Genomic DNA, 144,179 nt, shown 5'->3' on the forward strand with positions numbered 1-144,179 from the left:
CAGAGGCATTTGAGTGGCGTCCGTTGGTGACTCCCCTTTGGAAATGAACTGTCAATGAACCTTCCCCAGACCCACTCTCAGTTACAACTGAGAAGGGTCTGGTGTTAACCAGGCTATCAAACTGGGGGAAATCGAGGCCTTGACACGGAGCTATCCGTGCGACCTCCGCTGCTCGGAGCTCCGTGCACTGGCGCCACAAAGGGAAGCCAAACACCGTTCATCTAAACACATTGCCCACACAACGATGACACAGAGCTGGTTTAAAATCGGTATTCATGTGTTTGTCTGCCAATTTGTGTTAGCCCTTTGATGAATGTGTGGCCTGTCCAAGGTTTTTCCCCACCCAATGCATATGGGGATATGGGTAATTTAAAATATACATATGGTCTATTTTTCTTATTGCCACAGACCCCATGAAAAGAGCAAAACCAGCAATGGATTGGTCCTTTCAACAAGTATTGTCTGTGTAGCCAAAACCTGATATAGCCCATTCTTTTGTGCAGTAGAGCTGTCCAAAAACTATTAAAAACACATTAATGAGCCACACCGTTACACTGGATGCTATTGTCTTTTATTACCAGGAATATGGGTGCTGTAGTTTATTTTGAGTCAATCCCACATACACATCCTGATGCTGCACTTTATTATTGCCTTAGTTACATTATATTTGCATATTTGAATATGCATGTAAATGTGGCCAATGACTTTACACAGTTATTAAACAACCTATCTTTACTGCATTCTCCATCTGATGACTTGCGCTGTGACCACATTGATGCACCAAAAAAGATTTGCTGTGCTACCAAAGCTACTGCTGTTCCACAATAATAGAGGAGAATTTCTATTCAACCACTATGCATTTTGTTGTCATAGAATGCAAGAGTGGCCAGAAGGAAAACAGAGAGAGATAGTGTTTATTTGTATTCACTGTATAATGGAGGAATACGTGGGAAAAACAGGAGATGCAGCCTCCGATGGGAGGATGTCTTCTGGGACTCCAACACCTGAATAATAATGACACAGACTGACAATTGAGAAGAGAGGAGTGGTCTCTGTAAACCAACCCTGTCACAACAGAGCCAAAACAATGGTATTTTAAGTAAAAGGGATTATAGCTTTTAGTCATTGTGGGAAGATTGGTAAATTCCCAGAAGGCAACATGGGTAGAATAGAGGACTTACAATTTGTGGATCTTCTTTTCCTCCACACAAAGTGACAGGACAGAGGGGCACAGTTGGAGGTATATAGTCATGTCAATGCAGATAAGCTAAAGCGTGATTTATACTTCTGTGTAAAATCTACGCCGTGGCTACGTACGTAAGTACGTGGAGACACAAACCTATGCCGGACCCTACACCATAGCCTGACGTACACCTCTCGAAAAATTTAACTACACGTTGCGGCAACGCACGTCGGGGCTTGGTAGCGTTGCCATTTCCCCCGACTCATTTCCTGGTTCTCCTTCTCCATAAACAACATGAAATCAAGGAGAGGGTTAACCTTTCCTGCTACAGATTTCCCACCATGGTCAGAAAACACAAGGGGAGACACTTTGTTTCCCTCACTATGAATTTAGAGTCGCTACTCGCTCCGAAGATAATCACTGTCACTCTCTCACTCTCTCTACCACACACTCCCCACACACATACATGCCGGGTCGACACACACCAACGCACAAGTATAAACAACAGGCCACTTACGTAGGCTACGGGGAAAGCTCCACGTGGAGCCTCCGCAGACACATAAATCACGCTTAAGAGTTTCAGTTCACATTTTCAGTTAATTCTAATCAGGAAATCTATATTAAACTCAATTTGCTCACGATTTTATCTCCTCTCTTTGTGTAAAAATGTGTTCTCAAGCAAGTCATTTGCAATTTCATGAATAATGCCAGTATAAGAAATCAAATTGCAACGAAAACCAGAAATATGTTACACAAGGTTTAACATAATAATAAAGCCTCCACTGTTGATTATCATGCAACTCTGTCTATTGCTGGCTTCACCTCAGCTGTGTTTTTTCTCTGCATTTCACACCTTAGTCTTAGCTGATGGAAAGAAAAATCATATTATATCAGCTGAATGAGTGCTTTTAACTTGTAAAGAGTAGCATTACTGCTATCACTTGGAGTCAGGGAAATATTACGAAGTGCTGTGTAAGATTAAATGGGACAATGCTCTTTGTGAACAAGCCATATAAATGCCATACCATACCATAATTATGATCAGGATAAGACATCTTCCCGAAATGTTAATTGAATTAGGAATTTCGATAGAACCCTGAATAGCTTGTGATGAATGAGTGAGGATTTAGACCTTGTTGCTGAACAGGGCACAAGCTGAGTTTAATTGGATCGAAAGCATGATTATGTTAAGTAGCTAGTCCTGCTGAGTTGTTCTATTTCCTATCTTCTTGCATTTACACATTTTCTAATGAAATTAAAGGAAAGTGCAGTGGCATGAACGGTTGTTTAAAGTGTTAGCATGAAGCCAAATTATGCTTTTATGACTTTTTGCTCTGGTACTCAAAAGTGATGTTCATTAGAAAGCAGAGCAGGAAAGGCTGTAGCAGAAAGCATTAGAGAAAACGCTGCTATATTATAATGCATAATCAGAGAGAGTGCCATCATTCCATAATGCAAGACAAGCCCGTCCAGGCTGACACCTGGAAGGTGATGTGTATCTTTAATCTGAATTTAAATTCATTTGCATTTCATTTATAAAGGCCCAGTCAGGTTTCCTCTTCTAATTAGAACCAGAGATTGACAACTATTTTTCACCTGCATGCTTGATCATATCCATTGCTGGATTGTTATGAGAATGATCATGTTGCCTAACAAGGATCTTTTGCAGGTTCTCAAAGAATATTTACAAGCCAAGTTGATCAGTTGTTTCCTCCTCATCCCAATGCTAACATCAGCTCATGCTCATAACTCTGAATGTAGCTAAATGGCTGTGTTCCCTCTAATCAGCTTTAAACAAACAAACCACCACACAATGGTATCACTACAACAGCTGTACCAAACACACTGAAAACATGCCTTGCTAAATCTCCTACTGTGCAAAGATTTTTTAAAGCTGTGAAGCACATTTCACCTGTTTAAGCAGTTTTGTTTTGTTGTCTTTTGTTTTTTAGAAATTATTAAAAGGATGTCTATTTTCTTATTTTTCTATTATCTTATGGGTTGCTCTTTCACTTTCCCAAACCTTTATTTATGATCTACAGAAAATATTAAAAACATGTATTCAACATTTCTAATAATGATAGACTTTTGTTTGTATTTATTGATTTGTTTGTTAGGGTGCTGGCTTGGTGGAATAAGCACTCAACTTTAGAATAAAGTTTGATTATGTGCTGAGTGAATGAAGCTGCTTTTTGGTCCTGTGGCTTTTTGGCCATTAGCCTATGTATGAGTTATTCTAATAATATATTAGTTGGTATTTAAACACCTTAATATATATTGTCAGTCAAGAAGGATTATTATATTAGCATTTGTGTGTTGGTGAGATAATCATTTGAGAAGCCTAGTGGATTATCCTCCGATGTCACACAGTAGACCTCGGTGATCTGCAAACAGGATTAGAACTTAATCTTATTAAATTGTCATTAACTTGGTATATAAAGTTGCAACCCTTCTGCCAAATAAATCCAATCTTTATTAGAAATGTCAAATATTACCTGCATTCTGCATACATTTGTTCATGGACTATGTATTGCTTCATCCCATGTGTCTAGAATCCCCTGCTCCTTCAACCACCACACCTGCCTCCCCCCTCCACCCTCTCAGTCACTCTCTCATTTCTCTCTGCTGCTTTCACATTTCACCACAGGTATGAACAGCTCCACCTGCAGCCTTGATCCCATCCCATCAGCTTTCATTAAGACCTGTCTACCATCCATCACCCCGCTCATCACTACAATCATCAATTCCTCTCTCAGTTCCGGATCAGTCCTCACAACACTCAAACTTGCATCAGTCACCCCCATCCTCAAGAAATCTGGTCTAAACCCGGACACCTTGTCCAACTTCCGACCCATATCCAACCTCCCCTTCCTATCAAAAATCCTGGAACGTGTTGTCACCCACCTCTCCTCCAGTAACCTGTTTGAACCATTTCAATCTGGATTCCGCTCACAGCACTGAAACAGCCCTCCTCAAAGTCACCAATGACCTCCTCCTCTCCTCTGACTCTGGCCACCTCACCATTCTTATCATGCTCGACCTCACTGCAGCCTTCGACACCATCAACCACTCCATCCTCCTGTCCCAACTGGAAACCTACTGCAACATCAGTGGCACCGCACTCTCCTGGCTCCATTCCTATTTCACTAACAGACAATAGTTCATACACATCAACAACTGCACCTCCTCCGTTGCTCCTCTGTCACAAGGCGTCCCCCAAGGTTCGGTGCTTGGTTCTCTCCTTTTCATCCTTTACATCCTTCCACTTGGAAATATCATAAGCAAACATGGTCTTCACTTCCACTGCTATGCCGATGATGTCCAGATCTACATTTCTACCAAATCCATCCTCCACCCTGACCAACTGCCTCACCGATATTCAAACCGGGATACAAACCAACTTCCTCCAACTCAACTACAATAAATCCGACGTGATGCTCAACGGCCCGAAATCCCTCACAAAGAACACCCATAACTTCGGTCTCACTGTCAACAACTCCACCCTGTCTCCATCCCCACACATCTGTAATCTGGGAGTCATCTTGGACAGCAACCTCACTTTTGAAAACCACATCAACCAAATAACCAGAACTGTCTTCTTTCACCTCAAAAACATTGCCCGTCTCCGCCCATCACTCACCTTCTCTGCTGCCGAACCTTTGACTCATGCCTTCATCACTTCCAGAATTGATTACTGCAACAGCATTGTGGAGGTGTGGGGAGAGAGAGAGTGTGGGGAGGAGGTGGTGGCTCAAGTGAGCAGGCAGGGAGGGACTGATTGCCACACCTGTAGCGAGTTGTCTAATTATGCTCTCCCTTTTAAAAGCAGTAGCGAGCTGGAGCAGTGGGGATTTTGCCGACACTGAGAAGTGAAGACGCTGACACTGAGAGAAATGAACTGTGATGGTGAGAGAGACTGAACAGGGGGAGTTTGGACATTTGCGACTGAGAGCCTTGGGCCAGGTGGGAGCGAATCAACTCTGTGAGATCTGTCTGACACAATACGCCTCTGTCAATGTGAAGTCGGCAAAATAAAGAGCTGTGTAAAACATTCCTTCCCAAGTGTGTGGTGTCCTGTGTAAACAGAGGTCCGCAGCAGCAGAGTTGCTACAAGCATCCTCTACGGTTCACCTGCAAAAGCCTTAAATAAACTCCAATACATCCAAAACTCTGCTGCCCATCTCCTCACCCACACCCGTTCCCATGATCACATCACTCTCGCCCTTCAGAACGCATCCATTTTAAAGTCCTCCTCCTCACCCACAAAGCCCTCCATAACCAGGCTCCTTCCTACCTCACAGAACTTCTCCACCGCCACAATCCCCCCGTAACCTCCGCTCCGATGTAACCTCCGCTCCAATGCAACCAACCTCTCCCCACCACTCAGGACCAAGCACCGTACCTGGGGTGACAGAGCTTTCACCATTGCAGCCCCCTCCCTCTGGAACTCCCTACCCATACACATCCATGACTGTACTGACCTGGAGACATTCAAAACACTAATCAAAACACACCTCTTCAGATTAGCTTTCCACATACAATAGTCTTACATTTCTCACCTGATAGTTTTTTTTTTAATTGCTTTTAATATGCTTGTTTTATGTGTTGGTTTTATTGCTTATCTGTTTTTAATGTGCTATATGTGCTGGTTTTACTGTAAAGTGTCTTTGAGTACCATGTAAAGAGCTGTATAAATTAAATGTATTATTATTATTATTATTATATTACATTGTAAAGTGTGTTACGACAATACAAGTAATCAAATTATAAAAACTCAGAGCACCAAGTGTAAATGTTTCACTCAATGTAACAATTTAGAATTGATTCCACATCACAGCCCTTCAATTGATTTCTCTTGAACACCTCTATAGGTAGAATATTGAGTGAACGGAACATTAAATGGCTGCAGGGTAAAGGTAAAAGGAAATCCATGCATGCAGAAGGGAGATAATGAAATAGAGTGAAGTCAGACCCTTAAGTTTGATTCCGGTGACTCACTCTAGGTTCCCCTTTAAATGAAATCTGGTTATTCTCTAGTCATGATGGAGTAAGTAAAATACATTTTCCTGACACAGTAAAGACTGCTCCATTTTTTTACTTTTCTGTAATGCCTGTTTTTCTGTAAAACTAATGTTTTACTTTAAACAATATTGTTGATGTGATGTTTTATGGACATAAATCAGTTTATTATTAAATGGCAATTTACTGAGGGAGCCAGATGAGTTCAGTTACTTTAGCTATAATAATACTGGTGGCTTTGGGAGAAAATATATTGCGCAGAACAAGATGGTGGACTAACAAATTCATATATCAATAGCCATGAGTCCTTTTGGTGAAACAAGTTGGCAACACAGGATCAGAACACAACAGCAGATGCTGTAAAAACTCACGATCCAAGTGACAAGTCTTCTCGGAAGAGATTAGGAATTGTCTTTCAATTCGAGATAGTTCACTTTACAAAATAACATCAGAAATAGGTTTTCTTTTTTTTATGATGGCATTTCAGGCCTTTATTTTTGACAGGGCAGCTTAGACATGAAAGGGTAGAGAGAGGGGGAACGACATACAGCAAAGTGGCCGCTGTGTCGAGGACCAAGCCCCGTACATGGGTGCACGCTACACCAGGTGAGCCACCCAGGCGCCCAGAAAGAGGTTTTCTTGAGAAATATTCCATCACATTCTCTTCATGTAACCTACACTCACCTACTATCAGTCATATCACTGTAGAATTAGGCTTTCCATTGCCCCAAGCATGAATAAATAATGATAATGACTAACAGGAGCTTTGATGAGGAACCATCTCTGGGTTTTGGTGGTCAAAGTGCCCTTGAAAATTATAACGGGGTCTGAAAAATGGCTTTCTTGTAGCAATTTGTACTATATTCCTTATTTGAAACCATACAGCTCATTATGCAGTTTTCAGCTTGGTAACCCTAAATTGCATCGTTGCTGTAATGTGTCTGATTAATCTATTTCATTGTTACAAATGCCTTAGAGTGCAAGAAATAGAATGCTAAATTAGTTTGGGATTAGGTATTTATAATAGGTTTCACATGAGGGGCATGTCTACGTTTTATTTTTTTCTCCTCATTTAACACTTTCATCACAGCCAACAGTTCATGAGGTGGAGAGAGATTTGTGGTAAATTGTGGAGTTTGTGGGACAGCCCATTTAGCCCTTGGGATTTACTTTGAATGTACTTTCAACTCCAAATGAGAGACACTTCTCCAGTCTAAAACCAAGCTTGGAAATCCACCCATTAAAAAGTCTGTTTGCACTGACTCATTTGACCATGAATGTTTGAAGGATTGTCCTTTTCCGTGTTAGAGATAAATGTTGTGGCAAATCCATCATGTGTCGACGGCTGTCAGACTCCGGGAAAAACAATTAAAGTTTCCAAGCATGGGTCAAGCTGCTCCAATAGTCAATGAAGCAACCTCTGTGTGTGGGCCCAGGGACGGTACATTCATTAGGAAATGCCAGTGAAGAAGGGATGCATGTGGAAGACAATTAAATGAGCTACAGTATACAAGATTGAGGACTCAAGGGACTAAAAAGATGGGGAAAGGGAAAAGACAACTGATGTGAAAAAGAAGAGTACAGAACAAAGTTTGCCAAGTTCACTGTAATTATTTAGCAATAGAAACAACTTGGGTCAAAACAGGAAATGACAGACACCTAAATTGAAGTCACTGTAGTGAGAGAAAGTCACATAGGCTACAGGAGGTCCAGGAAAACTTCAGTAAACAAACCAAAAATGTGAGCCAAAGCTAGCCCCAGGTCTTTGGCATGCCTCCCAAAAGTCAACAGTCACACAGACACACAGACATAACCATATATTATTTTGCATGCAAACAGACAACACACACATTCCTGGCATTTGGCTAAGTCACAGACACTTTATTGCCACTGATGCTGCTGTCATGCCGGTGCATGAAAGTGGATGCCCGTAATAGGCCGCGCAATCAATCAGTTACCATGAATCACATGCTCGGCCCATTAATGCTGCTTGTCAGTGGTGTATACAATGCAATCAAGAAAGTGCGGAGTATTGAATCATGGGGCATATTGTTCACTAACAATACTTGGCATGGCATTGATTTTAACCAATAGTCCTTTAGCCCTTTAGATGTGGCTCATTGATGAGACACTTTATCAGGGGAAAAAAAGGTCAGTGGAAGTGATTGATACCCTCTTTTATGAGTGGCAATACAGATGGTATTACTTGTGCATTTTGAATGCTCAATCTCAATGACATTTGCTGCAACTGGGCCGTAAAAAGCCAATATAAGTGTGAGACTGAGTAATAACATCCTTATTTTTCCATGTTTGAATGTTATGCATCTATAAAACATGCTGTGCTATCTTGTATGTGATGGCAGCAGAGGCAAGAGCCCTTGGGGTCAATGTGGAAGATCTTTGAGCTGTTGTTTATGGCTGTTGAGTGAGAGAAGAGCTGCCACCCATGGGTAGCCAGAGTATAGATTATTTGTTGAAACATTGATCCACACAATGTAGCTGCAAGGCAGTGTGTCATTAATCTAGTTTACCTTCCTAATCTTTGAGGAATAGATTCAAATAATTTGCTAAGGGACCGTTCGGTATTTATGGAATGGACCACCGGAGGAAAATAGGGGAGGATCATGTCTTTTTATTCTTTGTTGAGGGGAGGGTCATCCAATCTTTTTAGTCTAGGGGGAGGGTCACCCAACTTTTGTATTCATGAGAATAGCAACATTTCAAAGTGGCTTGTTTGGTGCACATTTATCCATGTAGCTCCATGTAGCTCTCTCAGTCTCTGCCCCTATCGCTAGCAGATGGGTCCCTCCCTATTTAGTCAGCCAGACAACTTGAGCTGTAGCTTTAGAGATTGTGGGATTTCTGAAACTGAATAAATCCCGCTTGCACATATAAACACAAAACTGCTTTGCTAGCTCCATCGTGTTGTAACTAAGACATCTGCTGAATTTTTTTTTTTATTCATTAGCGTGATTGCCGTCCTGTTTAGTTCAAAAACATCCAAAACACCGTACGAAAACATAGCGGACCAGACGCAAGCTTTTATTTTGAAAAATCGAAGCTCACTGACTGCACCGGGATGGCATGAGACGGGAGGTCTCAAGGCTGCAGCCATACCTGACTCAAATATCCTTTCGGTCCCGGTGATATTATATTATATATATATATATATATATATATATATATATATATATATATATATATATACAGCCTTTTCAATGCATTTGAGGAAGGAGTGGTAGCATGCAAGCTCCCAAATTGACGCTCGTCTGAGAAATGGAGTTTTAGATAATGTTCAGCTTCAACAGCTTTACCTATATGCTAAAATATACAATGGCTGAGGAAGCCTAGTGACGAGTCCATAGCAACCCGTGTTGAATTTGTTATTACCCAGTGTGCTTTGTTGAATGGTCTCAATGTTTTATTGTTGTCGGGGGAAATTTGTTTGGAACTCTTTATATTCTAACATTCACCGGGAATCGACATGGCTTCTACCGTATAAATTTCTTATCCCCAATAAAATGAAAGAATTACATTTTAAAATATTGCATAATATTTATCCCACGAACAAATTTCTTTCAAGATTTGCGGCTGTGTATAATAAATGTGAATTTTGTAAAATTGAAGAAGAAACTATTATACATCTATTCTGGGAGTGTCAATATTCTGTGGTGTTCTGGAAAAAAGTTTAAAACTATTTAAATATTCAACAGAACCATGAAATTAAATTGGAAGCAAAAGATGTTATTTTTAATTACAAAAACAAAACAATTCACAGAATTGTCAACTTATTAATTCTACAAGGTAAATTTCATATCCATAAAGCAAAATTTTCTAAATCTCGACCAGCTTTTGTTCACTTCAGAATTGAATTCCGGAACTTTTTTGAGTCTATCCAAATTATTAATAATAAGAAAACTATTTATATAGCTGATCTACTGCAAGATTTTTTCAAGGAAATGTGATCCATAGCCTTCATTCCTCTTCATATTGCCATTATATTGTTTTCTATGTATGTATCTATTTTTTTTCTCATTATGTATTAAATGCCCATTTCAATTTTATATATACATATCCTTTATTCTTATATTTTATTTTACTGCTATTTATCTTTTACTTTATCAAAGATTTGTGCTGTTCCCTGGATGGAAATGTTTATCTTTTGTATATGGTGCCGTATTGTTCAGAAAATGTATAACTTGTTTTGTAAAGTTTTATTGTTGTATTACATGTGAATACTAGTTTATTAGATGAGTAACTTAGTATTGGAAGTAATGCAGTAATGCAGGAAGTGTGCATTTAGTTTCCATGTTTATTGTGTTTCCACAACAACGTTAGTGAGTAAATCTACTGAAATGGCCAATAACAGAGGAGTGTGATGCATAAGATGAGAATGCAGAGGTTTAGTCACATATGTCATGGCTGTAAAATAAGCAATGGCTAGATGTATGTCTTTGCCAAGTGTAAACCAGTACAGAAGGCATCAATAAATTCTTGGGGAGGGTTATCCCTTTTTTTCCATATCATTTTGGAGGGTCATCCAAAATTTATTGCTGGTGTAGGGAGGGTCAGGTCTATTTTGACTGAAGATCCCAAAACTCCTCCAGTGGCTCCTGAAATAAATAATGAACAGTCCCTAAAATGGGGTTTGCAAATTTAGAAAAGTAGATCCAGGAGTAACTTTTTTTTTTATTTACACATTTACACAATTTATATTACATTTACATTTACAATTACATTTTATTAGCTTATTTTTAGCAAACTTTGACACAGATTTGCACTGTTGACAAACAGCAAGCCGTCCTGACAGTGCTGGGGGAGAGCCGAAAGATAGAAATTGGAGTACAAATGGCAAAAATACATGTTTTGAATAAACAGTGTGAACTAAACGACCCTGTTAACTTATGCTAGTTAATTAACAGTTAGCAAGCTATCTATAGCATGAAGAGCTCTTCCCCTACTTTAAAGGAATATTTCACCGCTGGAAAGCTGAATATATCTTTAAATTGGGTCACTTATGTAGTAGAAATATGATTTTTTTTTTAAATTGGTGCCTTCTAGGCCGAGAAAAGCCAGAAAATGTGTTTTGGTCTTATATGGATGAAAAACACCAAATCCCAGAATGCACCTGCTTTGAGTTGCTTTGAGTCCACTCCCAAGCCACGCCTACCGCTTCACAGACAGACCGAGGCATTCAACTCAACTCAAGCGTGTTTTATTTCAACCATATACATGAAACAACGTTTCATCGTGACTCAACGACATTATATAAAAACGACATACGAAACAGGCTACATTTAGTACACACACTTTATAGGCTCCGTAAAGTTCAGCTAACACATACTAGCATTAGCGCTTGGTGGGCTGTAAACACCGAGCATAAACACAGCCGTGAATTAGCGTGCAATGTAGAATGGTCGGCATTTAACAGTCACAAACTCCACCAGCAGTTAGCAGTTAAATGGATACAAATCACCACATTTCTGCGCCACTCGGTGTTAACACAGCCCACCTCTTTTACCTGGCGACAGAGCATCTCTAGCTCGGAGGGCTAGCAGGCCTGGTAGCTGGACAGTCCGGTACACTATTCAGGCATGTTTCCACAACAACAAAAACACAGCAGTCTCTCAACTCACGTTGGGAGTTTCGTTGAAGTTGGATGTAGTCCAGTTTGTGGTCTAAATGAGCGGACACTTGCAAGCAGGATCCGTAAAGTTCAGCTAACGCATACTAGCATTGGTGTAGCTAAACACGGAGTATAAACACAGTCCGTTTAACACAGCCCACCTCCACAGGCTGGCGAGAGCAGCCTGGTAGCTGGATAGTCCCGGTTCCGGTACACTGTTGTTCAGGCATGTTTCCACAACAACAAAAACACAGCAGGAGTTTCGTTGAAGGAGGATGTAGTCCAGCTTGTTGTTTAATGAGCAGACACTTGCAAGCAGGATGGATGGGACAGGTGGACAGCTAGCGTTAGCTTTCCACCTAGCCGATGAGGATGTCCCCTAGCCGGCTAGCGGCATTGAGCGACACCGCTGGTCTCCGGTGCGTAGGAGCTCACGTAGTGTGCCGGAATTGCGTCCGGTAATAACGTTTCCTCCATATTCTCCGATCTGTACCGATGTATCCCGGTAATTGTACACGCCCGGTAGTTTGAATGCAGATAATTGTTGTAAATGTTTTCTGCTGAAAACCGTGAGCCTGTTTAGCGAAGATTCAAGATGGCTGACAGTCGTTTTCATTCCGGAATACCTCCGGCCAGACTCGGCTGCCCAACCCCCCCTGGGCAGCTGTTGAAAAATATCGGAAGTAGATCCTACTACTGGCTGTAGTCCTTGCCTCTGGCCCAAAAATCTTCCGATGACGCAAAAATCGTCATTTTACGTCATCGGAAGATTTTTTCCAGGCCCCAAATGCAGAGATCTCTCGTCTCAGGGGGACATGAGGGAGGGAGGCACGGTCATTCAGAAATACTATCGGGTTTCTACTGATACAAAGCTGAATGCTAAATCGGTGAAGTATCCCTTTAATAACGCTTTATTGAATAAAATTATGTAAAATCCTTGGAACAAAAAGCCAGTAAACGGCCCAGTACAGAGGAAATATAGAAGAAGCTTGGAGAACTATTGGGACTGACTAGTATGTTCCCAAGTTGCGAGCATGTCAATGATGTCAGCTCTCCAACTACATTAGTTCACCAAATATCCCTACGCCACCAAGCCTCTAGTTTCTAAGGACGTGTAGATTAACTTTTTGTTTGTTTTTTTTATTATTAATTTTTCATTGCAATTACAATTTTCAACAACTTAATTTTGTCACACTCCCAGACACAGTGCATACAAGTTTTCTTTAGCCTCATTGCATTTAAAACAAAGGTCAGGTATATTACTGTTGTATTTATTCAATTTATCAGGAGTTGTGTATGTCGGCATCAGCCAATTATATTGGAGTATCTTTAAATTAGAGTTAGACGTTTTTTTATGAGATGTGTCAGTGGTTTTCTGAAATGTCCTCTTTTAAGTCCGCCCTCCATGTCTCAAGTCTGGCTATCGATGTTTCTTTAAGGCCTTGACACACCAACCCGATAATCGGCCGTCGGACAGTATGGCGAGGTCGGTGACTCGAGTCTGTTTGGTGTGTTCCATGCCGTCGTCCGTTGGAGGGGCCGTCGGCCTTCATTTGGAAGATATAGCAGAGATAAACGGTCATTTCTTAATCCATTTAAATTTCCTGAGGACTACTGTGAGTTTCTTAAGCAATCTTGCAGGTGGAGCGAGAGGGATATTTTGAAATAAATACATGAATGTATATATATCATTTTTACTCTTATTTTTAATACATTTTGTGTGTGTATATATATATATATATATATATTTATACTTATATTGTTTGTTCTGTTTAACCTATTTGTTTAACTTATTTTAGAGAATGTGTGACATGCACCTACAACACAACACCAAAACAAATTCCTTGTATGTGTAAAAAAACGTACTTGGCAATAAAGCTTTTTTGATTCGAATTCTGACTATAGGCAATATGTTAATTTTTTATATACTTATTATCCCTATCATGGATATTGGTAAGGGCATCCACCTTTCTATAGATTTATGTACTGAGTTCATTATTACGTCATAGTTTGTTGGTGCTATAGTTTCTAAATGTAGTGTGATTTTGATGCCCAAATATGTAAATATAGATAAGAGCTTGAAAGTAAATAAGTATTGGTTTATATATTTATACATTACGAAATCCTTGCCTTACCTTTATAAATCCATTTTGGTCATCCCCCACAATTCTTGGAAACACGCCTTTTTGCCAAAATTGTACTGAGGATTTTAATTAATGCTCAATGCTGGCAATGCCAGTCTGTCAGTCAGTCGGGCAACCAGTTACAGTATGTGGTCCAGACTCCAGACTGAAATATCTCAACAACTATTGGATGGATTGCTCTGAAATGTTGTACAGGCATTCATGTCCCCCTCAGGATGAATTGTAATATCTTTGACTTTTCATCTAGCATCATTATCAAGTCAAAATTTGTATTTGTCCAATACTTTTGTTTACCAAACACAAAACTAATGACATTTCCATATGTACTCTTAATCTTGTTCCAAACAAAGTTGAACTGAAATTAGAAAGAATCTAAATTTGCAATATATCAATAGGTATATCAATAATTGTAAAGTGACACAATGATATCCATACTTTCCAACTATAGGCACTGAACTAGCGATTTCATTTCATTCATTGTTCTGCTTACAGTGGCAAATTCACTTCTCAGCATGATACTGAAGGATCCATGCATGGGTAATGCTACACGGTATATTATATTAATTGTTTTAACCCCTGGCATATCAGCACAAAATACCTGTCTCAGCAGTGCTGGCAAATGTATTATTGATCAAAATATTCACTAGTTAAATTATATCCTTTGTAGCAGGAAAGGTAGAGAACAGAGAGATAGATGCACAAGGGGAAAACAGATTTTCTACCTGGTCCATTTGACTGTGTTAAACTTCTTACTTTTATGTCATCCCTGTCCTGGTTTGACACTTTGTTCAGTTTATCAAACTGACAAGACACATGACTCACTGTCTAGACTAACTGGAGTCTCACCCTAACTCAGGGCTTCTGTCTTGCAAAATGATTCTTTAAACGTACCCTTGATGATTAAAACTATTGTGTTGTCACGTATTGAGTAATATGTTTTATCTATGAAAGCCTCAAGAGCCCTTTTATTTAATCATCATGTCTTCCTTGCAGCCCTTAAAGGTCCCATGGCATGAAAATTGCACTTTATGAGGTTTTTTAACATTAATATGAGTTCCCCCAGCCTGCCTATGGTCCCCCAGTGGCTAGAAATGGTGATAGGTGTAAACCGAGCCCTGGGTATCCTGCTCTGCCTTTGAGAAAATGAAAGCTCAGATGGGCCGATCTGGAATCTGCTCCTTATGAGGTCATAACAGAGTTAGAGGCGATACATACCCTTCTCATCTCCGTGCTTGCTGTAACGCTGTTTGACGCCCCCAGCATTAGCTTAGCCTAGCACAGATCCTGCAGGGAATTGGTTCCAACTAGCCTACTGCTCCGAATAAGTGACAAAATAACGCCAACATGTTCCTATCTACATGTTGTGATTTGTATAGTCATAGGGTGTACAAATAACAACGTCACATGAGACACAGCCATCTTCTAACCGTATACATACTGGGAACTATAGTCTCAGAAAGGCGAAGCAGCCCTTCTGGGCTTCTCAGGTGCTGCAAGCATATCACTCCGCCCAAGCAGCAATGCTTCGCCTTTCTAAGAATATAGTTCCCAGTTTATATACGGTTAGAAGATGGCTGTGTTAATGTGACCTTGTTATTTGTAACGCCTGCGCTAAAAACATGTATATAAATAAAAATAACGTAATATGTTAGCATCAAATTTATTAACAGTAGGCTAGTTGATACCGGTACCTACAGGATACCGATTAGTGCTAGGCTAAAGCTAATGCGCAATGTATGCAACGAACGAGATTACTCTGAGGTTACAGTGAATAAGCTAAAGTCCCAATAAGTCGGCGTGTTCCTTTAAGGCCCAGTAACTCTCAGGGACCCTAAAAGTTTTGGTTAAGGAATATGATGGAATGATCTGTCTTGTTTTAAAGGGTCACGGAGATGCCAGAGTAAAAGCCAGAGTGAAGTCAGGGGACACAGTCACACAACTCAACCTTGAAACAGAGTGAGTGCACATCATTTTTACACCTGGTCCCAGATGTAAAGCACTCTGCGATCTGAAAAACAGATCCGGTCATCTTAAAAACTCTATATGTCCTCTGCACATAACTGTTGATGATGTAACTCCACACTCTCCTCATGTAAAAAGGATGTTGATGACTATGCATTGCCTAATATTACATAATCCTTTCTTTGTGACCCTTTTTACTGTGTTGGGCCATTTGCCTCCGACTGTTTCAATTTATGCCTGGACTTTAAATCGTTATCGAACATTACGGAGGCCAAGTGGTGCAAGCAATAACATGAATAATCCATTGGCAGTTCCTGTTAGACCGTAAGAGAATGAGACCTCAATCACCATTATACTTAGGAGTGAAACCAGGCAGTACCAGCATTTGCCTTTCCCCCTAAAAAGTGAATATGCTTTGCATATTGAAGTTGTAAACATCGATCTTACTAAGGATTGTGCTTGAAGGGATTCAATAATATCATTGAGCATTTCTCTGCAAATGTATCATCACTTCAGAGGAATAAATTGACCTCCAGTGTTTTTGGTAGGGCTTTTTTGTATCCCCACAGCAAACCAAAATATACATTCCTTAACCCCTTAAAGACACTATTGTGAGAGTAGAAAACGTAGTACTAAAAGCTTCTATCACAGAGCTTCTCTATTAAAAATATGAACCAGAGACAATGTATAAGACTTTCCTTATAGTCATATAACTGTTGCTCATTAGCTTACAATACAGTCCTGAATTGCCTAATATGCAAATATTTTAGAACTACTGCTAGGTTTCTACTGGCTTCACATAAATAAAGCTTTAGATGTTAGTTGTAAAACCTGTGAAGAGGTAAGTCTTTCTAAGAATACAGAAAATGTCTCCCCACTCACTGCACACTTTGTAATTTCTCAGGAAGAAAAATTGATATATCTAACAGCTTCTTAGAATAGAGACCATTTTAAATTCATCATGCAGAACAATTGCCTATTCCAGGCACGTCTGTCAATCTGCCTGTGAAATGAAGAGCCAGAGGCTACTGACCCAGACACATCAGCTCCTTTTCAGCCATCTAACAACACTTTCTGAAGTCTTCCCATTCATTTCTTATTTTTAGCTTGCTGCTGCATTCTAGGACATGGCTCGTGCTCTGTCTTTGTATGGAGTGAGTGGGCAACAAGTACAGTTTATGCAAAATGGTTATCATGACTGGTGCAAAGGCTTGATAAGAATACTACATAAAATAGGAAACAGTGAATTGAGCATTGAGGAATTTCAGTCAAATAATTTAATAACACTATAATTAATTTGCCTATTACAAACACTTGAATTGTTGTAATTCCTTCCTTTTTTGTGCAATATTCTTAGGGGTAATATGCAGCCCAAAATACTGTATATTTACTCTTAAAGCAACACAAGGTAAATTCCAAACCATATTACATACTTAAGGGCAGTGTCCAATTTAAAATGCTACGACTTTTTCCAATTCAACCTTATCACAAGCATGCGTATTTTAGAAATACTACTGCTTTACAGACACCATTGGAAATGCTTTTTGATAAAATATTTACTTAATTTTCATTTGATATATACCTCAAAGTCTATTCTGGCTTTTGAGTAATACATTCAAATGACATATGATTCTGTGTTGTTACAATCCCCCATTTTCCCCCTCAATAGTGCAAATGTTTTGCTAAACCTGTCTGGCAGCCGATTTCATGACACTAGCTGGCTTAGATGAAAACGAACTGATCCCTAGGACATTGTTCCAGTTATAGGAAAACATGCTCATATTGGCAAAGTTACTGAAATTACTTAAATGCTATTACAATGTACAGTAAACAATTCCTTGACAAACTCCCATACCAGAATATATGAAACCATAGCCGCACGTTTTAAGGTAGACATCAAAAGTGCATCCTTTCACAGATGTCCAACAATAATAAATAATGATCATATTCTACAGTACAGGCCAAAAGTTTGGACACACCTTCTCATTCAATGCGTTTCCTTTTTATTTTCATGACTATTTACATTGTAGATTCTCACTGAAGGCATCAAAACTATGAATGAACACATATGGAATTATGTACTTAACAAAAAAGTTTGAAATAACTGAAAACATTATATTTTAGATTCTTCAAAGTAGCCACCCTTTGCTTTTTTTATTAATAAGGGAAAGAAAATCCACTAATTAACCCTGACAAAGCACACCTGTGAAGTGAAAACCATTTCAGGTGTCTACCTCATGAATCTCATTGAGAGAACACCAAGGATTTGCAGTTATCAAAAAAAGCAAAGGGTGGCTGCTTTAAAGAATCTAAAATATAAGACATGTTTTCAGTTATTTCACACTTTTTTGTTAAGTACATAATTCCATATGTGTTCATTCATAGTTTTGATGCCTTCAGTGAGAATCTACAATGTAAATAGTCATGAAAATATAAAGGAAACGCATTGAATGAGAAGGTGTGTCCAAACTTTTGGCCTGTACTGTATATGTTTGAAGTATTCTTAATGAGCATTTGTTTTGTTTAAAAAAGATGTGACACTTACTTAAAAAAAACATGAAGATAACCCTTTTCCATGATATACTGCAGTGACAAAAACTCTAGTACAAAACCTGTATGCAAAATTATAAACTCTAATAAAATAATCTTGATAAGAGTACATATGTAAGTACCCTGCTGCATTCATCTTCCCCCAAAGTCCTTAGACAATTGTATAAAGTGATTGTAAGTTCTTTCTAAAAAGTGTCGGTGCATTTTCCCCCATATGGCGTGATAGCATATGTGACCTGATTGTGTGTTCATTGGACAGATATGTACCAACATTGGCTTCACTTAAGAATAGAAAATATAACCTGTTCAACAGATTACCCTTCCCCATTTCCAGTCTTGATATGCAGTTTGTAAACCGATAAACGTTCAGAGCTGACCTGTGTGTGTTTGTCATCCAGCTCACTGTCTTCACAGGAGTGTCTTACATTTAAGTATTTACTTCCAGAGAGAAATTAAGACACTAATCATGATATCAGTGATATAAGAGTGTTGTCCTGCTCATCTTCTCTGTGCGGCATCTTGTTGAACAGACATGATGCTCTGTTTTAACTTCTTCGTGAACAGGTGACTGGCTCTTCCACAGTAGGTATTTGTGGTTGCCTGTAGCGACGCTTCCAGCGGCTGAAGCAGTGAGGTCTCCATGTCCTCACCAAATGTGTACTGTAATGAAGAGAAAAGTGTGCAGGTATTATATTTTTGATTTCAGAATGAACAGCAGATTTTATTACAGCTTTTTACATATGGTTGTGTGTCTTTAATTAGGCCTTCTCCTAATCCTGACATTACTCAAGAAAGACTCAAAATCAAAATCAAGCAGAGGTATGCGTTTTTATGCCTGCTGTGACAGCCATGATCATACAATAACAACTGTATTCAAATAACTAAAGAATAAAGAATTAAGTGCCACATTTATCATTGTCACTTCAAGACAATATCATTCTGCATTTGATTAATAACTGTCAATTCAAAGTGTGTTTGGATGATGAATATCTGTTACCACAACTATACAACAATGGGCTCAGTAGGGCGTAACAGCATTGGTGAATTCTAACAGCTGCAGCATTCCAGATATGCTTCATTATTGGATGCTTTTGTGTCACCAAGTGAACAGCAGAGATAAAAATGTCCAGCTCTTCAGCCAGTTAATATAAGCAACCAAAGCTTTTGTCACATACAGTATGTAAATAAGGATGCAGGCCTCTTGTTTTTGTATTGAAGTACACAATTCATTTACTGCTTGAGTAAATAAGAGGAAATCACTATTTTATAGCATCTCATTTGACTCCAGTTTGGCCAAGCATTAGGTAATTCAAAGCACACTTTCTTTATTATCTTTCATATACTGCACCAGGCAATAAAACACCATTAACAGCCTCCTATCGATTTTAATGTGGATGCTGGTGCGTTGTCCACACAGCCATCATGATGTCTCAAACTAGCATCAGCACTAAACATTTTACAACTCTTCTGTGGGCATGGCTGCGTAATGGTAGTGCCCTTTATTACAAGCTCCTCTGCTGGCTGGGAGAGCCTCCCTTGGGAGCGAAGCTGACTAAGGAGCTCTTGGTGGGATGGAAATGAGAGTTTCCTCCAGAATTGCCTGCTCCAGGCTTTAGGATGCTGTCCTCAAAGGACTGAGTGGGAACAAAGTGGGAGGGGGCCTGAGGAGCTGGAGCAACAGGAAGCACTGATAAAAGCTTCTACAAAATATAGCAAGCTTATGACAACAAAGGATGAAATGCTCTTCAGTAAGACCAGGCTATTTTCTAATGAGCTAATTTTACAACAAAGCCCTGTATCTTACTTTTATCTAACTAATACAGGACACATGTTATGATGATGACTAATGACAAACCACAGGACTTCTCCGCCTCCTAAAATCAGAAGTCTGGTATGTGCTGTCTGGGATGCTGTATGCGTGTTTGTGCTGTCGGAGAGACTGAGACTGAGTGCCCCATAATGAAGCCCGCTCGTTTACTTAATGGCTGAGAACATTGCCCGCACTGATAGTGGCCAGGCTGAGCCCTGTGGAGGTAATGGATGGAGACCAGCTAATGAAGCTTCCCTTACTCCCCTGATTGCTGCCTGCATGTTGACCGGTGCGCTGAAATCAACAAGAGCAGATCGAAGGCGAGCCGCCAGCACAGCAGTGAGAGAGCTCTCCGGCTGGCTTGCTCGCTCATTGATGACTGATGTGTAGTGGACTTTTAAGCTATGAAAGCTGAAATGCATTAATAACGCATAGTAAATTTGACAGATGTCATTCTTTTTTTATTCAAAGTTCTGTGTTCATTTTGAAGTGCCAGTAATGCACTGGCAGTGCTCTGTAGGGCATCATACCAACGTAAGGATGCTACAATTTTGAAAAGGTTTAGTTTATGGGAATGTGTAAAGAGACAGCCAGAACTCACCAGCTGTTCCAAGTGGAACAGGCCTGATACAAACCCAAGAGGATATTCAAAAGGATGAGGATGGTGATTCTATATTTTTCAACAAAACAACAATGAATTGCTCCCACTAACAAATATTGTCTGTGTCCCAATTCTGATACAGCTTACACCTCTGTGCCCTTTACAACTTAAATTGTTGTCCAAAAACTTTTAAAAGCACATCAATGTTTCTTCACTTATTAACTCTAGTTCTTCACTTGATTTTAGTTGACAACATTTAAAGCAACCATTCCAGTGGTCAAAGCAGGGTGGAGCTGATTTGTCTGGTTTGGGAGAGCCAAGACAGGATGGAAATGTTTAACAGGCTATTGATTAGGCACTGGTGGAAGGAAGCATCTATGAGAGAAAAGCAATGGCCTGGAGTGCCTATTGATAATGTAATGACACGAAAATGGTTCTCCAAATAGTCTGGTCTACCTACACAACTGCCCTCTAAAGAAACAGAGGCACCAGAAAGAAAGTCAATAAAAATGATTGCTCCTTAGTAGAATAAAAAATGCCTTTTAAAACTTTACTTCTCCATACATTATGTTATCCAGTTAGCGGTGTCTGGAACTCTTAACAACATTTTTGGATAAATAAATATACTCAATTCAGGAATATTTTACAAGACATGGTGATTGTTAACAAATATTTATTTTCTATTTCACTGTAGGGTCTCAGAGAAACCACAGACTTCTAGTTAGAGAGGCTGGCTCTACCTTTTGGATGGCCTCGTAGACGGCTCGAAACGCAGGCTGCTTGTCATCATGGTAAACTCCCCTGTTACCGTGGAGAATGAAGACACCTTCCTGATCAGCCTGTTGACAGTTGCTGCCATAGATACAATGGTCTGGACGGTAGTTCCACTGGCAGGGGAACACATATAGGCTTTCTGTAACACAGCAAGAGACATGACTGGATTGATTAGGATTAGGGCTGCTCGATTATGCAAAAAATAATAATCACGATTATTTTGGTCAATATTGAAATCACGATTATTTAACGTGATTACTCATTAACCTTTGGAAATAATGGATAATGTTCAGGGTATAATCTGTTATTGTCCTTTATCTCACAGAAAGAGTCTTTGGATCAGAATAAATTCTGTTTTGTGAGTCGGTTCAGCTTTACAGATATCACACATAATTTGCACAGCTAATGAACAATTCCAGATACATAACACAATGTGCATCTCACATCACATGTTCACTCACTATGACCACTACTAGCCTACTGTCATTACTAAATATTGTGCCAAAAATAATTTCGCCCTCAGTGGGCTTATTTACTAAGGAAAAATCCAGTACATAGGCTGTACCTTAGAGTAAGGGAAGTTACTATGTTTGAGGGAACGTTACTATGTTTTTTCATGTTGTTTTTGAGCAGTATGCCTATATGCACCACCTCTAAGCTGGAAAAAGTTTAAAACAGTAAGTGAATACAGCGTGTCGGGAGAATACAAAGTTTACTACAGCGGGGAGGCAGTGGCAGAGGGACCGCAGCCGCAGGGTTAGCTAACGTTAGCTGCTCCCAGACAACGAGTTGGTTTTGCCTTTTTTGCTCACCAAAACGCTGCTGTGGCTGCTCTCCTTCTGCCATCTTTATTCGCACTGAGTTTTTAAATTCCAGCGGATGATATGCACACAACTTGCCAGAGAGTTTATGGCTTCGGGAGGGGCGGAGGGGCGGATGTGCGCGTGCGGATGTGCGCGTGTTATTCAGAACACAACACAAAATAAGAGCGTTCTTGCAAAACAGAACATGGCAAAATAATCGTTTTTTCTCGATTATACTATTTTGGTGATCGTGGGAGCCAAAATCAAAATTGAAATCGAAATTCAATTAATTGCACAGCCCTAATTAGGATTGTAAATAACTGGGTTACAAACCCTCAAAAGTTTGTTTATTTGATGGCAAATGTCCAAAACAACAAACGTCTATAGTGAACACTCGTTTGTGTCCTGAACTAGCGTAACATTCAAGACTAAAAATAATGATGTATATGTGATAGCACAAACCTGGGTTATGGTGAAATATGATATTAAGAAGGTCCTGGTCACCCCAGGTGATATTGAGTTTATACTTCTGGAGAAGGGGCATCAGAATTTCCTCCCACTTCAGTGCAACTATTGTCATGTCATTCTAGAAGATAAAAATACAACAATCAAAAGAGCATTTATATCATTTTGCGTCAGGAAATCATAACTCTGCAATTCTGGAAAAATAATTCCTTTTGTCAAACACTTCACATCAACTCAAATAAACTGTTTTTTAGAAATTACAAGAGTGACCTCAGCTGGTCAATCTTGGTGCTACAGCTACTAATAATAATTTCATAATAATACTAATTTCAGACCTGGACATAATACAACTTACATTTTAGATGGTTCACATCTGCTTAGTACCTCTTGCCTTCATAGGTGAGCACTTAACCTTAATTTTAATGTCACAATGGCCATCATGCTACACAGGTAATATATTAAATTGGCAATGATACATAGCAACAGCTGAAAGAAGTTATCATGCTGCAAAAAACTCGCAAGAAAAATATATTCTACGTGCACATTACCTTAAAGGATTTCTCCCTGAGGCGCGTCATGTTCATGAGCATGACCCCTGAGTTGATTCCTGTCTTGCCATAGTAAGGATGGCGGGCAAAACGGTTGTACCAGCCAATGCGTGGCTCCTCGTGCTCTGGAGCCATGGCAGCTAAGTGGCTCGATTTGAACTGAGAAAAAAGGGCCCAGATGTCCTCTACTGGCTGCAAAAAAATGATATCTGTGTCCACATAGAGCAAAGAATCCACCTCCTTTAGGATCAGCTGGAAAACCGACCACAATAAAACATATGAGTACATTTTGCAAATGTGTAATTGTTACAAGTTATACGCATAAAGGATGACTTTAGACGTACTGGCAGGAAGAGCCTCTGAGAGGCACATGGTTTGAAGAGCTTCTTCCACTCCTTCACATTCTCCTTGGGGAAAGTGATGGGGTAGATGGTGAAGTTAAACTTGGTCTGAACAGTCCTGGGCCAGGAGTCCAGCTTTAAGAAAACATAAGCACAAAGAAAAATTGTACCTAAACAATATCCACACATAGTAAGATTTTAACTATGCATTGTAAGATAAAAACGATGCATCTCAGCCTTTGGGCCAAAGAAAATGACAACAACTGTGTAAAAATAAGGCTTTACTGTAAAAACATCCATGCATTCAGAATGACAGACTGTTTCTCAAACATGCCATGAGTTTGCTTACACAATTTGTGCAATAGTTGCAAAAATGCTTTCTTAATGTGATTCTGTATACGCCAGTTGACAATGGCATCAGCCATCATTGACACAGATTTAATCACAAATGGGCCATTGCTTTAGGAAACTGTACAACCACAAAATGAATACACAACTACAGTACATACAAGTTCTGGTGTTGTTGGGAAGACACTTACAGCATTTCTGAAGCGGTCATGTAGATCATCCTCAGCAAAGACGTAAAAGTGCAGAGGCTTTTTGCTGAGGAGAACAGCAGACTTCAACATGGTAAGAGTCTCCTCTAGCCTGGGGCCACAGGCCACCACAGCCAGGTGACTTCTTTCATCACTATGTTCCTTGACTGCAGAGCCTGACCTCTCTCTAAGAGCCAAGACAAAGTGAAAATGAATCAGTAATTAACCCTGGTTGTTATTGGCACGGATACACAAGTGCAGGAGAGAACAAAGTAATGAAGATATCAGCAGGCTCAGCTGACTGGTGCTTAGCCCTGTAGGGTTGGAACTGGTATTAGGTTTAATGAAAGGACCACTTTGACAGTTTTCGATCATCTCTCTGTATACATGTCATATTATGGCAAGCCTACATACACAATTATAATTGACAAAATTATTTTTATTTTGTACAAGGCTCTAGTTATCCCACCAAATGGCATCTGATTATGTTATTAAACTGTAACAAGACAGATTCAAGAAAGCCCCAATACCTCAATTATCATTCTCTCTGCAAAAACTTGCAGAGAAAAACTCCACCTATGACTGCATTGTGTAGAGTAGAGATGATAAAAAAATAAAAATAAAAAAAAAAGTACAATAGACATTTGAAGTATTTGTACTCCAAATTACTACAGCCTCTGGGTATTAATGATGATTATAATGGCTTTACACTAAAAACTCAAAGTGTTGTCACTAAATTGTCAACAGGTTTGATTTCTGAGAACTGCTTGTACTATGACTTCAAAAACTCAAGAGTAGTTTCAAGGTATGAGTGCAGGAACAGGCTGAGCATTTACTCTGGACTATGAACCTAGGAAGTAGGTGAAAGTTGTGAGTTATAAATAACAGTGGTATCTATTTATAGAGATGCACACAAAAGCAGTCATACCTAAGAGATGAATCCAATAAGCAGTTCACTCCACAAACATCAGCAGGTAGTCTCCAATATGGATTCCAGTAAGAAACTGACAGTGATTTACACCTAACAGAATAAAAACATGATCTTTTGCATTCTAAACGTTAAATCTCTTGGATATCAGACATATTTTGGAATTAGATCTGCATCTACGAGTTAGTTGTTTAACAGGTGGCCGTCCTATAAATCCAGCCAAAAGCTAACGAGGCACAGAATTAGCTAGCTAGCTAGTTGGCGAGCAGTAACGTTAATGGTAAATCAATTATTTAGCTAGCTAGCTAGCTGACAGGTGGTAGCTTTTATAATTACACAAGAAAGTCATTAGTAATTTTTAACACATAAAGTTATATACCGTGGGTATAAAACAGCACAATGAATACGCTGGCTATATTTTCAATTCAATTATTATCAGCCTGGTAACATTAACTAGCCAAATTAACCGGGTAACGTTAAGTGCCATTGACGTCAGCTTTAGCAACTCAATTAACGGCAACGTTTCAACTGCAACATTAACGTTATTATTTTAGTCCAATTTAGCAGTCACGCTAGCTTAAGTAACTGCAAATGTATCTAAAGCTAACCACTAGCTAGCTAAGTTACTAATGTGCTAAGTAATTAAATGAAATCAACGCTAACCAAACTACCTGTCAAGCTCTTCTTCGCGGTCTCGAAGGCCTGTCAGTCCTGGCCTTTTCCTGAGAAGATGCCCATAGTCATGACTGCGCCTGTCGGGTATCCCCTGTTCTTTCAGGTTCCAGTCGTCTCTGTCCTCCAAGGTGGAGGCGAGTTGATTGAACACATACAACAGTGAAAAGAAGGTGAAGACCATGCACAGGAGAAATGCTTGAAGATAGCATCGCATTTTGCGTTTCAAGTTTTATGCGCTAACGGAACATTTTTGTTGATCTCAGCTACCATCTGATGAAGTTCTACCAGCTAGTAACAATCTATCTCATAAATCAAGTCAGAAGCTAGAGTCGAATAGCACAGTCAGTTGGTGTTTACAGTTTTCCGCCCCACCCACATCGGTTAACGTTACACGTGTTTCGTTTGATCAACCATTTCTCCAACCAAAGTTTACAGTGTGTACAGTAGACAGCCAGGTAACGTTAGCTAACACAAATTCAAAGCTTGGTGCATAATTACATGTATCATTCATATTGTGTCACACAGGATGGGGACATAGGGTCAAACATTCTGGTAGATGGTTGAGAAAGTGACTCATCTTATATAGCCCAAATCCCACCTGCACATGGTAAATAATAAGGATTGTAGTGGTGTAAATACAACCAGACCCCTGCCGGGTAAAAGTAACGTTACAGAATTATCAGCAATATATACTTTTAAAATTGATGGATGTGTAAAGTCAAAATCAGTTTAATTTTGTTATATATATATATATATATATATATATATATATATATATATATATATATATATATATATATATATATTTGAGCACATATTTAGTTTGTAGTGAATAACAAGTACAAAGTTTCCCTCTGAAATGCTGTGAGGTATAAGTAGAAAGTAGCAGTTGGAAATACCCAAGTACCTCAAGCAATACTTACAGTATGTACAGTATGTGAGTAACTGTAATACTTTCCATCATTGCATTTAGGGACTTCCTTTCAAGACACAACTACAACAAGTGTAAGGCAAACGGTGCAGTGAAGTGTGTAACTCATTGATTGACCTGAACTGGCTACATAAGTTAAATACCAAGTCAATTGCCTTTTCATGTCTTGCCTTCATGGAACATATCAGTCATGATATAAAAAAGCCAAAGGTTGTTAACACATTCAAAAATACAATCTATTAGCTGTGGAGATGCAATAGAAAATCATTGAGGAAAATAGTTTTGTTCTAGTAAAGCAACTTTTAAGAAATCCATGTTTTACAAACCGTTCCGGTTTGTATTGAAAAATGAAAAACATATCCAAGTATCTACAACTTATTTTATTTAACATTATTTTACAATATAAACCATTCTATAGATTAAATCATGCTCAACTCTACCAAGTGAATGAGAAGCATACTTAGAATAATTATTCAATATTGTTTCTTAAAATGTTAGTTAAAAAATTATTGCATCCAATGGCATAAAATGAGAGCCGGATAAGGCTATTAACCAACAGTGTTATGGTTTACTGATAATGGCAAAGTGGAAATAATGCTAAAAAGATTTTATGAACATAGGATGCCATTAAGGGCAAATAATAACAAAATTCAAAGATAAACTACAATTCTGAGATGACTTCTTCCTATTTTCTTTCATAATGTATCATTTATTCGGTGCAGCAAAAACCAGCTCAGTGTGATGCTGATGTAACACTGAGGTGTTAAAACACAAGTAACCACAACACGTGGCACACTTCCACTGACATTCAGGATTTAATGCTACGGTTCCTTTTTCAGTTCATCATGACAGATCTTGCTGCAACAGTTCTTTGAGTTGAGCATACAGCATATGTCCTGACTCCTGAATTCTTTATCATTATGGGAAGGCAGTGAAAAATACAGTCCCAAAGGAAGTGAATGCTATCATATTGGCATGTATAGTATTATTAATGCATGTTGAAGTTTAATCTCTAGTCAAGGCTGTTGAGAGTGCAGAAGAATGGGTTGTGCTGACTGGGAGTGTGAAAGTTAGTGAGTCTCTCCATTAACCGGCGAGCCTTCCCCGCGGGGCGAAGAGCATCTGGAGACCCCTCGTTCAGTGTTATCAGAGCTTGAGCCACTTTGGCTGTGTTGGTCTGCTGAGGCAGCACTTGTTGAAGTGGACGTGGGTTTGGCTTTCTCCTTAAAGTCTGTGATTATTACAGTCAAGTCTCCAACTGTGACCTCTAGATGCTGGGCGCTGCTCCGGTCTATGTTTTTTAACCTGGGCCTGGTGAGGAGACAAACAGAGACAAACAAACGGATTTGAAAACTGCTTAGCTGATACAAAATATGTCAGTGGTGGCAGGATCAAAGACCACTGAATGTGAATAGCTATTCTGCTATTTTCTTTAAAAACATTAATTTATTACCTCATCTTTTTATAGCTTTTCTTTTTTAGTGTTAGTTCTTTATCACTCTTGTCTTTCTCCGATTTTTCTTTCTTCTCCTTTTTGGGGAGTGTGGGTGGTGCAAACTGCTGATTTGCTTGCTGTGCAACCAGCTGAGAAACCGGCCGTGGTTTTCTGAAAGAGACAAAAAAACGTTATTAGCCTTATAGCTACATTTATATTACTGCAAGTAGGGTGAGCATGTGGTTTGCACTGCTGAACTGTGTAACTATTCAATATTACCAGGTGGAGCAGGGGGCCTCAACAATTACTTAAATTGGAAAATCCTGGCTGAATGTTAACTCTCCAAAACTCTGATAAAAAGTTAAAAGGATAGGTTTCAGAATTGTTCAAGGCCATCTTAAAATAGTAATCACCTTCCCATATGTGCACTGAAACAGGTTTTGCTTGCTGGAATCGTCCGAAAGCCAATTCCAATTTAAGTGATGGAGAACAAAATCCACAGTCCTTTTTCTGTGTAAAATTACATTCTAAAGTTTATTTGAAGTTAAGATGAGGTTGCAGCAGTCTGGGTTTATAAAATTAAGTGTCTATCTTCATAAGTTAGTCTATTAAGTATGAAATGTCCTCTTCCTGTTTCTCCAAACAGTGTTTGCTTGATGAGCTGTAGTGGAGGTATAGTTAATATAAAGATGGAATTTCACACTAAAAGCAACACTAACTTTGGACAGGATAAATTATTATAGCAAACAAATCAAATCAATATCCATATGTGCACCCGACTACTGTTTTAAGACCAACTTGAACATTTGTAAACATATCCTTTGAACACATACAAAAATGTCCTCTGCATTCTGCCAACGCGGCACTAGATTTAACAAGAGCACGGATGAGCTTGGCAATTTAGGCCCAGCTTTAACAATCTGATTGGTTTAAGAAATAGGCACAAGCAAGATCACTTTCTTCAACAAAAGGTTTTTTTTTTTTAATGCATGTCATAGTCCAGAAAAAAAATGGATGGTATTGGTATGGTTTTGTAATTGTGTAGAAAACTGTAAGCTGGTGCAAGTCGATTGTTACAATCTTTATGGAAAGACCAACATACCACATCACAGCACTGACGCAGTTGCAATTTCTCTCTTTTTCTTCGCTTACTTTCATCATTTAAGGTTTCAAATTTTCCCAATTTCAATTTTTACTTGTTATTTTCTCATTTTGTTTTAGGAGCATTGGTGAAAAGTTTCACACTGACTTCCCTTCATTTTTGGTCAGATATGCTATGGGCCTCACTGGTACTGAAGTCTACGCTAATTCAAGACTGGCAGACTGGGATACATAAAGTGATCAGGTCTGCACAAGATCTTTTGAGATATTCATAACACCACTGTGCAGTTAAAACTGCCCAGAAATTAATAAATAGAGGATAAATAAATAGAGGTAGGCCCCATTTTCCCCTCTTTGCCACCCGCTGGCTGTGAGTTACCTTTTTTTAATATACCTTTCCTGGATAGGCTGTGATGTAGTCATAATTCTTTTTATAATTATGATACCCGGTATGATCTATCCTATCATCTAGTCCACACACACACACACACACACACACACACACACACACACACACACACACACACACACACACACACACACACACACACACACACACACACACACACACACACACACACACACACACACACACACACACACTTCTGGGATTGCTCCGGTGCTGCCGGAAATTCCGCCTGATGTCCCTCATTTAGGCCAGATATACATTGCCTTGGGCTTTCTTTGTTTTGGCATTCTAAACTCTGGTGGATGAGGACTATGGTTAACTGCTCCTCAGATCTCTGTAGGGTAAATCCAGACAGCTAGCAATTTGAGTTTTCTGTTGCACGAATAAAACAACCTCCACCAAAACAAGTTCCTTCCCGAGGCTATTTTTGCAGAGGCGTCGTTGCTCCGTACGGAGCTTAGCGCCACCCAAGACAATTAAAGAAATGCCAATAAACCAGAGCAGGTTTTTATCCCATCCTGGAATGCTGTGTGGACTCTCCAGACCTTTCTCCTCAGAACTGTGGAGGAAGGTCTGGCAAAGCGAGACTACTCTCATCACTCAGTTGCCAGTTCATTAGATCCTAAAACTGATAGCTAAAACTGATGTAGTCTAATACCTGCCCTGCAATAAACCCTACCTTTATCATGTTAAGTTTTAAAGAGGTGTTGACTCAACTCTATGGTAATTTTGGAGGCTGTGGATTGTGACTGTTAATTGTTGTAGTTTTTACCCAGATAGGCCTATGTTCTGTTCAGTCAAGCGTTGAGCTGTATTTACTGCATTTACCGCCACATTGAGTTATTCATTTTTCTATGTTTTCAAAGGCTTCTCCCCAGTATCAGGGATTTAACTCTAGTGGGGAAATGCTTATTTCTGTTTCCCTTAAAACTTGTCAAATTATTTAAAATTCCCAGAATTTCCCAACACAAGGATGACCTCATGGTACTGTAACGTATAGCCCTGACTACTCTCAAAAAACCATAAAGTTCAATCAACAACTATCTAAAACCTTTTCAACAAAAACTGAACATTAAACCCGTCATGACGGTAAGATTTTATTGCAGGGCTGTTGTTGATAGATGTACCTTAAAAACCTGCAACCGAGTATACTTTTTATCGTACAATTAAAATAGTTCTGCAGTGCTATGTTCCTTAAAAAAATAACAGCTGCAGTTATTCTTACCGAGTTGACGTCCCCTTCCTGACATCACACATCGTGCACTTGAACGCCTCAGCGGTGTTCCTGAACGTGCAGACGCTACAGTCCCAGTACCCATCGTCGGCGGAGGGCTTCGATTGCCGCTTTGGCCTTCAGACAAAAACAAAACAAAACCACTGTGATAACGCCACAATTTAAATGAGCGCAATGCTTTCAAAGAAACCCCGTTAGGTGAAGATTACCAGAACAGGAAAGACACTGCTCTAAAGTTCTTTTCTGCTCAGAAGTCAGTCTTTGAGGAAAAGGGAGCTTTCAGCTCACACAGGCAGTTGCCCCATATTAAACCAGCAGCCAGCCGCCATGAACACTTCAGTAAAACAGCTCCATCCATTGACCGAGCTTTCTGTTCTCAAACGGCCCGATAAAGTCTTCTTTCATAGAAACTAGCGACATGTGTTACCTTGTAGGGCTTTTCTTGTCTCCCATTTTACGAAACTTCGACTCACTGGAGTTAAAAAGGACCTATGTTACAGGTGAAAAACGTATATAGCTGCTACTCAGCTGTCGTGGAAACTCCTGTCGAAGGGCGGTCACGTGACACGGGTTCACCCAATCACCTTTAATGTAATCACAACAGAGGCAGAAATAAATGTGATACATTGATGAAAGGCGCTTTGTAAATGTTACAACTTGGTAAAAGGAAGGTGTAGGCCTACGCACGCTTTAATGAGGAATTGGGAAGTGGAAAAGTATACTTAACTGTTTATAAATCTGCGCTTCAATACATTGACATATTAGGGATTTGTGGGCTGTTTTTTTGTTTGTTTGAAGAGTTAATATAGTTTTACTTGCCTTGTTTGTGTACTTTACCTGTGTTTGTATTTCCATTTTTTTAAGATAAAGTTAACCTCATTGGTTCCACACATGGAAACTAAACAAAGTCACAGCAGCAAAAAGAACAATAACAGATGCATATGTGACCTTAAAAACGAATAACACTGACCAACTACGATGTGAAGCTTGAAAAACAAAAAATAAAAGGTATTATATGCATACACCATACATAAAGCGAAAGAAGTCTGTTGATACACAAATAATCACACACAATTTGAGGAAATAATGAAGTTGTAGTCAATAACTAAAAACAAAAAATGTATCTGAATGATAATTGGTGTATATCTTTACTTTATACCTCTGCTCCTAATTTATTTATTTGACAGCCACTTGTAGATACATTTAACAGTTAAGACTTACGGTATTGGTACTTTAACTGAAGTAAACGATCTTCCACTACAAGCCAACATGAGTAAATTTGGACATTCCCATCAGTCGCCTCCAGATGGGGGAAGCGCATTGGTTTGCGGAAGTAGCTAAGTTCAGCGAAGAAGAGCATACAGGAAGATGTACCTACTGCTCAGGCTCGAAATCAAATCCATGGTGGTGCTGCTGTATATATATATCCGTAGGCTGTAGCTAGGGTTGTTTTGGTTTCCCTTGCACACGGAAATGAAGAGGAACGTCTGACTGATGTGTAACTTGGATTTAAGTTAGTGTCCTTTAGCGTTACCATGTAAGACTCACTCAGTGACCAGGACTATCCAAATCATTATTTGGTGAGTGAGTTGTTTCTTACGACTTCTTCCTCTGTTGTGATGCTAATAATCTAGCTTTGCTAACAACAGTGCTAGTACCGTGGAGTTTTTTCTCATCCAGTCTTAATAGTCATAATAACATACATTTTAACGCTTCCATTCAACATTGTCATTTGACAGCAGTGTCTCTATTATGTCAAGTCCCATTGCTCTTATTCATGAGGACTGTTGACATCCCCCACCGGTCTTTAGATACTTGGATCATTTGGATATCTTCAGTTAAAAGAAGAAGATGAGGAGTAGCAGTGCCCTCTGCAGAAGCCACCGTTTATGAAAAGAAAGATAGGTATGGTCGGCGACCCATTAGAAGTGTATATAAATTCATTATTTTAAATGAATCAATATTTCAAAGAGTGGCTTAATTAAACATTTGCTTTGTTTTGGCATGTCAAAAAGTTATGGCAGACTGTGGCCGGGTTGATTCAATGGGTAGAGCAGGCGCACATACACTTGGAGGAGGTTTGCCTCGACGCAGAGGTCCTGGGTTCGAATCCGCCCTGTGACGATTTCCCTCTCTCTCCCCTTTCTCACCTAGCTGTCCTATCGAATAAAGTCGGAAAAGCCCCCCAAAATAAAAATGAATAAACGTTATGGCAGAGTTATTGGTGGGGAATCCTATAAATAGAATGAGGTTTATTTCTGTGGTGTTGAAATGATGTTGAACTGAGGTCAGAGTGTGTGCGTGTTAGGGGTGTGAATCTTCACTGGTCTCACGATACGATTCAATTACGATTATCCTGCCAACGATTCGATATCCCTATGCGTCACCTCCTTAATATTATTATTTATTGCTACACATGATTTTCATCAACAAATTCAAGCAGTCAGATATATATGAACTTCCCTTTTTATTGTATCGGCTCTTAAAAAAGACACTTCCTGAATGTAGCGGAGTCTAAACAGACAGCAGACAACAGACAAAAGGCAAAAACAAAAAAAGCAGCGACCAGAAAATCAACAAGTAATATTAATAGGCAATAATCAATTATGGCCTGTCACTGCATCGATGCAGAATCGTCCACGTCCGCATCGCGATGCAATGATTCATTTCAATACCCCTAGTGTGCATGCATGTGTTTAGAAGGCTCTATTTTCTGTGTGTTTAAGTATATGTCCAAAATAGTATGTGGTAAATATGCCTATGCTGAGTCAAATGAACAAGGCTTTATCACTTTCCTTTATAGGTTCATCATTCTCTACTAAGACATTGAGGATACCAGACAGGAAACCAAAATCATTCCAACAGTAAGTTAAAACAACAGCATTTTGGATGTTTTATAAGCATAGCAATGTAATTTGTAGTCTTTCAATCTCTAACTGGACTTTTTGGCTGTACAACTTTTTTTCAGCATGCTTAAATTTTGACTGCATATGCTCAGCAAGTCCCTATAAAACATTGTGTTGCTTTGCTCTTTGCACAATTTCCAATGTCTTAAAGTTGTAGTCTGTAAGATTTGAGTTAGGTTGGTTCTAGTGGCAGCTATGGCAGTAAGATGTAATGGCAGGCGCGCATTTGGGACTTCCAGATTTCCTTTCAAAAACGAACAGTGTCGACTGAATGACGTCAGTAGATTGCAGCTCTCACCTGCGCGATGCCTTCGCACACATCCTCCAGTCCACACAGGTAGCAGTTTAGTCTAAGATGAACTAAGAGCGAATACATTCATAAAAATGTGAGTAAGCCTGTCGCAATATGCAATAAATCAATTCGCAATGATAAATAAAAATGAGCTTGATAATTATTCCGGCTGCAATAATTTCCATTTGCATGCTTGTTTGTTTTCATCCATTTTATTTATTGTTTTGGTTGTGTTTGGTTTTTATTCCAGTGAATTGTTTGTTAACAGAGACTGAGAGTCCATTTTATTTATTGTTTTTGTTTGTTTTGTTCATTTTTTGTGGATATTTAAAATGTCTTCCAGTTCCAGTGTTAACTATTCTTTAGAAATACAAGTTTATTGATCTTTGAAAAGGTGTACCTGCATTATTATATTAGATGAAAATGGTCTCAGAACGACAATATTATCATTTATCGCAATAATTTCTGGGACAATTTATCGTCCAGCAAAATTTGTTATCCTGAAAGGCCTAAATGTGAGCCGTGTGGGGACATGCGCAGCCGTGGAGATGATAGAGCCGGGAAGGCAGCAGCTAGCTTACGTGCCTAACACGGTCAACGGTGCTAACGCAGCTATCAAGATTACTCACCGAGGCTATCGGGGAGGCGCAATGTTTTCCAGCACTGTTTACCGTGTGAGCATGTAGCTTTAGCAGTCAAAGTAGTGGAGCCATTACCCAGTGCACACCCAGCCAGGGTAAAGTTAGTGCACTTAGCCGAGCGGTGGCGGGCATCTAACCAATGTGACACAAACGCCCTACTAGCCACTGAGACACAATGTGACATAAACTTCAGCTGATAAAGTGGAGGCAGAGGAAGAGCAGGCAGCAGGCACAGCTGTCCTCTTATTCACCTCACCCGGGGAGGAAAGGACCGAACGTCCCCTCGACCCGAGTGGGGCGCCTTACATTGCTAACATTATTAGCTGACACAGCATGGCTAACGGTGATCGGCTAAACAACCTGAGCATCAGAAAGTGCAGGGAAGAAAAAATTGAGCCCATACAAAATGTAGCTACTCCCTTTATTGATAAAATAAAGGGGTGGTTGTTGTTGGTGGTGCTGCCTTCTACCGAACATAATGTTACGGGCCGCCCGAGCTCGAAGTTCCCAATTTACAATGGGAGTACAATGGAAAGCAGCATAACTGTCAAGCTCCACCTGGGCAGACTGGGAGAGACCAAGCCCTGCTGACTGACGTAAAAAGCGTAACTAACTGTGCACACGCATTTATAATTTAGGGTGGGAAAGTCGCCACAGACACTCAGATCCTATTGACGAAGCAGCAAATACAGGCACTTTCATCAGTGGGTCATATGCTCAATCACCATTGTTTTAACTCACTTTTTCATAGATAGGAACCTAACAGACAATTAAGTAGATGAAAATCAGGAGACCCGTTTTCACAATTGGCTTTTAGTCTGGAAAACATCCAGTGTCATACAGTAGCTGTAATTTGAACTCATAGTCTGACCAACACACAAACACACTCCTTTTTTCATTGTAGTGGCATATCGACGTGGTCGAAAATCAATTAGAGAGGAATACGAAGAGCGCTTCACAGCAATGGATTCAAGAGAGGTAAGGGAATGTTAATTTGCATGGTCAAAATGTATTAGTTGGACTAATTAGTGGGTAAAACTGTTAAAAAAAACAACTGTTAACAATCTTTGGTATCATAATGCTGTTTCTTATGTTGCAGTCTTGTGATTAGCTTTTTATGACCATGGTATTTATGAAATTATTGAGTGTTCATTCACTTTTTATTTTTTTGTAAGTCACTCCTTTAGGGGACGTCAAGGTCATATCGATTCTCATGGCACTTTTTTTTAAATCCCCCTGTTGTAGAAAAAGCCGATTCTACTCTTGCTCAAAAGCCAGAGTCTTTAAGAACCACCGTCACTTCTCAAAGTTCCCTCTTATTGTTCGTTGAAAGGCAGACCAAGAAATGAATACTCAGGATTCTTCAGTTAAACTATAACAATCTTTAGTAAAATGATATTGCAAACAGATCCATATGCATATGGATCAGCCGCTCCTTCGACTTTCTTCCTAACCACCAACAAAGTCCTTTCCGTCTGACACCGGACCCTCATTCACACTCAGTTCCTCCTTCCGCCATTGCGCGTACGCCAATTGGTTGATATCACCCGACTTTCTGTCTCCAGAAGATGAGAAGTGCGCTAGAGATTGTCTGTTCCTAAGAAATTAGGTGCACTGTTCCAATTGTTATTAAACAAATGGGAGCACTTTTTCCACAAATTTGAACCCGTCTATCACATCCAGACAGGAGGAGACAGCGAGGCCATCCCAGGCTACAGCTTCTTATTCTAACCAATATATTTCTACCCCTCTTTTTCCACAGCAACACGCTGTGGAACATAACAATATTGGTAAACAAAATAATGGGATCCCCCTTTCGAGACCTACATACACTTACTGGCAATTTAGTAATCAATAATAAGCAATCAAAAGTTAACTGTGATAGTAGATATCATGTCAGAGCGGTGGTGCATGGGTCTATATGTAGATTTAGCTCCTAATGTAAGCTGCATAATCCATTGCTCTTTCTATGACTATACCAATGGTTACAATTATTTTGTGGAAATCCCTAAACATCGTGTATCATGCAAACTTCAAACAAACATCTTTTGTATATTGTAATTAATTAAAAATTGTAAAATCATACTTCAACCCTATGTCTTACTTAAGGCTATATTGACTATGGGCTGATTTTCAGCCCCGCGCAATATCTGTGAAACAAAGAAGGAATCTCTGACAGCAGATAAGAGGATAGAAAAACAGTTGGAGATAGGAAACGGGGACTCAGGGAGGGGGGCACTGGGTGGTGATTGTGAGTAATTTAGACCCAGCGTGACTATACTTCCTCCCTCCTCGTTGGAGGAAGTGCACCGTCAAAATGGTTCTCATAGTTGGCAGGGTGAGTAAATCAGTCATGGCTAACATCTGATAAGCCGGGGAGCACCCTCTTTGATAAGCCTTACTATCACTATGATTAGAGTTCTGAGACAGGGGACAAATTATATAAAAATTCTCACATTATTTTTAAAATTTCTACTCAACTGTATTTGATTGATTTTAGCACTTTACTTTTGTATTCTCACAATTCATCAGCTTTGGCATTTGGAAAAACATCTCTAATTAATGAAAACTATCGTTTAAATATTCCTCAGATAAAGGCAAGCAGTAGGTCAAATATATAATATAATCATAATCTCTGTGTTAAAGTTGTGATACCTGGTAATCATCATGGTTCAAACCTTCCACACTAAAACTCACAACTTCAACAGGTCCAGGAAAGAGCAGCAACTGCAAAAAACTAGAAAAATACAATTTAAGGTTTTAGAAGTCTTGAATGGATCATTTTATCAACTCACAATCCAATTTGAACAGGAAATGTACTTTAAATATTTACTGACACACCAACTGAACATTTATCTTAACAGTAAAATAAGTACTCTAATTATCTCTCCTAATAGTGTGTGTATTTCAGAATGTGAGCTGTGTGCTACTTAACTCACAGTGCGTCAGATGTGTCAGAGCAGAACGGTCTCCTCGCCCCTCCCTCTCCATCCGTCTGCTGGTCCGTACCAATATCAGCGTCTTTTCCTTTGGTGAAGCAGACCTCGGGTCATATGATTGACCCTCCGAGCCTTCTTATTTCAGCTCATCAGTTCATCACACAATGCTCATCAGGCTTTGGTGTGTGTTTCTGCTGCTCTTTGGTTTACACAGTGCTCTCCAGTACTGAAGTCACAACCAACCCAGCACAGGTCCACCATCCCTTCCCTTTGGGCCGAGAACTGTAGCAGAGCACAAACCTTACGTGTCTAGCTGTCTGTGGTCGGGTGCTGTGATGGCAATCTCTGGTACGTTTCACCATCCTGAGCTGGAGGGGGGGATGACCCGACGACACACAGAGGCGTGTGTGGCACAAAACAGAACTCCCAAAAGCATTATTTGTTCTTTATCAATATTATCACTTGAAAAAGACAAGTGAATATATATATAAAACAGCATTATTTCCCTTATGCTGTTGTAACTCTATAAAATCCATACAAATTGTGCTAAAAATTTGTTTTGTAACTGTAATCTAGATTACTTTTAAAGGTTATGTTCCTGCAAATAGTGAAAGTCAACAAACAAAACTAAATTGTCTTTAAAGTAGTTTTTTAAATAAAAAAATTATGTGAACACCTTATTTATTTTGCTACTATATCCCTTCTATTTGAGGCATGACAAGCTCATGACTCAAAACGCAGCATATATAAATAATCTGTTTAGTAGTTGTAACTTGTAAAAAGCAACAAAAGTTCAATGAATAATTTCTTTAAAAGAAAAGAAATTACCAAAATAAATGTTCAACCTCAACTTAATACTAGTTAAGCATTTGTGATATAAACCCAATAACTCACTAGAGTAATAAATGTTTACAGACTGAAACTCATATCAACCTGTATTGGTCAATATAACCAATAAAATAAGTATTAAACAAAAATATGTTGTTTATTTTATTTTTATCTTTAGTTTGCAACCCAAAGTTATACTACTCACTATCTGATAGTTCTAAAAATCATTACAAATTCAAGTTTTTATGCCTATAGAGCAAACCTAAGTACTTCTAATTTGACATCTATTTACCTGATAGAAACATATCACATTATCAATTGTCCCTAATGCCAAAACAAACAAACAGTGTACAGTGCAAAGCATTTCTCATTGCATGAAGCAAGTGGTGTGTGGTATGTGAAACCGCATGTGTATGCTCAAACTCTCTGATTCCGGTGAGTTGTGTGTAAGAGAGTGTTTTCGCACCCTAGTGTCTCTAACAGGTGTGTGTGTGTGTATGTTGTATGTGGGTTCTGTCAATAATTTCCCACTTCTCCGAAAAAACGGTGTGTGTGGGCCCTAGTACAGACAGTCCTCCTTTTCCCCAGGTATCGAGTCGCCCACTCACACCTTTGTTACTGCAGCTTCCTGACTATTTTCTCAATAATTTACCCCTTTAATATACCTTTATATTATTATCTTTCTAATCAATACTTAGTTTTTGTCACCATATGTTGATTATTATATTAATTATTTCTATAAATTTATTAAAACTTCTCGTCTCCTAGAGTACACTCTCTAGCCATTTTAAACAACACTAACATCTACTAACAAGATAACATTTGCCACACAAATGAATACACTGACTGCTCACATCATCACGCCAAACACATTAGTACACTGCTTTTCACCTGGGTTTTCGAACTGGATGCTATGGGCAAATCCTGTGAGAACTTTTCTTAGTCAATTTACTTTAATCTTTTATTTTATATAGTACACAATTTACAGTGCTCTTCCCACATAGCTTTAGACAGCTCTTTCTAGCAATTCTTACTTGTAAATATTATTAGACAACACTCACGAGGTGTCTTTTACTGGACGACACTCCTCACTGCCAGTTAAACTGGACGACACTCCTCACTGAAGCCAGTTTTTCCCAGGCACACTCCTTGACTCGGGAGTCCTGTCTCCGGCAATATCACTTACAGTACTGGTTAGCCCAATTTTTAATTAAAACCCAAGATGTCTTACCCTCACAGATCCAAAAGAAATTTAGTTTTGAGGTCCGAATGTGAGAATTTTGGTCTTTCTTAAAGACAAAACAGGAATTCTCTTACCTTTAATTTTGGGTACACCATTTGGATCCCGGAGAGAAGAGTCTGAGGTGTGAAGTCCAGCCAAAAAGTTCTGGTTGGCTTCTGTTGGTTTCCTGGTCTCTGCCTCACGTCGGGGTCACCATGTAGGAAAAAAATGCGACCGATTCTACTCTTGCTCAAAAGCCAGAGTCTTTTAAGAACCACCGGTCACTTCTCAAAGTTTCCCTTTCTTATTGTGTTCGTTGAAAGGCAGACCAAGAAATGAATACTCAGGATTCGTTCAGTTAAACTATAACAATCTTTAGTAAAATGATATTGCAAACAGATCTTTCATATGCATATGGATCAGCCGCTCCTTCAGGACTTTCTCCCTAACCACCAACAAAGTCTTCCGGGTCTGACACGGACCTTCCTTTCCTATTCTTTTATTCATCTTCAGGTTCCTCCTTCCGCCATTGCGTGCACCAATTGGTTGGATATCACCCGACTTTCTGTCTCCGAGAAGATAGAGAAGTTCGCGCTAGAGATTGTCTGTTCCTTTAAGAGATTTCATTAGGTGCATTCTGTTCCAATTGTTTATTAAACAAATGAGGAGCACTTTTGCTCCACTAAATTTGAACCCGTCTTATCTTACACATGCCAGACAGGAGGAGACAGCGAGGCCATCCCAGGCTACAGGACATTCTTATTCTAAACCCAATATATTTCTACACTGTGTATCATAATGCTTATCATAATATCTTTTCAGCTCTTTTTGTTATCTTCATCTAGCTAATGTATGTTTAAAAATGATTATGTGTGCTCTACAAACTCTACAAACCAAGCTATTAATTGAGCTTTTAGATTGCGCAGACCAGGTCCTAGGAGATATTTATTTGAGTAGGGCAGCATTAAATAATCAAGGTCTTGCAGACAAATTACTCGTTACATCACACAGGGTTCCCATGGTTATGGAAAACCTGGGAAAGTCATGGAATTTAAAAAATCTAATTTTTCAGGCCTGAAAAAGTTAGTAAAATCCTTGAAAGTTTTGGAAAAGTCATGGAATTTAGTTTTGTGCCCAAGACGATTGTGATTGGTTTAAAGAAATGCAATTTTAGAGTTTCAATCTGTTATTGAATGACGCCGGGCAAGCGTACATTTAATATTTCATGGCTCTCTAATGATGAGACAATTTGTATCGGTCGTTAGAGAGCCTTGAAATATTATGTAGTATGTAGGCTACATACTTGTTGGCCCAGTGTTTTTCAGACGTGCATCCAGAAATGAGTTTATAATCAAATGCATTAAAAATATGAACATAACCAACAGTTTGAGATTGATAAAGGTTTATTTTTATACAACAATTAACATTTGGAGTAAAGTATACTATACAGTTCTGTTTGGGCTTTACGTTGTGAATGGTCATTTAAATTTTATTATGGGTCCTTTGAAAATTCATGGAAAGGTTTTGAAATTTTACCTATGAATATGTGTGGGAATGCTGATCATAATATACTTTTGGACATTGCAATGTCAGTTGTCATCATAGGACTAGGTAAATGTATGGTTTAAAATGGGGATACTTCCAAACATTCTGTCTACAAATGTAATTTGCGTAAAGAGTAGCTATATTATGTAAAATGTAATATTGTGTTATTTCAGGTGAAGGTCCATCGAGTTGTCAATATTGTTGAAAAGAGGAGCCCCATGCCTCGGCCACTTGTGGAATTTGACAGAGGTTTTGGTGATGACCAGTGGTATGGTGGTCCTCGAAATTACCCGGACGCAAGAGAATGTCCCGGCGAAGGCAGTTACCCACCCAATGATCGCCAGTACTTTGATGGCAATTTTCGCAGAAATGCATCACCCCCACGAAATGTAAGACAAGCTTGGTATGCCATATTTATAAACTAACATCTGTTTTGTGTTACAGGTTGGAAAACAAGCCATAGTGAAGTGTCTGTTTAAGTGTTGTTTTTTTTTAATCATTTTTAGCTGATTAAATAGAAACATTAAGAAATGAAATGTGTATGACTCCAATCAAAGCATGTCAGAAAGTTAAGAACAGAATGGCAGGTTGCATTACTTTAATATGTTCTTGTAGGCCTTTTTGTAGTTCCCAACAACATCATCAATCATCAATTTGCAGAATTTTCCAATTAAAAGTTCCCTGTGGCGTTTTCTTGTAAACAAAGTTATGTTGACATTCAGTATTAGTCACCAAAATATAATGTTTATCCTTGAGGTCTAACAAATGTGTTGATTGCATTTCCATCGTCATAAAACACTTTGTACATTGTTTACATCCATGTCTACAAGGAAACTTCTTCGCTGTCTTTGCTGGCATTGCAGCATATTTTTTGTGCACTTCCGCCACTTGTTGATCAGTGGAGTAGTGTAAAACCACTGGCAGAAATGTGTACCATGTCACTCGCGTGCTAAAATGCATTTGCATCTTCATGGACATTTGCATCCTCATGGACTACACAAGATAAACAAAAACAAGGATCCACTCATAGATAACACCTCCATAAGCTTCTAGAAGTCAAAATCTCCACAGGGAACCTTTATGATTGTTGTAATTGTGATTTTGTTTTCAGGAGGGTCCGCACTCCCAACAGTCTTATGGCAGAGATGATTTGAGGCATCAGTTAGGTTCAAGGTAATTAATATTGATTCTTCGACTAACTACTGTTTGTTTGTCACATCCTGGTTATGTCAGATTGTCAATTGCTTCACTGAAATAGTTATGTAATGCATCATACTGCCCACAGGGTGGAGGCAGAGTTCTGTCTTTTAAAAGGTGAACATCATTAGCTTGATAGATATTAAATGACCAACATGGCGTGACTTTCTTTTATGTAATATCATTGAGAAAATATGGGTATTGAGTGTAGAATCATCTTTTTTAAGTATTTACTCTTACAATCCACCTAATAGTAAATAGTAGAACATCTATTATTACAAAGTGTTGCTTTGGCAAATGTCTTGCTAGAAAAGTATAGCTTTGGAAAGTATATTTAGGAAGCATAATTCAATTATCTGTGCCCACACTGGTCTTGAGATAATCAGAAGAGCTTAACCCCACACAGAGCAGCTAAGTCCAGCAGCTATAACTTCTACATCAACAGACACTCATCTCGCCCCGGCCACTTCAACATACCAACAGTTTACGGGCCCAGGCTCCCCTTTCCAGGAGTCATACCAGGCTAGAGAGGGGGACAAAGGGCACTAGTGTCTACTCACTCAGCCAAACAACCCCACCCCCACCCCTTACCCCACCCTGAGAGGAAAAACAGCTGGACCACTCCCTCTTCAGTCCAACACCCACACACTTCTCAGATATTCTGAGCAGCGTATGTCTTGTGTCTCTTTTGGTCCTTTTGGCATTCAATTTCAATTTAGATTACATTTATATGAGATATATTCAAGTTCCAAATTACCCTAAAATCTGTCTGTTGAATGTTTTCTTTTTTTTTTTCTTCTTTTTTACGCAGACTAGGACTGAGGATTTGAACCTCCATCACATACATGGGAAGCACATTATGAATAGATATTTTGATAGCCAGTATGAACAGGAGGAATGATTACAACAACCAAAATATGTGACTTTAAACGTGACTATTGTTTTAAGACAGACTTGAAGAACTGTCACAAACCTAAACCATTCTTTAGTGGCACCCATGTAATAATGCTCCATTGTTTCATCAGAACAGTATAATAGCGGTGTTTTTGGTTTAGGAAAAAAAAAGAAAAGCAAAAGGAATACAAATGCAAATATTATCATCAGGTGTTTGTTTTGTCTCTTGTGACCCACAGTTATTTTTAGATTCTTGAATTGATTGTCAGTATGAAGAGTATACTTCATACAACAATAAGCTATGGCCTTTTCAATATGTGTAATTTCTGAGTGAAGGTCTGTCTGATAAATGCTTAATTTACTCTCTAAAGAATTTTATTTTTTTCCAAAATAAAGAACAAAACTTTTTTTTCGTAGCCTTTTGATGTTCGTTTTGTACTGCATGGATGGCAATTCAGTGTTTGGCAGAATGCAGGCTGGGTCTTGGCTACTTCAAACAGTCCATGAGTCGTAAAAGTTTGAAGCCTTGTTAGACCTGCTCTTTGTTTGAGATGTGGCTTGAGTTCAGACAGAGGCCATGACAACCAGGTGCCTTTGGGTCATTTATACCTCTGGACCTTAAGGTTGTTGTTTGGACACAAGCTTTGAGCCTGGAAAATCATAAAAGATGTAGGTGCACTAAACGCTGACTTCTCAGTTCTTGTGCTAGGCCTATCACACGTTAGATAAATGCATTTTACATTGCATGGTTGAATAACAAGTTTGGTGACAGTGCTTTGTGACTTCACCTCCATATTTAGGCTTAATCATGGCTCTGCCTACAATTTCAGACAGATAGGACTAAAGAAGACCAAAATTGGTCCAGCTGTCTGCCAACAGTTGCATGTGCCAAAGTGGAAGATTGCCTCAATTCCACAAATTGATCAGTGCCCCACTGAGATTAAATTTAAGTCTTTGTGGTTTTGTCTTCTATTTATTCTGTTTCCATTACCCATCTTAAGGCGTTCACTGATGAATACTTTTTCTTCTTAAACCTTGATCACTTTGAATTCACACTTTAATCATATTTTCCCAGGACCTTTCTTTACCAAACAGTTATTGCCAGGTTGCAGAGCAGCTTTGCCAGTGATTGATTTGTCTGAATCTGTATTTCTTTTATGTTTTTTAGGAACAGTGGCAGAGGTAGTCCCTATTTCCGCAGCAGAGGTCGAGGGTCAGGCCCTCCTTTAAGGTCAGTGCCAGACAGAAAAGCCGAGTCACTGCCCTCGCATGGTTTTTTAGTATAAATATATCAAACTGCCAAGAAGGGAGCTTCCAATCAAAATTATTAAAGGTCATTTTATTATTATTATTATTATTATTATTATTATTATTATTATTATTATTATTGTTATTGTTATTATTATTGTATTAATTGACATTCAAACACACTATATCTCACTCAATGTGCACATTTAAATAAAAGAAAAAAAAGCATTTATTAACAATCTGTCACTGCGAAAAGTCTTTTTTCTTTTGAAAATCTCACTCATTAGGAAAGTTATGAAAGCTAGGCTTTTTTTCAGGTGAAGCTCCCTCAGAAGAATTAATGCCAAACATCTCTGCAGATATTCAACAATTACATTTTAAGAAAGTAATATAAATTAATAGTCAGTATTATATCCCTTATTTTAAGTACAGGACACTTACCAAAATTGTATTTCTTCTTCAAGCTGTCATATCAACACATGAATGGATACATACGTGTATAGACATTGTCATCTAAAGCACTCAGGACTCCTGAATTTGTTGATTGTTGCTTATTTTCGTAGAGAAGACCACGGTGACTACAGGAGCTCTCTATCTGTAGTAAAACGGGATCGCTCTCCCGGAAGAAGGGACGCCCAGCCACTTGTACCTGCCCGCTCTGGATCAAACACCAGCAACAGGAGCTTCTCCCCCGACAGGGAGAAAGGCTTCAGCTACCAGCAGACGCAGCAAAGGCGTAAGTATTAAGTATTTCGTGGATCTCGTACAGCTAAAGTTTATAGATTTGAAAAAGCCTCAGTTACGATCTAACTTTTAAAAGGAATGAAAGAAAGTGATACCAGACAAACAGGAAGAGTTGTAGCAATGCTTTATTAATCATGTGTGGCACTGACCTATTTTATGGAAATACATTTATTTGTTAAGTCTATTCTCACGAAAGCTAATTTGGGTCATACATGTATCCACACTTATGAATATCAATAATGAAACTGTGGCATAATAGCAGAGGCAGAGAAAACACTCCTCCTCTGTCTTATACCTTTTTTGTTTTTAAACTTTTTCCAAGAAACTAGCAGTGACAGACTTAGCTAACTGACCTGCTGTGGATTGTATGACCTCCAATAACACTGCACCACTCTGAACTACCTGTGATTGGCCACAGCCTGCAAAATCTGAAGGAGCACATATAATAGGAGTGCAACAGTGGAGTTGTGAATTTACCCATATCTAGCAGTGTTTCTTCTATGTTGATTTTGCCGCGGCAACATTTCTGCCACCACGGTATCAGAAATGGGGCAGACGCACTAGTACGTTTTTGTCCCTGCAGCTGTTATACCCTCTGTAATGACAACAAAAGAGGCCATTTTCCTATTTCACAGGGGCATACGTATAATTATAATGTCTAAAGGTATTAAGCCATTCCAGGTGAAGCATCTGTTTTCAGAGGTGGTGTGTAATGTGAAGGGTCAGGGTGTGCTGAAACACGTTAAGATGTTAATTACACTAACACCGCACACACTTTTTTGAGACTGGGGAAAAGGATACCCTTGGTTTATTGGGGCTTTGGATTCAGAACCTGACCTTTTCTTCAGTGAGAAAGCCGTTCATGCACTGGCTTAACGATGCCTTCAAAATCACTTTGGGTCTGTCATTTTACGTGCTTTCTTTTGTGACTTCTACGGGCTTTCGAACTTTAAGTTAATTTATTTCAAGTCCAGTCTTAGCACTATTGAGCTCATAAACATTTATGGATTCACATTTTACAAAAATCTAGTTTAAAGTGATCTGACATAAGCAATATTATTAGTCTTAGACAAAGCAGTGTGGACAGTAATTTCTTCAGGGCTTTGATTTTTAAGACACAAACATATTAATGCGTTGAAAGCTTAGCTCCATCTCGTGCCACTGTTTGAAGATGCAATAAAACTGTGAGAGAACAGTTGTACCTCCCAGCTCCACTGCCATCTGGGATAACAATTAGACCAGCACAGCAAAGTACACACAAATAGAGTTTTAGTGATTGGGTATGTATGCTAAGCTTTGTCATGCACACAGAAGCTGTGTGCAATGTCTTTTTACAAAATCTTGGTCAATGATGACTATGGGCACACCACCTGCAAGGCTTTGTGTAATGTTCTGGTGAACTGGCAGTAGGGGAGCAGTTGAAGGCCTTTGAGGCCTTGGTGGACTGAACTCCATTCACAAAAATTGTCTCTTACAATGTGGAATGTCACCTAGAGTGTTTCAAACTATAGTAGATACAGTTGGGCCTCTGGAACCAAACATGTGGATGTGTGCTGGACTCACACCTTTTCCCAAGACATTTAGCATTTAGAACCACCTCCCCCCCACATATTTCCGACCTCATAATTAGGGTGGCTACGTAGGGCTGCACGATTATAGCCAAAATGATAATCACGATTATTATGATCAATATTGAGATCATGATTAATTATCACGATTATTTGTTGATTTTAATCAAAACAAATTTTATTGTCACATAGGCTAATTATAACCGCTTTTACATCCATATTGTGCTACATTCCTCCTTTATTGAAGGATACTGTGAAGGAGTATGCCATTTCAGCTGTTGTGTGACCGGTTTCCATACATGCACGTTTGCCGTAAGGTATCTTGACTCTACCTGACGAAATAGCAACGCGGATTTCAGTGGCTCATTACACTGCTACTTACATGTCTGCGTTGCACTCTGATGCTCCGAAACCCACATTAGAGGCAACATAAACAGCAAGTAAACGGCTGCATGTCACGCTAGTGAACACTAATAACTTAATACATCCATGCTAATACCCCGTTACACATCAGGTAACGTTAGCATACCGTTAGCCACAGTAGTAACTGGATTAAACACGGCTAAAATGCTGACAGCTAAACGGTGTAGTGTGACAGGATTCCAACAGCGGGATGTCCAACAGTCTGCTGCTAAAGCTATGAGCTAAAAGACACAAACTAGCACTGGTCACTGCTGTTGTATGAAAAACAAAACAGACGGGACAAAATGTTGCGTTAACTGGTAAACTGGTAAACATCGTGACCGGCTTATGATGACCGACCGCTACCTGTTGTGGAATTTTCCTCACGTTACTCTGTCCTCTGTGACTGTCTACATCTAGAAACTAAGCTGCGCGGTGCAGGGAACAACTCTGATTGGCTCATGGAGGCACGTGATCAGACAGTGGTTTATGGAGCGCTCGATTGGCTTTGCAAAAACTTTGATAAGGAGCGTTTTATGAACGGAATGACTCATTTTAAATATCGCTCGATCACGCAAATTTGATAGTGGGAAGCCAAAATCGTGATGGTGATTAAAATTCGATTAATTGTGCAGCCCTATGGCTACGTCCAACAATTTTTGTTTAAATGTGTCCACTGTTATCCCCATTTGAACAATTTGAACATCAAGCCCCTCTGTACTAGGATTGGGTTAAAATAATCGATTCTCCAATTTAAATCGATCTTTGTTTGAGTGATCTGATATTGATTCATAAAATCTAGAAATCTATCTTTTAATATGCCTTTTCACCATGGATGTAAAAGCAAAAAATATGGGTTGCTTCTTGCTTGAATAATTTACAGCATTAGTTCTCTGGGATTCTGTTTTATATCCAAGGAAAATTGGTATTATAACTGAAATTTCCCCAACCTAACTGATATTGAATCGAATCGGAAATGTAATCAAATCGGGACCTTGTGAATCAGAATCAATTCGGGAAATTATTGACAATACCCAGCTCTACTCTTTACCATGGCAGGCCTTTTTGCACCTTCAAGTGTGGCTATTCGGAACAGCTATAACACTTTTGCCTTTACACATAATCAAACAAAATATTGTATTAACTAATTTGTTTTATGTATGTCTGTATGGTCCAATATACTATACAACTACAATATCTGAGTATCCAGCCTTTTTGGAGTCTTTGTGGGTCCCCAAGAGAGCTCCACCTGGGGTCTGCATAATCTCCGCTGAGACTTAAATTAAGATGGAGGTTTTACCTTGGCTCACTCTTAATCATTGTGGGAGATTCCTTCAGTAAATACAAACAACATATTTGTTTTTTTTTCCAGACACATTGGAGCCAGTAGAGGACAATATTTCAATTTAGGCAGAGCTGAACTCCTCAACCACTATTGTGTGGGAGGATCCCACCAGGGAGTATTGAAAAAAACAGTGATATATACTTTTCAGCTGCCTCATAAGGCCTTGGCTTCACGATTGTGCACAATGACAAGAGTAATTGTTTGATGTCTTACAGTAGAAAGTAATTGTTCCCCGTCATAGACCACCAGGATGCTCCCCCAGGGTTTATTTTAATACAGAGCAAAATAAGATAAAAGACTGCTGTGATCGCTCGCATGTATTCTTTAAATCAACCTCTTTTTATAGTGGTTTCCCCTCAGTCAGACCTTTTTATTTACAATAGTTATCTGAGCAGAATGATCTGCATGTTTTCTTCCGGTTCTTTCCATTTCCATCTGTAATGAGACTTTCTCCATAGATAAGACCAGTGTGCTGACGAGTCACACTCCCAGCAGCTCTATGGAGGAGTCTCCTCACAGCTCTGGATCTTCAAAGGTAAAAGCAGCATTTGATGGCAATCGCAACCTGCTCTTACAAGAAACATGTTGCAGTGGGTAAAAAGAATAAAATGAAATATAGTAGCATCTACTGAATTTGTACCGTTGGACTTTATGTAACAGCTTGAAGCAATCTCAATTATGTGAGCTGCGCAGAGGTGTGTATATATACTGCAATTACCTACAATTATCATCTTGACATTGCATAAGTATAGCAATAGGATTGGGCATCGAGAACCGATTCCTACTTGGAATCGTTCCAAAAATTACGATTCCATTGGAATCGTTTCTTTATTGGAATCATTTGGAGGATTTGGTTTCAAATCCGATCATTGGTTCCAAATTTAAGATGCGCAAGTTTTGGTTTCCGTCGCAGCTAGGTGCTTGTTGTGTTGCAGCCGTGGAGCACAGTAAGCGGCGCTCTAGTCTGGCTTTGTTTTACGCCCGGTAAAACTGCAAACCACCATTGAATCAAAATAAAACTTTCCTCTTATTTGTGAAAATAGGCATGTGACCCGTTTCAACTCCACCCTTCAAAGAATCTGAATCGAGAATCGATAAGAACCTGAATCGAAAGGGAGAATCGGAATTGGAATCAGAATTGTTAAAATCCAAACGATGCCCAACCCTACATAGCAACACCTTTGGTAGAACATATTTACTCCCCAGCAAGACAAATGGAATTTGTTGCATAATTCTTGTGATCACACCACCACAGGTTTATAATATTACCATAACCGTTTTTATTGTAATTAACATAGCTCATGTATAAAACACTTTTCCGGTCTTAGAGTGTCTTTCAATCCATCAACTTTATTGCAGTGACAATGTAACTTTTACATATAACTGCACAGTATATAGTTACAGTATATAAATATACAGAACATGTGTAGATAATGGGACAAAAACAGGCAAAAACACCAGTATGGTACTGTAAAGACTAAAACGAACGAATGTTCTTTGATTCCTCGACATTTAGGTCAAGTTTCCTGAAACTATAAGTATAACTGACTGATCTATTTGTGTCAGTGGGCCTTTACTTTGATCTTTGGCTGTAAGGATCCTTTAATCCGAGACATGTGCATGTGCATGTGTATATGGTACCTCTTTTCTGTTTACTGTTGACATGCAGCATGCATAATGAGACGTACCAAAACAAGAACTTAACACCCGTAAGAAAGCAGGGTTGTCTCTATTATTTGAAACACTTTGAAATCAGAACCAGCTTCTAAACCTGGTGACCTTAGTTCTAACCCTTGACCTTTGGCCCAGCAGGAAAAAAGTCCGGCATTTGTAGCAGAGACGGAGGAGGTGGTTGCGGCCAGCATGGAGCCAAAGCTGACACCAGAGGAAGACCTGAAGGCTCGCCGGTTGGAGGCCATTAAGGCTAAGGCTCTTGAAATTGAGAAGGTAGTAAGATTTTCTCCATAAAACAACCTAACTTCTGTGGATTCTCCATATTATAACTTGTGTCACACTGTGCCGCTGGGACATTGTAACCCCAAAACTGAGGCTCTGAATGGGTTCACCTTACTGTGTGGTTGCCCTATGTTACATGTGTGGGCCTTACCCTGATCTCAAGGTGCGTCACGTATCCAGAAAACCCTTTTACACTGGCTTAACGATTTGGCTGAGAGTCAAGGGATTGTTGCAAAAGGTGTACATGTATAAATGTGCCTTGGCATGCTACACTTACTAATCAACAAACTGAGAACCATTTTTTAGTGGAGAGAAGGCGGATAAGTCAGCAGAAAAGTCCTTAGCACCTCAGGTTGTGATGCCTTTTGTGGCCAGCTATTTGGAGTTGCACTTTTTCCCTCCCCTTCATCGCTCTGCACTACAGTACCACTTATCTGTTCCCGTTAAAGCAGGGCAGGAATTGCCCTGCAGGATGCAGGCGGCCCACCCACAGTGTGGTACGTCTCTTGGCATTAGCACACACATGCTTACCCTGCCATTTCCAACTGCTTCTACAGACGTGGTGAGAGGCAGAAACCTCTACCGTGTCTTTACTGTAACATCTGCCCCAGGCTCAGTTAAACACACACCGATCCATCACTGCTCTGTATTGCCAAACTGAGCAAATCAGGTAGTGGGCAGAGCTGGATCTCGTAACTCCTGATTTGAAGGAACGGCTCCAATCCACAGCAGTTAGTGTAAAACAAGTGTGTCACATACACCAAAATGAAGTACTCCATCATTTTCTTGTCATTCCTAAATGGCCTATTTGTCTGATCGGCAAGGTCTTGCTGGTCCTGCCATACAAAACCGTTTTTACTTGCATTTTTTGAAATATGTTAGGTCCATATAGGTTTGTATTATGTTGTGAATGTGAAAATGAACTGCTACCTCCTTTGTCACCACTGAAAAGAAATAAGCAGAGAAATCAGGCCAATTACAAAAGCTGGTCAGTCTGACATCATGTTGCCTGAGCTCATTACTATTCATTAGCTCGCCCAGTTGGGCTGGGTAAAGGATTCTGACAGCCAGGCTCTCATTGGCTAGCTGTTAGCCAATCAGATTAAAACAACTTAGCTTGTTGAATATTAATGAGAACTGGCAGAAATCGAGCTGAGTCTTCCTGTAGGCTTTCTATACCACGCTAGAATGGCTTGAAACAAGGTAACCAAGGCATTTTTTTCCAGAGTCCATGGTAGAACTTCAGACATTACCACAAAGTAATGAAATGAGTGTGGCAGGGCACCTTTAATACTGTGTATACAGCCCTGTTAGCATGGGGCCGAATCATTCGGAAATGGATTCGTCACAACAGCATAACTAATTGTTTTTCGGCCAAGAGCTTGTTGTAATGCATACTTTCTGTGGGTGTTTCAGGGTTCTAAATAACATTAGAAAATCAAAGTCAATTTGACACCGTAAACATCCCTGCTTGTGACACTGCTTTTCATGGGATTTTAAAATATTAAATGATTTTGTTACAGGTGTAATGACCAGCATGCAGTTGTTTTGTAAACCTTGTGAAGCAAGAAATTGACAAAAAAACAAATATGAGCATGTAAAATAACAACAAATAGAAAATATACTGTATAGTCAAAACTTAGCTGCCTGGGAGTAATTTTCAGAGAAGTCCATCATCATCCCAATCAGCGCAAATGAAACATATCCATTTCAACTATTAGCCCCTCCATCGAGAGGTCCGGTTTGCGACTTGAGTGATTAAAATGGCTCTTTTAATATCCCCTAATGTGTACCAGCTCTCAAGTCATTACCCCACTTCCCTTATTATGCAGGACCCCTGCCTGCATCAATGCTCATTTAAACAGAGCCTCACTAAATGTCCATGTGAGTGCCTTATGTATAATCACACTCAAACCCCCAACCTCCACCCAGTACCCCAGCACACTCCTGTCATGTTCACAATTTGGACCTCCACAAACATCCGATTTGGGCAGAAGCCCACTTTTTAAGGCTTCTCCTTAGGGCCCCTAGTGTTGCTGTTTCTCTTGGGGCTCCAGCCCATCCTGTGTGGCCCCTTAGTATCAGACTTAAAGATCAGCTCATGGCTCCCACTCTAGGGGGGGGGGTGTGGGGGCGGGGGTTTCTCTGCAACCTTTTCTCACAACATACGGAGCATACTCAGGTCAAAAGCACTCTTCCTGTTTGTTCAAGTAACATGGGAGCAGTTTTTACAAAAATAGCAGGCTGATTAAAGTCACGCCGCGATTGTTCAGTGCTGTAATACATAATGCTCTTCATCTCACACACATCTATATGCAAAGTCATGCGCATATAAATGTACGCATATGATAGACCACAGTCTCCAGTACCAAGAAGGGAAATTTCTTAATTTGAGTTCATAGTTCATTATAAGGCCACTTTTTCCAGCCCTTTACTCAAGGCTTTCAAGTGTGTAAAACTGTGTATACAGGATATAATGAAGTGAAAATGTAATCACTGTCAACAAAGGTTGTAGCTTGGGAAAAGCTTAGGAAGGTTTTGTTTTGAAAGATGGCAAACATAATCAACCCTAAGTGATTAGAGGGGTACTGGTTTGTGGGACATACACCACATGTTAGTGTCTCATTTAGTCCATGTTTCCTCTCAGATCTTCAAACCTGGAACCAATCTTTGCCTCTCCTGAATAATGCTCACTTAGTGAAGATGTTTAACAAAGGAGAAATCTGCACTTAAGAGGCAGTGGTGTGGAAATCCACCTGTGTAATGTTAAATGAAGATCATATGAAAAGGTTAAAAAATAGCCTGGAAAGGAAAGGACTAATACAGCATGTAGACAGATGGAGACCTGTGTTGTTGATCGAAGGAAACCTGTGTAGTTGAATGAAGTTGACCCTGAGCTTAGCTGGCCACACGTGTCGTGAGTCTCTCACTTCCTTGCGGTCGGGGCTAAAGACTATCATTATGTGGGGCCGCGAATTCGCTTGACATGATCTGCAGACATTAAATCATCAGCTTGAGTCCAAACATCTCCCACAGTCTGGGATATTTCTGTCGGAGTTTACTCGATGTGCCTTCCTCTTTTTGTGTACAATGCATGTTGTAATACAGTGATAATAACCTGTATTGCTATATTATTCATAGTCATAATAGTTATTTTACCCTATCATAACATTTGATAAAATTTTCCCTGTAACAGGAGCAAACATGGTTTGAATTGTATGCACTGTACCACAGAATGTGGGTTAGGGATGCGGGAATGAACAGATAGTTGTGCATCAGTTATCTGAACGTGCTGTAGCTAGTTCAGCAGGGGAATAATCAAGGGAGAGAGAGAGAAATTCAATTTTAAAAAAAAGCCATGAAGGAGAATTGAAGTGAGCTAATCATTGTAATTAGCAGGTAGAGCAGAAAATGTAGACCCTTAATTTTCTCCCACCAAGTTTTGTGTGTGTAATTTTATAATTTCACATAACCTTATTTAACCTACTTTAGTCCTAGTCTGAATCACACAATTCACAATGAATTGAACACCTGGGATGTTTGTCTCCCTGGCAATATGTATGCTCAATAGCCTCTCTTTTAGACTTTTGCTTTAGGGCCTTTCTTTTGCTTGAAAACACAGTGTGCGTTTCCCATGTGGCACATTGTTTCCATCCTTATTGTTCCAAACTGAATGTCATATTATTTTAGTTTCTTTGACCTTTTCTGTGTGTTCAAAGCACCACCTAGCCAAGCTCCCTGCCAGGTTTTGATGGAAAAGATCATCTTGATACAGACTGACAAATTTCTTTAAATAATTGTATACTCAGTCACACCTGGTGTTTTCTTTCTTTTCTCTCTCAGTCATATCCTTCAGTAAATTATAGATTACAGACACTTTTCTTGCTTAAAACTGTTTTGAAATTCTCATCAAGTGCAGTTAAGTCATGTGACAGGGATAACATTTACAAAAGCTTTCGTGATCGCTATACATATTGATGGATACATGATCATGAGTTAGCGTAGATACACATTATGTAATGTGTATCTAGGCAAAGACACAGCAGTTGTGGTTCTAAATTTCCCCATAGCTGACAGAACTCTGGAATATAGCCGTTTAACCGGTTAACCTCACATTCTGCTCAAGACTGGACTCTGATTTAAGTTGACAGGCAGCATTTTTCTTTTCAAAGTTAACAAAGCTGATGGCCTGTCTTTTATTGCATTTAACAGACAGTTAATGTTTAATGAGATACTGTCGTCTAATTTTGTTCTGCAAAAGCCTACGTTCCTGAAATAGTTCTGCGGTCTGAACATGACACAGATATACAGTTCCTACAGGAAGCTGCAACCATTCAAATTACTTCAAAGAAGTAGGTCGTATCTCCTGACACTTCAGTAGAGTTGATGCAAAGTTTTCCATCTAATGAAGTGATAACCTACAGCTGATTAAAGAATACAACTCTGGTCTCTAAAAATAGATATATAGGGGATATGTTTTGGGGGTTAAATATGTCCTCTGTGACCACATATATTAGCCTATTTTTGTAAGTAGATGTGTATATAATCTTTACTGGTAATTTTATTGAATTTCTTACTTGTAGTGGCCAAGAGAGTGGCTGTTTGAAGATATGAGAAGCCTTCTGTCTGCCCCAGTGACTCTTAAGCCCCTGACACACTAACCCGATAATCAGCCGTCGGACAGTCTGGCGAGGTCAGTGACGTGAGTCTGTTCGGTGTGTTCCGTGCCGTCGTCCATCGGAGGGGCCGTCGGCCTTCATTTTGGCCGATTTGACATGTTGAATCGGAAGGCGGGCACTGCCAGCAGTCGAACTCAAATGATCAATCTGTTTGGTAGAGTGCTAACCCGGAAACGAGGAGCGGGATGAGTGTGACTAGAGTCTCTCAAAATCTGACGAAAATCTTTTAAACTGACCTATGTTGATCTGAAATGAAGACAGATTCAGCAACTGCATGGCCTATTTCTCACTTAAAATGTTTTCAGAAACGCGTTTCGGTGAACTATTTTAGTACAATATGAGATCGTATTCTGAACAAGCTGCCATGACAGTCTGGCTTTGAATTTCCGGAGAAACCAGACCCACGTGACGCGTTCGTCCAATCAGCTGCCAGTTTTCATTTTTGGGCGACAATACAGATTAGCGGCGCCTGCTGTTATGGAGACATATTACGTCTTGTCGCTTCGGTGTGTTCCGAGGCACTTTTTTGACCAACTCGGGAAGACTGATCAGTCTAACTGCCTTTTCTGCCGAGGGTCGGCCTCTGGTTGGTGTGTCTGGGGCTTAATTTGAGGGGAGAGGTGATCTGGGCTGCATTAACTCATCCTTGGAGGACCCCAATGTCCCAGACTGCTCTTTGGCAGGCTGGTGTAGCCCTGAACATCTAGGGTGGCTTCAGTGCAGGGCCTCACATTTAGCCTTTTTTCTCCAGGTGATAAATATGTTGTGAGCTTGCACCTGGGACTCTAATAAAGGATTTAACAGCCATTTTGGGTCAGCAGTAAAATCTGAGAGGGATGTGAGAGCTTGTTACAATGTGGTGTGAAAGAATGCTACGGCACATTAACATACTCTGACACCTCATGTCCTTTTTGTTATGGGTGGACATGCACTTAAATAGGCTCGCATGCACACATTCACACAGCTGTTTCATGGAAAACACCAATTTACCAGAACTGGGTTCATTAAGTTCACAGCTTGGCGTTGATACAAAAGCTGGTCTGTAGTATTCAAAGAGCTGTCAGATAGAGATGCTTACTTATTTTTGAGGTCAGTTGAAATTTCCTTTTTGTATACTATTAAATCTGTATGCAATAAGTATTCTATGTGGATAAAATACCAACATAATGAGGTGCTCAGTGTTGTACCTTGGCCAAAGACTCAGAATACCAGAGCCACTTTCCGATTTGGTGTTCAGCCTTTGAAGTAAAGGCACCGTAATAGTTAAAGGCACTATCTTGGTTCCAGCCTAAAACTTAAGGCAACCACACCACCAAAGTTAAAAACACTGGACGGCTTCGCTCTCAGGTTGAGTTTTTTTTTTTTTTTTAGCTTCATGTAAATTCAATATATGAATAACCCTTTAATTTATATTGACCTGGAAACATTCAGAGTGCCTCAAGAACAGACCAACAAAAAAAAGGTGGAGTAAAACTATACACTATATACTTCATTGTATCATTATGAATATTGACATTCTCGACGTGATTGTTTTATGTTCAGCATTACAGGCAGGACTGTGAGACATTCCGCACAGTGGTGAAGATGTTGGTGACCAAGGAACCCAGTTTGGACAATCTTCTCCAGGCTCCACTGGATGAGAACCTGCTGGAGATCAAACAGCGCTGCCTAGATTCCCTCAGGCACTTTGTGAAGGAGCTGGACGAGGTATTAGAGCAGCCGGATACCTCGGCATAAGCCACAGGTCATAAAACAATAAAATTAGTTGTTTGCGTGTTTTAATTATGTTCTTTAATCAAATAATAGTAACTGATTAATTTTAATATTCATATGTATTATTAAGTAATGACAGGATATCTGGCGGTGGCACTTTTCCACTTGCTGAAACATAATAGAATTTAAGACTCAATGCTCAATTAAATAATTGTTCCAATGGATACAGTGAAATATTATTAGTATTTTAAGGAAAATCAAAGGACAAAAGACACAGTGTCTAACCTCAGAAGTGTTTTTACTATGACCAGTGTCAAATTATTACATTCAGTCCATTACTGATGACAGATTTTAAATGTATATAAATGAAATATATGCTTGGTCTTATAGTTGAATTATTCTGTAAGAACAATAGCAGAAAAAAATGACAATTTATTAAACTTTCCTATCACAACCTTTTACTTTTTAGGGATATGAATTATGTATAATATATTGCGTTTCCAGCATCTGTATTTCTTGCAGATGAGGCTGCGAGAGCAACTGATGCTAACTGTAACAAGTATTCTTGAACCCGTATCGAAGGGTCCAACTCTATATGCTGTTTTACAGTGCAGCGCTTTTTAAATATAGAAGTAGGTCATGAATTTGTTGTCTTCTTTTGAGTTGTAATCAAACAGCTTATTACCTTTTTAGATGGATTTTTGGTTAAACTTTTGTAAATAAAAGCTTGGATTAAGTGATGTCTCCTCTCACTTCTTATATATATTATGTGCTTCTGTGCAGGAAAGAACAACACAAATCATGATATATAGTTATTTTTATTACAATTATCATCTATCTTAGCCTTATATTCCAGTTTGTACATTTATACAGATTACAATGATTTGCTTACAATACAGTGACCCATAAATACACCACTCAACCAGGCCTTTTAATACACACAGTGTTTCTCTTATGTTAGAGCTGAACAAGCCTGGAAGAAAAACCTTTGAGGACCTTGGGTCAGAGTCAACTTGTCAATTTCAGACCCCCTTATGGAAAAATGGCTCTGTACCAACTGCCGATAGTTAAATGTTACTGTCATTTTGGTACAAAGCATGTCATGAACTCAAGGGTATAAAAATAGCCATTTAGTGTTTGTTTTTTTAATTCTACAATATATACAGTAATATCTTCACTGTTAAATAAACACACTTTAGATGGTGGTTTATAAATATGTATTACTCTGAAATACTAGTTACTTTACTGGCATTGTTTTCAATGCTATGCACACACCTATGAAGACGAATAAGGACTTGTGTCTTACACAAACACCTGGGTAAATTGAGTGCTGTGAAGAATTTAACTGCAAGCAGGATGTTACTGCATTTTAAACAGTGGACATGTGGCAGAGGTGAGTGGCAGAGCATTACCCAAAGCTAAGGATAAGAGAGTAATAAAAGTCTATGAAATTATACAGTTTTTCCCCTTGTGCCCTTTCTTCTTTTTGGACTTAGTCCGTAGGCCATAAGGAGGAGAGGACATGCCTGCCACAGGGCTGGGCAAGTCATCAGTGTAGTAGTGTCTATGGGGCCTGGGTTGAGGGATGGGCTGACCCAGGAAAAAGCCTTCTTCCTCAGAATCAGAGGAGGAAGAAGAGCATGTAGAGCACCAGTCATCATCATCCCCATACAGCTCCAAGAACCTCCCCATGGCTTGGCCCTGTACCCCATAGTCTGACATGGCAGCAGGACTGGGGTGGCCGTTGAAGGCTTGGTGCCCCTTGGGGCCGAGGGCGTTCCCTCTATGGTCCACTTTGTAGCACATTTGGGCTCTCTCCTTGGGCAGAAGGTTAAGAGCATTGTCAGAGCGAGACTTGCGACTGCGACGCCTCCTGTTGTGATGATGGTGGCGACCAGAGGAAAGTTCCTGGCCCTGCTCCTCAAAGTGGTACACTCTCCGACGAGTCCGTTCACTCATAGGTGGTTGGCGCACTGGGAGATCGCAATTGCCATTGTCCACCACGTCATCAGAGAACTTGACTTGCTGCGGCCTAGATTGTGAACGTGTTCTCCTGAGGGCAGGGATATAAGGCTTGGGTCTGTCCTCTGGGAGAGGTGTCTCCTCCTCTTCTGGAACATTTTCCTCCTGCTCAGATACAAGGCTCTTCAGGGAATTTGCACTTCTGTGTAGCATAGAGGAGTTGAGGGTTCCCATATTACTGGTTTTCTCACAGTCTTCTGTCTCCAGTTCATGGAAGCCTTGCAGGGAATACACCAAAGGTCTATCTTTACTATCACCATCTACTGAGGCCCCTGGAGAGGAGAGAGAAAAATTATAAAATATTTGCACATGGACTCAAGACTGTTTTATGAAACAAGCATTGCCATCCCATCAAATATAATTTTCTAGGATCTGATGCATCATGTCACATCTACTCACCGGTAATATTGGAGAGTGCCAGTGAGTCCATAGAGTCTCGGACACTCTGATCTGTCTTCTTGAACTCGTCCGTGATGCACTCCAAAGAGTCATTATACCATTGTGGCTCCTCTCCCTGGAAGCCTCCTCCAGCCCCATGATCTAGCTCCAACTCCTGGATCTTTCTGCTGCTCGCCGGACCTGGGTGGCTACCATAGGCTGAGTCCCCTAGCCCATCTTGTGACTGGGCCCAGTACATGTCAGCCTGGTACTTCTTACTGGCCAGGCTACCCCTTCCTCCACCACCACTGCCAGCTTTTGGTGACTCCTGCTTCGACTTGGCATCCTTTTCAGTGATCCAGAAATCTGTGGGTCTGGAGTCGTTGGCTTGCTGAAAGACCCCATGTTCCCCAAACTTTAATAGCAGCTGAGTCATGTAGTCTTCATGCTCAGCCCACTCCTCCTCTTGGTCCTCAGGTGCCTCAGTCTCCTCACCATGTCCCCTCCAGAAATGCTCATCAGATAAGTTCATGTGGGCAAGCTTGTTGGTCAGGGTGTCGTCAGCGTTTCCACTGAAGCCAGGGAACTTATAGTTGACTGAGGGTGAGAAGAGGAGCGACTGTCGGCATTGATCGGCTGAGCGACTGCTCTTGCCCATACGCACACTGCGGCGGGATTCACGTGAGCGTGCTGACTGGAAGGCAGAGTCGGAGGAGTCAGAGGCATGCACGTCTTCCCCGAGGCTGCAGGCCTTTGAGCAGTAAATGCGGCCCTGGTGTGGCAAGAATGGGCAGCCCAGCAGAGAGCTCTTACACTGGGCACAGCTGAAGCAGCTTTCAGTGGCATGCCAGTGGATCCCATCATAGGTCATCTGAGCATGATCAACACCTGGAAAATGGGAAATGTTGAGGTGGTTAGCAATACTACTCTAAAGTCTAGACAATCATGACAGGTGCTGTATTTTAACTCTAGAAAATCCTCATCTTACCGATGTGTTCTCCACAGGCCTCACAGTACTCTGCATAGAGAGACTCAAAGCAGCCACAACAGTAGGGTCTGCTGTCCTTCATGATATAGCGCTGCCCCCCCAGGATTGTTCCACATTCAAAGCAGGCGAAATGCTTCATGTGCCAATGGCGCCCCTCTGCTTCTGTGCACTCATCAGCAAAGATAATCTGTAGACATAGATGTACACTGCATGAGACAAAACTGCCACCTTTTGCCTTCTTGCCTGTCATCAGTCTATATATTCATGTGGATTTATTCAAGACAGTAGGGATATAAATTAAATGTTATTGCTATCCCAGAGTAATTCTGAAAGGCCATAAACTTCAAACTGGATGTTTTTCCTTCACCACATTGTTTTCTCTCAGAATTTCATGTTCGTGGTTTTACCTCGTCGCAGGCTGAGCAGCGTGGTTTGAGTAGCTCAGCATGGTGCCTTCCACAGTGGATCTTTCCATCATGGTAGAAGTAGATCAAATCCACCAGCATTTCGCTGCATGTGGAGCAGGCAAAACATGCAGGGTGCCAGCACAGCCCAGGGCCTGCCCTCGAGGAGAACACTGCCATTTCTCCACCATTGATGTTTTCACCACACTGCAATATGCAGACATGATCAAATGCTTGATTATAACATCCTGTAATGACTGTAGTTCCAAAATGTTCTGTGATAATATCATCTGAATCTTGCATAGGTGATTACATCTATCACAAAACTGCATGGATATAGCTGTAACACAAAGCCTAGCTCATAGATACTAGAGCACAGGGTTTTCTCTATGTCGGCAGAAATGTTACCATGGCGGGCCGCCACGGTATCAGAAATAGGGCAGACGCAAAACAGGGTTTCCGCTATGTAAACCGCACACCGCCGCTCCTTCAGCTGTTTATGAAAAGTCATAAAGTCGTAATTACACGACTCTGCAGAGCCGTCTGCTCTACTGAACTCAAGCGAACTGTCATCTGCCCTCTCTCTCCTTTAGGGTGAGCAAATGGAACAGTGACCGGACGTTATCACTCGCGAAGTCATGGCAACCAAATAAACAACAGGGCTAGTACTACTTGTCACTCAATCTTAGGCAAAGTGACAAACAGCGACGAAAGCCGCGACATGAAATCCGCACACTCAGGCGGGTCCCGTGAAATATGACAGCTATAGTTTATTGGAAAATAGCATTGTGGATGCTGTATTTGATGAATTTACTGCTTATTAGACCCCAGATGAGACAAGAAACTAACGTTGGCGAACGCTGCGGTCCCTCTGTCTTTGACTTCCTGCTGCAGGAGATGCTGTATTCCTCCGACACGCTGTATTAACGTTACTGTTTTAAAACCGTTTTCCAGGTTAGTGGGGGTGCATACCGCTCAAAACCAACATGAAAAACGTAGCTAGTAATGTTCACTCAGCGTTTTGTTTTGTTGTTAAACTGTGTGTAAAATGAGCGGCCAGTTTCAGGTAACGGCACCCTACGGTCCGTAGCTAACATTTGGCAGATAAGCCCTTTGACAGTGACGTTACTGTTAATATTTTGGCATAATATTTCTGACAGTAGTAGTGGTCATAGTGATTGAAAGTGTGATATGAGATGCTAAAAAGTAACTACACACTGTTTTCAGGTAATATCACTTTTTGACATTGAACAACCCCACCCGCCGCTGCTGAAATTGTTTTTAGAGGAAACACTGGAGCATCATATTGAGGAGGTAAATATGTGGCCCATCTGTGTGTGTGCCAGTCCATCAGGTTGTCCTAACTGCAGTCCCAGAGTGGCAGATTTGTTTATCTTTCCTGACCTGTCTTCCTGAGCAGGTCATCAAATGAGGACATTACTTTTTAAATCAACTACAGTGACTTTGAATTATGAAAACAAGAGAAAGCATGGATTTCTAGTGGAGAGCTTCATCAATGGGACTATGTTTTGACAAGGTTTATGGGCACCCTGTGGCTGCTCAATGATCATTGTAAATTCTAAGTGAAAAACTTGTCATGAGCCACTCCAAACCACTCAGCAGTGAGGTCAGCAACATTATACCACAAACACTCTCCCAGTCCTCTGCACAGTTGTAAATGATAGATGCAAGACAAGGAAACTTACATGCTCACAAATGCTGTTCAGAACATTGCGGGGCAGCAGTTTCACTGTGCCCCTCCCCAGCGCTTCCTTCTTCCTCTGGACACTGAACATAAGTAGCTCCTTCTTCTCCTCCTCACTGAGGGACTGGCAGTAACGCACCTGGAAAAGGGTTGTGATAAGTTATGGGTACGAAGGCCAATTTTCCAATCACGTACTTTTACATCAATGAGTGGGATTCCTTTTTTTAAAGGTCAAATACTGAGAAACAAATGCTGTGGTTCAGGTGACCTTTTCATATTACACCCCTTGAAGGACCCAACTGCAAGACTGTCGGCCACTAATAAAGGTTATAAACTTAGGTAAGTATGAAAGAGTGCAGAGTGCATACCAAAGCATGCTGAACAAAGGCAACTCTTGACCCCAGCTTGCCCTCCCTACACCCCCTGCATATCTTCACCCACAGTTCCCTGATTGAGAACATAATTTTTACTACAGGCCTTTTTGATGTTTCCCAAAGCCTTTACAAGAGGGAAAGCAGTTTACACAAACAAAACCTGTATTTAGAGTGAAATCAAGAGGACGAGCAACAAAGGAAGAAAGACAGCCAAGTTGAACTGTAGTGCCACCGCGGTGGTGGCATCACATAAAGCCTCTTTCAACCAGCATCCCTCTCTCCCAATGAGCAGTCCTCGTAAAAACCACTGCTATGACAAAAATCCTGCTGGTGGGGGCTCCCGGCAAACATCATAAAACCATCAAGTCAAAAGTCACATTGTGCCCACACTACATGTCTACAAGATTGTGGAACAAAAATCCCCCAGTGTGATGTCAACATGAATGCCAAGGGCATAGAGATGGTGAGGCTGTTAACACTGTGGGTTTTGTGGGAGACAGATACGGCTACTAAAGAAAAATGGAGTGTAAATCCTCTCTGCAGCCGTGGCACAAATTAGAGGACCTGGGTTGAATTTTATGATACTTGGCATTAACGCACATGCAAATAAAATATTCTCACCTCATTATCATGCGGTGGAAGTTGGTAGAGGAGCTGCTTGATTCTAAACTTCTCTCCAGGACTGTTCACATAGGGGATCTTATCCTCAGGCAGACAGGAGAAATATAACTGGACCTGGAGAAATCATAACATGGAGTAAGGAGATTAGACATAGAAACACCATCTGACACAAGGCCAATTCAGAGAGCCCCAAGATTATGTACTAGGTTTTTGTTGACACTGCTGAAAAACATTTAGAAAAATCCAAATGTATCGCTGATGATGAGGCAAAAAACATTTTAAGGTTCAATAAATCCCCACACAAGAAAAGTGAAGCCTCTTCCAAAATATATAATTCAAGAATGTGTGGTCATCAATCTGAACATATACCTGTTTTTGGTTCCCCAAGAATTTTTGCTTTTTTACACCCACATCTTCAGCTATATATTATTGTTATGATCTTGGACAGAATGGCCCATATTTTTTTGAACACAAGGTATTTTCCAAGGAACCAGAGAACGACACATTAACTTGTGACACATTCTGGGATAAGTATGTGTAAAATCTATGGAAGACAGACTTTGTGGAATCAAAAGTGTTTGCTTGAGTTTTTCCTAACCCACAAATCAGCTTTAGTTCAAAAGCACCACACAGAGCACTGATGCCCTTTGATGATGGCACTGGAGAAATAATTTTCTTCATAAATCTGCATTAAACAAGTCAAAACAGGTCAACAGGTCAAACCAGTTTAAAGGTTTTATTTCTCCAGTCATATGCTTGTCTCTATAGGGACAGGACAAAGCAGCCTGTCGCTGTGGCACTTTGACCCTTGGGGCTGACCACTGAAAACTAAACTTTATGAGGGAGGGGCTTTTACAGCCAGCCAGATAAAGAGGTGGGATGTGCTTGTCTTGTGTGTTAGGGGGTTTCCTGCAGCTTTGGGGCCGTCTTTAGGAGGGGGGGGGGGTAACAGCAATTTACCCTGACAATCAACCTAATGTTTGCCCCCCACCATAAATTATGCATTTCCATGCTGCTATTACCCCTTATCCAGCTCCCTAGGGGCAGCTATCACCCAGGCCTTATGTGTGTCTTCACTGTAATGACGACCCATAATACATGGCCCATTCAGGGCAATGGCTGCAGTAAAGGCTTTACAGTTGACCCATGCATTTCTAAAACAAAAGGCCCTGCATGTTTAGGATTTGAGGTTCTCTGTCGCTGCGAACCCATCCCTTCTTGCCCATCTATCCCTCATTGCTTCCATGTGTGTTGTTTAAGGGAAGCGATGGAGAGAGATGGAAAGGAGGAGAGAAACAGAAGGAAAAGAGAGAAATGAGGAGAGAAGAGGGGGGAAAATGCAGCCAATTTGGGAAAAGTGCCACATCACACTGGCTGCCCTGCGGACACAACTAACAGCCCTGCCTGTGTTTGTGGAGGAGAAGGCTTGTTAAAAGACGGCCCCCTGATTCCTGATCCTGCCAGCAGCAGTCAGCTCGACCCACCAAGTCCTCCTCTTAACAGATCTCTGATAATCACAAGCAGACTTTACCATACCGCAGTTAGTAAATAAAAGTACACACATCCTGCCTGTAAGTGGCTGCATGGTAGAACCTGACATGTCTGCCTCAAACAAAGGGACCAAGTTTTATGAAACATGTCTTCTGTCCCATAAGTGCCATTATCCAGACACTCTAGTTGGTGTGTTATTCCGTAATGTACCGAATAGCATTTATCTGGGCCAGGCAAATGGGCTAGAAGGGAATAAAAATCAGGTCAGAGCTGTTTTTACTCTCTGTCTGGAGGATAAACCATTATTCACTGTGGTAAAGATTTGTGAACCAATGAAATAGGTACCAGAATAAAATTGAACAATATTGTTCAATAAGTTTTCTTTGTAGTACAAGAAGGCCAAATCCTAACTAAGCAGGCTTGTTTAAGCTTAGCTCAGAATGCCTTCATGTATTTCATGAACAATGTCAATGATATTAGTCCATTGTAAGCAATATTTTGCTCACCTGTTCAGGCCTAAGGCCAGGTGGTACCCAGGCGTACTCCTCCAGCGCACAGCCTGAGTCATCGTCGGAGGTGGAGCTGCGTTGGAAGCCAGAGGTCAGCTTACTGACTTTATGCTCCATCATCAAGTCTCGCTTGCGCGCCCCGCCCTGGAAGCCAGCTGCCGACACTGCCGCACTCGCCAGACTCATCAGACTTTCTTTTTACTAGACAGACAAAGCAAAAAAAAAATGGAAGGATGGGGTGGAGGAAAGAAAGGGAAATTGGGGTGAGGGTAGGAAGAGGAGGGAGGATTTAAGTAGACAAGAAAAATAAATGTTGGTTAACAAGCCATTACATCAACCAATCCCCACATAATGCTATTCTCACTCCATCTAATCCAGTTCTCTCATGTCAATCCCACTTTACTAAATTTTAACCACTGCCTGAATCACACCATCACTGTCTCTTTCATGAGGCCAGCATCCCCCCTCAAAAGCCCATTATGGTATCTGAGAAAGCTTTTCTTGGTGCACTTCTGGTGATGAGTCTACTTCATAAAGACACTCACAAAGAGAACTATACCCTTTCACTGCTATTGTGGTGGCAGTTAAACATGTACCCTCCTCATGTGGCTTTTGATGACCATTAGGAAATTCCCAAAGCTTCATGAGGTGACGTCCGATCTTATTATAGTATATATATAGTGAGAATAACAAGCAGTTACCTATTCATAAATACGCAGTGAATTAAAAGCTGCTTATATGTACGCCCAGCTTTGGGCAATGTTGCACAGACCTCACATTCCTTCCTATGCTGTGATTCAGTTTGCCATCAACTCAAAAGCAAGAACAACACCAGACACTGGCTGTTACATTTTTAGGTTTCACCTTATCTGATGAGCTTGGGTCTGAATGAGTCATCATTCAGCCTGTTGAGGTGCTACGTCATACTTTGTCCCAAGAGGGGGCACCACATGGGATCTGATGTTGGCTTGATCAGTTGAGCCTGAGGTCTGTATAAACACAGGCCTGGCCTTAAGACAGGGCCACCATATGGGGAATGTCCACAAGCCTGGTCTCTCCCTTCATCTCCCCTTTTTCTTTGGACTGTTTGTTTTCCAACCTGCTGCAGTGAGTGTCTGATTATCCTTTCATCTTTTAGATAGACAGAACAATGCCAGACAGGTGAAGTAGTACAGAGAGATGGATAGAGGAGGACGTGGATGGATGGGGTCAACAGATACTCGGTTGGACATAGAGCAGGGAGATCAAAGACTGGCACAGTGTTGATCTATGTGTGTGGCGGCCATAGTCACTAATGCTTTTCTTTACATCCGCACCAGACATGACTGTACTGCAACAAAGATAGTAACAATATAAACCAGTGCATAGTTGGATTAAATAGAAAATAATAAGTAATATCTGTTAAATAGCAATATCGTCCTTAATTGCTAGCATGCCACAATGCTACATGTCATACCAGACCAGGTAAGGAAACTTAACCTGTTTCAGCAAGTTATGAACACCTGTTAGTTACTAACCAAATCACTCCTACAAGCCTACTTTATTCCCTGTGCTGCTGTTAGCTTTGCAGGACCGAGCAGACATGGAGATGATGAATGTGTGTCCAGTTGTGGTCATCTCTCACAGGCCAAGGGCTCTAGCTGAGATCAAATGGGAGCCCAGCCAGTGTCCAGAACAACCCCCCAAGCCTCTACCCCCTATGGCCGGCAAGGGCACCGAGGGCCGCACAGAGACAGCTGACAAAACCAGACACACTCAAAGCCTTTGAACACCGGCGTGACAGTAAAGGGGCCTGAAAATCTGCGCTCTCTCCTGGAATGATATATATGCCTGGCTGCCCCTGGGTGTGTGCAGCTCCTATGCACACATGAAGAGGGAATGCACACATTTATGCTGGAGCCAAGACTGATGCAGGCGTGCGCACATATAGACACAGGCTACTATAGAGGCGAAGCTAGTCCACACAAACACACTCAGCAACATATACCTGTCAGTCAGCTGTATGCACATGTACCCTACTTCTTGTTTAGTGACAACTCTTTCTGAGATAGTGGCAAACCAGACCCTCCTGTGGATGATTAACTGCTGCACACAGAGCATGCCAGTTGAGGTGGCTACTGGCTATTCCTATCAACCCATCAGCCCTGTGGCTTCGCCACCATCGACGGTCATGGCCTCTTCTAGCCTGCCCAAAGACTATCAGAGTTAAGCGTGATGGATAGTGGTGGCAGTGGATTCATGTGCTTTTTTTTAGAATTCGTGCCTGCATTACACCACAAAGTGTCAAGTATGGCGGATTTGCTTATGACATGTCCCATTAAAACGGCTCTCATGTCCTAAACAATGGCGGCTTTGTGAAGGAATCCACTGAAGACTTGTTCCATCAGGGCCTGTTTATCTCCCTTTAAGTCTTTTTTTGTCTTGAAGATGTGTTGCGTTATCTCCTTATACATGACAGTTAAAGCCCTCAAACCCAGATAACCTGTCTTCAGATGATAGGGGGGGGGGAGAAAGAAGACACTCTCTTGTTCTATTCACATCTATTGACTTGCAAATGAGACCAAAATAACCTGCAAAAATGTGGCCTTGTTTGAGAGTGTCTTGGGTTTCACATGGGAGATAGCTAACAATAGGCAGGTTCAGTCAGGAGCCCAGAGATTCACATTTTATCAGGCATAGACTCACTCATGCGCTACATTTGTTAGAAAGATGTTTGCTTTCACATGTTGGCCAAGTCACCGCAAGGATGTCTCTTACTCAGCCAAACCTGACTCACAGGAATGTCAGGCTTGAACTTAAGCCAGGCCCGCAAAGAGAAATAAAGGATGTACACAGTTTGATGTGAGGCAAAGCGCCTTACAACCACATCTGCTTGCATGCTAATTTTTCCGTTAGATGTCATGCAGTTCATTTCCTCCCAACTTTGCCCAGAATGCTTCCTTAACTTTTTGAATGACGGAAGCACTGAGCCAAATAACTTAACCATGCTTATACTGACTTGCCAACTCACTGATTCATCACTTGTTCTGGCTTTTTAAGTTTTTCTCCCAACAAGGGACCCTTGGTTTGTGAGCTTAAATTTCTCCCCCTTCTTATTGCTCTGCTCCCCCTGCCCTCCTCCCACACTAGCCAGACCCCTGCAGTCCTGAATGTTTAACAGCCCCTCGCTCTTTTGTAAAGGTGCTTGTTAACATGGCTTTGGGAGCTGCAGGCCTGCATATCTGACTGATCTGCCCACAGAGGGCCAGAAGGTGGTGGGGTTGCTGTCAGACTGAGGCTAAAATGGGGTGACTGACATGTATGAAAATGTTAATGTGTCTTGTTCGACAAAAGAGATGAAATGTAAGTTGAGGCAGGGGAAAGAGGGGAGTTGGAACACATGCTTGCTTTGAATGGTTTTCAGTGAATGAAGATTTTAAAACATCCCACAAGATATTTTGAATGAATGAAGTTGCCTGTGTTCTAGAAGAAAAAGTGCACAATGACTCTAATAGTCTTGTTGCACATAAAGCTTGTATTCCAACAAGCTCTATATAACAGCAGGTCAATGAACAAGTGCGTGCAAACTTGATTCATTAAGGAACAAAAATAACCACAGATTTGTATTCACCCTTAAAAACAGCACTGCAGAGACTGCATCATGTTAACTACAGTATAATGTTATTTATCACTTTGTGGGATACAAACCTCTCACAGGACCTCATACTGTGACTGACCAATAAATATAGCCGTCAGTGACATTTTTAAAGAGTCTTCAGCAACACTTTAACCAGAGTGCCCCCAAAATCCAGACACTGGAGCATTGGATTAACAGCCCTTGAGAGAGTGCACAGGGAAAATAAGCAGCTTCTGGTCTGAATTACTGTCTATATTCCTCTAGGAAGTGGATGATGGACATGCACACAACCCAACACAGTGCCCTCTGTCAGTTTGGACTGGCCCAACATGTTTAACTTGGCTCCTGCAAGCTCAGCAGTGCAGGATAGGCTCTACTTGAAGAGAAAAACAAGAATTTCTGTTCAAAATCCTTGCTTACTTGAGCTTGAACTGAGACAAATCAGTTTTTATGTCAGAAGAGATAAGTCTTAACTTGCAACATTTTATTGCTCCCTGCTGTCCCTGTATACACAAATATCTATAAATGATAGTCTGTCAACTGTTGGCACCTAATATGTTGTATCCCTTGTACAAAAATAATTCAGAGTGATCTAACAAACAAACTAACATCATCATCGTCCAACATTTAGGCCAGATCAGATTAGTTAGACAATTAGATCTGTTTGTGAATCAGCAGCTTCACACATATAGCTAAGTAAATCAGCATTTTAGATTAAACTTGTAATTGAATGATCTAATTTACCAACTAACCGTCATAAAATCAAGAACTGAAAAACAACACAGGGGATGTTCATTAATGGCATTTCTGCCTGCAGAAGATTTGAATCCAATCAGATTGAAAATGCGTGGAAATTGAAAAAATTGTGGAAAAGCTGCTGGAAAGTCTGAGTGCGACTAACAGGAGACCCGGAGAGGAGCTCAGTTCATGCAGTGTTGAGGTGCTACATGGCTGGAGTTTGGTCATCTTATTGAGGCCTCCTTTCATGGCCGGGGGAGTGTTTTTTCAAGACCAAATGGATGGGAGTGACATCCTCACAGAGATCTACACTATGGGGACCACCTGCATGCACTGGCCAGACTGAACTAAGACTCAACACACATGTGCTGCTGTCACATAGCGGACATAAAACACATTTACATCCCAGTAAATTCAGTTTGCAGTATACGGCACCTAAAATCAACTTCAATTTGAACATTGGCCCCTTTTACACCATCTGAATGGAAAAAAGTCCCTCTGAAGGCAGATTTTAGCAAAGATCAGAAGTTGCACAAAACTCCATCTATACATGTAATGTGTAAAAAAAAACACAGATTAATAATTAAACCACCCTCCCATTAAACTAAATAATCCAAGAGACTTTGTGTATATGTCTTCACTTTACAAATCGCCATCAGGGTCAAATAAGCTTGGTTCTAGTAGACAGATCAGGATTAGGTATGGTATAATACTCTAACATCTCTACTTACTCAAGTATTTTTTCTTTCAGCCTCACTACAAACAAAACCCTTTCTTCCAAAAAACAAAAACAAACAGATGACATATTCAGTAATTTCCCTGCTGGTCTTACCTCCGTGTAGGCCAACTCTCCTGAGGCGAGCAGAAAAAATGATCTTATAATCACAATATCCAGTCCTAGATTATTCTTCAGCCTCCATATCTATACGCAAGATCCTCAGAGCTCTAATTCCAGGACAGAAGCAGTCAGCCTTCTCTACCAGAGCTGTCAGCAAAGCAACAGCCCATATCAAAGGTGGGACTGTAAAAAGTCAGTGAGATGTCTGAGTGCGTGGGAGAGTGTGTCTGAGAGGGGTGTGTGCGTGTGCGTGTACATGAAGGAGCTCAACCAGATGGTCATCCCACCCTTTTCTCTCTCACCCACCACTCCTCCTCCTCCTCCCTCCCTCCCCGACCCAACCCCCCCCTAACCTCAGCCCGGCCCCTTAACCTCAGAACAGCCAGTCACGGCAGGGTATGGAGGAGCGAGGCGTCTCTCCTCCGCTGACCCTCCCCTCTTACTTCAAACATATGCTTCCAAATGAGAACCACCGTTAGAGCTCCGTGCAGCTCACAGGAACTGTGCTTTTAAGTAACACATCAGTGATGGCAGAGCTCGTTTTACCACACTGACCGCCTCATCTCCACAACAGCTTTCACATGACATTCTTCGCTCTCCTTCCCTATCAACAGCTCAAAGATGTGGGGAAGGTGGTGAACATAAGAGTCAGGACTTGGTTTATCTGGTGGTTTGTTTCTCTTCTCTCCCGCGCTAAAATGTCACTAAGTTACAGCGAGCTGTTTGCTAACTCCAGCTTTATGATTACAGAGCGATTGTTGGATCGGGTGAACAAAAGATGCTTTATTTATCCCACTATGACAAATCGCTTCCTACCATCTACAACAACCTGCCTCAGCCTCACATAAGCCTTCCCTTTAACTGTCTATACAAAGACATTATTTGAACCACAAAGCTGTTAATATCTGTTTAACATTGTCTGCCCGGGGGTTAAAAATGTGCCACATTGGCACACAGCTCAATGCAAAATGGATAATGTAACTGTGTAATGGGAATCCCAATGGAGTCACCTGAGTTCACCAAAATGCTACAGACATTAGATATTCAGTTCACAGCCTAAACGAATAGTCCATTAATTGATTAACTGATTGACAGAAAATAAATCTATAACAATTTTGAAATATTTCCATTTTCTCAATCTGCTGCTTTTCTTTGTCTTTTTTATGACAAATTTCTTTGTGTGTAAGACGGTTGCTCTGACAAAACAAGATATTTGAATACATCAACTTGAGCTCTGGAAACTTGCATTGGGCATTTTTAGTTGCAAATATAATGCAGTTGTATGTTTGTTCATATCCCAAACATGAATAACCAGGCATAACATTCAACATGCATTCAAACAAACCTTAGAAAAATCATCAAAAGAGATCGAAGATGCAAGCTTTCTGTTTGACTTCATCATGTACTGGCAGGACAGAAGCTTTATATAGAATTTTAAGCATGTTCTATAAAACCCAAATGTACATATCCGCCCGGCGCCCATCCAGGGAAACTCCCCGGGACGCAGTTGACCTCTGTCTCTCCTTCACCTCTGCAGGAATGTCAGAACGTGATTCTCTTCCTGTTGCCTCAGAAAACAAAAGTGACCAGTTCAGGTCAAACTCTGGACAGTTGCACTTTTTGCATCCTTTTGTGGTTGTTTTGGTTGCAATGCCAAAGTGTTACTTTCTCCCAAAAGGACATGTTTTATAGTGGACATAATTGTGTCTAAGAGAACTAAAAAGTTTTTTCCATCCTTTTCAACACAAGGGTAAACATACTTTAAGACTGTAAAACAAAGCAATAGAACATTTTACTAGGAAGCAAGGAATCTATTAAACAGCTAGAATTGTTTTCTTTATTAACATTTTAGAAGCTGTTTAATTTTATGGCGATGACGTCAGGATGTAACACATGCGGCCAGCATTTACACTGTGGGGTTTTTAAGTGAGGCTGATAATACAGAGTTCACACAGTTCAATACTAGTATGTAGCAGAAGCAGTGAAATTGTTTGAAAAATGTATGTTCACACAGCATTAAAATGGAACAAGCACTACGGAATATTTGATTTACATGCACGATTCTGCCAATTATTTAAGACAAATACACAGTATATTCAAAGCTAGTTTGCTGCAAAGTTCACAGTCTCCTTTAATCAGATCACAGCTCATGGCTGATACGTTAAACTTAGGACAGCAGAACATCATTGTCTATATGCTAACTGCTCAGAAAACCTAGTATTGTTTAATCAAAATATCAGCCAAAAAAAATGAGAGCAAAAACATGGCCACTCATTCCTGGTTTAGCACATCTTTCATGACTGACAGCATGTGACTTTGCTCGCCCACACACCTCACATTCAAACCATTATGTGTTGAAATATCACAGCGTGGGTGGTGAATGGTGACCGTCATTTCAGTGACATTTAATTTAAAAAAATAAAACAGCTTAGACAGTTGATGAACGTTTTATCCAAACCAGGAAAAACATGATTGAATAAATTGATAATCAATATGCTGGGGCTTATATACTAATATTTGGGTGTCTGCATGGTGCATGTACCATTGGTGTGTGGACAAAGCCATTGTAGCAGCCAAGGCCAGGGAGGAGAGACAACCTTTCACAGCAAACCTCAGGCCTTTGTGCTGGTCCAAATGACTCTGAAGCCAGCTCCATTAGCAATTCTTAGAGGGGAGGGCCAACACAGCATCCTGTCTCTGGGGGGGTGCATTCATGAAATGCAAAGTTAACATTGTAAACTAATCTGGACAAAAGTTGCAGAGCCTATATATAACAGAATTGTGCCCGAATTACTTATAATGTAGAAATCACCTGTTTTGTAATCCACATTTAAAGAGTTTCAGTTTCATTTCAAAGTTGAAGAAGAAAGTTAAATAACAGGTTAAGAGCAAATAAGTAATCACAGATATCTTTGAAGTTCAAATTTGAGGACATCTTATAGAATTTTGTAAAAGAGAATAAGGGGCCTTTGACAATGAACTAATGCGAGGACGACTATTTAAAGGCATCTGTGGATTATCTTTATGTCTCCTAAATCACATCCTCAGTCTCATTCAGAGATCGCACAATTCTATAGTTAGAGGTAGCTGGCTACACAGTTCAAGGTTTGCCTCAGATGGTTGAATGATATAAAGTTGGACAAGTCATGCATCCCTGACCTTTGACCTTAGAAGCACCAGATGACCCATAAATCTATGGCCCCGGGGGTTTACGGCCCATTCCCCTGTCATAGCCACAACGACCTGAACAGCACCTCACACCTGGTCTGCACCTTCTCACTGCTATAAAAAGAGGAAAAAAACGCCCTATGCAGCGAGGTAGTAGAGGTGAGCAGCATGCCCTGACAATGACAGGTACAGAGTTGATGGTCATCAAAACCAATGCCCAACGATAAAGCTGCATTCTTCTCTGGTCCAAACACGTCCTCAAAGAAGGGGACCCATAAAACAAAGCATCTAGTTAAAGCCGAAAGCTGTATCTTACAGTAAGCATTTAATCCCCATGTGAAACATTGGGAAGAGATGGACACTAGCATGGATTAATGTCTTAAGTAACCTGTTTAAAAAAGATAAATTTAAGTACCAAGAAATGCCATAAATTGGGGTACCAAAGGAGGCAAAGGGAAGGTCAGTCTCTAACTCGCCGTCATTGATGACCATTGTTGAGAGCAGCTCTCACTGGTATGTGAGCTACCTTATAAAAAGTAGGCATTGTCAAGGTTTAAATGACTTGCCAACGGGTATTAGCAGGACACAGGCCCAACAAAAGCCTCAGTTATAAAGGCCAATAAAGGCCTATCACTCTACTGTAACAACAATCCTTTTTACGCCCTGAAAGAGGGAGGAAAAGGTCAACTGGTGGAGCAGTCAGCGCATTGATATTGACTTAGCTAGATTGGCGCTGACAAACTCAGGTCAGACAGTGGGCTGGTTAGCCCTATAACCCTCACATAACCCCTTTTACTGTTTCGCTCTGACACATTGGAGGCAGCTGAGGGCAAAGCTTAGATCTAAGCTTAGTTTTGACAGGAGACATTTGTAAAATATTAAGGAGAAATATATTCTCAATTGACCTCAGTAAAGATCATGTGTTTCTCAAGGGCGCTGAATAGTAAAAATCTAAATGGAAAAAAGGACAGGATTCAGGGTTTATTGGACTGAATTACTTCTGAACTTTTCAACTCTAAAATCTAATTTCTTCCCAAACAGCAACAAAAAAGGTCACGTTCCTTAAATCCTGAGTCCATAACCAAGCTGTCTGTGTCTGATTATTAAATTAGAGTATGTAATGCTTTTGTATAACACCAACAACAAGTAGATGTTGTTAAGTAGATGATGTCAGTTTGAATAGCTCTGATTTAATGGAAGCAATCTATGAACATATTACTTATTTACCTATTCATTTCTGCTTTAATTAATTTGCTGTAGCCCTGTTGTGTCATGTATGATGTAATGTGACAAGAATGTCCAGTTTCCATATAGAGTAACCTGTAATAAATGACATAACACCTCTCTGCTGAACAAATCCCTGTGTCAGCACACTGGTTGTTTCTTCCCTTTATCAAAAGTACACCACTGTCTGCTTTGCCAAACATCGCAGCGATGTACGATTGGGACGGCTCATATTTCAACCTCAATTTGACACCCTCTCACCTAGTTGTAAAAGCCGAACTTCATTGGGAACAATGGGAAGTGGAGCGACAGAGCTCCTGGGGCTGTTAAAGGGAGGAAGCCCCTTTATTTGAGGACACTATAACTCAACAAAAGCCTGTGGCTGTCTACACACAGAGCGGGCCGAGGATGAATGGGCTGCTCTTACACTACTCACTTGCACTGACAAAAGCACTGGATCAGCAAAGGGCAGAGGCTGTCATGTGTGGTCTCCATGGACAAACTGAGAATATAGATAAATAATTACAAAACAGCCCTATAAACACCTTAAACCAATGGGTTCAACCAACAGGTCTCTGTTTTCACTATCATGTTTTATTTCTTTATTGAAACTTTAAAATTCAGTTCATTTCCATGCTATGTGATCACTCCTGTTGAAACAGCACCCTGTCAATGTCCGGGTTCAACCTTTTACAACTTCACTACATTTTTAGCTTATGACCTCACACTTTCAGAAAATCTAGCACACCACTTAAACCTCACACCGCTGAGGGCTTTTCTCCTCAACTTTCCTCACAGTTCAACAGTATATCCTTCATATGGCAAGAAAAGTATTTCCTGTGTGTTTCCAGCCCTGGGCTCAAACGGACACATGAATGAGACCGCCGTTAACAAAACAGGCAATACTCGGGCATGAGTGCACGAGCAAGTTGCTGTAGAAGGAGAGGATGCTGTTTTTTTTTTGTTTTTTTTTAAGGAAGAGAAAGTTGGCAATTTCCACACGTGGAAGCATTTTCCTGAGCCGCACGGCTTCAAAAGGCAAACCATGGAATCCAACAATACTCTGAAACAGTTAAGAGCTGCTCAGTCAGGATCCCACTAATGATTAACATTCCTGGAGAAACACTCCGTTACAGTCTTTTTAGAGCATTCTAATTAAACACATGCTCCAGTGCCACAGCACAGAGGGAACTCTGACCACTGAGAGCGGGGATGCTTCTTTCTAGCTCTGCTTAATTGGACACAATTTAAGTCATTTAGGTGGTAGTAAAACAGCAGAAAGAGCAGAGGAGAGGCCCAATGATCTCCTCTGTAAGGCTCTCTGTTGCTGTGATGTTGACCTTTTCACCTCCTCACGTGACTCACATTGAAATGTACAGGAAAAAAATTCTAAATCTACTCTCGTTTGACTTTAAGAATTTTTCGAGGCTGGTTTTATGTGTGTCTTTCAGAAAAGGACAACGAGGTTACATGTTTGGAGGTCCTACATCTTGGGAGGCCCACTTTTACATGTGCATCTGTTTGCCACATTGAGTTGCTTTTCTCTGTGTTCTTTGTGGCTTCGACATATATTTTTTGACACTTGTGATGTATTGTCTATCATGATTTGCTGAGACATGATCTTTTTGCACGGGATACCCCAATGATAGCATGTATTGGGAAACAAGTTGAGTAACTAAATGGTAACAATTTGACTTCTTCCACTTTTTAAGCAGTATGTTGACTTAGATTGTTCCAAGACCGAGAATGGTCAGATGACATTTGTCTTGTCACCTTTTTGCCCATGTTGTATTACGTAAGGTTCTTTTAAGAACGTGTAAACCAAGGGCATCCTGGTGGCTTAAAGGAGCAGTGTGTAGGATTCAGGGGGGTCTATTGGCAGAATATAATATTCATAATTAAGTTTTCATTAGTGTATATCATCTGAACAATGAATCGTCATATGTACATAGGGAGCGGGTCCTCTTCCATGGAGACTGACGTTTTGCACTGCAATTTTTCTACAGTAGCCCAGAACAGAAAAAACCAAACACAAAAGATTATCTAAAGATGGTCTTAAAAGTTTACCCGCTACCTAAAGGACACCGTAGGTTACTACGTGCTTGGAAAGGGAGCGATAAGGGAAGGGGTATACGGTTTGTTGCAATCTGCAACCTCACCGCTAGATGCCACTAAATCCTACAAACTGGTCCTTTAAATGTTTAAAGCGCTGACCATGTAATTGCAACCTGATTTGACTCTTGCCGGGGATCTTGCATGTTGTTGCATGCAATTTCCCACATTTCTCACCCCTCATTTCCTTTCCGCTCTCTTCTATCTACTTCTTTTATTCTTATATAAGATAACAAGGCCAGGAATTTCTGTGACATTAACAACTTGAGTATGACTGCATGAATAATACTGCTGACAAAACACACTGAATTGTATAATAATATTTACAAAGGAACTATATTTAATGTGAATCTATACCATCATACCTGATCCAAGAGCACATAAGCTTGCCTGTGGACAAAAGAATACATGCGTAAGCTGAGTGTGCATTTTATGTGTGTGTGTGTGTGTATTCAAGTAAGATCCAATCTGAATCCCTCAGGAGGCCTCACTTAGTTTAGCAGATATACAGGCCAGACATGGGGTAATTAGTGCCTGGGATCTGTGTGTGAGTGTGTATGCATGTGTGTGTGTGTGTGTTTGTGTTTGTATGTGTGTTGGCACAATATATGTGTGCAATGGAAAAAGGGCACAACTGGCTGCCTTATCACCCCCCAATTAAGGATACCAGTCCCGCAGAGCAAAGCTTATTCTTAGTAACCTCACATGTAATACGCCTGTTTCTGTCAGCATCAGTGTGTTATTTTTGGAGCTGCTAATACTGAGGTCACTAATGACACCAAACTATTTTTAGCATCATGGGCCAGCATAAAGGAACATGTGACAGAGTGGGCATACACGCTGTGTGTGTTTTAAAAAATAACCCTTTCCATAAAATCCGAGATGCCTTTTCTTCAAGTTTTTATTCCTTTCCAACATCATAAAACATTCTCCCTGAATGGTCAAGTGTGTGTGTTTGGACCGAATGCGCACACATACAGATGTACACATCTGGTGAGCCACTGCTCTTGTTTTCTTTGGGAGCCCAGCCCCGAACAGGAAGACAGTGTGAGCATAGCAAACAAAAGCCCGGCTCTTTGAACTGGCCTCTCACTAGGAGCTGCCGTCAGGTTGTTGTGGCCAAACGAACTGTTTCTGTGTCAGCTCAGTGGGCCCATTGTGGGCCTCAGGCTGCTGCTCTGCAAGACATGTCCTCAATTGGCCTTTGTCAATATTGACCCATCTGTATGTCATCCTACAACATCGGCCTTTACTGTGATGTATTTCCAACTGATACTAATACATTCCCTCTGTGTAAAGAGAGGAATTAGATTATAAAGTAGTAAATGCTAATCATGACTCCTGCAATAGTAAACTTAAAGCGTAACTCTCGCCAAAATGCAACCTAGGGTCTTTTTGTGAATATACCCGAGTCAAACCTACATTTAAAAGCATAATTAGGACGGGAATGCCACTTTTAAGATTTACCGTATTCTCGTTTTCGGTCAAATGCCTTCGAATGAAGTGCTAGGGGCACTACTATGATAGCATCAAAATCGCTATTTTTAAAACATTAAGAATGCTTGACACAAAATGAAACTTTACTTGAAGTATCACCAGGGGCTCTACACATGAACTCGAGCATTGAGAACATTGTTTGTGTACACAGAGTTTACTAAAAAGAAAGGTTTTGAACAACTCACTTTAGCAGTTAGTTGTTGTTTATGCTATCCGCCATCTTCTCAGTCAAAAAGAGTTGATCTCGAAGAGAATAAAGATGGAAAGCTCCTGAAGCCAGTCCCTCCAGAAAAACGCGATTATGCGATCGCATAATTCAATGCATAATCAGCCAAAGTCTGCATATTCATGCGGGGGCCGCATTTTTTCAAATATGCCGCACTTTCGCCGCATAAATTGCCGATTTCTGCGCAAAATATGCGCTGCTTGCACGATTTCATAATCCCCGCATTTTCTTTGCAAAAAAGTCACATATATCTTAGCAGAAAGTTGAAAAAAATGTTGCGTTTACTTCACACAAGAGCAGCCATTTTCCCCTGTTGCCATGGGAACGTTATGAAGTGAAGTAATTACGCGACGTGAACATCATCGAAAAGCAGGGTGTTGGAGGTTGAATTTGACATGTACTTTGAGACTCTTAAGTTGGTATCCAATAAGAAACCTATCTTAATATCTGATGTCTACTCAAATTTCTTTGTTTAAGTGCTCCTGCTGTCTATATTATTAACGATTTTTAAAAGTCTGTCTCTTTTGTATCTTTTATTTCCCTCTGTTTAGACTATTACTTTTATTTTTACTTTAATATTATATTATTCGTATATATTTTTGTATCTTATTTGTTTACTTATTGCAATGACTGAATATTTGTAAACTATTTTTGGAAATTAAGTTTAAAAAAAGCAGGGTGTTGTTGGGGGAATCACTTTTTCTTCTCTTTTTCATCAAACCGCAGTTTTTGCAAGTTCCCGCAATTTTTGCAAGTTCCCGCAATTTCATCGCATAAATATCCCGCATATTCCATCGCATTTTTTAAGAAAACGTGCCGCATAATCAAGGATTTTTGCCCGCAACAATCACAAAAAAACTCTTTTTCGCGTTTTTCTGGAAGGACTGTAAAGCTTAGTTCCATATAAATGCATGGATAATTTGTTGTTTTGTCGTTAGTGAAAAATAATATTGACCTTGTAGTTGAAAAAGGAGCCTCATATAAGAATGACATTTCCTCCTATGGAGTCCGTTCATTTGCATTCGAAGATTGACACTTTTTGACTGAAAAGATGGCGGATAGCGTAAACAACAACTGCTAAAGTGAGTCGTTCAAAACCTTTCTTTTTAGTAAACTCTGGGAACACAAACAATGTTCTCAATGCTCGAGTTCATGTGTAGAGCCCCTGGTGATACTTGGAGCAAAGTTTCATTTTGTGTCGAGCCTTCTTAGTGTTTTAAAAATGGTGATTTTGATGCTATCATAGAAGTGCCCCTAGCACTCCCATTCAAAAGGCCATCGACCGAAAACGAAAATACGGTAAATCTTAAAAATGGTGTTTATGTCCTAATTATGCTTTTAAATGAAAGTTTGACTCGGGCACATTCACAAAAAGACCCGAGATTGCATTTATCGAGGGCTTTAATAATAGCGGTGAAAATATGAGAGAGTGGAGGTGGTAGAAAACTTTGACAGTCCCTTGACCTCAATGTTGCAAACCAATTTAGGTGACAAATGCATTTAAAAATTGCATTTGAATATGATTTTTGATAAATAATAATGGACAGAAAAGAAATGCTCTTTATAAATGCCTGATAGGAAGTCAATCAAAATTAGACTTCCCATTTTAATTTTGGTTTGCAATGTAAAATTAGGAAAATATATTTATGTTCTGGCCTTACACACCTTGAATGTTTGTTGTTTTACACTTTTTTACACTTTTTTACTTAAGTTACAAATACCAGCATTAGCTGATTTTGAGGCAAAATGACTAAAACTGATGGACTGGAGGACTGCATTCTTATATCTTATATCTGGCCTCCCTTCTTTGCATGAAATTACTTTCGCTGTATCCCAATCATCGTAAAGACAAGCGCATTAAAATATGCATAATATAGATGGACTTGCAGTAGGTCCAAACAATTAGTAAGCCTGATCGTGCCAATTGTTATACATTTCCAGTCAGCTTCACTTCAGAACCTGTTCTCGATAGCCAACCCTGTCAATGTGCAACACTTCTGGGGCTAAACTAATTTAATGCTTGAGATGAAATGGGAAGGGGTCTCATGTTTCATTATGAATGTAAAGCATGTGCTGTGGTACATACAGTATATGGTGATATGCAGAGCACTTGCTATTCTTGGATGTAAGATCCCATTAAGGAATTATCTTTGAATTAGCTCACATGAAAAACTCCTCCATTAAAAAGAAAAGGAAGAAGAAGCAGCAGCAGCAGTTTAAATCTAGAGCCGAAAGGGGATAAGGTATTGACGTATTGCTTTGTGATCTTTTTAATCTTCTTAAAATGTATTTTAGGAGTTATTCAAATTGGTTCTTACGATTAAATCCAGCATTGTCTGTTTGTGAATATGGCCAATCTCGTGTGTGCATACATTTCTTTCCAAACCTAAATAATGGCATCATAAAATATGACAGGATTAAAGTTTTAATGAGGAAATGTTCGGAGAGAAATATTATGGCAGGCATCCAGCAACTGTCCCCACTGTCTGAAACTGTAACCTTTCCCAACAATCTCAGAAAATACCTTTGTTGTCAGTCCAAAAATCTCTTGCCCTGCAGAGTCTATTTTTAAACCCTGTTGACCTTTTCTATATCATCCACGCTTTCTGACTTCACCCCTGTGACAATGCCAACAGGAAAGGAGGAACAAGAGCCACAAGAAGGGGAAGGGTGTGTGTGTGTGTGTGTGTGTTTTGCATATTTCCAGCCGTGGGTCCGGAAAGCTTTAACTGAATCCCCTGTTGTGTGCTGGGGAAATGAGCTGGGCTTTTTAATGACTATCTCAGGGTAATATGTTTTCTTTTGCTTCTAGCCCTTGATGCTGTGATTGCTTGGATGGATCCCTATAGATGTGGAGGTCAGAGGAGAAAACACACCCTCCTGCAGTCGGCCATTTCTGTGTCAGGCTGGGTCAGATGAACTTTCCAAAACTCCATCTGACATTTGGCATCCTTACATCTGTTATTCCCCCTTATTAAGGACAGACATGTCAGTAATAACCATCTTTGTAGCGCTGCACCGATGTTATCATGCAGTATCCAGAGCTGAGCATCATGCCTATACATGGTGGTGGTGATAATAAAACATGTGTGTCAAGTATGACTTTCATCATAGTGGTGGTCTGATGGTTGGTCCCGCAATTATGCCATGTGGTTACCAGAGATCTGCTGGGGCATTAAACTCCAGTGTGAGAGCCAAACCCATTTTCCTCTAACATCATCGTGCATCTCCTAATAAACAGAGTTGTGCCTGGAAGCGCTAAATCACTAGCTACCTTTAATCACTTTAGAATAATGCTTAGCATGTGGATCCAATGTGTGCCACTGCTGCAGGCGCTGAGTCTCATATATGATGCCGTTTGAAAGTTACAGGAGGGAGAATTTTACGGCATGGCACAGACAGCAGCATCCACAGTGGTTATCCTAATCTCTACAACAGCAGTGTAACAGTGCCCTAAATTTGACCATCCAGGCCACCGTCCATTCAGCCAAGCCCAGTGACCACAGATTCAGGGACCACCAGCGTTTAAACAAGCCATATTTCATACAGCCTCCTGCCAACCTACCACAAACAGTTTACAGTCAATGCGCTCTGCTCTCTGGAGTTTGTCTATGGCAACCCGACTCTATGCCACATCTCCCCATCCAGAGTCTTGAAAGACTGGCGTCCTCTGACAGCTCCGCACAACACACGGCCCTGTCCCGGTCTGCTTTTAGTCCTGCTATAGTGAGCTGGACCACGTCTGGGGATAAAAGGCTGCCAGAGTGTTTGGCTTGCAGGCGATTTACACGGACGCAAGGGTGATTCATTCTAGGTTTGCACAAACAGACCTCTGTGTACATTTCACTGGTACTGGGCTTTTAAATCAACAGTGGGAAACGTATACACACGGGCACTGGGACTTACATTCTGCTCATTCACACTCAGCTGGGTGTCTGTCTGTAGGTGTCAGAGAGTGTGTGCACGTGGCAGCCATACACACATATAGATGACCACTTTGTCTCTGTCCATCTGCTTCTCTCGGACACACGCACGCATGTACGGACAAACGCATGCACACACGCACACACACACACACACGCCACAACATGCCCCACTGTTTATGTCTGAGACTGGCTTTATGTCTGCGATTTGTCTCCACCTCCAACACTCTTGCTGTGCACTAATGCGAAGGCGCACAAGTGTGCTAATGTTTTAGCAAGGTCCTATAGTCGAAAGGTACATTATGAGGTGCTCATGCAAAAAACAGGCCTTTTCTGCTGCAGAGTCCTACATCCTCTATGCACTTTGGTACTCAAATAAACCATCAACATAGTCCACATTTATTAAGCGAGCACTCATAAACATCCAGTTGGCAGAGGAGGATCAGGAACGGGTTCTTTATACTCTGTCCAAGAAAATGTATGATAAGGCCAGCTATTTTATTTCCTTGCTTTCTTGTGTTCACACACAAATTTATAACAATATGCCTTTAAAGTCTTTTGATTCTATTAATGGTACCTTTGATTCAAATCAGGGCTTTGGAAATGAGATGTGAACAAGTGCAGTGTGACATGTGGAGCTGCTCCAAAAACACCACTTGTAAATCATTTAGTCTATAAATAACTTAATACTCAAAGATAATTCTCACCTGCAGCAGATCATTGAAAGTAAGAGCTCAGCTCAGTCTCCCCTAAAACAAGCCTCCCCTGCTAGATCATCTATCTGCAGCTGTGAAGCATGAGACCCAGATTTGAGCAGGTATGCAGGTATACACTATGTTGATACATCCAATAACAGGTTTGAATATGTATGACAACACAGAACTCTTATTTCTGCATTAGATACTGGGTCTCAGATATAGGCCATCATTTTGTATGTCAGTACTTACAATGGCTTGTGTTGAACAGCTGTCTTTAGCTTACACAAAACATCAAAAGTGTTTTTGTTTACTCTTATTTCGATAAATATGTGAAGTAGTTCAGGTTGTAAAGACAATACTACTGATGAGTTTCTGTGACTCCTCGGCAGTGAAGGCGTCAACCTTTATTCTAGCCACTAGGTGACACCACCCCCTTGGTTCTGTGCTCTGTCCTCTCTGTATCTCTGTCCACAACACTCACACTTACTCAGAGTATTTCTTTCTGTATCCTCTTCCTTTACTGGCCAGGGAAAAATAAATACCTCTGATAGGATGGTTAAAAGTGCTGCAATCGTGGATGGATGTAACCACGTTTCAAAACACCTTCTGGTGCAATTACAGCCACATTTTGACCTGGTGGATTACACTTTGAAATGGAATTGTCGACATTGTGCAGAACCTGCAGTTCCTCCTTTGTACTCTCAACGTGGTCCAGGGTATAATTTAATGTATTTTAATCCATTTTACTTGTGTAGTCCTGCAATACCTCAAATCACTTCCACAAGCTATCCCCCGTGTCCAAATAAAGACCATGGCATTTCCTGAGTCTGTCCTCTCACCTAGCTGTCAGGCTTCAGAATTGTTCTGGGATCAGCAGTGATCTGTTTCTGTCAGCTGTGGTTATAGTGGCAGATTTTAGGCCAGTCTGACTTTGCTGCTTTTTTGTGCTTGGTCTGAACCAAGTGGGTCTGTCATTCTGTCAGCCCCCAAGAGGGCATGCACAGGACTTAATGGTTTAAAGTGATGTTTACTGTGTTCATATGAGAGCAAACTATTATCTTAGACTGCCTTGGTTAAATATAACAGTAACTGCTATCCTGTGCCTTGTAGGTTTAGCACTTTCTGTCACAGCTGAGAATGGAAATGTTTGAAACTTGAGGGTGTGTCATTGTTCTCCAAAGGAAACACTTTATGGCATGTTTAGCTCTGCGCAAGGTCCACAAGGAGTGATGAATTCACTCAAGCAGCATGCAGGGTTCTTTTTATTTAAAGAGCTGACTGCACTGCAAACATAGCCTCCTAATAAGGCCTCATGCTCAGTTTCATTTTTCTTTTGATTTTTATCAAGAAACAATGCAGAACACTGCAAAGTGCAGATCACACTATCAGGGGGATCAAACCTGACTCCAGAAATGTCTCTAGAAGTTCATATCTAGTTCAAAGAAGTTGCTAGATGTATTCACTTATTTTAATAAAAAAAATGTCAGTTCTGAATCTAGATTAAATGACTCGTCAGAATGGATATGTTTTTTGCAGCTAGTGCAATTTTTTGGTCAAGCCATTCCTTATGCATCATGGTTGGACTTACAGAAAGTGAGAGTGACTTCTCATACTGTAGCCTATGTGGCCGGGGTTCTTGACCACATTCTCCCTCACGCGACAGCACTCTTGACAGCTATGGAGCCTTGCAGTGGCGAACAAGCGGCGGTCACGAAGTGCCGAGCAGTTGTCACCAAAGTGACAGGCGACAGCTGAGTCCATACATCTGGAGGCCCGGGGGACTCCACACTTCCACCCGTCTCCAAGCTTTTTCAGCGTCAGAGAAATGAGGTTAACATGCAGGGAAAGTGAAATGTTGCTGCGTAAAAGCGCAAAGGATTGTAAAATGAAAGCCAGTGTGATGACTTTTGGGGGCTGACACAACTAGCCTCTATATAGCATCAGTTCCATCTGATGTAAGTGTTGCTGTTTTATCTAGGCTACTATATATTGTTGAAAGCGCTTTGTTTTTCTTATCAAAACCACAACTATGAGGTCGACATTTTCTTCACCACTACGTAAAACTTGAAATTAAAGTGACTACAAAAATCCAATTGGTGCAACGTAGTGAAATTATTTTAAAAGCGGCACAGACTTCTGAAATAAAAATAAAAATAACTGTTCAAATACTCACCCCCAAAGCGTTCAGCCGCAGTGAACCGAGTATCCAGAACCAATATTCCTGAAGTGAGAAAAACGATTCACGCTGCGTCTCATTGGCATAAGATGAAAAGTCCAGAGAGGGTGCACCACTGTGCCGCAAAGCTGAACCCAGAGCTGTGCAAAGCGATAAGCTTAAACTCCAGATACTGGCTGCATTGGAGAGGAGCGCTGAAGGAGCCTGGTCTGTCACCACATCTCAGTCATTTCAGCGGCGCACGGTGCGCTATGGTGTTCCTCTCGGCGGTCACAGTGGAATGACATTAGCGTTGCTCCCTGCCTATTGGCTTAAACAAGCAGCCCCCACCAATCCTGATGAGACGGACCAGTCTGGAGCTCAGTGGACAAATGCTCCTGTGAGTTTAACTCCTGCTGCTACAGCGGGGAGTTCCAGAAGTGTTTGCGTAATTTAAGTGCTTTAAAACTACTAAGTGAGTTAATCTTCCTCTGTTGGCTTTACCTACAGGTTGCCCATTACCTTTATATGAACTTTTGCCTTTATCAAGGTTATATATAAACCAATAAAACTTTGTGAACTTTAAAATGTAATGTTTCTCTGTTTTAATTATTAACAACTCCACTAATTCATGTTCAAAAAACAGTAAGACTTCATGTGCAAAGACTTTGTTACCAGGTATAGAAATATGATCTTTTTTTGCAAACCTATTTGTCCCTAATGCCACCAATATGAAATGTTTACAATGCAATCTTCCACACAGACTGTGTAACACTACTCCTATTTACAGTGTGCCATGAAAGGTAAGCTTATATGCTTACACTGAAAAGAGGCTATGGCCTAGCTGTCTATTGAGTTAGACAAAATGTTCTGGGGTGATCAAAGAAATGGAGAGAAAGGCCACCGCCTATAAATCAGTGCATGAGCACAATGCAACTAAAGAATCAGGTTTATTCTGCATTTAAAGTCACGCAAAAGGTAGTTTTCTGTAGATTTCATTTTGCTTGCAGAATCAGCCCACTGTTTTCATTAATTTTATGGCACCATTGCAGTCATGTGTTCTAACCACATGTCAGGTTGTCAGCACATGACAACTTAAATACAGCTAAGATAAGAGTTTTGACTTGTGGACCTTTAGAGAGTCCTCTGACCTCCTGTGACCCAGATAAGGCCTTTCCATGACATCAAGAGTGACATTGCGCCCCCAAACAACTCAACCAAATCTGGATCTTTTGTCGAATCTAAAATCAAGATCTGAAGGTGTCTTTGGAATTCTGCTGTCTCTAAAACATGACTGCTGAAACATGAAACATAAATGTGACAAATGCATCCATTTAATTGCGTGCCCTGTTGACTTTCATGGCTTTCTCTCTCACTGGAGCAGACGCTACATCTCTGACTGACCTCGGTTACGACCCAGTGACCATCACATAGATCTGAGTGTGTGAATGCATCTTAAGTAAAAACAGCTTTAGCAAGCTCAAACCTGTCAGTCATTCTCTACACAGCCCTGGCATTCAGCAATGGAACATATTGTCGAGTCCAGATGGATATAAGTTACTATTTGTTATTGCACTTCACTGCAACCGCTCACTGTGCATCTTCTGTATCAGAGCTGCAGATATGAAGATGATTTATAGAATTGAAGCTAATTTGAATGAGGTATCACATAAGTGGTACAATAACAAGACCATATACATCATAATGTATAAAAACAAGACTAATCTAACCGTAAAATATTTTTCTTTTTTTGTCTTTGTCATTTTAGCATCAGACAAAGCTAATGTATATATATACACTCACCTAAAGGATTATTAGGAACACCATACTAATACCGTGTTTGACCCTATCCTATCAATATGGGCCAACATTTCTAAAGAATGCTTCCAGCACCTTGTTGAACCAATGACACAAAGAATGACAGCAATTCTGAAGGTGAAAGGGATCCCCCACACCATTACACCACCACCACCAGCCTGCCCAGTGGTAACTAGGCATGACGGATCCATGTTCTCATTCTGTTCATGCCAAATTCTGACTCTACCATCTGAATGTCTCAACAGAAATCGAGACTCATCAGACCAGGCAACATTTTTCCAGTCTTCAACTGTTCAATGTTGGTGCACAAATTGTAGCCTCATTTTCCTATTTTTAGTGGAGATGAGTGGTACCCGGTGGGGTCTTCTGCTGGTGTAGCCCATCCGCCTCAAGGTTGTGCATGTTGTGGCTTCTCAAATGCTTTGCTGCATACCTCGGTTGTAACAATTGGTTATTTGAGTCAAAGTTGATCTTCTATCAGCTTGAATCAGTCGGCCCATTCTCCTCTGACCTCTAACATCAACAAGGCTTTTACGCCCCCCCAGGACTACAGCATCCTGGATGTTTTTCCTTTTTCAGACCATTCTTTGTGAACCCTAGAAATGGTTGTGTGAGAAAATCCCATTAACTGAGCAGATTTGTGAAATACTCCGACCAGCCCGTCTGGCACCAACAACCACGCCATGCTCAAAGTTGCTTAGATCACCATTTTTTCCCATTCTGACATTCAGTTTGGAGTTCAGGAGATTGTCTAGACCTGGATCACACCCCTAAATGCAATGAAGCAGCTGCCATGTGATTGGTTGATTAGATTTAATTAACGTAAAATTTAACAGGTGTTCCTAATAATCCTTTAGGTGAGTGTATATATATATATATATATATATATATATATATATATATATATATACACTACATATATACAGTACTTATATATATAGATATATACATATATTTGACCTAAATCTATTTATTTATTTCAAAACTACACTGATAAGTCTAACTAGGATAGAATATGCCAAAAAGGTATCCCTTCTAGCATTATCTTGAACATAAGTTACAGCACAACATCTGAAAGGAGGACAGTTCTAAACAAATTAGGTGTGTATGTCAGGATTCTGTTAACACAGCACTAAAGCAAATAGATATCATTTCAAACCACAGATTTTTTTGCGGAGCCATTTTGCCTTAAACCAGAATGTTCAACTGGCTCGACCTGAATGTTAAACCTCTCTCGATCACTTATCTTGTCTCTTTTCAGAGCTTATCTCCAGCTTATCTAATGGGATATTTATGGCGGCGTTTTAAAAAAAACAAGTGAGCAGCATCACTTACATGAACCATAAAGATGCTTGGCATACTTTCCAGGGTATCTCTCGTTAATATGTGGCATGTGACTTTACCCCCATGCTTTTTAATAACATAGAACTTGATTCTGATTGCTGTGTGTCAAATGTAATCATGTTGAATTGCTGAGCATAAATGCCTCACTTGGTCAACAAACCAATATATGTTTTTCCCCGTCACAGCTGTTTTCTATTTGTTGGGCTGTGTGACAGAGCACCAGTGAATGTGTTGGTTAAGTTGTCGAACCCTCTAACAAGATTAGGAGCTTAAGGCACTGAAACCCCTGAAACAGTAGCTCACCAACAAATCTGCTTTAATTACAGAAGATGATGATTTCCTTCTTTATAAGTGCTATTTACTGTTTGCATGTAGATCCATGTAAGGGTGCAATGACTTGACAATTTTCTTTATCTTTCTTTGCACTCTTCTGTCTCTGCCTGCAGAAGGTTTGTCCTTCAATTGAAGCTCTCTTCATATTAATTATTGAAAGAAAATCCCTAATGTGAACCAATGTGTTTTTCAGCTGTGCAGAAACAGTAATGGAGCATTTTTCAAAGTCAGACCACTGACTTGGAGACCCAGTTTTACAAGCTTGTGGGAATTCTGCATTCAGCTTTGGTAATTCCCATCTGCATCTATATTTTACACTCAGGAAGTGTAAATGCATCCAGTTAAGTGGTAAACAGTGACATACATTCAAGAACACAAGTTTTAGTTAGTGATATTTGGCCTGAAATTACAGTAATTAGGCTGCCTAAGAGATACAAGTCTCTATTTAGCACCTCAAGCAACCAACAGTAATGCAGTTATAACCTTGGTTGCCAGGTTGAGTGAGTGTGGTCCTAATCAAGTGGCTCGCTCTGCCTTCCATGTTTGCTCTACTTTTTATGTGTGGCTGCATGTTTGCTTGGGCCCAGGGTGAGTGAATATGAAGCTGCGTGTGTAAACTAATTTTGCTGAAACAGTTTGATGCAAGTTATGACTTCCTCTAACCTGCTGGTGTATTAGCATACTGGAATATATGAGATTAAAAGATAGGGATGGAAACTGTGTCTGCCCCAGAAACATATTCCATACACATATTTTGTTCCATTCAAGAAAGATATGAGGTAATTGCTTGTTGCTGGAATAAATCCACATTGAGTCGCATTCAAACAATTTGGGAGGGGATTCTTTTTTCTGTTTCTGTTGTTTCTTTGAGTTTAGAAAGGAAATCTCCAGTCCAAACAGGAAAACAAAGGGGAGGCTGGAAAGCAAATTAAGGTGGGACCAGTCGACAGAGCAGCTGGACCTCTTGACCAGTCACCTGGCTGCTGTCCATACTCAAACACTGGTGACAAATTAGGGACCACTGGTCACCCCAGTGCCCCAAAAGGCCCAGCTTTACTCAGTCTGTTGACCGGTTTGTTGTTGGACAGCTTGTCACAGATTGACAAATGGGATCACATTACTAAAACAAACAAGTTAATGCATGAGCTAGAGATAAAGCGCACCAGTCAGAGCCTGATTGGTTTCCACTCTTTCTGTAGAATCCTATAGAGAATGGCAGTAATAGACTCCATGGTCTACATGAGCTGCTAGAAGAACAATAGGCTGTTGGCATTCTGTTTGGCTTGCTGAAGAAGCACTCTGTAAATACCAGACCATTATAATTGATATGTTACACTTTAGCCTTTGTTGCCTCTAATTGTCTCTTGCTCAAGTTCTCCTAAAATAACTACAAACACTCACTAAAACAAGAGAAGGCTTGTTTGCTGACAGCATGCTAATTATGGAAGTGTTACAGGGTATAAGTAGCAACCAACTGCTCGTAGTAGTGTCATGGTATCTGCTGGCCTCTCCATCCCTGTATCTCTACTGGGGTTTGCTTATGTGACATTGTTTGTTAATGGTATACAGGCAGAGCACGAGGGAGTACAGGGGAATTATTTAACCATTTGGTACATGCTTTCATTTGGCCAGAGCCAGAGGATTGAATTTGAATCCCTTCTGCTCGAAATCTTTAAAGGAATAGTTGACTAACCTGGCCAAGAAATAGTCTGGCACATAACCCTCTTGAAACCTTAGCGTCCCCTGGCTACAGCCATGAGAGTGGAATCAATTCTCTCATCTTGAAAAGAAAGTGAATAAGTGTATTTCCCAAAATGCCTATTTGGGAAACTATTCATTTAGTTCATTCAGTTATGTTCTGCCTATTGAGGTTACACAACAACACATGAAATGTTAGTTCACTTTGGGTTGGAGAGGCACCTTTCAGCAGTTATTCAAAGTTAATGTATTTTCCTGCTATTGTATCCACCATCTGCAATCATACCTCTAATTTTCTCACCAACAATCATTTATGAAAGAGCTGCATCCTTGAAAAAATTTCCAATAGAGGTATATTGTTTAACAGAGTAATATTTTTGCCCTGCAGCTCAGGCTGGAAACCTGTACGTTTACCTATCCTGCTTCCGTTACAAATGCGGGAACCAATCACAAACTGGCTTAACCACCTGGCGCGCTATTGGCGGGTTTAACACGATGACGATAGAGAAGCGACCAAGCAGCTTTTTGTTTACATTCAACAAGCCGTCCACCAAAGCGCAGCAACCCATTGATGCCGCTGTCTGATTGGTTGAAGGACTAGCCAATTGCGTACAGTCATTTGAACTATGCTCGTTGATCATGCCTCTTATGCAAAGAAAATACAGAGCAGACTCCCCAGACTAATGTTCAATCTTAAAAGATTGAGCTTGGTCTGGTGATAGCCAGACTAGTTTTACTGGTTTTGCATACATAACTAGGCACCCCTACAGATGTTTATAAGTCATACAACCATCCAAACCCTATTAAAGGCTGGCCAGAGGTGGCCAGAGGTGGTGCTTCTGCATAACATGACTTTGATCTTTGGCCAATTTGTGGGGCCTTATTTTGTGTGATTTCAGCAGGGAATGTGCACGTGCAGGTGGAGAGTCTGAGTGATTGCACTAGCTGACGTACACAATGCTCTAAATGTTACGGCTTAAACATAAATTGTCATAGGATCAGACCCTGATGTCATCTGGGTTCCGTTGCTTTTTTTTTTTTTTAAACTGTGTGTCCGCCCTCAGCTTTTCATTCTTATCCCAGACACTGCAATGCTTCTGCTATTAATTCCCCAGCTGTGGATTGAAGCTCCTTTAGGCATGCTGCATTCCCCAGGCCATCCTTCTGTCGCCTGTGAGATACCACAGAGCACACAACCTGCACTACTATTAAGATTCCTTATGTTACCCAGATAAGGGACATAAGAGGACCTCTGCTTTCCCTCTGCCTCTACTTTCTTCTTGTCTCTATAATGTCTTCCTTTCTTCCTATTTCCCCCTGTCTTCACCAAGGACTCTTGATGCTCCTGTATTTGCTCAATCTCTCCCTCCCTGTCTGAGTTTTAAGACCTCATCCAATCATAACTAGCACACTGGCTCCAGTGTTTGGTTTCTGAATCACTGTTGGTGGCTCTTTGACACTGCTTTTCTGGAACTCCAGACTGCAACCAGCACCTCCTGAGGGATATCTCCCCCAGCAGTTATCCCCTTTTTAAAAGAACGTGGGAAGACTGACATTATACTCCAGGCAGTTTTTCATGTATAGATATACCCAGAGTGTGTGAGTGCATGATTGCAACTCCAGGAGAGAAACTGATGAAGAAATTGGCACCTTTATACACTCAACATAAGCTTGAGAATTGCTGTGGTTGAAAGATGTCACCTGGAAGCTATTGGTATAATTTCTTACCCTGCGTATATAATCCCTTTTCAGCATTATCCTCTCTTTACTTGGCAATGAGAACCATTTGCAAAGGTCCTAACCAGTGGATAGTGTCTGTACATTTTCAACTGCAATGCTGTGCAGCTTTCAGCGGCACAAGGCTGTAATTTAATGTGTGCCTGTGGAATTCAACGTCAGGTCATATTGCTTCAGTAAAGTACCGTCAACAGCTTTGTTCCGCCACAAAAAAATACATTAACAAAATGAGGTCAGCCGCACTTCTGGGCGACTCTTTGCGTACCACACATTACTTTTTACAGACTTGTTAGAAGCTGAAAAAGGCCAGATAACAAGATTTACAGCCCTGGTTCTAGTATCAGCACTAGCAGGCATAGCTTTCTGCATTTTACTTCAACTTGTGACACCGTGATCATGGAATTTGCTCTGATGAAAAGTGTCTTTCCATGCAAGGCTTTTTCGTGTTCTTGTAGATCAGTTATCCTAAGGATCATCAACCTGGGGCTGCGCCAGCACAACTCTGTCTGCACCTCTGCAGGACTGACAGGCTGATGGGGGAATGTTTTTTGGGGAGTTTACTTGGAAAGGTAGTATGAGGGTAGCAGCCTCTCAGAGGAATCTGCCCCATTCCCTAAATTCCTTGCTCGACAACCTGCTTTGGAAGATATGTTTCAATTGGAGATGCTTGTTTGTCCAGCAACAGCTTTTCTGCAACTCTGGAAAACTCAGGGCCCCTGTGCTGCACCCCTTTTCACAATCGCTTAAACTCTCCTTTCTCCCTCTCTTCATCCCTCCCTCCCTCCTTCCAACCCCCTGTCCCATGGAAATGCGCCATTGACAGATCTTTATCAGCAGCCCCATCCCTGCTCAGGCTCGCCGCTTGCCTTTGTTTTATTTCACCGACCAAGCGCTGAGCCAGGATGAGGGATTTGTGTGTGCTTCCCTCTGCAGCTCTGCGGCCCTAATGTGAAACTGGTGTATTTGTGGTCGTGACAATCCTTTTCCACTCTATGCATGTTGCTCTGGATGATAATAACATGGGTCTGTGCCTGGGGGACAACGCAGTGTGGTCAGGGTCAGCCACAGATGGTTGTGCCTGTGGAGGATATAAACAGCGGAAATGTCAAAACATCCCTTGGACAAGTAAAAGGAGAGGGAGCAAATTACTGAAAAAGTGAAAAACAGAAAGGGGGTGTAAAGTATGCCAATGAGCAAAAGTTAAATAGAGATGGAAACAGCCATTACAAAGACTCTAAATATAGACAACATTTTGAAGACATGTGGAAATGCCCGCTTGTCCTTGTTGGTTATATGGTAATGGTGAATGGAAAGTATGTTGAGCAGTATATAAAACACAAGGCTGTGGGCAGGAGGTGTCGCCTTTCATCCCCCTGGGCTGGGGACAAACTGACACTGAGGTTGGATGAGTCTCCAGAGAGGACCAATTCCACACAGTCACTAAGGCCTCGTCAGACTCCAAAACTACACTACATTACCCAGAAATCATGGCCACCCAGGCTTCAAAAAGGTAGAAAGGACAGTGAAAACCAAATGTGTTTCAGTTTCTCTGCTCTTTTAATTGGCAGAAATATGACACCATATGTGAAGCCAACTGCTTGTGATTTTTTTTCTGTCCTTTTCACATCATGCTGTTTGTTAATATCTCTTCATTCATTTCACTCAGTTTCCCCTATGTGTACATTGTTAATAATATTATCTGAACACCGAAATAGGCCCAAATAAGTCACCTAAAGGACAGTTGTGTTTTACAATCTCTCAAGAGACTCATCACAGGATGTCACTTGTCAGGAAAACGTATACACGAGTTGTTTTACGCATTTGAACAAACAACATTTTATGACTATAACTTCTGTTCCCAGAAGGAGAGGAACGAGGTACAACACATATAGTATTGGATATCACGCCCCCCGCGTGGCCTGACTGAAGACATCTCTATTCACGCCTATAAGGCAGATGATCAGTCATCCTTCAGTTCGATGGCCGCTCTTCACTGAGTGAACTCAGTGGGGCAACCTAGTGTTGTACCTCGTTCCTCTTCTTCAGGGAACAGAAGTTATAGTCATAACATTTTGTTCCCTTTCAGTCGATTCACTCGGTACAACACATATAGTATTGGACATGTATTCAGGCCCCACAGAGCAGTCACATACAAACTTTGATAATTGATAGAACTGAACAAAAGTGTGCGGCGATGACCAGCTGGCTGCAGCACAGATGTCACTTACAGATACCCCTTTAAACAAAGCCCATGGTGTTGCTATACCCCTGGCTGAATGTGCCCTCACACCGTGAGGCAACGGACGACCACCGCTGTTGTACGCTAGGGAGATGGCCTCCACAATCCAGTGAGAAAGCCGCTGTTTAGACAGCCTTGTCTAAACAGCGGCCCTAAAAACTAGCCCTGTCTGGATAGCAAAACAGACAAACACCTGGTCACATAAACGCACACCCTGGGTGCGGTCTATGTAGGGGAGTAGTACACGCACCGGGCACAGGGAATGCAACCTCCTCTGCTCCTCGGATGAAAAAGAAGGAGGACAGAAGCTCAAAAGCTCAAAGGCCATAGAGCTATAGGCTGTAGGGATAACCTTAGGCAAATACGCCGCATTTGGTCGTAACGTAACTTTGGAACCATCCAAAGTGAACTGGGTACAAGAGGGATGCACAAATAAAGCATGAAGGTCGCCTATGCGCTTTGCAGAGGTCAAATTGTAATTTCAGCACTGGGGATCAATACAAATTTCAAATTTAAAACATTTTAAGCGAGAAATATGAATCTGTCTTCATTTCAGCTCAATTAAGGTCAGTTCAAAAGATTTTCGTCAGATTTTGAGAGACTCTAGTCACGCTCATTCCGCTCCCCATTTCCGGGTTAGCGCTCTACCAATCAGATGGGTAATTTGAGTCTGACTGCTGGCAGTGCCCACCCCGCCGATTATACATGTCAAATCAGCCAAAATGAAGGCCGACGGCCCCTCGGACGGACGACTGCACGGAACACACCGAACAGACTCGAGTCACTGACCTCGCCAGACTGTCCAACAGCCGATTATCGGATCTATGTGTCCGGGCCTTGAAATATTAAAAACCTGTCTGGTTCACTCATAATGCCTTTTTCATATTGATGGCCGTGAAAGTAGTGTCCTAGATGTGCTTGTGCCAATCAAACACTTACAACCAAATGTGTGAGTTGAAGGAAGGAGGCCAGAATAGAGACGGATAACACAGCTTTCAGTCTCTATCTCTTTGGCTTGCATTTTGTTTGTAAGCATTCACACACACACACACACACACACACACACACACACATACGCACGCACCCACGCCTGCGCACACACATACACAGACAAACCAAGTGGCATCAACTGCATGACTAAGAATTTTTTTCTCTGCTCTGCCTGTCAATCTACACTTTCCTAATTAGACACACTGTATCTGTGAACGTCCTCTTGTTTCATTTGATCGCCTTTGCTTTCAAAACGATCTGCGTCTTTCACTCAGTTAGAATTTAATGAGGTGGGGACAATGAAAGAAAGCTGCACGGCTTCTGTGCTTCTCTTAATGACCCAGCTATTACTATTGTCACAGCACATCATTACCATTTCCACTGTGTGATTTCTATTGTACACTGTGCTCATTAAAAGTGTCACTAGAGATATTTCACTTCTTTAGCCTGAAATAAGCCAACATGTGGCCTTTGAGGGACGGATCCGTCTAATTAGCCAAAAAGAGGATTTCCCCCTGAGATCAGCTTCTAAAAACACACACATTTGACCTATTGAAATTAACAAAACAATCCTACATCTGTGCCACGCAGGGAATTACTTGAATCTGATATCTGAGGAAACAATCATTACCTTTGATCCTTTGAGGACCACAATGGAAATAAGTTTGTAACTTTCTTGTATTATCCTCGGCAGTTCTGATAAATGTACAATGTCACTGTGATGGCATCTTGTTATGCATTTATTTCTGTTACTGTCTAATAAATCAAAAAAATCCTGCGTGTGTGTGTGTGTGTGTTTATGTGGCAAAACCTCTGTAAGCATACTCCATTTTTAAAGGTGTGTAAGATTATGTTGTGTTGCAGGTTTACACACACACACAACACACACACAGTCACACACACACACAGTCATAGTCACAGGTCATGCTGGCCCACTAACAAGCAGTCTTCTGTGACATTCAGAGACAAACTATTATAATATTTATGACTCATTTTCAAAAGCTGCCATGTGTTGGAAAATCAGACGAATGTTTTCTGGGGAGATGACATGTGGGTGATTATGACTGAGGAAACAGTGATAGATTGTGACTAACTGGTGAAATGCATCAATCAAAACCTGGTTTTAGTCTTCCACACTGAAGTAGTCATGATATGCAGCCTGTAACAAAATAAAGGCTTTGCTTTAGATAGGCTGCTGTTAACTTTGAATTCATTCATTTTTTCTGAATCAAGGAAATTCAGAGTTGATTGTGACTGTAATAAAGGTGACATGATTATTTCCCGTTTCACACTGCAAATGAATAATGTTTTTCATATTTTTCATAGTTTGTGTCCAATCTTGACAGTAAAGCTTAAAATTGAGGCCCGTCAGCATTTACATGATTACTGAATTGGAGTCTGTTTACATGCTCCTTTCTTTAAGCAACCCTGCAAAATTAGATAGATAGATCATATGGGATATGAAAACACAGCATTCCCAAACACACTGTTTTTAAGAACCTGTATGTGATGTAAAACTGACTTTACATACTGCAGGACAAATCACTGACCCTGTTTTCACCTGGCTTTAACATCCGTCCTGAGTAATCGGATCACAAGTGGACAGCTCTAAGTGCAGGTGAAAACTCTCAGGATGCATTGAGATCGGATCGCATAAACCACATTTGGAGGTGGTACTGTATGTGTCATTCTAATAGCAGTGATAACGGGAATGTGTCCTGTGTCCACATTAAAGACCGCCTACTCAACTGTAAGTGGAACTACGTACTCATTCAAAGTATTTCTCAAGTCACAGAAACCACTGTTTTTATTTAAAAAACTATTTCATTTTTGGCACATGGCCAACACTGTAGAGAAGATAAAAAATGTGAGCGCACATAAAATCCTCAATGCAAACCAACTTGGTAGTTTAAATGTAATACATAACTCAGCCTGTTTAAGAACCTTATTGTATGTGCAGTCTATATTAAGCCTCATCTGCATGGCAGGGAGTAGAGAGATCAGTCCTACTGTAGTTTTCTTCATGGATTTGGAACATAAAAACCTGAATTTCACATATTCATACATACAAGTCACAACTTTTTAAAAGACTTATTTGACTGTTAGGGTCACAAAAGTGGTGTTGACCTTAGGGTTAGAAGGCCTTATGTGTCCTAATTGTCCCTTTGTGTCCCATAGTTGTAGAATCAACCATCAGAAATCACTGACCTTGAGGTTTTTTAAGTTCGACATACAACAGAGGCCACTTGGAGATCAGTGATAGCAAAGTCTGAGTAGCTGTTAGGGGAACAAAAGGTGTTGCCACTCAGATGGTGTAGCAGAACGTCTGTGTGTACACCCCTGTCAACAGCTCTCTTTCTCTTGTTCAAGTGCTCATCCATCAGTTTAACCCAACACTCACTGTCCCCTGCATAATCAGCGCGGTGTGGAGTGATCTGAGCACCCAGGCGACCAACTGCCGCGAGCAACGAAGAGTGTCATCGCCCTCCTTTTCCTACTTCAGGCATGAGGCATATGAGACACCGGATCATGTGCGCAGTCTCACAGACACACAGCCCAGGCACACACGATACTACAGCTATACACTTTTAAGTCAGTGAGGTGGCGGTTGGAGTGTCGGAGCTGTGTTCATCACTGCGGATATAGTCTGTCACCATCATAATGGAATGGGATTTAAAAATATGCCTGCAAGAGAGAAAAATAAGAGCTCTCTTCAGCTTGGAGGGAGGAAGTTTGTTTAAGTGTTCACATGTTCTGCAGGCACATTTTTGATGAAGACAAATGGTCCTCTTTCAGCCGGCACTGAAACAGCAATTGAGTTGAACAACGGGGCCGATCAAGCCAGTGTGAAGATATAAATACAGGGTTAACTAGTAGCATAATTCATTGTCAGGGCAGACATATTGTTCTGGGTAATATTAGGCAACGGTTTGTTCCAGAGAGACAGCGTGGGCCAAGAAAAGGATCACACTGCAAAAAATATCCATCTTTGGAAAGGCACATATTCTTTAAAAAACACATTTGATCACCCATTTATGCACTTACTTAAAGGGAAACACTATTTTTAGACTCAATTCTAAATAAACTTACTTATTTGGTTCTTTAATACAGACATAAGCAGAAATGGTTGCAGCTAAACTACTGATTTGTACAGAATGGTTAGTATTTAATTAGCTTGTGACAATCTAACCCTTTGCAGTGATACTACTAAGTGTACATAAAAGGCTCTTACAGTAAAGTTTAAGCTAATGTGAATGGCTATTCATCACTTCCCTTCAGGGCAGTTACTGTAAACCCTGGTGAACATTACAATAAGGCATCAGAGGAAAATAAGACTTGTTCCAGACTGTTATTACGGTGATGCCACAGAACAATGCCAGACAGATGTCACTGTGAATGAGACACTATGATGAGAGGACTGAAGCGGTGTCATGGATTACACAGTTTAAGAGGCATGAGTCACTCTGCAGACTGTTTTCCTCACTATTCTTTACTCAGCTATTTCACTGGCTCTTTTGCTTTGCCCAAGCAGGAGATGTCATCAACATAGTTCTGGGCTGGCAGGGTAGAGGAGTGTGTGTGTGTGTGTGTGTGTGTGTGTGTGTGTGTGTGTGTGTGTGTGTGTGTGTGTGTGTGTGTGTGTGTGTGTGTGTGTGTGTGTGTGTGTGTGTGTGTGTGTGTGTGTGTGTGTGTGTGTGTGTGTGTGTGAAACAGAGATAGAACAAAAGAGGTTTAATAATGCATGTTAGCTTTAATAAAAGGTGTCATTGTATTACATTATGATTAATCTTAAATTACCCCTGCTGCACCAGTCCCTCCAAGATATGTCTGGTTGGTCCATAATAAGATACATTTCAAGTGTACAGTGTGTCATAAATCCAAATTGGAAACACAAGAAGGTCTGACAGTCTGTACAGATTTACGTTGGGTTCGCGCTCAGAGGATTAACACCCTTTTGCCTGAGCACAAACCACAGCTGAAATAACCCAAAAATTATCCAAACCCTCAAGCAGTCAGTGTCACTTCAAGTGGTGCAAGAAAGTAGCATGAATTATATGGAACATTTTCTTTTTATGTGCTATAACAGTATGAGGAAGAAGAACAAAGTCCTAATATGGTGTCATCCTTGCAGGATATGATAATAATTAAGCAGTATATTGAATTATTCCACTATCAAGATACAACCAAAGGAGGGTTTGTATGTTTTGTTTTATGGAGGGAGGGATCCAGCGGCTGGACCAGTGATGCTTGATTCAGTCTGATTGTTGTCAGAGCGGCCTGACCACCAGCTGTGTCCAAACAACCCACACCCTCTGCCTGTGTCTGGGAGCTTTGACTGGAGCGGGTGGTGGTGGGAGGGAGGCGAGGGTGTGGGTCATCTGAGGGTGTACCAAAAGCTCTCTCTCTCTCTCTCTCTCTCTCTCTCTCTCTCTCTCTCTCTCTCTCTCTCTACACGCTACAGTAACTTCTGCTTCTGACATGTGGAGGCCCTGGGCCCATCCATCCTCCCCCTGACAGGCAGGGGAAGGTAGACAGATTTGGTTTAGGCTTGCTGCTTTAAAGTCATAATGTTTGACATTTTTTCATTTATAGAAATGTCTGTTATCTCTCTGCCAGTTCATATAACACTGTGATTCAGTAGTGATTTCCATACCAAGCCAATGTAACACTAACATATTTGCTGCTGTATACACCTCATAGTTCTCTGGTGCATTGATGTGCAGGGATTGTGCATTTTACACTCTTTTAAACTGGGTTTTTTAAATTACAGCTAGCTTGAGTGATTAAGAGTCAAACTTCAAGAAAATAGAACGCAGGAAATGGCATCACAGTACTCATGTTATTCTAGGGTATGTTAGAGTAATGACAATTGCAGTAACTAGCAAACGTGTCATCCAAATTAGCAGAAAAACACTTTATTTGTAGGTGGAACAAACTCATGGAACTCTTGATTTGGTCCCTGTTTTTACTAAATTAAATACTGTAAGTAATGCATGTTGAGCAATAAAAGGGGAGCAATAATAAAAACCATCCTCAGTGCAAGCTGGCTCGTCAAAGGTTTCGTTCAACATCACACGGATCTTCCCTCAAAAAAAGGAGCCAGGGGAGAGACTGTAAGAAAATCCTGAATGATGTAGGAGAGCTGTTGCAGTGCAGATGGTGCATCTTAATAGACGTGAGCTCGGCAAGCTGTGATAAGGGACCATGTCTTTGAGCAGGGAGAACAGGCAATTCCTGCTCGGGGGACTGTGCAGCATCTGCAGCCAGACATTAATAGATGACTACAAGAACTAGGTTGACAAATTGAATGCCACCGATGAGTATGACAAGCGATTTGTAAAAGAGAGATTGTCACAGGAAACTACGGACTCAATTGTTCCTAAATGCACTGGTGCAGGTGCACACTAATAGAGAAGGGCTGTACCTAAAATACCAAATGCAACATTTCTACTTTGCAGTTTACCTTTTGAAAAAAGGGAGTTGCAATGTTGGAGCTGCAGGCTTAAAAAATATTTTTATCCAAGAATGAGAAGCAAATGTGTACTATGACTTTATATTTTTGGAGAAAACTAAACTGCCCAAAAGCAGATGGAGATGCTATCAGAGAGGTTAAGTACTGTGTATGTTGCTTAAAGCAGATTTAACTGATATTTTTATGTTAACAATGTATCAAATGAAAATGTGAAAACTGTGCGACAATGTAAAACAGGTCAGTCATTGTAGAATAATCACCTGAATCTGCAGCTTGGCTTGGCTTTACGAAGCTTTACAGTGAGTTTTATCTCTTTTTTTTTTAGCTTTCCAGCCCACAACTTTACTGTTTTGACTCTTTCTTAATGCTCTCATAGTGTTTTCAGCCACAGCTGAATTTGTTTTTTAGGGAAAAAGCTGTAAAATCCCACTGTACACTAACTGCTCAGCACCAAAAAGCTAAGCTATAGATACAAGAGTGGTATCATTCTTCTCATCTAACTCTCGAGAAGAAAGAATATTTTCTAAAATGTCAAACTATTCCTTGAATAATCCCACTACTACCAGCATTCCCTTTTACCAAACAACTGGATACGCACATGCCATCAGACTATGGGTATAGTTCAGACTATGGATATTCAGATTTTGCAGAGGACCAGGTAGTGCAGACTCGTTAAACTTACATGGTGGCTTTGCCCTTCTATTAAGTTTGACAGTAATCTTTCAACGTCTTTGTAAACTATGTATACACAAAAACCCGTGGCTGTGAATGGACAAAATGTAGTCTGAATCCAATCTCTCCTCACATCTGGGGATAATGTATTAATAACTACAAAGAAGCAAAAGGACCATGCTCAGCTTGCCTAAATGTGCGAAGACCATAATAAACTTTCAGTCGGCTGCGTGCCGAGAATAGTTCTGTGTTCCCCAACACCTTTTCCCCTGACTGGCGATGTTGCAGCTAAAAACATAGCGAGGGATTGAGTCATATGGTTTCACTTTGAGGAATATACTTTCCTACATGCACTCTGAAAAGCTCATGTTTCCATTTTTGTAGGTGTGGTCTTCTATTTAGGTCACAACAGAACTCAGAGGAGAGGAATTCCCTGTGTATCCATGTGAGGGAGGGTTTTAATGAACTGCTCAGTGATTGATATGGGGCGAGTCAGCTTACTTTTTCATGGAGGCACGACTGTTACTGCTTCATTTTTGGGAACAAGAGACGCATTACGGAGCACATACTAAAAACAAATAGAGGTGAGGTTGTCTAGTCAACAATCTGACCATATGCATAGAGAAAGATTCCAGGAAATCTGTATTTCAGAGCCATTATTATCCACATATAGGAAAGAATTGGAACCATACATGCTCAACTCTTCATCAGGTTTTCATAAGCCACATACCAAATAGTTTTTCATCTATGCAAATAATGCACGTGTGGAGGTTGAGGGTGGAGGATCATCCAGCCAGTGCTCCCACTCATACCCCACACTGTTTTCCCGAATTAGTTGACTTTACTTGAATGCGTGGAAACCCGTTGCCTGAAACTGTCTAAGTTTTTACACAAGGTGAAACTTACCAGGTCAAGTTGTATTAACACAGAGCGGTAAATTGTAGACAAATCAAGTTTACATTAGTAGTCATTACTAAAAATCATTTGTAAACATAAATAATTTTTTTCGGGAGTCATGCTTTCTAAAATAAGAATGTTAAGTTAAAAGTTTTAGTGTGTAACTTTTTTATATTAAAGAACGTCCGTTACATTCAAGCCATTGTCAAATGAGTTGCTACAAAGCTAATTAAGACAGCTCCACACAACTCTCTGCTTTTCTCAGTATGCCTATGTTCAGAAAATGTGTCGTCTGGCAACTTCAGCGCGCAGAAAATCGAGTGAAGCTAATTACCTCTTCTGAAGAGTCCATCATGTTTTTTTAATCCTCCGTGTCCTCCTTGGCTACAAGCAACTGCGTGGAGGAGGGGTGGGGGTTGTGCGCGATCAAGGAAGGCTTGTATCATGTGAATGCTCCTAAAGTTTTGTTGTCATTACTTAGAATTCCTCATGGGGGAGACAGAAACTACACACTATAGCTTTATACATGCATATAAACAACAATTATACAACATTAAGTTACTTATCACTACTAAATAAAAATATTTTTTCCTTTATAACAGTATGATTTTAGGAAAATTATACTCAATACATTTGTTCCAAAAAAATAGAAAGAAAAACAATACACACACAACATTGTAAATTCCCAATGTATTGTAACGAGTGGAAAGTTTCACTCAGAGAACAGCGTTACTAGTTTCTAATCTGTGTACACACGTTGAACACTTCCTCACTGCCCAGAGCCGATCAGTCCCCACCTGGGTCTCGGTCATGATGCAACAATAAATGTAGATAAACATGAACACTAAATCAACCATACAAAACTAAAACCCAGATAACATAAATGCACACCCAAAACATTAACAGAACATTATTAAAACACACTTTAACTAGGACAGAAACTGTTCAGAACATTTCTTTTCCCATGAGCCTTTGCACCACTTCAGCGCAGAACAGTTGAAATGACCCCGCCCCTCCCATACTAAAACTTAAAGTGATGGTTCGGAGTAATTCACCCTAGGGTCCTTTGCACCATGACCTCGAGCCAAACACCCCCCCAGAAGCTTTTTTCATCTGGGTCTAACATTGGGAGAGTTAGCTAGAGTAGCGTTATCAGCTGAATAGCTTAGCGCAGGGGCTAATGGACCCCACTAATAATGCCCGAAATGATACCAAACGTCTACAGTAGTACAAATAGGTTATGTACTCATAAAACGATGGATTGGAAAGTTTGTAAGTACACCAGAAGTTTATGAACACTTGCCTGCTCTCTTCTGCTGTCTGTTGCTGCTGCTGCTACCTGCAGTTAGACGAGTGCTTAGGGCCGTCTACAAATTACAACACCGAAAAGAGATACAACAAAAATATTTATTAATTTAATGATTAAATAAGGTAATGTCTCCAAACTTACCTCAATTATTACTTGTCTCCTGCTAGTTATACTACAGCACTTATTTAAAAAAAAAAGTTAAATTAAAAAATATTTTTGTTGTATCTCTTTTCGGTGTAGTAATTTGTAGACGGCCCTAAGCACTCGTCTTACAGCAGCAACAACAGCAGAGAGCAGAAGCCAGCAGGCAAGTGTTATTTACATAAACTCCTGGGGCCTCATTCATAAAACTGTGCGTAGATTCTATTCCGAAAGATTTCGTGCGCAAAAAAGTCAGAATTTTCGTACGCAAAAACAATATTCTGATTTATAACACCTTGCGGCGCACACCGGTACGCACTCTTCTCGTTATAAATATGGACGTACGTTACTATCGTGATTCGGTGTGCACGAGCCTCACGCGCTCCTCCCAAGGTCGTCCCATATTTGTCCTAATAAGGTCCATGTTAATAAGTTAATGAATATTCCAGCCTTGAAAGGAGCCCTTGATCACCAGTCATGAAACGGAAAAATGGGAAAAAAAACACGATTCAGTGATTGTGAGATCGAGGTGCTCCTAACAGAGGTAGAACATCGAAAGAAAATACTGTTTGGAGGCCTTAAAGAAGGTATTACAAACCGAACCAAAAAAATAGAGTGGCAGCGTACAACCGATGCTGTCATTAAAGTTAGTTCAGTTCCAAGAACCATTGATGAAGTCAAAAAGAAATGGTATGACTTAAAGCTGGAAGCAAAGAAGCGCATTTCGGCCTTCAAACAAAGTGCAGCTGCCACAGGAAGTGGTTCGGGTTTGCAGGCACCGTCTGCTTCAGATGAGAGGATTGCTGGTATCATTGGAGAAGTTGTATTGTCTGGGATTTTGCCTGAGGAGGAGGGTGACACCGATGCAGGTAAGTGTTTTTGTTTGGTTGGTTAGTTTGTTTTGTTATGAAGTCAATGCATTTAAGAATAAAGCCAACACCACGAATCACAACAGTCTCTTAATAATTTGTTTTATTTGTGATAGGAATTTGTCACGAGGATGAGGTCGAACTACGAAGAATGAGCCTCACACGCAGGCGGCCTGCAAGCAGCGACCTCCCAGCACCTGCTGCGTTAAGCACCATCGGCTCCGACTCCCTTGCGCCAGCCTCGTCCAACAACCTCTCCACATCTGCCAGTAGCGGCTCCACGGGTCCCACCAGCGACGACCTCCTACAAACACAGCCCATCAGCGCCGACCGCGCTACTCCGCCAAACTCCAGTTGCGGCCCAAGTGAGGCACGCGGTCGTGTCCTCACTGATGCTGTGCTACAATCACAGAGAGATATAATTTCCGCAATCAATAATCTGACCACTGAAGTGCGTAATATCAGCAATGTGTTGACTGACATTTGTAGTGCAATAAAAGAATTGAAAAAGTAATCTTGTAGTCTTGTATTACATAAATGATGCATCACTTGTACGCGCAACATAACCACTGTATGGGCTTCGTCGTTCATGCCTTGAGCTTCTGGGCCTTCTTCGATTGGCAGTAATGCAGGTGGAGGGACTCCATTAAGTTGTGCCATGTTGTGCAATACAGCACATGCCCTAATCACGAAACACACCTTTTCAGGTGCATATAATAGGACTCCCCCAGACCTATCCAGGCACCTCCAGCGTGATTTTAAATGCCCGATGGCGCGCTCCACCACCTACCGAGCGCGCCCGTGTAGTGTTGAAGCGGTTTTGGGCCGCAGTTTGTGGGTTGGGAAAGGGAGTGAGCAGCCAGGTCCTTAGTGGATACCCTCTATCTCCTGCGTGAAATTTGTTTTCAATTATTGTTAGAAAGCCACCCCAGACAAAAGGTTAAGATAATAAAAAAACTCACATATATAGGCTTACCCAAAAGCCAACCGTCCTGCACTGCGCCAGCCTGCAGCCGTCTCCCTACACTGCTTTGTCTCAATATGAATGAGTCGTGTGTTGAGCCAGGCCAGCGAGCCACAACATTTAACAATATCATGTCCGCATCACATATGATTTGCACGTTGATTGAATGATATTGCTTTCGATTAATAAAAGCATACTCATTCTCAGATGGTGCTTTTATCGCAACATGTGTGCAGTCAATTGCTCCGATTACATTAGGGAAACCGGACATTACTGCAAATTGCATTTTAATCTGGGCCTGCTCAACAACAGCATAGGGAAATCCTATATAGCGAGGGGTCATTCGAATCAAACCTTCCAATACAGCTGGCATAAACGCGCTGAATGATGGCTGTGATATGCCGGATCGATCCGCCAGTTCGCGCTGGAACGTCCCAGTAGCCAAAAAACCAATTGTGGTCAACACCTGCAAATGTGCAGGTATGGGTCTGTTCCGACGGGTGGGGTCGTACAAGCTGGTCCCAATTCAGCACAGATGTCCAAGAGCATAGCTCTAGGTAACCTGAAACGGCTTAAAAGCCATTCATCATCATGGGCCAGAAAATCGCCGTGGTCCCGAAAAACGCGCTCACGACGCATACGTCTTGCTAAATCTTCGAGCAATGCCAAATCTGCCATGCTGATGATTGGTGGCAATACACAGGCCATACACCTGCCCCACTTTATATCAGGGTAATTGAGTGGCACAGGTGTTTTGGTTATGGATTGCACACTGTGTGGTGTTCATATTTTTGTTAGACAGAAAATGTTCCTGGGTCTGGTGGACCCACCACATTATTAGGCCTTTAAATCAATACAGCCATAATAAGTTATGTAAAAATACTTAACAAATGTTTACTTTAGCTCAGTTACCAATGATATATACATAATTTATGGTTCATATTTGCAATTTAACCCTGTGAGATCACATATGATCATTTTCGTTTTTGTGAGAAAATAAGGAAATTCAATTATGATTGAATCACATGCAGGCTGTGCGCTATGCATCCAGAGAACTTTATCCATGTGATATTTGGTGTTACCATCGGAGGTCACTAAAATGCAGTCTACAAAACCTCTTGGGAGCGTTACGCACGATCACACGTGTGGTCAAAAGGTTGCGGAAAACTGGGAACATTTTTACGCATGGAAATTCTTTATAAATCCCGGCTTTTGCGAGGAATATTGCGACGGCAAATTTCACCCTGCTTCACGCAACTTTTTCTTGCGTAACAGGTTTTATAAATGAGGCCCCTGGTGTACTTACAAACTTTTCAATCCATCGTTTTATGTGTACATATCCTATTTGTACTACTTGTAGACGTTTGGTATCATTTCGGGCATTATTAGTGGGGTAACTTATGGGATACAAACGAGGGTCCATTAGCCCCTACGCTAAGCTATTCAGCTGATAACGCTACTCTACGCTAACTCTCCCAATGTTCGACCCAGGTAAAAAAAGCTTCTGGGAGGGTGTTTGGCTCGAGGTCATGGTGCAAAGGACCCTAGGGTGAATTACTCCGAACCATCACTTTAAAGGTGCTCTAAGCGATGTCACACGTTTTTTAGGCTACAACATTTTTTGTCACATACAGCAAACATCTCCTCACTATCCGCTAGCTGCCTGTCCCCTGAACACACTGTAGAAAAACGTGGTCTCTGTAGACGGCCCAGGCTCCACAAACGGCAACAAAAACAAACTGCGCCAACCTGCACCACGAAACATAACAAACAGTGTTCCAGTCAATAACCGACAAGAAGGATTTGGGGGTTAGTGCGCGGAAGGGAGGGGGAGGGGACGGGATGAGGAGGAGGAGGAGGGAGGGGCAAGCTAGCCTCCGTTTTGTTTGACAATACTTCGAACGTCAACAAGAAGTGAAAAATGTTGACGATAACAATTTCCGTTCATTTAAAATATTACCACGGCATGGAAACCCTGTGTTTAATCCTTCCCAGCTTCATCCGAGTCTCCTGAAGTTGCCGCGCAGGCGCACTGCGCTCAGACAGTAGAAGGGGACAGAACGCAGCAGCTCAGCTGTAAACAGACTTCTTTCTTTATCATTACTTTCCCGTTTTCGGACTTGTTGAAGTGATGTGTGTAGCCCAGAACGTAAGTTTAAACTATTGCTAAACTGTCATGGGTTTTACTGCCTCGTTATCTGTGTAAACGTTAAAGCTACGTGTATTCATATTTCAGTAAGTGTTCTGCTACCATGTGGATAAGTTTAGCCCGTGTTACGACGAGACATTTATTTGGAGAGAGAGAGAAATATAGTATTGCCTTGATAATATTGCCGTTGCTGTGTTTCTTATTGCATAGCTGATAGATGTGCAGATTGTTTAATATTACTTGTTCAGCCACGTGTTGATATTCAGGTTGTGTTAGGGCAATTTGTAAACAGACTAGCGCTTAGCTATTAAAGGTGCGGATATGTGTGCTGTAATAGATGTGGCTTATTCTCAGTTTGTGTTACTGAGCAATATGTTACATTTATGTTAATTATTACAGAGAAATGAATGTAATTCTTAGTACTGATGTGCATTATTATTTGTTTATATTTCAGAACCACATCCAACTTCACATGTAACGTCAAATATAACTTCAGAGTTAACTTCATGTTCGAGTTGTAAATAAATCTTCCTGGATCTCAAAGTCAGACATCTCTGGTTCAAGTTCTTACCGGACACCCTACAGCGGGCCAGTGTTTCAGTAGCTAGTTTTCAATAGTTTTTACAAGCCTATTGCCTATATTTATGTAATATAATAAACACTGTTACACTTTTTGAAATTTTTACAGCTTGTGTAGGCCTATCAGTGCTTTCTGAACATATTGAACAAACTTTTAAAAATGCCGCGATAATACCGAAAACCTTGATAATTGTTGTCACTATAACCGTGAGGTTACATTTTCATACCGTTACATCCCTAGACATTACCCAACATCGCTTTGAGCACCTTTAACATCCTCAGTTATCTCTGCTTAATATGATCTGCGCACTCCATACTTAAGCTGATTATTACAAACAACTAATGTGATTTAGTAATGACTATGTTTTTTAACAAAACATGAAAGAATAAGTAGTAACCACTAAAACATTTAATTACAACTAAATCTGGGTTTACAGTGCAGGACAGCTTTCTCTGATGAATAAAGAGGATGCTTTATGGCATTTGCTCCTGCTGGTTCTTGGCCAGTCATGCACCGCCAGTCATGCACCACAGCATATAGCTTATTCCAGACAGCAGAGAACAAGCGGTCTCATTAAATGGAAAGTTGGTTTGTGAGTGAGATTGTTACATACCACATATCAATTTAATCGAGGCTTGGGCATCTAAAAGTAACCTGTAGAAGATATAATCTTGTCTGGTCATCAGAGGGTGTAAATGTACGATTTTTCATCCTACATTTTACACAGAAAGGGAGTGATTTCATGACTTCATCTCACAGAAACGAAGGATTTTCCAGTTCCTAATGTGTCATCCTCCGAGCATCACCTTGCTGGAATGCTTTCTAAACCATTTAACTATCAGCAGATGTTAAACATGTTGGAAAAATGTTTAAACTTATCTTTTAGCTTTTGCCTTAATCCTAAATGTTGGTGTTTATGCTTACCTGACTGGACAGTAAGTAGAAGTATTAGGATCTTTTCTTAAGCAAAGGTATCAATATATAAAAAATGACGAGTAAAAGCCCTGCATTCAAAATCTTACTTGTCGTAAAAGTACTCAAGTATGAGCAGCAAAATGTAAGTAACACAAGTTAAAGTATTTATTATACAAAATGGCCCCATACAGTTTGTTGATTACTTTAATCTGTAACAATGCATCATTTCTAAACTGATCATGTGTTTTGGATATAAAATCTTGATCTGAAAAATAACTAGTAACTATAGCATTTACATAAACGTAGTGGAGTAAAAACTGCACTACATCCTTCAAAATGTAGTGGGGTTGAAGTATAAAGAATCATACAAAGAAAAGAAAAACTCAAGTAAAGTATCAAAATACAGTAATTGAGTAAATGTACTGTCTAGTTTGGTAATTAGCAATTAGCTTGAAAAACCAATACTCCAATTGACCACAATACCATTTGACTGGTTTTGAGCAACATTAGCAGTTTTCTGGGGTGTTTGTGCATGAGTAGGCACTTTTCTGCATGTATGCATGTGCTTGTGTTCGTTTGAGCCGGGAGTGTGGATTAGGTCTGGTCTCTGGCTCTCGTCAGCACATGCCGGACACAGCGCTCTGAGGCCCTGCATTCATTCCATGTTGTTTTCATTCCCCCACCTTCGCTAGGTGCACAAAAAATGTTTTTTCAAGTCTTTGCATTCCAGCAAAAAAAGTGCTAGCATTTACTCTTACACACACCTGGATTGTGGCATTTAATTTGATACCGAACATTTTTCAATTATGCAGCACAGCCCAAAAAATGTGCACCATTTCTTCTTCTGCGCTAAACCGTTTTGGCACACAGGACAAGCAAACAAACTGTAGGTGAAGCTTGATTAAACACATATTTCCTAATCCTTCATGCATCAGAGAAATCTACATTTATCTTGGCCATTAGTGCTGCTGAAAATAACTGTATGAACATGATTTTATTTTCCCTCACAGAGGGGCCCTATCACTCTGTTAGCACTGTAAACTGAAGCAGGAAATATCAAGGCCTGTAATTACAGTCAGATACAGAAGGTAAGGAAGTTAAGTAACATTCCTGATCAGAGTGCAGCCTGGATGGAAGACACACAAGACTTCCTCCAGTACACATTCATTTATTAGCTTTCATTACGGAACTCACATTTGATCCTTCCTCAAATAAAGATTTCCAATAACCAGTTTTAGGTTTTCTACTCCTCAGTAGGCAACCTCTATAAACACATATCATGGTTTCATCAAGCCTGGCATAACATTGTTATTCCATGTTGATGTGAATGATTCTTTGATGGCCTTTTGCTTTGATCCAGATGACATCCTCTGACATTCTGGGACTGACCAGTCGACAGGAAGTAGTTGGCATGCTCTGGCACATCCTGAGTGTGGCCAGCCGCTCTGCAGATGGTTTGAGCTGAACGTGTTGTGTCATCTCACAGCCCTTTTACCGGAATGAGAGTTGGCTGAACACCTCCTGCCCTCAGCAAATCGTAGCACTACAATTAAACTTGTCATTTTGTTTGGATTTTTGAGATGTGGTTCTAAATTTGGATATAATCAAGCCACATTGCTCATGGGGACATTTTGTTATGCATCTGTCTTTTTAATTTGTTTTTTTTCTTCTTTTTAATCACACATTTAAAATTCTTTGCACAGATTGGATAAACAATGTTGCTGGATTGCATCCAAACTGAATTTAGCCATCATAAGCCATATTATTTTTTCAATATATTATTTGGCTTTTAACATTTAACAATGTGAGCAACATCGTGGGTATAGTTTAGTCAGCTAAAGATATCAAGGGATCTGCTTAATCAGCCTTACCTTTTAGAATTGTATGTTCATTTTGGCCTGCTTTTTCCTTCCATTCATGGTTCCCAAATGATGTATCCTAAGAACTGTGGTTATCCCCTGAATTTTTCCCCTGGTACCACAAGTGTGACATTTGGGGTTTTGTGTGAAAGGTCTCGATAACTATCAGATGGATTACCGTGACATTTGCTAAAGACATTCATGGTCTCGCTGAGGATGATTTGTAACAATTCTGGTGGTCTCCCACTTTCCATGTAACACTATCATCAGGTCAAACATATCTGCTAAACATCAGCATGCTAGCAGTGTCATTGTGAGCAAGTTAGCATTCTGACTTTAGCATTTAGCTCAAAATACCTGTAGTTCAGCCACACAGAGCTGCTAGCATAGTTATATATATCTTATGTTAAATGCTCCCGGATGCATCAACGTTTTACAATCTCAATCAGTTGGCGTAACATTTCCTTTAGACAGCACAGTGGCCCAGTGGTTAGCACTGTGGCCTCACAGCAAGAAGGTACGGAGTTTAAACCTTGGTCGTCCCAGGCCTTTCTGCGTGGAGTTTGTATGTTCTCCCTGTGTCTGTGTGGGTTTACTCCAGGTCCTCTGGTTTCCCCCACCACTAAAAACATGTTCCTCCACCAAGCTGATGTGTGGTAAGAATCTGGCAGCACCCAGGTTGGTGCTACACATTGGTGGTGATGATTTACATTTTACAATATGAATTTAGCTCATCTCTAAACCATAAATGACTTCATAAGTGCTGATTATAAAGGTAAACAATTTGATTTATCTTGCTTTAATCTCCTTGAAGTTACTTCACTGATTTAAATAAAAATGTTGCATTTAATCATTTACAAGTAAAGCAGTTAAATCATTATCTCTTACCACAAACATGAGAAAAGTCCTAAACTTCTCCGTGTGTGACTGTGTTGTCATGTGTTTGTGTTATACGAGCATATCAACTGAATGATTTGTATGATTGCTGGTGTGATAAAGGGGTAATGCCTCTGCATATCTCATTCCCGAGAGGCATGGATGACTGTCTGTCTCGTAGTTGGGTAGTTGCCCCTATGGCATCCCGGCTCACACAGCCGACCTCATACCAGAGAGATGAGCTGTACTGACGAGGAGCTGAGATTCTAGCACCACACAAACAGCCCTGAACAGGGACGGCTTTCAAAACAACACTGCCGGTTCGGTTTCCTCTTACTGATGGTGTGATTTGTGGATGAGCTCAACAAGCCTCCACTGTATCAGCAGAAGGTTACCGGAGGCCATGACTCTGCCAGACCTTAAAAGTAGGCTGTGTATGTCTTCTTCCACTAGTCTTGTCTCTGCTTTTCTTCCCAGGCCTACAAGTGGTCACTCTTCCATAGACCATTGGAAAGTCCAGTTTGGAGAACTTAAATACATTCCCTTCTTGCAGGATCTTGATATGATTCACAGCTCAGCATCCAGCGGATGTGTGCTAGCATAGTTCTTGCTGGTGTATTGGCCCCGGGGGTGCTTTGTTGTGGTGGGAAGCAGCGCTGCTATCCCAACAGAGATCTCTTTTGCATGGATTTTGGACAGCAGGAAAGCCAACAAGAGGGGCTTTCATTTGAAATCCTCTGAACTGGTTGCTACTGTACCATCATACTTCCCGTATACCTTACCCAGCGGAAACAGATCCTATCTTTCCTTATCGTGGGGATAACTTAAGCCATATTTATTTAATTCCACCAGTTTGCAAAGGCAACAGTAACTCACATCATTACGTCATATGAGCAGATATAGATAGAGATACATAGTGCATAGTGTAACTAATAAAAGATTATACTTTCCCACACACCAAGATAATGTACCGGACATCACAACACATGTTAATGTTTTGACCTGACTAAAAACAAGTCACTTCTCCGTTTAACAAGTTTCAAATACTCACTTGGCTCCGTAAGTTGGAGGGTTGAAAACAAGCTAAAGGCAAAAGCGGTGGCTCTGAATGTAGGGGAAAATTATTACGACCGCACAGACTTTGGCTTGGACATGATGGTTGTTTACTGCCAAGAAAAGCAACTCAGCTGAGGAAACAAGATCATTCTGACACTCTCCCAATGAGTCGCCGGCTCTAAATTGGTTTTTTATGTTTTATATGGTTGTAACTTGGATGAACAGTGCAGTACTCACATAACATAAGTCACTGGAAGGGAGGCTTTCCCACATTATATTCTCCCATAAATATGAACCCTCTACAGCTTTGTCAATAAGTATCTGCTCTTGACAGGATAATATAAAAAGCACAGACATGAGTTTGAAGAGTTGCACAAGGGCTCAGAAGAACATCATGATGCTGAAGTTGGCTGGCTGCTATTGAATTATTTCAAAGTCTCAGCAGTGTTGAACATGTGAAAGGCTTGAGCTTGTTACTGCCTTGAGATCTATGTAGTCCTGACTCATATGGACACAAGGTTATATTTCCCCTTGGCCCATAAGGTGTCTGCCTGGTTCCCAACCAGTCGTGGAGGGTCTGCCCTTAGAGCCAAGAGGTTCACCACTCCGTGAACTCAGTGCCTACCGGTCAAGGGTCAAGAGCCCAGGGCCAGGCCTCAGCCTCAGCATCTGACAGTCATGCTTACAGATCATACTCAGCAAGTTGATTTGTGAGGTTTACAAAGAGCATGGGCGGGATTGTCAAACAAAGCTGTTTATGGCCTAAGTGTTTACCTGTGTCCTGCCCCTGGAACATAATTTATAGCCTATTATTCTAAAACTACAACACACAGGATATTTAACATCAGTGACAGGAAGCTAGGAGTAACTAAGTCACAGAAAAGTGAGAAAATATTCCTCACTGAAGGACAAAAACAGCCTCTTAAATAACTGCATTTATCTTCAGGCCATAAAAGGTACAGTAAAGCTTTTCAACTTTAAAAGTAGCCATAGTGAAAAGCTAATCATCTTTTAAAGAGGGGCAGCAACAACAAAGTGGCCCATTGCAAATCTTGTCAAGGCTTTTTGAAGTGTGCTCTCATAACGCCTGCTGACCCCGGGGTAGAGTAAACATTCCATTTGGCCTTCATGACTCGCCAGTAATTACCCAGACTGCCCCAGGGCCTTGCTCACTGCCTGGCTGGCTAACTGACTCGCTGGCTGGCTGGCTTTACTAGTTAACAGACATACAAAGAAACATGCATGCATTTCCTAACAGGTTTACCCTACATTAACGAATCAAAATGCATTCATAAGGGGCTTGTAAACCCCACCACCACAACACACACACACACACACACACACACACACACACACACACACACACACACACACACACACACACACACACACACACACACACACACACACACACCCTTATAAAAGTCAGACTCAAAGCAGGGGGATTCTTTCTAATGGAATGCAGCTTGTAGGTGTTTTAATGGATGTGTTTGGATTTTTCCATTCTTGTCAACTATTCAAAATGTTTTTGCAACACAGTGAATTACAGCATTGGAGCTTCAGTGCCTCCTCGCATACATTCATTAAGGTGTGTTGACCGCTGAATGCTGCTGTTGGTTGCAGTAGTTGTTACTGTCTGCCAGCGTTGACGCTGGATTGACGCACTGACTTTCTGCCCTCATACACACACAGGTCTGATTGTCCTCTGTCCGGCTCCACTCCCTCATTATCTGTATAACTGCATGTCTGAGACCTTTTGCTCAGCAGCCAAGCCAAGCCTCCACAATGCAGAAAAACATCCAAACCATGATAATTCACCTTTGGGACATAAATACGTGTGTCTGGCATCACTAATTTGGTTAAGATGTTGATCCAATTCTGATGTTCATAAAATTTGGTGGTAAACTTATAATTAGGAGTCTCACATGGAGCACTGAGCATCAAAAATTTGCTTTATTGGCATGAAGCATTAAGTCGTTTTCCCAAAGCACGTTGTACAAGGTTTACAATGTAAGTATAATCATTTTGATTTTATAAGACTTCTCTCACTCACACACACACACACACACACACACACACACACACACACACACACACACACACACACACACACACACACAATCACACACATACACACACACACACACACAAACACAGACACAAACACACACACACTCTTTTTTGCCCTTAGCTACATGTACGGTGATGCTTCTATATGTCCGTGTTTGTTTGTTTGTTTGTTTTATTTGGATCCCCATTAGCTTCAGCATCAGCTAAAAAGCTATTCTTCCTGGGGTCCTACAATCTATCATGTGACAATACAATTTACAATATTATATTACACACAAGACATTACTTCACATTACACAACATATCGAAATCTTTTTTAATTTAATATTAAGTATTGAATTCTCTTTGAAGGTAATATATCTTAAGTGATTTTTTAAATCCATATTAAGTATTTTGTTGTTTGATAACATTTGGGAGAAAGTTCCATTCACACATTGCTCTATACCTAACTGAACGTTGAATTGATTTGGTTTTCACTTTAGGTAAAATAAAACTACCTCCTACTGCATGCCTCGTTGGATAATAATGTGCATCAATACTAAAAGATAATTTTGTATATAAAATAAAAGGTGTTTTATTCGTTGTAACATTATATAAAAAAAAACATTAGTGAATACACCAATCTATTTTTTAACTTTAAACCATGAGAGGTTTTCATGCATTTTATCAACATTATATTTAAACCCACATGAGAGAGCCACACGTGCCGCTTTATTCTGAATCACTTGTAGTTTCTTTATATTAATTGCTGAAGTGCTGGACCAAACCACTGAACAGTAATCAAGGTGTGAAAAAAACAAAGCATAAAGTACTTGTTTAACAGTCTGTGGTGTAAAGTGTTTTGCGCACCTTTTAATAACAGACAAAGTGTTGCCCATTTTAGTTACCAGTTTCTGAACATGTCTATCCCAACACAATCTGTTATCAATCATCACTCCCAAAAGTTTAACCTCTTCTCTTTGCTCCACAGAATTTTGCTCTATACTGAGTTCAAGTTTTGGTTTGGAATGTAAAGAAAAATGAGTTCCAACCACTAAACACATTTTAGATACATTAAGAATTAATTTATTACTTCTTATCCAGTCCACAACTGACTGTAGCTCTCTCTGTAGTTGTACAGTATATTTACATCACCAATATCAGATCCTGCTAAATATATAGTGGAATCATCAGCGAACATTGAAATGCTTGCTTTATCTAAAACAGATGGAAGATCATTGGTAAAGATTGTGTAGATGAGTGGCCCAAGACAACTTCCTTGAGGCACGCCATGTTCTACCACCCTTTCCTTCGAAAAACTTCCATTAAAATAAACTAGTTGTTTTCTGTCTGTCAAGTAACTTTCCATCCATAATAATGCAGTTCGTGAAAAACCGTAATATTCAAATTTTTTTAACAGTAAGTTGTGGTCAATTATATCAAATGCTGCAGTAAAATCAAGCATTACAACACCTATTATTTTCCTCTCCTCCATATCCTTGAACCAGTCATCAATCATCTGAGTCAGGGAAGTGGCTGTTGAATGTTTTCCTCTATATGCATGCTGAAAATGTGTAATTAAATCATTATTTAAAAAATAAGACTGAATCTGTTCATAAACAATTCTTTCCATTATTTTACCGAGAATAGGTAATAAACTTATTGGTCTACTGTTTGATCCAGAAAAAGCCATTTTCTTATTTTTGGGTATTGGCACAACTTTACATATTTTCCATGCTTGCAAACATATATTATCCATAAAAGACATATTAATTATATGAGCAACAATAGGAGCAATGATTGAAACTATTGGCTTAAGCAACTTATGTTCAAGATAGTCAATACCAGGTGGTTTGTTTTTACAATTCATCAGAAGTAATTCCACTCTAGAACTACTAACATTCTTGAATGTTTTACCTTCCATTATATTATTTATCAATGTATTTGATAAATCTGTTTTGTGTATCTGTGTAGTATTTTTAAGATTAATTATTTTATTTATGAAATAATCGTTAAGATGATTCGCTATATCACTTGGTTTAGTAAGAAATTCACCTTCATTTTCTAAATAAACTGGAATTGATTTATTATTTCCTCTTAATATATTATTCAATGTATTCCATAATTGTTTACTATCATGTTTTATTTCTATAATTTTCTTATTATAATACAATTTCTTTTTCTTCTTATTTAACTTAGTTACAAGATTTCTAAATTTACAATATATTTGCCAGTCCGATTTGTGTGTGCAGGATTGTGACTCCCCTTGAGCAGGTGATTAGGCAGGGATTGAAACAAAGAATCTGGAGAGACAATGCTGAAAGAGTATGGGTGGTCAAATTAAAATGAAGTGAGGAATTCAGTTTTTGGCAAAGCAAGGCTGTGAAAAATTTAATGAATTTGCATAATCTGCTAATTTAATTTAAGTGAATCAATATAATGACTGCAACCCAAAATGTTGCAAACATGAAGAACCTAAAAAGAAATCATAACAGAAAACTGGTGGCATAACAAAAATGTTTTACTCTAATACATAAAAACATCCCTCTCACACACAATAATCCTTCAAATTGAAGTTGTCTCAGCATAGCAGCCATTTCAGCCAGTCAGAGTGACCCGATCTTCAGTCTAAATGGTAAATGAACAAGTTGTTAGCTTGATGGATGTGCCTTTCCTGAGAGCCAGCACTTGTCTTAACATAAAACCATACATCATTTTTAATTGGCTGGGGTAGACTGTGAAACTTGTGATAATTACAATGTGCCGGCAAATGAGCGGCTACTATGGCAAAGCCCCACAACACCTTAAAGGTCCAATGTGTGGGAATTTCTCCCATCTAGCGTTGAGATCATATATCGCAATCAACTCTCTCGCACCACGCAGTTCAAAGTACGTATTACAGCTACGGTAGCCTTCACGCTTCAAAAAGCCGGTCTCTTGCTCTTTTCAATATAATTTTTCATTTTCTGGGCAAAGAAGAAGACTCCTGTTCCTGAAATTTGGATTTTGAATACGTGTGGTCCTCCATCTTTCCTTCTTTAAACTTGCCGGGGCCGGGAAGCTACGATACCCATTAGCAGCATTAGCAGCACATGTGAGTTTATCATGTGACAGCGAAAACGCGAAAGGCGGAGCAGTATGTCCTGTATGTCCCTTACCGGCTAACGTATTTCAAAATGGCGCATGAATATGGAGCGTTTACCCCAGTTCATGCAAATGCAAATGTAAAGTTTCAAGCCAAAAAGAATACTTGGATTTGATGGTGGTGGTAAATATTCATGAAAAAGGACAAGTTTGTGAACGGGCAACACAGATTTTGATAATGAACAACTAAACATGTTACACACTGGACCTTTAAGTTCCAATAGTGGGTCACCCATAAACTAAGCATGTGTGAGCCATCAAATTAAGCACGTTAACTAGATGTAGAGGAGCTGGAAAATGTCTGATAAAAAAGAAACAAGCTGTGGTGGAAATGTTTAATTCCTTGTAAGTTATGCATTGAACGTTTATTTAAAACTTGAAAATCAGTTTAAAAACCCTTCAGAATAGTTTTTATAGTACAAAGCCATGTTACCACATGTTGTAGCTAGTGGTTTAAAAGGACTAGGGGAGACTTCTGAGCTGAATGCAGGTACTGTTCACGCAAGTCCCTCTCTGAATACATGTTTACTCAACCGGTCACATGTCCAAATCTAAGCAGAAAAAAGCAATATTACCATTTTTCAGACAGATTAACCCTAAGATTCAGGTTAACAGCCCTCCAGCGCAGGAAATTCCTGTTTCACATGCTATGAGGGACTCTGTCTTTAGCCACAATATGAATTTTGATCTGTGCTGTTACGACCTCTGTGAATGCAATCTTAAAATTGTTTAAGTCTTGCAGATTGAAGAGTTTCTATGAAATGGTTTCTATGTCAGACATTTTGTATATGGTTGAAATACTGAACCACACACATACATTTACAACTGTTAATAATGGAATGGCAATGAAAAGAATTCAATTCCAAAGTCAAAAGTCATAACGTTTTGTAAATCGTCTGGTACAAAAATTGAGAGGACATGCAAAGAATAAAATAAGAGTGCAGTGATTGGTTGTACCACATTAGGGGTGTTTGACATTAAAAATATTCCTGGATCTTGGGAAGAAAGTCTGATAGGGTGGATTTTCCATGCTTGTGTGCACCCATAGTCTGTGTAAATAAAAGGAAAGGACTGGTAGGGCTCTCGCAAGGCAGTGCTCTCTCTGCTCAGACCTTATAAGGAGGCTTGCAGATCAACAGAGCAGTCGCTGGGACATTTGATCCACAGAGACAAATGGAGAGCACTTGCACTGGAAACAGTGGGCAGAAGGTCTGGGGGAGGGGGACCTATCATGCTATCATAACCATCCTGTAGGTATCACTGACATTTCTCAAGGAGTTTTCCACTAAGTTTATTCTGAATGTGAGGAGGGGTGACTGCATCTGGAAGATTTTTATTATATAGAGTCATCAATGGAGATATAAATAATTTCACTGTTATTGTGAAAAGAAAGTTCATTGATGAAACAGTATAACTGAAAATCATTCTCAGCTGAAACTGTAACATGCAGTATCAGCTTACTTTTCCCCACAGGCAACAGTTGCTGATTCACTGTAGCTGCTGCGATGAGAAGGTGCTGCCAGTCTCACCAAGACTTCAAGATGAAAGAAATGAACATGTTCATTCCCGAGAGCTGTTGACAGCAGAACTGACTTCCAGGTCAGGATGGGTAAGGATCATTCACAGGGTCCAGACCTTTGAGGTAACCACCAGGAAAACAGCTGGTCCTGAGCTCTCCTTCCACCCATCCTCCGTCACTCATCCCATTTAGCACGAGCTGAGTCAACTAAATGAAATGGACACTCCCCTTACCGCCAACCACAAACCCAGACAGTTTACTGTTATCTCACGCTTACACTATCAATGGGAGCTTTGAAAGTCTTGGATGTTTGTTGGGTGACTATGAAAGCCTACGTGAGGGATTTCTCAAGACATCTGTTTGTGAGAAATCCTGTTGGTGGTATTTTCTTGGCCGTAAGTTGAACCTGAGAGAGTGACAGTGAGATGTGATCATGCAGGCGCATGCAGGGTCTCAGGTGGCACAGTGTATGTGAAACAGTGAGAAAAAGTCAAGCAAGATGTGTAGGAGGTAAGAGAAGGAAAGACCACCAATTGCACAGCAGTGAAGCGAAACATTACACATTAGCACCGTTGGTTCACTGATTGACCTTAAGCTGTAGCAGCCCAGTTGAGTGATTCAGCTTGGTGACCTGGCACCCTTATCACTGAGTGTGTGGTTTGATAACTGATCCCTCGGTGGAGTCCCCGCAGGTTCCACATCATATAAGCCCAAGGGGGCGAATACCTGTGATGCAGAAACGCTGTTAAGACATGGTGATAAGTGAGTGACATTGCTGTGTTGCAGCTGTGTGGCTGACAAGTCCAGGATGCAGAGGCAGGTGTGAGGACCAGACCACCTACAGTTGGAGGACCCCCTCCTAGTCCCCCTTAAAGAGTGCAAGTGTACCAAGACATAGCAGTCAACTCCAAGTCTTAATTCGTCCCATCTTCTTCTGCCTTGGTTTGTCTGTCTCTCTGTCTTTATATCTCTCTATTTAACACCAGAATGTTAATTATGAATGAGGCCCAAAAATTGTCTCCAGGTACAGAATGTGGGTAAAGAACAGAGTTTCCTAACTGTTTTGGCTTGTGACCCCTTAAGCTGCATTCACCTCATATTATTGTTCAGACCATAATTATGAGCAGCCAAGTGGGAAAAACCATTCACACCAACTTGTGAGGTGAAAATAAAAAGCATTTGTCAGGGCAGCCCATAGCTCACCTGGTAGAGCGTGCACCCCATGTAGGCTCAGTCCTTGCCAGCGGCCCATGTTTGAATCCGACTCGATGCCCTTTGCTGCATGTCATCCCCCATCTCTCTACCCTGTTTCTTGTCTCTCTTCTGCTGTTCTACATAAAGGAAAAAAATATATATTTTATAATTGCTATGAGGGGATATTGTATTGCAATATCTTGTGGTTTAGAATATTTGTTTATTATATAACAATCCTCATAAAAATGCAATTCAGGTGGGATTACATTTATCTCAAAACATATTTGCTGATTAGTAGTGCAAGCATAAATTCAGGAGACAGGGTTGGCCAGTAAGAGCTCATGGGGATTGAAATAAATAAACAATAAACAACAGCCTTGTAGGTTTTAGTCTCATTTATAGATTTTGAGTATTTTTTCCAGTGTAAAGCCCTGCTCTGCCCTGAAGTTGTGATTTACACAGCAAGAGGCCCCTCAGGAAACAAGGGAGCAGACGCACTGCTCAAGGGCTCTTCATTCATCTCGTCATCCCAAGGACACTGACAGCTGGCCTTCGTGATGGGACAATGAGTCCGAGAGGAGCTCCAGCAGAGAGACGCTGGCTAAGGGCCCTTTCTGCTCCAGAATGAGACTCTCTCTCTGAAGGGGTTAAAGTCTTAATCCTCCTCTATTCTCTATGGCATAAGGATTAGCCAGACAAAGTCAATACGCACACCTTCAGGTTAGGGACTAGAAGAAGATCCCTGCACTGTGGCTGCTAAGCCTGTCCACTGTTGAGGACAACATGAGGCCTTCACTGCCCTCATTGGCTGTAGCGGGTACAAGAGGCCATTCTGACCAGAGTGTGACCACCCCTATTTCAAAGCCCTTTGTGTAAAAAGAACAGATTGTTTGACTTGTCCCTCTGCACTTTATGCATTTTGTCACCATTTAACCCCTGAGCTAGGTCATGATTGAGATAGAATTTGCATCCATTCATCATGAATATATTGTAAGAGTTGTGCAAACAACCGCATAAATAGAGCAATTTCACAGCTCACACTGCTGACCCTCAAAAGGGAGTTTGTTTGCCGCTGCTCAGCAGTATATAAATATTCAATTGCCTGTTAGCCATGGCTGCTGCTAATCCTCAGCAGAAGTCGCTGCCAAGTTGGTACATATTTGAGGCCAGCTGGATAATAAATCATAAGAACTCAAACACAGAAATAGTTGGCTGTTTACGCCTTTTGTTCTGGTGCGATGATGGTTGTGACAGCGGGCTTGTGAGACGGGACAAAACCCACCAAGAACTTCAGGCTCTGTCTGTGCTGAGATGAAAGAAGAGCACCACTCACAACAAAGCATTTACTGTAGACTGCAATGTTGTTTTAAAAATAATAAAAATGTGCTGTTGTGAATAAAGTTCACATGATGTTTTTTTTTGTTGTTTTTTTTTACTTTATTTTTATTATTTTTCCTTTTGAAAATAAACAAAACAACAACAAAAACAAAAACAAAACAGCCATAAAAACATACAATCACATCTAAACAAAACAGAACAAACGTTTGGTCACTTTTACATTATTATTATTATACACATTATTACACAAAACAAAACTGATGGAAGTGTATATGTCAGATGATACATTGGTCAATAAACATGTCATGAAGTCGTAAACACAATCCATTTTTCCCAATATTGCAAATACTTATCCATCTGTAGGTTTAAAGCGAAAGTCATCCTCTCCATATCTTGGACACTGATCATAATGTCCAGCCAATCAGCCTTTGTTGGGGGTTCAAATTGTAGCCACTTTCGTGTTACCGTTTTCTTGCTGGTTGCTAATAATATCTTTAAAAGGTACTTGTCTTTCATCATCAAATGAGCTGCTAAGTTGCCCAGGTAAATTGTAGAAAATGAGCAGTCAATTCCATCACCGAAAATAAAATGTATTACTTGTATTACCTCCTGTCAATATGACTGAATGGCTGGGCAGCTCCAGAATACATGAAAATGGTCTGCCAACTGTTCCCCACATTTCCTCCAACATAGACCACTTCCCTTCTCGCAGGACTGAATAGATTATAACTTGGGGGTTACAAAGTATCTAATAAGGTTCCGCCAACAGAATTCTCTCCACATACCCGAGCTGGTAGAAGTCGCCTGTACAGAGCAAATATTCAGCCAGTCTTCCTCTAAAATACCTAGACCAGATTCTTTTTCCCATTTTATCTTTATCTAACCTTATTTGTTGATTGTTTCTTTATGGATTGAATGGCTAGATATAGTTTTGAGACAAGTTTCGACAAGTCGATAAATAGATTAATTAAATTATTATCATGCTTCTCCATGTATCGTATCTCTTTATTAAAATAAGTCCTAGTTTGTAAGTACCTAAAAAAATCAAGTTTTCCCAAACCATATTTATCAGAAATCTCCTGAAAGCTATCTAATTCTCCCTTTGATGAGATTGAACTAAAAGAGGTGATGCTAAGTCTATACCAGAGCTGAAACCTCCCATCAGCCCTTGCTGGTTTAAAGTCAGGATCGAAAGCAATCCATTTTAATAGTCTAGATTGTCTTTCAATTAATGGAGATTTGCATTCTTTAAACCAGATTCTAACAGGAACCTTAGTCCACTGATTTAATCTTTTAGAATACTGTTCAAATAAAGGTTTGCTACCCAGCACTGATTGCAATGGTACAGTCAGCTGCGAGATCTCCAAGTCCTTCCACTTTGCTGTATACTCTGGGTTACAGCAGCATGCTAAAGGTCTTAGCTGGGCTGCTTTGAAATAATCTGATAAACATGGCAGTGATCTACCCCCTTTCTCTTTCGGCAGCTGCTGTGTTTTAAATTGAATTCTTGGCCTCCTACCTCCCCATACGAATCTTGAAATCCACTTATCCCATTCATTACATTGTTTTAAAGGGACTTCGACTGGTAAGGATTGGAAGAGGTATAAGAGTCGAGGGAGCATGTTCATTTTTACTGTATCTATCCTGTTATGCATCTCTAGGGGCAGTTGGGACCACCTATCTATATCTGATTTAATGCTCTTACTTATAGGACCATAATTGCTATCAAACAATTTAGAAATATCCTTTGTTATTGTAATCCCCAGGTACTTAATACTTGATGAATTCCAATAAAATGTTAATCTACTCAGTAAGTCATTCTAAGGGGAGTAGTTATAACTTAAGGTTTGTGTTTTTTGAACATTTAATTTATATCCCGAGTAAGTGCCGAATTTTTTTAAGATGGACATCAACCTAGGGATACTAACCTCTGGTGCAGTAACAAACAACAAAACATCGTCTGCGTACAGACAAATTTTTTGTTCGAAACCTCGAACCGTAATACCTTTTATCTCCTGTTCGTCTCTAACTGACTGTGCTATGGGCTCAATAAATAAAGCGAAAAGGGCAGGGCTGAGAGGGCAGGGCTGAGAGGGCATCCCTGGCGGCAGCCTCTTTCCAGGTTAATACTCTGAGTGAGATGCCCGTTGATCCTTATTCTAGCCTTTGGTGATGGATACAACATTTTGATGCATCTAATAAACTCCTCTTTAAAACCAAATCTTCTCAATGCCAAATACAGGTACTCCCAGCGAACCGAGTCAAATGCCTTCTCGGCGTCTAAGCTAATTACTACTGATCTGATGTTTTCTTTAGTGACATGATCAATTACATGCAGCACCCGCCTAATATTATCTTGTGTCTGTCTGTCACGTACAAATCCTGTCTGGTCTGGATCCACTAATTCTGGTATTATATCTTCCAATCTTTTAGCTAATATCGATGCATATAATTTATAATCCATGTTTAATACAGAATTTGGCCTAAATGCACTACACTCCGTTTTGTCTTTACCCTCTTTGGGAATAACTGAAATTATTGCCTCACTCCATGTTCTTGGTGGTTCACCTCCTTTAAGTGTATAGTTAAAGCAATCAAAAAGTATAGGAACTAATTGATCTTTAAAAACCTTATACCACTCGGTTGGAAAGCCATCTGTTCCTGGCGCTTTTAGTCTAGAAATTGCTTTCACTATTTCTTCCTTTTTTTAATCTCTGCCATTAGGGCTTTATTTTGTACTTCACCTATGGAAGGTAAGCCAAGTGATTCGAAAAATAAATGCATTTCCTGTGAGTTGGTTGTACTTGGTTCCTTGTATAGATTTTTACAGTCATTTTCAAAAATATTGTGAATATCTTCCTGTTTATGGCAATTTTTTTCGGTTTTGGGATCCCTAATTTCATATATTGTATTATCCGTCTGTTGCTTCCTTAACCTCCATGCCAACAGCTTCAAAGCCTTAGGGCCATTTTCATAATTTCTCCCTCATAAAATTTATTTATTTCCTTTTTAACATCGTTTATTTGATTTAATATATATGATTTCTTCTTCTCAACATGTTCTCTCTCTCTAAGAGGTTCAGATTTTCTTGTAGTTCAAGCAGCCTTTTACTTCTTTCCTTTTTTCTATGCGATGTGAGAGCTATGAGTTTTCCCCTCATCACTAATTTTAAGGCATCCCACAGGACACTTGGTGATACTTCCCCGTTATCGTTGTTATCCATATAATCCCCCAGTTCTTTTTCGACATATTCCTTACATGTACTATCATTCAAAATGCTTGTATTAAGTCGCCACAACATATCCTTCTTTTTATTATCTAAATGCAGGGTCAAGTAGACAGCTGAGTGATCAGAAATATCTCTGACTCCTATCTTACGGTCTATAATTCTGTGCCTGTCTGATTTACAAATAAAAAAATAATCAATTCTTGAGTAAACATCTTGACTTGCAGAGTAGAATGTGAATTGTTTGTCTGTTGGGTGGAGATCCCTCCACACATCAATCAGGCCCATCTCCATCAAAAGTTTTTTTGTTATTCTAGCTCTAGAAGTTAACCTCTTTAGTGCATTAGAAGAATCGAGTTTAGGCTGTATTTGAGTATTCCAGTCTCCTCCACATATTAAAACCCCGGAGGATTCAGAGCAATCAACTGAAAAATGTCTTTAATACAGGAATTGTCCTGCTCAGGGGCTATATACACGTTAACTAGTGTAACTTCTTTCTGATCTAGAAATCCCTTAACTAAAACATAACGACCCTCTTTATCAGTAAGTTCAGAGACCACTTGAAAATTTACACTATTAGAAATTAGTATTGCTACCCCTCTTCTTTTTCCTTTCTTATAGTTAGAGTAAAATACATTCTTAAACCCTAGTTGTTTTAATTTTTCATGTTCTGCACTGTTGAAATGAGTCTCCTGCCAAAACATGATATGTAATTTTTCCTTTTTCATCTTTGCAATAGCCTTGCTTCTCTTAATTGGATTGTGTAAACCATTTACGTTAAGGGAAATCACCCTATATTCCTGACATTGTATTTAAACCACAGCAAGACATTATTTGTAAACCACATTATTGGTGACCAAACCTGAACTATATTAGAACTGTATAACAAGATCAGAACATCAAAGCAACAAAAAGTAGACCAACAAATCAAAAAACACAGGTAGACCTCCATTGTGAAGTAATAACCACTTCGTAATTAGGGGGAAAAGTCCAGCAGCTACCCACCAGGCCCCCCTTCAGTGCGACCTTTAGTAGCCTACACTCAAGGATGTACTGTATGCACTTATATTCTCATTAAAGGCTAAGGGTGATTCTAATCAGTTAAATTGGATATTTAAACACCAAGAAGATATTTTCAATAGAAAAAATATAATGAATAAAGAAAATAAAGAATGGGGATGTTACGAACAACTTAAAGTGATGGTTCGGAGTAATTTACCCTAGGGTCCTTTGCACCATGACCTCGAGCCAAACACCCCCCCAGAAGCTTTTTTCACCTGGGTCTAACACTGGGCGAGTTAGCGTAGAATAGCGTTAGCCGCTGAGTAGCTTAGCGCGGGGCTAATGGACCCACGTTTGTATCTCTTAAATGACCCCACTAATAATGCCCGAAATGATACCAAAGGTCTACACTAGTATATATAGGTTATGCTCTCATAAAACGATGGATTGGAAAGTTTGTAAGTACACCAGAAGTTTATGAACACTTGCCTGCTCTCTTCTGCTCTCTGTTGCTGTTGCTGTTGCTGCTACCTGCAGTTAGACGAGTGCTTAGGGCCGTCTATAAATTACTACACCGAAAAGAGATACAACAAAAATATGTATTAATTAAATGATTAAATAAGGTAATGTCTCCAAACTTACCTCAATTATTACTTGTCTCCTGCTAGTTATATTACAGCACTTACTTTAAAAAATAAGTTAGATTAAAAAATATTTTTGTTGCATCTCTTTTCGGTGTTGTAATTTGTAGATGTCCCTAAGCACTCGCGTCGTCACAACAGCAACAACAGCAGAGAGCAGAAGCCAGCAGGCAAGTGTTATTTACATAAACTTCTGGTGTACTTACAAACTTTCCAATCCATCGTTTTATGAGTGCATAACCTATATATACTAGTGTAGACCTTTGGTATCATTTCGGGCATTATTAGTGGGGTCATTTAATGAGATACACGATGAGTCCTATTAGCGCAATTTCAGCGACTAACGCGCTTACTCGCTTTAACGCGCACAATGTTAGAGCCAGGTGAAAAAAGCTTCTGGGGGGGTGTTTGGCTCGAGGTCATGGTGCAAAGGACCCTAGGGTGAATTACTCTGAACCATCACTTTAAATGACCATAGGTAACTTAACCTATAGTCTTTACTCCCACATTGAGGGCATTAAACCTTGTCCCTTGGTGCTAATGTCATTAAAGTATTAGTGTCCATAACCAGACAACTGCCTCGTTTGCTCGATATTTTTTACATTCATAATGCAGTCACTTAACGGGCTGTTGACGCCCGAATCCATTACCTTAATGGCTCTAACGTTGGATCTATCTTGGACGGTGAAAACTCCGTAGCTTCTCCTTGATCCGTTCCTGGCGGGTCTGCCGATTTGCCATGTTCGCACTCGTTGATCGCTGCCAGGCGACCTTCTGTGCTTTTTCCGCAGCCTCAGCCTCAGCAGCTTTCTCCCACTCAATCGGGAGTCCCTTCTTCTTCAGGTCCTCTGCTGCCTCCGCTGCGTTTCCATAAGTAATCGGCCCACTGTCAAAAAAGACTTGCAGTTTCGCTGGCGGTGGTGTTTGAAACCATATTCCTTTTTCTCTAAGAACCCTCCTGATCTGCGTATACGCCTTCCTTTTTGCTAGCGTTTCCGCAGGATAGTCATGATCGAAGTAGATCCTCCTGTCGCTGTGGTAAATCTCCTTTTTCTTCCACGCAGAATACAGGACCATCTCTTTAATTTTAAACTGCTGGAAGTAGACAATCACCAATGTGGCTTGCGCTTCTCTTGGCGGTTTGGGACCGAGCGCTCTGTGGAATTGTTGTATTCCAAGGTCAACATCAGCAAGGGGTTCCAGCTCTTTTCTAATAAAGTTCGCTATGAATTGGGAGATATTGTTTCCCTCGATTCCCTCCGGGATCCCATAAATGCGAACATTGTTACGTTTTGAGCGTGCTTCCAAATCTGTTAGCTTTAACTGCAAACTTTCCTGAGCTTCTAGAGACTGGCTTAGTGCCTCTCTAAAGTCCACGGACCACTCTTCAGCTTCGGCTATCCGAGCCTCGGCCTCACTCACTCTGTCAGTAGTCGTTTTTAGATCGGTTGCAACCTCGTTAAGCTTATGGTGAATTTCCTCTCGAATGTCCGCTAGCTCCTTTGTCTCTGATTCTATCTCGAAAGTTACTCAGTTCAGTCTTCATCTCCGTTGACATCATCTTTATATCTGTGCGGATGGCGGCGATGTTAACTTCCAAATTATCCACCACTGTTAATTTAGCATTTTGTCCATGCGCGCCATCACTCTCTCCTTGTCTTTCGGCCATGACGCCCTCAGTCGTTATTTTCTCACCCTTCTCAGCTTTCCCAGACTGCTTTCCCTTGCCTTTCCTGTACTTTTCCCCTTCCATCACTGATTATTAAAAAATTAAATCTTACTTATATTCAAATTGGGGAATAAACTCCGACCGAACGGGAGTGCGGGATTATGCGGCCATACGCTTCGGATTACCGGTTCGGTTCACATGATGTTTTATGTGTTTGCCTCTGTTAATCCTAGAATGAATCACTCTTTTAATTTTGTTCATGCTCCAAAAACAATACTGATTTGACCAAAAAGCAGAAATAGAAAAGAATTGTGACAGAATTTTGGACTCAATTTTGGTAAATTTAAAAGTATTTATTTTCCCCCTTTGTGTTATTCATATATACATAGCACAATGGTCATAAAGAGTTTTACATCTGGATAGTTTAATTTAAAACCCTAATCAGAGAGGTGGAAAATTATTAAAATTCTCAAACACTAAAAGGAACATTTTGGGGATGCCCTTGTAGCTCACCTGGTAGAGATGGCGCCCCATGTACTAAAGCTCCGTCCTTACTGCAGCAGCCACGGGTTCGATTATGACCTGTGGCCCTTTGTTGCATGTCATCCCCCTCCTTCTCCTACTTTCCTGCCTTAATCTGTCCTAACAAATAAAGGGAATAAATGCCGAAGAAATAATCTTAAAAAGAAAAAAAAGGAAAATCGTGAGCTGAGAATTATAAGGTTCTGTCTCCGTTTAGGGTAGTTCTGAGATATTGAGCATCAAAGTTTTTTTTACAAAAATAACACCACACAGGCATTAATAAACACCTAAGGGATCAGATTATGTCAAAAACTCAATTTCGGCCAAAAGTGGAGATAGAACCTTATAATTATAAGCTCACGAAACTGTGAGTGACTACTCTTACTTTTTACAGTACAATAATTCACTCAAACTGTTTATTGGCTAAAGCAAGTTGATACTGGTAGGTTGTGTAAATGAAAACAGGTGCTGTGGCTGGTATAGAGTCTATAGTAGGTCTGTATCTATGCATGGTGGTGTGTTTCTCATATCTGTCGATAATATAGACTATCTACCTGTAACTCTATCTCTCCATCTATTATTGTTTACACTGCTGTTCACAAGCTCTTTACTTAATAAATTAAAGTTTGGGAAATTGTTTGATGATCTACAATCCAGAGGTAGTGGGTATCATGGGATATATCAAAAATGATGTCTACAATAGCCACATTTGGTTTATGGGACAGAGACAGACCAAATATTCCACAGAGAAACATTGTGGCGATACTCAGTACATTGTGGCATATTTGTGTGACATTCAGAGTCGTAAATTGGCGCCTGCCCTCACACCACCACTGTCAATCATGTTGGATGGCCAGTGAGTGAACATGTGTTTGTCGAAGCACTGTCTGCCATAATAACATGTTTACACTGTGGAAAGGAAAACCTATTGGGCTTCTACAGAAAACATGCTTGTGTCGCTGAAAGATTTGTGATTGGTGAGCATTTTCAGATAATCAAATGCAGGAAAGATATAGTTTTAATCTTTGTTTATAATTAAAAATATTTGAGTGAATGTTGCATCTGCACTGCTTTATCCCTTATTCATACAGGTACAAATTGTCCATCTGGGAGCTGCCAACTCATTCCTCTGTTGTCCAATAAGCAGCTCTGCTGAAGCAGTTGGGGGCAGTTTTGTTGTCATTAGTTAGAGTTCCTCATGGGGCGGCAGAAACTACTCTCTATAGCTTTAAACAGAAACGGGGGTGTTGAACACCCTGTTGTGTGCGCAAGCGCTCTGACTTTTTATTACTACAAGTTTACATAGGCCTACACGTCTCTGCTGATTGGGTATCACCTGTGACAAAGCCAATAAATGAGAGACACACCCACCAAATGAGAGAAAAGATATGTCAAAACCGTTGCACACCATTTCACACCATTCTGAGGAAACATGTCGTCCAACACGGAAACGTAGCAAAGCGGTGCACACCGTTTTAAGATTGAACATGCCCCTGGTGGACAGTTCAGTCGGTGCGTTACACTAGTAGCCGCTAATGTAGCTGAGAGCTATAGAGCTGTAGAGAGGGCTAGAGAGATCTGGTAAGCTCAAGTGTCCCTAACTATATAGCAATTTTTGTACTGTCCATTGACCCTCTAGGATTGTATTGAAAATGTGTTCAGGACCAATTGTTCAGCTAAAAATATAGCAGAAACGGTAAAATATAGATTATTTGTTCAGAAAAGTCTAACCAACTCAATTAGGCTACTAGAAAAACCCAGAACCTGAATTCATCAGTCCCTCCAGGAATTTGAGATTGCAACAATTCACACAAATTCAACCAATCTTCATGAATTCAGTGTGACCAATAACCGGAGTTTCCCATGACTTCAACCAATCACAGCAGTCCCACGTGCCGACAAAATGTACAGTGAAAGACAATCCAGACCATCCTGCCAACATGTACACATTTTAACATCAAAATACGTTATAATACTATTTTTCACTCTAAAGTCGCTAAAAGCTGCTGCTGTTTCAATCCTGTCGGCTCTCTGCAGAGGGCAAGGCTGCTGCTCAGTTCTCCCCACGACTGACACACACACACAAAGTTATTCACACATGCACACATACGGTGGATGCAGGAAAAAACGGAGATGAAACGGTAATTACGCGATGACCAATTGAGGACAGCTACGCTCGTTATTGTAAGTGCAATGAAAAGTGAAAGGCCAATAAGTACTTTATCAACCGTATCAAAGTGTGTCCCAGGCCAGGATGGGAAATTAACTTTTTACAATGTAAAGGTCAACCAGCCACTGACAGATATGTTCAAATTTGATTCATTTAATAAATTATTATTTTGTGTCTTAAATCCACCAGTCATTTTCATATTATACCAGCATTTGCAGCATCCTGAGCCTTTTTGGTAAGGTTACTTGAAACACTCAACTCAGACTCATTAAACATCTTTAACCCAAGATATCAAACAGCATTGGGGCCTGTCTGAGAAAAAAAGTGAGTTGTGGCTCAATCCCTAACAGACATTAGGCTACCATACCTCCCCAGGTATCAGTGGAGTCTATGGAATGGCTAAACGGCTTGTTGAAATTCTTATGAGATCGCCTTGATCTGTAATTCCACTCAGATGAGATGTGTCCTACCATACTGTATCTCAGGTGATATAAAGAATAGCACCATTCATCTTGTCAATGAGAGGGATTCTGTGTAAAGCTGAGCAGTCTCTCTGACCAGAGTATCCATCATTGGTCATGAGGACATAAGTGGCAAACCAACATGGCTCATATCCAGGTGGGACTTAATTTGCTGGTCGGGTCGAGCAAATTCCAGTGTTCTGTCTGGCTAAAGGCACAACGCAGGATATCAAAAAAGAAGCTGGAGCTTTGGATGGCTGCTTTAATCCACAGTGAAACCAGAGCGGCCTCTGTCACCAAGCCTTGTTTAATACTGAGGGGATTAAGGTATTGCTACGTTAAGAACAACTTTGATCATGACTGCTGGCTCCTGGAACGCACAAAGGCTTGAACATAAGCCAAGGCAACAATTACCAGCCGACAGAGGGTCATTAGACAGAGGGCTGCTGACCCCGTTTAAGACAACCCCCCCAACCCCAACCAACCAGGACCTTTGATAACATCAAACCCACTTCCACCTCTCCAAGCCTTGCCACAATCACACCAAGCAAGGCTACCTAGGTACAACTCTGCCAGACTCCACTGAGATCCAGCATTCCCCACAACTAAAGAAGAGAGGAGTGGTCCAACAGGAAGTGTATAGGGTGGGCCAAAGTAGGAGACTGCAAGCCTCTGGGTGGTAAGGTCCATGGAGAGCTGCTCAGATCTCGTTCAATGCGATGCTATCTCTCTTCTGTGCTGTACTTGATTTTATTTTTATATATTGATTTACCCAAGAGACAGTCAATTCACCCAAAATAGGAGCAGGTTGAGTACTGTCATTTTAGTTTTATTACAGTTTTATTGTAAATGTGATATTTATCGACATCCCCAGTAGAATTCTCTAATTGAACTCTAAGTGCACTGTTTTACTTAATCTGCTATCTTAATCTGTATCCTTATTCCTGTAAATGGGAAATAACATCCCAAGGGTTGGGAATGTGCACCCTAAATTGTTCTTCTATTATCTCAGAAGGCTATGAGCTAGCTGTAGAAAGTTAGTTGGTTGAATTAAATTACAATACAGAAATATATAATGTTTAAATAAAAAACATTAGGTCCAAATTTGTTTTGATTTATAGTTCAGTGTCAGATTTCACGCAATAGCACCACCATAACACTACACAAATGTTTTGTAGATGATTAGGATGTGCTTTAATTTTTCACCCTACAGTGTTTACAGTCTTTCCATCACTGCAACAATGGAAGGAACGCCTTGTCTCATCTTCAATGGGAGACTATTGACGTGCCATTGTTTATGTTCTTTTATTCACTCTAATAGTGGAGATCACAGCAAGCAGAAGGTATGCTGTGGAGATGACTTTGATACGCGTGTTCCTAAAAAAGAGAAGATTAGAGTCTTTCTTCGATGCATATCCTGTGTGTAAAATATATACACCCAGTATTTGCCAACCCTCCATTTCTAACCAAATGTATTCCACCTTAAAAAACTATAAAATGTTTGGCAAATTGGATAGCAAATTCTGTGCTTCAAAAGTTTGCAAACCTTCTATACTTAGGTACACAGATAAAAATACTTTCAAACACATGTGTACAGAGGAACAGTGTAGAAGATAAATGTGAGAGCTAATGTAGCACTGTTTCTGATTAGCTTCTCTCCAGTGGGACCTTGTCCTAGCATCTTTGTGACCTTATTGTTTTGCCTAGTGGTAAGCTAAAGTTACACACATGTTGGGTCACAGGCCATTCTGAGCCTTGTTAAGGAAAAAGAATCAAAGACAACTTTGCTTTAAATTTCTCTGATTGACTCCAGTCGTAACGTGTGTGTGACAGTCTCACTTAAAGCATGGAATCAATAGGCTGACCTTCGACCCATCTAGTCATTTCTGCCCTCTTGACCCCGGTCCTGATTTAAACTAAAGTTCCTCACGAAAGGTCAAGGATCAGAGCAGAGTCAACGTACCTGTAAACATGGAAGTGGTAAGAATCGCAGGGCTAAGCTTCTGTTTAGAGCTTGATAACATTTGACTTTTATTGGAGTGGTGAGGGTCAGGCCACTGTTACAATGGCTCTAAGTCTTAATTCACTGGGTCAGGACAGTGAAAACCGAGGAAAACCCTGCTATCCGTTTTAATGTTTTGCATCAAGATTAATTTTGTGCAAAGTAGAGAGGACTGGATTTTAAACTGCCACCAGCTGTGTTGAGTTCAAGACATCCTGCCAAGTTTGCTTGCTAATCAACCAGCTTACAGAGCATGTTTCTTCTGTTAAATATGCCTGTGTAAGATATGTAGTCTCTCATAAATCTTTGAGTCCCCCATCAAAATTCCGACTCAGCAGTGTTTGTCAGTAAATAAGCAGCGTTGACATAATAAACAACACTGCCTTTGGGTCTGATTATGCCACAAAATGATTCAGTCCCTACAATGTTTTCCACTTGCTCTGGGGTTATTGCTTTCAGCTGGCTGAGCATCATCGATCCCCATACTAAGCACTTATATTGTTCATATCAACAGGAAACAAATTGGCAGAGAGCAGACCCATAGTGTTTTGGTTAAACTCAGAAAGACTCAGATGACTGGCAGGAAATGTGTAAATAATAGATCTATATCTACTCCGGTCTCCCACAGAAGCCACAAAATGCTGACAGTTTGGCAAAATTGGGAGGTAAATAAAGAAAGCGCTTTGTGACAGCAGTTCATCAACAACTGCATGAGTAACCATCTTGCAATAGTTGTCCTGTCTGGGGAAATATAGGGGATTCTAGGTGCAATAAATTGAGGCGTCAGCATGCACATTGTTCATCGCATCTTGCCCTTTTCTATGATGGCATTTCACCCTGTATTTGAGCATGGCCATTTGATACAGCTATAAACATGCTAATTTCAATTAGTAAGTAAGGGTTAGGTCATTTCTTTTGAGTGTTATTTCGACAGTATTGAGACACACGTACACACATGCTGCTGTCCATCATAAAAGCAGAAAAGAAAAATTGGGTTATTCTTCCTATTACGTTACAGTTTAGTTAAGTTTAAATAAAGTTTGGTCAAAAAAGTAAAATGGTGGGTTTATGACTAAAACAAGCATTTAGCTTTGAATGCCACAATGCACACAGGTTAGTCAGCAGAGCCCCATCTACTGCTCTCCAGTACATCCTTCCTGCATTTGGTTGGACACTTATGATCTAATAATCTGAGATTGTCAGTGGCAAAACAATCACTTTTTGTGGACGTAAATTGAAAATGTGCAATTGCGCACTGTAATAACATTACAGTGTAGCTTGTTTTGACGCTGCTGACTGCAGTGGTCTTGCTTTATACTTGACCAATTTCAAAGATTGTTGTTCCCATCAGTCAAAAACATAGGAAAATAGGGCCCAGGTTGAAAAAAAAAAAAACTTATCCTTTAACTGATAAGATTCCTGTTCATCCATTTCTGTCACTTTATCACAGCATCTCACAAGCAACACAATCTGCTGTAGACACCACCACATGGAAAAAAAAACTTGAGTCATAGTGAGTGCAGAGGCATTAGCTTGCAGTGTAGTATGCAACAACTGTTTGCAAGCCTTTACAAACATGCCAAATTTGATTGCATTTTGAGTATCCTGAGAGCTGTAGTCTTTGACACTATCCAAAGAAAAACACCAATTTACTTTCACTCGCTCTAGGCTGATTTTGGATCCACAAGCGATATTTTGTCAAGGCTTTTGAGAATGTTATCACAAACACAGCACGCTGAGAGTTTATAAAACCTCTGCTATCCCCAGATTATCCTTGAACTCTATGTTACCTGGTTGGTAAACTATAGTTGGCGACCATGGCTAACACTAAGATAAGGTCATGTGACACACATTGCTCGCATTTATTTAATTATCATTCCAGATTAGAAAGGGACTTCATTCATTTTCTGTAATTTATTAGTTTTGATTTTAAATGGCAGGGGAAGTTTCCATCCAGAATTTAATTTGAGATTCATGGCAGTGCTTATGAATGCCAAATCAATGCCAACATGAACTAAGGATCTTTGGAAGTGTCTGCAGCTACTGTAAAATAATCCTGCTGCACACAGACAGACAATGCTTCTGCAGACATTTATTCTAGGCTGAAATATTCTGCGTTGCTTCTAAAGTATGCTTTTCCAAACAGGGGATTTCTCTTTTTTAAACTTTCCCTCCCTGTCTCTTTCTTTTGGCAGACGTTCCAAGTAAAAGTGTAGCGTATCATTAGATCTGCAGTGGTTCCAAGTTCTCTGCCCCCATGGCATGTTCAGGCTTTACAGCGAAACCTCACTCTTATCGGAGACAACGCTGCATTCCACTGCAGGGCAGATGGAGTCACATTTTTTAACTTTCCATCGACAAGATTTACTATTGCGCCCACTATCTCTGTGATTTATACTGAAATATGTTGAAGAAATTGCTTGGTTTTGACTTTTGCACTCCCCTGTCAGTGAAAATGTAGTTTTATGTAACAATCTGTCTCGTTTAGAGATCCAATCAGGTTTGAAGTTGTTGGCTTTTCTTCATTTTCTATTTGACTCATTAGACTCATTAACAGCTAAGAATGGTTTACAAGATGTCTAGGTATCGATATAGAAAATCTACCTTCCTAAGCAAAGAAGCTGATTAATGTATGGACCAGTATATATATATATATACTCTTCATATCTTAAACAGTACAAAGTATATGTGTTAGAAGTCTGTTCCATGCCCTAAACTTTTGAATGTGAGTTCAACTGGTGACTGGTGAATTCACTACGTTGACCAATAGGAAGCTGTCTTGTTAGTGCTGACCTTTGAGGGAATGGAGAGTCAAAGAGCCCAAAGGGAGGAAGCTATTGTAATTTTCTAGTTACGTTGCTTTTTGTTTGATCCTCTGCCGAAGTATAAACTGCGCCACAAAAGGTGGGTGTGAGAGCCTATGCCATATTAGCGACTGAGCTAACTAATTGGCAGGTAGCGGTTAAGCAAGCTTGTTTAATCTGAGAATTAATATCCCTCTTCAGTTAAAGTCTTTATTAAATGAAATTATGTTTAATCTTCAGAACAAAATGCCAAGGGAGAGTAGATAGCACAATACGGAAAAGAGAAAGAACCTGACTAGGTCTAGCATGTCCCAGCTGGCAAGCGTAGTTGCAGTTATAGTAGTTCAGCAACTTGTTTTGCGAGTTGTCATTAGGCCACCAGGCTTGTAGAACCAAATATTTCACAGATGAATTTCACTGTGCACCTTTTTGTTGTGACCAGGCCTCAAGGTCATACTTTGATTATTGTAAGCATCATATAAAGTCAGCACTTACGTGCATTAAGGTCTTTGAGTAAACCTAATCTCAATCTTGATTAAAGAAAAATTGGAAACTGTACATTTCTACTCATTCAAGTCCGTCCACCAGGGCCACCTTAATTCTTTATGCAAGTACATCAGGCAATGCATGTACTTTAAGAGGCAAATGGAAAATCCTATTGTTCTTTTTTTCTGTTGGACCAAGGACCAACAAACTATCCTCTTTCAAGCCATTTATGCAGCCAACTGGCTCTTCCTCAGTCTTTTAACTTTACCCATCAACGAAACACACAAGCTTCAGTATTCAAGGAATGTTTGGCAAGGTCGATGCTGCATCCCGATTACAACCCATGAGTTAAGGAGCACGAGGATTACAAGGAACTGACAGAATGGCCTTCTTCCTGCATTTAATTAAATCCCCCTTTCTGTCTCTCTTTGTATCCACAGGCAGCCAAGTCTGTGCTGCCAGGAGCAGGGCACCATACCAGGGTGCTGTAAGCTGTTTAACCTACATGAAAGTGTCACGGCTGAATAGAAAGGATGACCCCTTCTTTCTGGTCACCATATCCTTCTCAAAAATCATTTGAAGTTAAGCTCTGTGCTAAATGAATCTCTGGTCGGCAAGACGTACTCTACAGGAGGCCTTTTGACAGCTTCTTTTCTTTGTGGGTTTGATGATAGTTCTTCACAATTCATTTTTTTGAATAAGAAAAAAAAAAAAAAAAAAAAAATATCTTGATCGTTTATGAATAGTTATATCGTTATAGCTTTTTAAATGATTCTTATTGTAGAAACTAAAAATAAAGTGTAATTGAGTCAAAGGTAAATCCTGGAGGAAAATGTCCTAGGTTTAAGGTACACGCTTGATACAACCTTCATACATGCAATCATGTCCTTTGAAAGCTGTCTGTTTTTCCCCACTTCATATAAGATTACATGGAAAATAGAAAATAAAAAATATTAAATATTAAATATTGCGCTTTGAGGTTTCCAAAACAAAAAAACAGGCAATATGAATGAAATGGTTGGATGATGTTGAACCTGATACAGGCTAATCTCTGGAAAGGCTCCACCCTTGTCGTCCTCACATTAAAAGACATGAGCAGGCATCGGCCAAAGAATTCAAAGAACTGGGTGGAGAACAATCACTTTCTGAATTACTCGTTTCCTTTTGGTTTATCTCCTTTGCTGAGGAATTTCGTGTATGTAAGTAGCTGTTTGCATGGATTTGATCAGATCGGACCACACCCTACCATCGCACAAGCCAAACTGTCTAGTCTCAATCAGTAAAATCCCTGCAACCTTATCACCAAACCAAGTACATAGCCTTTCTATTGCTTTGTCAGATTCAACTTTGACAGACATGACCGACAGCTTTATCTCTTGGATGCGAGTAGGTTTTTTTGATCTCTTGATCTTTTCTCACATGTGAACCCACATCAAAGGCTTTAAGCTATTCAAAGAAGGTGGAGCATTAGGCATACTGTCTTCATGTGAGCTAATCCAAGCCAGGCAGAAGCAGAAGAGAGGAATGAAGACTGATGGATGGCCTGACATGCAGACGTAGCTCGTGGCATTGGCAGACCTGCAGTGCTGTGAAGCCTGTATACTCCAACACGGCATTCAAACTCTTTGTTTATAATCTGTCACTGTGCTTTATTACAGCCACTTCTATGTTTGACTTATGCTCTGAGTGCACTTTTGTTGATTTGTGCACATTTAAAAGTTCAGTAAATATTTTCACTTTTTATCTTCAATAGTCTTTATGTTAACATAAAATAAACAGATATCCTAATTTAAGTAATTATTATACTTGACTATACTTTACTATAAGAAATATATCATGCAGTTTGCCTTTGTAGTTAAACTCAACAAACTTAAATCTTGTTTACTGTGTGTCTTTATGGATATCTTTCATGCAGGTTGTTAGTGCTAATGTATTGGCTGTTAGCTTTAAATTAAGCTCGTTCATGGCGATACTAGTCTGGGTTAGTTGTAACAAGAGTCTGGTTTACAAAATGTTACGAACTACCCCAAGCAAAATTTTGGTTCTATTAATTTTTTTTCTTTAAATGTCGGTCTTGGAAAAGAAAGACGGACCGAGGCGTGCCTCACAGCCAATACACACTCAAATATTATATTAAAAAGTCATTTAAATGTTGAATGAAAGTTTCAATATCAAGTTTTTGTTACAATTCTAATTTCATAATGTTACATTTCACCCTAGGGTATGGTACAGTACAACTAACCCAGACTATGGGGTAAATTGTAACATTCTACTGCTTGTGTTTGAGAGTAAACCATACATTTTCTCTTTGGGTTGCAGAGATAACAGCTACACCGTTTAATAGCAGACAAATGTAACTAGTTTGTATCACACGAACGTGCTGGCTCAGAAGAGCTCTGAGATACAGACTGAAATGTAAACATTTTTTTATAGCTATCCCCGGTCTCCCCTACCTGTAGAAACCACAGTTTTTCATTTCTGTTTGTGTACGAATTAAAAAAAGATGTTGAAAGTGTCCTTTAGTGAGCTTTAGAAGTGCTGAAAGATGCATTTTTGAACTTTGAATAGAGCTAGGCAGAGATGACAAAAGTACTCACTTCCCGTACTCAAGTAGAAGTACAGATACTTGTGTTAAAAAATACTCTGGTAAAAGTAGAAGTACTGATTTAACTTCTTTACTCAAGTAAAAGTGACAAAGTAAAGGCTTGGAAATTTACTTAAAGTATAAAACTAAAAGTAGCCTTGTGAATGACAACCATTTTTTATGCAAAGCTACCCGGACCGCACAAATGTTACTAGAGTGCAAGCTGAGAAACTTCAGTGGACATGGAAAAAAGGCTCTTTATATGCCATTGCCTACATTTTAAATGGATAATAGGCCTAAAACATTACATATATGATTATTGTGACAGAGACTGGGACTCCAGGTTAATAAGATTCTGACTGAGTAGCAAGATATGAATTCAATTGTGATTCTGTGAGAATTCACAGATCCAGTTTATCTTTTCTAATCTGCCCCTTAACATTTAAAGGAATCTACATGTATGTGTGTGTGCTCAAATATGGCTCCTGGAAAGAAAATAAAGGATAAAATATGAATTACTAAACAGACTTTAATTAAGAAGTTCCCCATACTTTTAGAGTTACAACTAACAGTCATTCTTGATGCCTACTATTTCAAACATCTCTCTCAGATAAGGCCAACGATGATTGGGAATGTCTTGCTGCTTGTCTGCCGAATCTCTGGGATCTCCGTCCATACTACTATGCTAACGTTACCGCCATCAAGCTGCAATGATTTGCCGCAAATGAATGCCGCCAAATCTGTCGAGTCGTCTTGTAGTGGTGCATCAAGTGCAACGTATATTCCCATCCAATTAGATTGAATTCGGTATTGATGACGTGAAAAATAATAACGGTAACTCCACTGAAATTATTTGAAACTAAAGTAACGAGCCAATTTTGTAAAATGTAAGGAGTAGAAAGTACTGATATTTGTGTTAAAAATGTAAGGAGTAAAAGTAAAAAGTCGGCACAAAAATAAATAGTAAAGTAAAGTAAAAATGTCTGAAAAGTACAGTAACAAAGTATTTGTACTTCATTACTTCCCATCTCTGGAGCCAGACTAGCTGTTATTCCCCTCTTCCGGTCCTTATGCTAAGCTAAGCTAATTGCCTCCTGGCTCCAGCTCCATACTGAGTGCAAACTTGATAGGTATCGATCTTCTCAGTCAACTCTCAGCAAGTAAACATTCAAACTTTTCCCCCAAAATGTTAAACTTGTTCATATTAATCAAATGACTCAGGGTAATATGAAAGCGTCAGTAAATGTAAAGCACTTATATATCTGCAAATACAACAATTAACAGCCATTTCTTAATTAGGATCTAATTTTAAAACTACTCTAACTGGGTTTAGTTTAAGTGAGATAGGCAGCTTGTTGCATTGGCATGTGGTTTTATGTTTTTCCACAACATGTTTTAAATCTCATAGGAATACAACTTGTTAAATTGCCTCTAGCGATCAGTAACCCTAACCAAACACGTGACATATTCCTACCAAATTCTTACACACTTGCAACTCTTGAGGCTTAAAATCTCTCTACTCTTTCAACAAATTTATTTTCTGTCAAAAGTGAGGTGCAAGAAAGAAAAGAAGACACACCATCAAACTACCCTACTTTATAACCTCCACTTCTCCACGGACAAATTTTTAGTAATGGAACAAACTATTTTGCTTAGCATGTGTGAAAAAAGAGCTGTAACCATCAAGGACATATAGAAAATCTCAAGATTCACATTAGTGAAGACTATCTGGATGAAATAAAAGGTTTGAGCCTACCTAAATCACTTTGACTTTTAACTTTTACCAAGACCTGGTACTCCACTATTTCTAGAGACATTAACAAATGGTGTCATGTTTCCAAACCTAAACATGCTGGTATAAGCTGGATAAAGTACCACATCTACATTTTGATGGAATTCCTAAGCTAGTCTACCTGGCAAAGCAGTAGTCCTAGACTGTTGAGTTAAATACACCTTACAATTGTGAGTTGTCAACATCATCCATTTTTCATTGCACTTAGTCAGGCATTTCTCACCTCCAGCTGAGTAGTCTAAAGCCCCTGACACACCAACCTGACGGCCGACCGTTGACAGAAAAGGCAGTCGGACTGATCAGTCGGGTCGCCGAGGTCCAAAAAGTGCCTCAGAACACACCGAAGCCACGGCCCAAATGAAGGCCGTCGGCCCCTCCAACGGACGACGGCACGGAACACACCGAACAGACTCGAGTCACCGACCTCGCCAGACTGTCTGACGGCCGATTATCGGGTTGGTGTGTCAGGGCCTTAACACTGTATTTTGGCTTGTTCAACAGAGTCATTTAAGCAGATATACAAGCATTTAATCACATGCTTCCTGTTTTATGCCCTCAATCCCTTTTATAAAAAAAACAAACTTTCAGCACTTCCTCATTGTTGCTGTTGTTGTTTTCAAACACTTGTTAAAAAGTGTTTATACAAACTTGTAATTGTAATATACAATGATAAAGAAACAAAGCCATTAAATTAGCAGAGAAGGCAGAGAGAAGAAAAGCCCATTTTCAACAAAAGTAATTATGGGGAAAACAAGAAAATAATAAAATGGGTTTATATTTAAATAGGGGTTTTACACTCACAGAAAACGTGCCAAGCAAGATGGAAAAATGGGGAAATGAAAGGAACAAAGGTCAAAATCCCTGAGCAGAAGAATGGCCTTTATTATAAAAGTCAGGTTTGGCAGCAATGTTAGCACATAGAAAGCAAAAAGATAAGGCCCTAAAACAAGTGGGATTCTACATCTGTGGTGGATTAACTGTTTATTGGACCTAAAAGCAAAGTGCAAAGATGACCTTCTGGCAAGTACAAATGCCATAATCTGTGGTAAAACAAGTGATTGTTTAGTCTCCCCAGCTGTTGAACAAACTTTAACAGGATTTCTAAAGTTGGCTTTGAGGGACCTAAAATCCTGTTTTGATTAAGTAATTGTTAAGGGATTGTTTTGGTATAAACTTACACTTGTGAGGCATACTGTAGCTTTTCTGATTGGACTTAATTATACACAACTATATTAACTTAATGGAGAGTGGTTCATGTCCGGATCTTATGGTCAGCCACAAAATGTCATACTTAAATACTGTCCTCAGTTTTCATTGGCTAGTAAGACACCAGAGAACAGATGTCCTGCAGCCATAAAATAGGTAAAGGGGAACAAAAACAATCCTTCTCAGTTGTGTAAACTTGAACTCCAACAGACTGATGGGAGGTAGGTTTTGGGGTCATCGGTGCCAGAGTGATTCCCGTCTATGCAGTGCCTCCCTACATACATCAAAGATCCTAAGCATCAGCAGATAACTGGTCAACCCGGTGAGCAAAAACAGCTGGGCCAGAGCAAAACAAAGATGATATAAGCGGCTTCCTCTTCGGTGGCGTCAACAATGATAAGCCCCAGCCTATATTGTGTTTGAAGCGCAGTATCCCCCCCTCTACCACCAGCACCACCAAAACCCGGCAATTTAGAGACCCATGTAATGCAAGAGGAAATATAAACTGTGATCTCTTGAACCCTGTCAAAAGAAAAAGGTCTGGCATTTGTCTCTACAACCATTTTCGGG

At 40.4% G+C, this 144,179-nt stretch overlaps 4 protein-coding genes and 1 long non-coding RNA gene across 12 annotated transcripts; 2 read left to right on the plus strand and 3 right to left on the minus strand.

The window, feature by feature from the left end:
* Window positions 1-18,397: 18,397 nt before the first annotated feature.
* LOC120564741 (glucoside xylosyltransferase 1-like) lies at window positions 18,398-26,406 on the minus strand. 3 transcript variants are annotated; one of them, XM_039809950.1, is made up of 8 exons: window positions 25,962-26,406; window positions 25,291-25,383; window positions 24,366-24,549; window positions 23,830-23,961; window positions 23,486-23,677; window positions 22,935-23,058; window positions 21,636-21,808; window positions 18,398-19,144 (listed from the first exon to the last, which is right to left on the minus strand). In XM_039809950.1, exons 1-8 carry the CDS (start codon window positions 26,177-26,179, stop codon window positions 18,983-18,985), a joined length of 1,278 nt encoding a protein of 425 aa, XP_039665884.1. In that variant the 5' UTR covers window positions 26,180-26,406; the 3' UTR covers window positions 18,398-18,982. The 3 variants fall into 3 exon arrangements, with proteins under 3 accessions (XP_039665884.1, XP_039665883.1, XP_039665886.1); XM_039809949.1 differs by having other exon boundaries at window positions 23,486-23,737; window positions 25,962-26,400; XM_039809952.1 differs by lacking the exon at window positions 25,291-25,383 and having other exon boundaries at window positions 23,486-23,737; window positions 25,962-26,350.
* A 1,289-nt stretch (window positions 26,407-27,695) lies between these two features.
* On the minus strand, window positions 27,696-31,656 carry LOC120564778 (YY1-associated factor 2-like). Its single transcript, XM_039810025.1, has 4 exons — window positions 31,503-31,656; window positions 31,067-31,192; window positions 28,350-28,502; window positions 27,696-28,207 (listed from the first exon to the last, which is right to left on the minus strand). The coding sequence occupies exons 1-4, from the start codon at window positions 31,526-31,528 to the stop codon at window positions 27,967-27,969; spliced, it is 546 nt and encodes a 181-aa protein (XP_039665959.1). The 5' UTR covers window positions 31,529-31,656; the 3' UTR covers window positions 27,696-27,966.
* Window positions 31,657-32,406: 750 nt separating this feature from the next.
* On the plus strand, window positions 32,407-57,931 carry LOC120564459 (periphilin-1). 4 transcript variants are annotated; one of them, XM_039809452.1, is made up of 11 exons: window positions 32,407-32,655; window positions 32,887-32,980; window positions 33,879-33,939; window positions 35,819-35,892; window positions 41,622-41,837; window positions 42,560-42,621; window positions 44,708-44,770; window positions 45,351-45,523; window positions 49,305-49,381; window positions 50,656-50,793; window positions 57,024-57,931. In XM_039809452.1, coding segments are annotated over exons 3-11 (999 nt in total). In that variant the 5' UTR covers window positions 32,407-32,655; window positions 32,887-32,980; window positions 33,879-33,938; the 3' UTR covers window positions 57,219-57,931. The 4 variants fall into 4 exon arrangements, with proteins under 4 accessions (XP_039665386.1, XP_039665385.1, XP_039665388.1 ...); XM_039809451.1 differs by lacking the exon at window positions 32,887-32,980; XM_039809454.1 differs by lacking the exon at window positions 32,887-32,980 and having other exon boundaries at window positions 32,408-32,655; window positions 50,659-50,793.
* A 62-nt stretch (window positions 57,932-57,993) lies between these two features.
* On the minus strand, window positions 57,994-86,193 carry prickle1a (prickle homolog 1a). Of its 3 annotated transcripts, XM_039809868.1 has the most exons (9): window positions 85,900-86,193; window positions 85,315-85,532; window positions 65,684-65,887; window positions 63,687-63,800; window positions 62,693-62,830; window positions 60,990-61,193; window positions 60,583-60,769; window positions 59,616-60,482; window positions 57,994-59,488 (listed from the first exon to the last, which is right to left on the minus strand). In XM_039809868.1, exons 3-9 carry the CDS (start codon window positions 65,870-65,872, stop codon window positions 58,638-58,640), a joined length of 2,550 nt encoding a protein of 849 aa, XP_039665802.1. In that variant the 5' UTR covers window positions 65,873-65,887; window positions 85,315-85,532; window positions 85,900-86,193; the 3' UTR covers window positions 57,994-58,637. The 3 variants fall into 3 exon arrangements, with proteins under 3 accessions (XP_039665802.1, XP_039665801.1, XP_039665803.1); XM_039809867.1 differs by lacking the exon at window positions 85,315-85,532; XM_039809869.1 differs by lacking the exons at window positions 85,315-85,532; window positions 85,900-86,193 and adding an exon at window positions 70,873-71,062.
* Window positions 86,194-108,395: 22,202 nt separating this feature from the next.
* On the plus strand, window positions 108,396-109,061 carry LOC120564568. The gene is made up of 2 exons (XR_005640120.1): window positions 108,396-108,514; window positions 108,969-109,061. It is a non-coding gene; the product is annotated as an uncharacterized LOC120564568 (long non-coding RNA).
* Window positions 109,062-144,179: the final 35,118 nt, after the last annotated feature.

Source organism: Perca fluviatilis, chromosome 8 (genome assembly GCF_010015445.1).
Source record: "Perca fluviatilis chromosome 8, GENO_Pfluv_1.0, whole genome shotgun sequence".
NCBI classification, from domain to species: Eukaryota; Metazoa; Chordata; class Actinopteri; order Perciformes; family Percidae; genus Perca; species Perca fluviatilis.

Bases quoted from the DNA above. Each gene is read 5' to 3' on its own strand.
- LOC120564741 (XM_039809949.1), bottom strand. From the start codon at position 26,179: ATGCGATGCTATCTTCAAGCATTTCTCCTGTGCATGGTCTTCACCTTC. The intron at 23,738-23,829 runs GTACGTCTAAAG...TCGGTTTTCCAG, and splicing joins CTCAGAGGCTCTTCCTGCCA to CTGATCCTAAAGGAGGTGGA. The intron at 19,145-21,635 runs GTAGAGCCAGCC...TCTTCATTACAG, and splicing joins TCTACGAGGCCATCCAAAAG to TACACATTTGGTGAGGACAT.
- LOC120564778 (XM_039810025.1), bottom strand. From the start codon at position 31,528: ATGGGAGACAAGAAAAGCCCTACAAG. The intron at 31,193-31,502 runs GTAACACATGTC...TTTTGTCTGAAG, and splicing joins GACAAGAAAAGCCCTACAAG to GCCAAAGCGGCAATCGAAGC. The intron at 28,208-28,349 runs GTAATAAATTAA...TCTCCTCACCAG, and splicing joins AAAAGCTATAAAAAGATGAG to GCCCAGGTTAAAAAACATAG.
- LOC120564459 (XM_039809452.1), top strand. The intron at 41,838-42,559 runs GTAAGACAAGCT...TTTTGTTTTCAG, and splicing joins ATGCATCACCCCCACGAAAT to GAGGGTCCGCACTCCCAACA. The intron at 42,622-44,707 runs GTAATTAATATT...TATGTTTTTTAG, and splicing joins AGGCATCAGTTAGGTTCAAG to GAACAGTGGCAGAGGTAGTC.
- prickle1a (XM_039809867.1), bottom strand. From the start codon at position 65,872: ATGAGTCTGGCGAGTGCGGCAGTGTCGGCAGCTGGCTTCCAGGGCGGG. The intron at 62,831-63,686 runs GTGAGAATATTT...ACCCTTTTCCAG, and splicing joins TTCCACCGCATGATAATGAG to GTGCGTTACTGCCAGTCCCT. The intron at 59,489-59,615 runs GTGAGTAGATGT...TCTCCTCTCCAG, and splicing joins GGCACTCTCCAATATTACCG to GGGCCTCAGTAGATGGTGAT.